Raw genomic sequence first — 144,179 nt, 5'->3', positions numbered from 1 at the left:
AGAGAGTATGCGCATGCTTAAAGTGAATGGCACATCGAGTGGCAAAGCAACAGGCAAAGTGAGTTTAACATTGTTTAATGTTGTTTAATGCAATCAGATAAGACTTTTCTGTGTGGATGTATGGGCTGTCAAGGCCAGAAAGTAGTTTTCTGCCACTCAGTAGGCGTTCCTGCATAACTTGTTTGATGATGATGTCACACGCATACCCTCTATTCTGCAGTGTGTCCTGTCACTTTAAGAAGCCACGCCCGCTTTTTCACACGCGGTCCTTTCTAAAGCACACAGCGGATAGTAATAATGGTTCAACGTGTTTTTATTGTGTTCTTAATAGATGATGCTGTCTCTACTATGATGCACTGAGCAGTACAATGATGCTGTCTCTACTATGATGCACTGAGCAGTACAATGATTTGCTGCTTTACTTTTTTTTAGACGGTTTGTTCAGGGCCACAAGCTGCTGCTTTTGTATTTTTAACAGTTCCGTCTGTGTGTGTTTTAACATAATGCAGTAGCAAAGCTTTTAATGTACAAAAGCCATAAGGGTGGTTTTGGAGAAATATTGTGTCGATGATAATGATAACAGTGTGTGTGTTTTTTGTGTGTGTGTGTCACATCGTCAGGGGAAGGCGGGGAGGGGGGGACTTCCTGACTATAGATCTGCACTTCAATCGTTTTTTTGCGGGAAGTGAAACTGTAGCGTAACGTCAAATGTGAAAGTAGGAGTGACAAAACTGGAACTGGTGAATGATTGGTCGAAATCTGCAACCCACGTATTTTCTGTTTGCTACATGCAGAGCTACACTCTGATAGGCCTATCTCACAGCCCCCTCCCCCCTCCCTCTCTCTCTGTCTCTCTCATAGGCCTATCTCACAAAAAAAATACAATGTAAAGATATTTAAAAATATATTTTTGTGAAACAGATTACTCGGATTTCGGTGGTCTGTAGTTCCAGACTCTATTTATATATAGCATTTGGAGATTGTGGAATAGTTAGTTGTCTGGCGACGCTACGCGAGACTATACTGCAAACATAAAGCATTGTTTAGATTAGATTAGAGCATTCATGGCCATTACTACTGTACTGTACTGTACTGTACTGTACTGTACTGTACTGTACTGTACTGTACTGTACTGTACTGTACTGTACTGTACTGTATGTATGTATAGTGGGTTATAGCAGTGTCTACGCCGGCTCCAAATATTTTGACGGACTTGGTTTCCGTCTGTGTTCCATCACAGGACGTTGCGGCCTGTTCCCTCTGATGGCCAACCAGAGGGAGCGGAGCACACTGGGCCAGTGGTGGGAAAAGTACTCACATCTTGTTTTACTTTACCCATTTAGGCCCGACGTCGAAATTTTAAAAATGTCTTTTTAAAATGTATTTTTTTCTGAAAAACCTTCTATATCAGTGGTTCTCAATATTTCATGTCAAGGACCCCAAAAATGATATGAAATATGCCGCCGACCCCCCCCCCCCCCCCCCCCCATCTGAAAATATGTTGTTCCCACCCCCAGAAACAAAGATTTTAGTTAAAAAACTGAAACTCTGAAAGAATATATATTCAAAGATTTGAGGCACATTTTCACGATTTTTCAAAAATAGCAGACCTACAAGCTCATAGCGCGCCACTTGGTGGCGCGCATGAGCTTGTAGATCTGCTATTTTTCAATAGCTAAAGTATAAAAAAGGGGTTCCCGCCCAAAATAGGTTAAGTAAAAGTATCAATACTGCGATATAGAAATACTCTGTTATGAGTAAAAGTGTGGAATTCAAAATGTGCTTGAGTAAAAAGTACAGAAGTATTGTTATCAAAATATACTTAAAGTAGCCTACCAAAAGTAGAAAGTAGCCTACTTATTGCAGAATGTCCCATTTCAAGTTTTCAAATGTTAAAAAAACCTAAACTTGAAAATAACAGATCTACAAGTTGTTCTCCTTGTAGATCGGCTATTTCCAAATGTGTACAAGACTGAAGTGGTTAATGTATGCTTTGTAATAATACAACATTTGGATCCGAGATGTAGTGGAGTAGAAGTAATTGAAATTGGAAATACTCAAGTAATTATAAAAGTACATATACCGTACAGTACTTAGGTAAATGTACTTAGTTACCTTCCACCACTGGTCCAGGCCATGTTTTGCCAGTGTGTTTACTAGTAATCGGCCTTTGGTTTCATCCGTTCCCAGGATGCCGTCTGTTAGCTTGCAGAGGGAAAGCAGAGCAGGCTAGTTCAAGTCGAGTCCAAACTGGAATGTGGGTTCATTCCAGATGTGTGTCAATTTTTATGAAACTGTAAATGTTGAAACTTTGTGTGTGTGAAAAGTGTGTGTGGAATGGAGGTCACCGCGTCTTGTGTCATCATCCAATCCGTATAAGAGAGAGGGAGTTTTTAGAAGGACCATATTAACTTGTTTGTGATTCATGAGCACTGAAGTCTGACGTAATTTACCTGACTGGGACACGGGTTGTGTTTTTTTAATATTGCGTCAAATAAGAACTGTGTTCCAACAGCAAGGAATCACTAATGTTACTGAGGCAGAGTTATTGTATTTGCCACAAATAGATTGTATCAAATAGAGTGACTATCGTAAAATGATACCTCCCTGACAATAGCACCGGGACAATTGTGTTTACTTTTGGACCGCGATGACGATTCTAAGATGACCCAATGTTATTCTCCATATAGAGAAATGACTTCCGCGACCCCAGGGGATGAGCGAGTGACATCAGGACTTCAGTATACTCTATAACGGTGCACTTTAAAGCTACTACAGTCCCTCATACGGACTTTGCAGTACTGTATTCCTTCAACGAGCTTCTGTACTTGAAGATGTTGTGAAAGCCTTACGTCTGTCTGAAGCTTAGAGTATATATGAATAGAGACGTCACCCGAGTTTTCCTCCCATCCACTTGCATTAAGTTGCTCAAAAGCGCATGAGGCGATTTCACTCCTCCTTCCTTGTAGGAACAGAGTGCATTCTGGGATTGATTGGGCCAAACACATGAACGCGCTGCCATTGCACTGAAACCGCGTTCACGTGTCATCATGAACGTGCGCAATGATAGTCAACGGACCAGCGCGTTCATGTGTTTGGCCCACGCTGCAATACCAAATTCGGCCACTATGTCCATTGCGCCTCAGGGTTTCCTCCGGGTGCCGTCTCTATTCATATATACTCTAAGGTCAGAAGCCGTTAAAGCACACGTCAAAGTGCTGTTGTGAATGTGAGCGTTAGCCTACTGCACTTCACATTGTAGTCACCAGAGCCCTAGGACTTGGAAAAAAGTCAAATAATGGCTGACTTCTCGGGCCAATCAGAAGAGTTGGTTGGGCTCCAATAGTCACGTACTGTATACTCAGGGTTGATTGAAAAAGAAAAGCCACTAATATATTATTTACACATTTATCTATTTTAAATTAATGACGTTAATTAACGGCTAGCCGATGATGATGCTAACGTTATTCCGTCCTAATCCACACTATGCACGATTATAAACTTAAGTTGACGATTTAATTGCCACGCAAATAATTGAGATTAACGATTTAATTGTGTTTGTTTTTTGCATTGAACATTGTAACGTTCCAATTTGTATTTCTGTTCGTAATCACAAATTGCACAGGGCAGATATGACACGTAACCTAAATACACAAACAAATCACTAACACATTTAATAATTTAGATCAGCTATTTCTTCTATTTTTGATTTTAAAAAAAAGAAAGAATTATGGTCATTTTTCAACATGGAAACGATTGAAGATCATGCAAAAACAATTGCGATTATCTCAAATAATTGTGATTAGGCGATTATAATTGATGTAACAATTGTGACAGGCCCATCCACACTGATGCTGAGGAGTTGTGTTGTGTTCGTGTTCCATGCTGTATGAAATTAGATCTACAATACATCCACACTGATGCTGAGGAGTTGTGATGTGTTGAAATTAGATCTACAATACATGAGATGATTTGTCAATGAAATAAAGGACGTGTGGAAATCCATCATTGTAGTTTTGTTTTGTAGTTTTAAAATTGTGAGGTCCAAATGTCCTCACAACGCACGCACGTGCGCACACGCGTGCACACACACACACACACACACACACACACACACACACACACACACACAATTGGAGAGGCTTTAACTGCGCATGCCGGTAGGCCAGTAAGGAGGGAGTTACAGTAGTCAAGTTTTGACATGACTGATGTCTGGATAAGGAGCTGGGCTGACTCCTGGGTGAGGAAGGGTCTAATTCGTCGAATGTTATAGACAATTAACCGTCTATAAACACAACACGAGATATCTGTCTAAACACCTGAACGTGCATGGCCAAGAGCGCTCTGTCTTCTGGAATGTGGAGTGTAAAATAAGAGCACTGTTTACCTATAATGTGGTGTTGTCACTGTTGCACTTCAAAATATAAAATAACAAGTGTGAACCCATTTATTTATTTGAAAGGGACAATGCTCATTCAATCAACACATCAGTTTTCACATCCATGTAAATGTTAGCCAGAAGCTAATTTCCATCTGTGTACTCCCTGAGCATGGGCTCTTAAAAATTATGATAAAACTATATCCATACAAAAACACATACAATACAAATACAATACAATACAATACAAGGCCAAGTAAACATGGTAGAGGGAACAGAACAACCGTGCAGAGTGATGTGAGAAGTGATAAATAGAGCTGATAATCACTCATGATTTACAGATTTGAGTTGTTTTTAGCCACCTCTTAAGGTTGAATTTGAAGGTCAAATAGTTGGAGGTCTCTCTTACGTCTGTAGGAGGCTGTTCCAGTGATGGGATTCTCTAACAGAGAAGACTTTTCTTTTTACAAAACACACTACATCTGGTTGGCACTTCGCAGTCCCCACTGGGACTGGTAGTTGCCCTTGTTGCTCTGTGAAAACCTCCTGGAAATAAAATTTCTGGGTTTTTCCGAGGCTACTGTCCCTTCGATCTATGTGGTGGAGGTAAGTCCATTTAAAATCTTAAAAGTATCTGCAAAATGTTTAAAGCAGTCAAAATTAAATAAATTGCACTTTTGAACTATATGGCAATGGTGGTAACAGTTGGGCTTTTGGTCAACCCATAGTCATATTCATATAGCTATGTAGGTATTTGCCATACAAATTGAGGCATGACAGTCATAGAAAGTAAAAATAATAATAATAAATACAATTGAACGGTAATTCACATTTATAATCACTTTATAATGGACGATTTACTTTTCACGTGGGCAAGTAGAACAAATGCCTCTGAGACCTTAGTGTTAACCCTGTGTCTGTGTGTGTGTGTGTGTGTGTGTGTGTGTGTGTGTGTGTGTGTGTGTGCGCCCTGACTGCTGGTCTGCTTTGAATGATTCAAATGTAGGGTGGAGCCACTAGGCATGGATTGACTCCTCCCACCCAGCTGTGCTTCTCCCAGCCTGTGTGTGTGTGTGTGTGTGTGTGTGAGAGAGAGAGAGAGCTTAGCTGCATGACTAGGCGAGGGAAGTCAACCTTTTTGTGGTGGCTAGATCTCTCTCTCTCTCTCACACACACACACACACACACACACACACACACACACACACACACACACACACACACACACACACACACACACACACACACACACACACACACACACACACACACAGCACTCCCTGGCTTTTTAGAGATGAATTCATACCTCACTGCACACATCTCGCACGCACACACGCACGCACGCACGCACACACGCACACACACACACACACACGCACACACACACACACACACACACACACACACACACACACACACACACACACACACACACACACACACACACACAGTAACAGCAGCCTATCCTACAGTACACACAACCCCTCAGTGTAATATGACACACACACACACACACACACACACACGTTATGTAATGACTTTCAGGGTAGACATGATGATGTTGATGCCGATACTTTTGTACTTTTATCCAAGTACATTTTGAATTGCGGACTTTGGCCTCACTCAGACCTTTGCAGCATTGCTGCATGCTTGTTGTATGAATGCTGTGAGTGTCATGGCCGCCCCAATGCATTTCCAATGGAAGTCACATGGTTTGTAGTCCACATTTTGGACTACAAGCTGTTGTATGGCTTTCGGCTGTGTTTCGACTGCGCCCCTCCCCCTCATACAACACAAGTGTTGTGTCAGACCATGTGACTCCCATTGGAAATGCATTGGGGCAAGCTGTGTCACACCCTTTGTATACAGCAAGCATACAGCAATCTGTTGTAAAGGTCTTGCAACCTGGTGAGTGAGTAGGCTATAGTTTCAATGTACAGGGCGACTGTGGCTCAGGAGGTAGAGCAGGTCGTCCAATGATCCATGGGTTGGCGGTTCGAATACCGGCTCCTCCTGTCTACATGTCGAAGTGTCCTTGGGCAAGACACTGAACCCCAAATTGCTCCCGATGTGCTGGTTGGTACCTTGCATTGCTTCCGCCGCAATCGGTGTATGAATGGGTGAATGTAATGCACAATCTATGTAAAGCGCAGTGGATAAAGGCTGTGTTTCGACTGCGCCCCTCCCCCTCATACAACACAAATGTTGTGTCAAACCATGTGACTCCCATTGGAAATGCATTGGGGCAAGCTGTGTCACACCTGATGTATCTGGAAATCACAATTAACACTAAGATAGCTTAAACAACTGTTTAGTGTAGTGTGACATTACATTGTCTTCCAGCAGGGCAAACAAGTCAGGACACAGTGGCTAGGAATCTCAGAATAGCCAGTGGCTTGATGACCACTAACAAATGGTTGGGTGTCGCTTGGTAGGCTTGCATGTTAGGACACCTACTGTGCCTCCTAGCACTGGGCTTCCTGGTGACCATATATGTTTGACAATTTGGGACGAAGGGGGTTTGGGTAACCTGAGACCACCTTTGTCTCTGCTTTCAGTTGTATAAAGGTCTACTGTAAATGCCTATCTGTACGTGTGTTAGTCTGGAAGCCGAGAGGCTGAAGGGTCCATGGGGCTCTGTCCCCATGGCTGATGCTGTATTCTGAACTCTATGAAATAAAAATGGAACTCTGGAACCTTCATCCGCCTGCCTGTGCTTTTTCATCCATCTATCTGTGCAGAACTTCTCCGTATTTTTGCCTGAGTATTTTCTAGTCTAAGTATTCAAACGTCTGTTTATGCTCTATAGAGAGAGAGAAAGCAGTCTCTCCTTTGTAGAACAGATTCTTCAAAGTGGTGCGATTACCCGGTCGCGATGATGCGTTTTTGCGTCAGGCGAGAGAGCCAGTGGACAATTGACAATTCAGTCTAATAGATATTTCGGTCGGCAATTTTTTGAACGGAGGAGAACGACGACGGCGCTGCGCGCTGCAGTCGAACCGACGGGGTTCAACACGGCGATCACCGCCGCAACAGGGATGGCCTGCACTGAGGAGCGGCGATGGGCAACGGCGTGATGCTCTCGGCGATCGTGGCCAGAGGCGATGCTCGGCGGCTGGACGGCGGGGAGAGGGGTGCTACGGAGCACAGCGTGCCCCGGCCCGAGGGAGTTCATCGGCGGTCAGCGGTCCAAGGGAGGCGATGGCCACTTCATTGACTCTTCTCGGCGCGTCTCGACTCGACAGGCGGCGAGGCGTCGTGGCTTCGTTCCATTCAGCGTCTCGACGGAGCTGATCTACAAGCTCGCGACGCGGCACATCGCAAGTTTCTGCCTCGCGGAGGCCTACGGGCTCCTGTGATGACACTGAATCACTTTCTCGTTTTTTAGTCATGTTGTATTATCATGACTGAAAGGGAGGAGGTGATGAAAGTGAATTCGGATCAGAATGAAAGTTTTCGGACAAAGGGCAACTCTCGACAACAGAGCGGCCTATGCCATGCGGTGCATAAGTGTACTGCATCACAAACCTCGTTTGGCCCGTGTGCGCTGACTGATGGACACTGACGAAGGTGAGACAAAAGGAGAAGAAACGTTACAGAAGATTCTATTATATCAGATGGATATCGTTCCATTTGATTCCAAATGTATGTCTACGTTTGTCTAGTTCAACATATAATGGGCATGTATGTTGATTTTATGTGTCAGTATTTAATTAGGGAAGTTGGCTTAATGGGGATGATATGCCTAAGGGAGATTTGGAGCTGAATAGAAATATTTACCGGAGTAAAATTAGTTAGATGTCTCTTTGTCAGGCGAAAGACAGCGCTCCTGTCGTACGCATAAGTATTAATCATCCTAATTGTGCATAACGTTCTTATTTTTGTTCGAATAAATTTGTGAATGGGAAAAGTCAACGAAGGTATTTCTGCTATGACATGTGGGGAAAACTCTAAAGTTATATAAATTACTCTAGGATTTTAACGTAAGTGAATAATAGTAGCATGCACGAGGTGGTCAGGTCTCGTTTTTTATGTTGTTTCGGGGGTGTGAATCACAAAGAGGTGGTCAGGTCTTGCATTGGTCTCGTTTCGTGGGTGTGAATCACAAAGAGGTGGTCAGGTCTCGCATTGGTTTTTTATGTTGAATCACAAAGTGCCGCAGCTGTTATTTGTACGAGCCTTGGGAAATCTAGAGTGTTGAAATAATTATAGATGATTTCTGCATGTCCTAAAAAGATGAGTTAACTAAACAAAAATGAATCATTTTATGAATGACTATGGTAAAATTTATCCTTGACATTAACTGATGCTAAGAGCATCAGATGTAAAGTTTGAAAAACCGTAACACACTTTGTATTCAATAATTGGGTGCTTTGGAGTGAAGCAAAAGGGGTTGGATTCAGCGACGGTGTGTGTTTAAATGTCAGATATATGTTTACGGGTTATCATTTATGTCAATGATCATGTTTTGAGTTATGTACAGGTTAAAAGTGTTGATTACAGTACAGAGAAGTTGTTAGTGTGTAAGAGAGATTCTTACTGTGGTTTTCGGGCTGGAATGTATTTTTTACTATTTACTTACTTACTTATTTTTATTCAATGTATTTCCTATGTAATGTTTTAGCCTGAAATTAAATTGAACACAGAAGGGAGTTCTATAAGCACACCGATGATAATACTGTAATGGAATGAGAACACTGGTAACGAGTTATGTGATTTGAATGCCTAGAAGTTTGTAAGCCATTTTTAATTCTACTGTAATTGTTTGATTTCTTTGTGTCATCTTGATGTTCCAGTCAGTGCCAAAGGGAGGACGAGGGTCAATTGTGTTTCCATATTCGTTTTTATGAGGCATGGTTGCCTCAAAGGGAGGTCTGATGTATCTGGAAATCACAATTAACACTAAGATAGCTTAAACAACTGTTTAGTGTAGTGTGACATTACATTGTCTTCCAGCAGGGCAAACAAGTCAGGACACAGTGGCTAGGAATCTCAGAATAGCCAGTGGCTTGATGACCACTAACAAATGGTTGGGTGTCGCTTGGTAGGCTTGCATGTTAGGACACCTACTGTGCCTCCTAGCACTGGGCTTCCTGGTGACCATATATGTTTGACAATTTGGGACGAAGGGGGTTTGGGTAACCTGAGACCACCTTTGTCTCTGCTTTCAGTTGTATAAAGGTCTACTGTAAATGCCTATCTGTACGTGTGTTAGTCTGGAAGCCGAGAGGCTGAAGGGTCCATGGGGCTCTGTCCCCATGGCTGATGCTGTATTCTGAACTCTATGAAATAAAAATGGAACTCTGGAACCTTCATCCGCCTGCCTGTGCTTTTTCATCCATCTATCTGTGCAGAACTTCTCCGTATTTTTGCCTGAGTATTTTCTAGTCTAAGTATTCAAACGTCTGTTTATGCTCTATAGAGAGAGAGAAAGCAGTCTCTCCTTTGTAGAACAGATTCTTCACACCCTTTGTATACAACAAGCATACAGCAATCTGTTGCGACCGTGTGAGTGAGGCTGAGCTCACACGGTAATGCAGTGCTCTATGCTTGTTGGATGAATGTTGTGTAGTGTCATGGCCGCCCCAATGCATTTCCAATGGGAGTCACATGGTTTGACACAACATTGTGTTGTATGAGGGGGAGGGGCGCAGTCGAAACACAGCTGAAAGCCATACAACAGCTTGTAGTCCAAAATGTAGTCCAAAAACCATGTGACTCCCATTGGAAATGCATTGGGCCATGACACAACACAACATTCATCCAACAAGCATAGAGCACTGCATTAACCGTGTGATGCTAGGTTCTTTTAGACTGATGCTAGGTTCTTTTAGACTGATGCTAGGTTCTTTTAGACTGATGCTAGGTTCTTTTAGACTGAGGTTCTTGGTTCTATGGCTCTACACTGTCTCTATGTTTACCTTGCTTACTGTAAAGCCTCTCTGGATTAAGAGCGTATGCTAAATGCCTACGTTGTAAATTGTAAGCAAATATGTTAATAATGACTTTCAGGCACTGAAAGTGACACACCCTGCAGTCTATATCCCATTGCACACACGCCTCAGTGAAATATGACCCCCCCCCCCCCCCCCCACACACACACACACACACACACACACACACACACACACACACACACACACACACACACACACTCACACACAGTAACAGCAGTCTATCCTACAGTACAAACAACCCCTCAGTGTAATATGACACACACACACACACACACACACACACACACACACACACACACACACACACACACACAGCAGAGGAGGGGTTCAGTTAGGGGTCGAGCGAGGACACTTTAACAGTACTAATAACCTCAGGGGGGCCGGGGATCGAACCGGGAACCTTCCGTCTGAGTACCACAACCGATGTCTTGGTGGACACACCGATATCATCCACCAGACAATAACCAGTGGTGTAAAGTAACTAAGTACATTTACTTAAGTACTGTACTTGAGTACAATTTTGAGGTATTTGTACTTTACTTCAGTATTTCCAATTTCCAATACGTTTACTTGTACTCCACTACATCTCGGAGTAATGCAAATATTGTACTTTTACTCCACTGCAATTATTTGAAAACTTTAGTTAGTAGTTTAGTTAGTTGTGTAGATTTGGATTATTATTACAAAACACATTACCCACTTCAGTCCTATATACATTTCGACCATTTGAAAATAGAAGATCTACAAGCTCACGCATTGTGAGCTTGTAGATGTGCTATTTTCATAATGAGTGCTATTTTACTTTTGGTACTTTAAGTACATTTTGATACCAATACTTTTGTACTTTTACTCAAGTACATTTTGAATTCCGGAATTCTACGGCCTGACTCACACCTTTAGGCCCGACTCACACCTTTACATCTAGCATACAACATTGATGCATGCTAGATGTAAAGAAAGGGTTTGTTTACATCTTGCCCCAATGCATTTCCAATGGAAGTCACATGGTTTGACACAACATTTGTGTTGTATGGCTTTCGGCTGTGTTTTGACTGCCCCCCTCCCCCTCATACAACACAAATGTTGTGTCAAACCATGTGCCTCCCATTGGAAATGCATTGTGAGCTTGCATCAGTCAATAAGTCTCATGCATCAGCTATACACCAATCTGAAGGTGTGAGTCAGGCCTTACAACAGACTGATGATGATCATATCATAGTATATGCGACCTGCTGTCGCAATTAAGCCTATATATGGAGATCCCTGATGTCATCAATATTAGTATATGGATATATGTGGAACCTGTTCTGTCATTACATATGTTGCTCCTTCCCCATCCATCCTTCCTCTTCGATGTCTCCCTTTTGACTGATACATTTAAACTCTAGACGGGCCGCCGTTATTTATAAGTTATTTGTGCAGCCACGCCCGGCAGCCGGTGAAAACTACAGTTCTCAACAGGCCCGGAAATTAAGGCCCCGGCCCTACCTGGGCCCTCATCAAACCCTGTACACTCAAGACACTGCCACCGCTGCCACCCTTAGATCTCATATATGGAGCTGACCTGTTCCGACATTCCATATGTTGATCTGACCTCATCAAACCCTGTACACTCAAGACACTGCCACCGCTGCCACCCTTAGATCTCCATATATGGAGCTGACCTGTTCCGACATTCCATATGTTGATCTGACCTCATCAAACCCTGCACACTAAAGACACTGCCACCGATGCCGCCCTTAGATCTCATATATGGAGCTGACATGTTCCGACATTCCATATGTTGATCTGACCTCATCAAACCCTGCACACTCAAGACACTGCCACCGCTGCTGCCCTTAGATCTCCATATATGGAGCTGACCTGTTCCGACATTCCATATGTTGATCTGACCTCATCAAACCCTGCACACTCAAGACACGCTCCATATATGGCCAGTGCACGCGACCTCGCCCTTTGGCGTCTTACTGGTTATATTGTGACTATTGTGGGAGTATTGTCATAGTATCATATTGTATCCGTTTGCTGGTTGGTGTGGCCTGGGTTCAGGGTTTGGGGCTCTCTCTCGTGGAAGAGCCTTAAGGAGTTGGATATAGAGATCTATTGGTTTTGTAATTAATCTGCAATGAATTAACTTAAACTCTAGACATGTAAAATGTAATTCTTTCTTTCTTTCCAGGCTGGCATTGTGAGAGAAAGCCAAATGGACAACAAATTGTTCATCGCATTGGAGCCAGAAGCAGCCTCCATCTGGTGTAAACAGCTGCCCGCAAATGGTTTTGTTGATGGGAACTCACCGAATGCTAAGCATAACCTACAACAAAAACGTGGAACAAAATACATTGTTGCTGATTGTGGAGGTATGTTGTGCTGTGGGTGTGTGCTGTGGGTGTGTGCGTGCGTGCGTGCGTGCGTGCGAGCGTGCGTGCGGGTGCACGCGCGTGTGTGTGTGTGTAAGACAAAGTAATACTCAACTGTACATTTGTTTTATTTACAGTTAAAATATACGGCAACTATCCTTATCTTTACATGTATGCAACTTCACTACATTCTTTCTCTGTTCTCCACTTTTCATCCATATAAAACGTTCATATTTTAAAGCCTAACATTGTTGTGTTACAGGCGGTACCGTTGACATCACGGTGCATGAAGTATTGGCTGGAGGAGCCCTGAAAGAGCTGGACAAGGCCTCTGGTAATGATATGGGAGGGGAGCAGGTTACCAAAAACTTTAAAAGTTGCCTGAAAGAAATATTCTCTGAAAATGTCTGGAATGACTTTGAAAGAAGGTATCCCAGTGACCTTCAAACGCTGATGTATAACTTCATTGTCCTTAAGAGTGCGGATGATGATGCAGAGATCTCCTGTCCTATGAACTTATATATGTTGGCTCAGAAAGAGCAACCAATAGAGAATTACTTTGCGAATGTGCAAGGTGTCAGCTGGGACGAAGGGTCGATCCAACTCTCAAGAGCAAAGATGAGATCTTTTTTTGATGAAAGCCTGATCGAGTGGCATCACTAAAAGTCTGGAAGAAATCTTTAAAAAGGATCTCAGCATTGACTACCTTCTGTTAGTGGGAGGTTATGCCTTAAGTGAGATTCTACGCACACACATTACCAAGGAGTTTGGTGCTCGGTGCAAAGTACTGTGCCCTGCGTTGGCCCAGGAGGCAATTTTGAAGGGAGCCGTCATGTTTGGAAGAAACCCTGCGGTAGTGGCATCACGAAAAAGTGCTTTTACTTATGGCATTGCTGTCTCAGATAAGTTTGTTGCGTCAAAGCATAAGCCTGAGAAGAAGCTCACAAATGAGGAGGGTGAGCGCTGTGATGATCTTTTCAAAACACTGGTGGCAATAAATGAAGATGTGGGTTGGGATGAAACCAGAGACCACGTCATAAGACCACTCCGTAGAGACACGACATCAGTGTGTATCAGGTTTTACCGCACAGAAAGGACAAATCCGCTATATCTAGATGAGTGGGGAATAGAAGAACTTAATACTTAATAGAAGAACTTAATAGAAGAACTTAACACCTGTGCCCCGAGGGGCACTTTTTCTAGTTCAAATATCACTTTTCTTTTTTTTGTGATAATCCATCCATAATAGAGTGTGAGTTCCTCCCTGTCCCCAGTTCACCCCTGGGGTCAAAAATGCTTACAGTTGGGTGCCACCGATATTGTCCCTTATCATTTGACCCATTTAGGCCTGACCTCAAAATTTAAAAAAATCCTTCTAAATCCTCCAGTTTTCTGAAATAAATATTTTCACGATTTTTCAAAAATAGCAGACCTACAAGCTCGTAGCGTGCCACTCGGTGGCGCGCTATGAGCTTGTAGATCTGCTATTTTTCAATAGCTAAATTATAACAATGTTTAAAACACCAAAAGGGGTTCCCGCCCAAAATGGGTTAACTGCCATATCGATGGCCTCCAACTGTACGTTTCGTTGTTTGGCTATAGGGCCCATCCTTCATCCAATCTGGATAGAGAGAGGCCTTCTTCCAATCATGATCGAGCGGAGGCGGGCCTTGGTGTGCATGCTGTTGGCCAGTTGCACGTCCCCCCACTGTAGAGCGTGTGCATGTGCACATCTTTTAGCAAAAAAGAAGGGTTACAAAACTTTGTTTGTGCCAACTGCTGTGGACATTTTAAATAAGAAAATGTTTAAATAGTCTAATCGCCACTGCTCATGATCACTGTTGTTATGTTAATGTGAATGCATTTTTATATAGTATCTTAATGCACCTGTGTATTTTTTGTAATGTTTTATTGTTGTAACTGACTGCCGGTGTGCCAAAGACAAATTTCCATTTTATGTAAATTGAATGGACAATAAAGTTTTCTTTATCTTTATCTTTACCGGGGCGGACCAGGTTTCTTTTCCAAATCACCCAAATCACTGAATGCTCCTTTAATGGCTAACATTTTAGTAATCTATTGGTTGTCATAGAAATCATACAGGATAAAAAAAAGTGAAATCGGAATTGGAATACTATAAAGTGTATAAACTGATAAATATGTTCTCTTCCCTGAATCTGGATTAAATTGGTGACCCACCTGCATGTTTACCCTTTTCTTCGCCTGGGGAAACCTGCTGTCTTGTGCAACACTGACACCTTGTGGAAATTATAGGATTATAGATGGCCCTTAGAAATAGTCAAGATGTGCTCGAATCTTTATAATAATTATTTTTGATGAATTCCTGGGATCCAAATTGAACGGAAAATCTATGAGATTTTTCTCTTGGCAATTATCGTTAGAGGGCGCTTCGGGTGGAAAAAACAATCCCTTTCTGGCCAAAAAGTGCATGTTATACGTGTGGTGGGGGGGCTCAGAGTGCATCCACTAAGGAAAGTAGGCTTTCTAATTACACAAGCCGCCTTTGTATTGGTGAGTAGGTAAAGCTGGTCTGCATTTCACGCGAGGGCTAGAAGCAAAGAGTGGCAGAGCCTTAATGCAACGGCAGCAAAGGGCATTAGGGCTATGGACCAGAGCTAGGTGGTGTAATAAAATCCACAATATTGCTTGACCCCTCTTTCTATAGACTAATTTTTCATGTTTGAGTTGCCCACTATTATATTACATGTGAGTGAAAGCGCTTTTGGAGGTGCACTTATATTGGCATCAATTTAAGCCCATTTGCACTGTATATTGTCCTATAAAGTTCAATTTGACATGTTTATGTCATGTTTATGTCATATTTTTGTAAGACATCGGCCCCACAGATTTCGAAGGCAGTTATAAGCAAACGTAAGGAGTATCACGACTTGATGACGTTTACCCTTTGTATCAAATTATCAAATCAAATTTCTGCAACAAACAGTTCCTTTTCTAGCATTTGTGGTGCGCCTATGAGTGAAAGTGAAATGGCCATTGGCTCTTCGTTGTTCAAAGGCCCCCCAATATTATGATTAAAATTTGGGGTATAGATCGGAAGCATGCATTTGGGATCTTTGTCATTTTTTTGTAAAACAGGTCCCTCCCATAAACCTTCGAGGCCAAAATCACCATTTCCCCATTATACAGTGGTTAATATATATATTCACCTCTTTAACTATTGCATAATCTGGACCTTGTTACAATGTAAAGAGTTGATCTCTTTACAGGCCGCTTGACAGCTAGCCTTCAAATCCAACCCTGAGCGGTGTTATGGACATTTTCTTTTATACTTTTTATCCCACGATTTTGTAACCCATTTTTCACCCCTGTGTCAATTATCTAATGTGATCCTGGGCTCTACACACCCTCCGCCAACCTAGTCCCCATATATGGGGGACATGGGGAGAGCAACGGACTTGAACTCATGCTTCCTTCATGCCTGAGTGTCCAAGTCGCTCCTTTACACCTGACAGGGGGGAGTTTCCCTGGTTGGACGTAGCGCGTGGAAGGAACACGTTATTCCAACCAGTTCCTTTCCCCTCCATCAGGCTCCCCGGCTGGCCAGGGGGAGGCAGTTTAGAGACCAGGATTACTGCATGTTTTTTGTGAGGGTACCTACCCTAGGGGAAACGGGGAGAACATGCAAACTCCACACAGAAAGGCCCTTTCGCCAACCCCGCCTCGGGTATGGGCACTGATGACGCGGAGGAGGAAACACGCCGCCTTCACCCACAGCGTCCCGAGCGGGAATCAAACCCAGGACCTTCTAGCTGTGAGGCGACAGCACTACCAACTGTGCCACCGTGCCCCCGTTATGGCCATTTGAAGTGTTCAACAATAATATAGTGCCCCATATGTGTGGATTGTCTTTTTTTGTGTGTGCCATCTTTTTATATTCATGGCAGACCCCTGAACCGCGTTTGGGCCAACTGAGAATTGGAAAATACGTGTCGTATATATATACTGTACACATTACAGCCGAGCTTGGAATTTCATCTTTTTAGGGGCAAGGCCACTTGGTCTATTTTTCTTTTTAGGGCACCAAGGCCAAATGCCAGGGAAGAAAAGGCATAAGAAAATAAAACTAGATTTGAGTCTATAGGCCTATTGATATAATTAAAATAATTGAAGGGTTAGGGATGATTTTAAATGTAGTAATGTAGACTATCTGCAGTGAAATAAATATATGTATTTACAGTTGGGTGCCACCGATATTGTCCCTTATCATTTGACCCATTTAGGCCTGACCTCAACATTTAAAAAAATCCTTCTAAATCCTCCAGTTTTCTGAAATAAATATTTTCACGATTTTTCAAAAATAGCAGACCTACAAGCTCGTAGCGCGCCACTCGGTGGCGCGCTATGAGCTTGTAGATCTGCTATTTTTCAATAGCTAAATTATAACATAATGTTTAAAACACCAAAAGGGGTTCCCGCCCAAAATGGGTTAACTGTCCTTTTGCGCAGATCACGCAAACCTCAGCAAAAAGAAAAGGACAATATCGATGGCCTCCAACTGTATTTACAGCTCTGATCAATGCTCAGCCCTGCAACAATCACAGTTACTGGATTGGTTTAAACAACGTCAAAATCACCAACATTGCAGCTGTATAGGGAAAGCTTGAATTATCCTCTTTCAATCTGTAAAGTGTTTGTTTCATAAAAATCACACCCGTGTGAACTGAGTGGTGTAATATAGCCTGTCTGACGTAATGAAATCATGTCTGACGTAATGAAATCATGTCTGACGTAATGAAATCACACCCGGGTGAACAGGGTGAACATAGCAACCATGCTCATTTTTTCTGCACAGACTAGTAAAGCCACCCGGGTGAACAGGGTGAACATAGCAACCATGCTCATTTTTTCTGCACAAAAAAGCCAGTTGTAGGAGTGGTTTACACCACTCAAAAAATCCACCGTAGACATTTTATGAGCTACTTCCCGTCAATAAATTCCTTGCAGATTATATTTTTCTAAGTGCTGGAGTTTGGAAGTGCTCGTTGACTATCACTCAACGGCCCATGTGTACCACCTGTTTTGAATGAGCACATAATGCAGGAGGCAGCAGGAGGTTGCTTTACAGATAACGAGCGCTTCCATACTCTGATACTTAGAAAATAATCATCTGCAAGGAATTCCTCGACAGGAAGTAGCTCATAAACTGTCTACGGTGGATTTGTATTAAACAAAAAACTTTACAGATTGAAAGAGGATATTTCAAGCTTTTCCTACAGCTGCAATGTTGGTGATTTTGAAGTTTAATATAATTAAAGAGGACTTTTCTGTTTGGATGAATGGGCTCTCTATGGGAAGTGTCACCTAGGTATTAGGCCGTGAGCCAGGACCCCAAATCTGGGGTCATCTGTACCGATGGGGTGAATAAGTCTCATAGTGATTTTTGGGAAGGTTTACATCCCTAGTGCTAGGAAAAATGTGATAGCATTGCATCTGTGGTAGCTTTCTGTGTGTTATCACTCCATTTATAACCACATGCCAAAACTCAATTTTCAAAATTCGAATGGAACATTCTACTTCAAACTGATGGTTCTCTCCTATTATTGATCATATATCTTTGAAGAATGGTTGGGATACAGCTCATGCTATATATTTCTCTGAAAAGTTGTTAAAATTAGCACATCTAGAAATGTTATCTATTACAGGAGAGACAACATATAGGGACTATATATTACATGAGACGTACTTCTGTTTTCATGAAAGATACAGCACAAAGGTTCCCGGATCTGTAAATAACTGTAAATATTTAAAACCATCTTAGAACATAAATTCTAATGAAATGTTTTATGAAATTCAATAAACTAAATATAGTGTAAGTGTACAGTGTAAGTAATGCATAAGATAACTCTCCGTTCACCATTACATCACCTTTTAGTCCATTTGACACTTCTATCTGTTCAATACCAAACCTAATAATGCTGTTTCATATTACGTTTTTGTTGTTGATTTGTATTTGGGGACAATTTTAGCTTGGTTGCCCAAACTTTGGTAATTGGCATAATCAAAAAAGGCCTTTATATCAGGTCAATCTCACATGTTAAAGGTCTGGTCAATGAAACAGAAACAACTATTTATATTTATATAACAACTTATACTTATACATTTGTAATAATAGCATAAGAAAATATGATAATATTTATCTTTTGCAACTACATTCAATATCTGTAAGCTTCAACTCATAATCAGGAACATAAAATCAACCTACCACATCCCCCTAGCCCTCCTGATTGGCAGCAATATCAAATCCTGATCTACCTCATTGTCAAAAGTATATCCTCTTTATTATCAACATCACTTCTCATTTGTAGCTTCAACATCTCATCAGGTGTCAGGTCACCCTTAGCAAAATGTGGATCTCCCATCCAAATTGTGTGACATCACCTGAACTTTCAAATTGAGCTTGGTGGTCTGCCACATTCCACTTGTATATGAGTACAACTGTCGTGGTACAACAGCAGCAACAGATTGTTACATTGTGACACCCAACTCACCCAGCACATCAGGGTAGTCTGGGAAGTTCCCTGCCAGCAAAGTATTTTGTGCTCTGATCTTGCCTTTGCACATGGATATGAGGTTGCACAGGACTGTCCCATTGAAGGTCGTTAATGTCATGGCAATTATGTTTATGCACTGTCAAATAGGTCTACATCTATTCTATGGTAACATATAGCTGTATAGTCATATTATCCTGCTCATTACTGTGCACAAATGTATACATCTTTGTGTTTGAGCACAAATGCATTTTGAGAACCCCCACATTTTCAGTAAAGCGTGCACGCTGTGCGGCCCCCCACACACCATCATTCTACAGTTCAATCTAGTTGAATACCCCTGCTGTAGGTTACAACAACAAACAGCTGCATATCAATGGTAAGGTGAATACTGTGCATGTCAACCAGTGACCATACTGTATCTGCTGCATGCTTGGACACACCTGCTTATGAGACAGACATTGACCTGACCTTTAGCACATAAGATTGACCTACTTATAAGAAATTGATTTTATGTGACAGTTATTCTGTTCATTTTGTAATTGTATTGTTTTTACATAATGCAGTACAATAGAACATCACTTTGGGTGTGGTATGGACACCATTTTGGATTTGGCAATACATAATTAACTAGTGATGGGAGATTAATCGGCAAACACATCGGTATCGGACGATTTGAGTTGTTTTTAGATTAATCGGCATCGGTTTGATTAATCAGACCGATTACGTTTTTCAATAAACTTTTCCCTACTCCTTTTTCGAACATAGTAACTGCGAGAGTGAGGTCTAGCCAACACCAACTCAGGATTCCTGGATCGCTGCCCTCCACAATGTCCTATCCAACATCAGGTTATTGAGCTCTGCAGTGTTGTTAGCCAAGCTGTCGCGCCGCAGCATGTCTACATAGGTGGTACTTTCCCCCCCTTGGCTTTGCCCTGGGTTTGGCTCCCATAGTCAATTTACTTGCCTCAAGTTCTGGGTACCTGACGCAGTGCCCTGCCAGCCTCATCCTTCTCTCTCTGACTTTGTCCGTGACCCGTGGTAGGTCCCCATAGAAGAGGTCCACATTTCTGATGTGACACCTAGTGCCATTCGTAGCATTCTTGTGTAGACTCCATCCAGGGATTTTTCCTGTTGTACTGTGAGGGTCCATGTCTCGACAGTATCTATGAACAGCCGCCTCTTAAGGTCTTCTCCCATGTCTGATTTCCACACTCTCCTCATCCTGTGCAAGGCTTTCCAGGCAAGTGCTCTCCGAACCTTCAGATCCTTTTCAGTTGAGGCAGTCCAGGCCCCGAGGTACTTGAAGTCCTCGACTCGCTCGAGCACCGTCCCGTCTGCAGTGGCAATGGTTTTGTCCTCTGTGTTGACTGTCATTACCTTTGTTTTCTTGGTATTGAGCTTGAGGCCGAACTTGGACCTTGGCTCGAGTCTGGCTGTAGCTTGACTCTATCATCTGGACCAACTTTTCTGGAACTCCGTAGGCACGTAGAATACTCATGAGTTTCCCCCGGTGGATGGTGTCGAAAGCCTTTTGGAAGTCAATGAATGTGATCACCGCTGACAGGTTGCGCTCCCATACCCCTACCAATATCCTCCTCAGTGCCAGTATCTGCCCGACTTTCGAACATAAACATAAATTAAGGATTATGAAAGATCATTATTATTTTTGGACGTTTATTTCCTTTGTCTTTTCTCATTTATATTTTAACATGTTTGGAATAAATAAAAAAATGAAAAAAATGAAATGAAATTAATGAATCGGTCTGTCTTTACAGATAAACAAGCCCAAAGTAACAGTTTGAACAGATCTACAAGCTCACAATATTATAAAGGTATTTAAGTTAGATGTGACTTGCCTAAGCCTGCAGTGCAGACACCCTGTTACATGGATTTTTCAGAATGGACAAAATGATAATCTTTCAATACAGAATGAGATCGACATTGGTAATATTGGTTATCGGCCATAACAGCAATTCATTATATCGGATATCGATATCGGCCAAAATGTCTCATCGGCACATCCCTATAATTAACTGATCACTTTCACTGATTCAGCCACATTCCTTTAGTCCTAAACCCCCAAATAATGATGAATTAGTATTAGTTATAGCCATGTTAAGCTCCTGGCAGCCATATTGGACGCCATCTTGAAAATGACGCCTTTCCAGAACATATATTTTCCTATATTTTCAGTATATTCTTAAGCATGCCTAGAGGTACCAGAACCAATTGGAAAAACCTTTTCTATCATTTTTGGGGGGTGTATTACTATTTTTTTTTCTCATATTGATCCATGCAATTTTCGCCTAGTGTTATAAAATAAAATGCATGATAGCACTCATAAAGCTACCACGGGTGCAATGCTATCACATATTTTCTAACTCTAGACATGTATACCTTCACAAAAATCACTATGAGCCTTATTCAGCCAGATGGTACAGACCAACCCCCCTGGCTCACGGACTATATCACCTTGCTGGCAAGATGGCTGCGGTCTGAATATGGAGAATTGAGTCCCCAGGATGACTACGGCAGGTGGTGTAATTAATCAACAAGAAAACTATTACAAAAAAATCATCTTTTATTATATTTGTCAGTATTCTATGGCTTAAAAATCTGTACTCCAACATATATATCTCTCTCTAATTCAAAGACACACACATCGGTCAGGTTTATGAACATTCCTTAAGAATCACACGTTAAGGCAAGTCAACAACATTAAAACATGAATGATATGGCCAAAGACAGACTGACAAACCGAGTAACATTTCCAATCGCAAACGAGAACAGAATCATGTTTAGAATCAGACAGAACTACAACATTTGGTCTACATATCGCAGAATGCCATCCAAACACACACAGGCATTCATGTAATCAGGGTTCCCACACATTTCTACCAATGGATTTCCAAAACTTTTCCAGAACACTTAACGCAATTTGCCCTTCGCTAAACCCCAACCCAAAAGCGATTGTCCAATGCCAAACGGTGCTTGTAGGTCTGCTATTTTAGAAAAAACGTTTTGTTTATTTCAACGTCAGGCCTAAATGGACAAGGCCGGGTTGGGGAGCTGGGGAGGGATTTAGCAAAGGGCTAATTACCATTCATTCAGCACAATCACGAGTCTCTTACTCCTACAGTATGTGCAATGCCAAAAGACGGGCAGTGTAGCAACAATAAAGCATATAGGATATAGAATGCTATAATTCTATTCCAAATGTTGTGCCAAATGTTTTGCTACGCCACCTACAGTATCCTAGGGCATATAGGATCAGGCTGCAGCAGCACGTTGTGAGCTTGTAGATCTGTTCTTTTTGTCACGTACTGGTATATTAGGCTGCAATCGCGCTGCCCGTTTGGCGAATAACGACTTATATACTACATATTTTGTATAATGTTATACATGTTTTGGAAAAATATTTTTATTAGCAAAATCAATAGCCAACAATTTTTTTCAGGACTGGAAAATGTTTTTTTTTTTTTTCTAATTTCAAAATATTTTCAGGAATTTCATGACTGTGGGAACCCTGTGTGTTATTGTACTCACCCACCACAATGGCAGAACTCAAGCAACAAGGAATGTGTTAAAGCGTGACCAATGTCGCCACCTAGGGGCGAATCACGTGATGTGCAAAGGGCCGCTCACTGTAGTAACGGCAGTCCAGTCGGTGAGGGAGAATGAACCACGTCGGTATTGTGGGGCACGTTGTTGTGAGCTTGTAGATCTACTATTCCCCCCCCCCCCCGCCAACAACAGAAAGCACACTAGCATAAAGCCCTGAGGGACTACGGCCAAGAGTTTAAGTGGTTAATCATTTACTAGTCGATGATTTATATTTCCAACTCACATGAGCTTTGTTAGATTAGCCAACTGCTTCATATTTTTTTTAGCTTATAATGATTAAAGCGGTTAACCGGTCGGTGTCATCACGATGATGTGCAAATTGTTTTTTATTGCAGAGACGTTCAAATAGAAATCTTTGCATCGACTTCACCACAACGCAGCGCGACTTCCACCATTAGCATGTTGTGCTACCAAGTCTGCTACGTACATAAGCTAAACACACAGCAGCATTCTCCATTAGCATGTTGTGCTACCAAGTCTGCTACGTACATGAGCTAAACACACAGCAGCATTCTCCATTAGCATGTTGTGCTACCAAGTCTGCTACGTACATGAGCTAAACACACAGCAGCATTCTCCATTAGCATGTTGTGCTACCAAGTCTGCTACGTACATAAGCTAAACACACAGCAGCATTCTCCATTAGCATGTTGTGCTACCAAGTCTGCTACGTACATAAGCTAAACACACAGCAGCAGCATTCTCAGGAAAAATAAAGAAAACTAAATACTGTAACTGCTTGAATGTTAAGAATTATTCATGGATGGGACGATTCCTCCATTTTGCAGTTATAACTAGACAACAAAAGATTGCACGTAAATCATTTTAGAACTGTAATTCTGTAAAACCGACGACGACGACAAAAGAAAATTCTACCCCCCCCCCCCCCCACCCTCAAAAAAGAAAAGAAAAAAGGCTTCCTGTGCGTGTTTGTTCAGCAGCGTGATTTTTTTTTTGTTGTACTTTTCACTTTTAACTCAGTACTTTTAACCACTTGAACCCCAGCATACCTACTGTATTCTGGGGGGAAACGATTGATGAAAAATAGCCAATCTAGCTCGTCGATCGGCAATGTTTCATCAAAGATATTTAGAAGAGAATTCTGATTTAGCTGTTTTCTTACGTTCATCTGTCGTTATTACATCCTAGAACAAAGTGGTAAAGGTCAAATATTACATAAAAAAAACATCCAGAGCACAGCGCAGCTCCGACGCTGCAGGCTGGGTCTTAGGCTAGATCGCTCGGAAAATTTGACTTTTTTTCCCCCTACACATAATCTTTCATAATGACCAAAGAGGGCTTCGTAAGGGGCTTCTGTAAACAAGTCGAAATACCCTGCAAGCGCGTACACAGTCTGAGCTGCGCTCCGCTCTGAATGTTGTCGGGCCTTTTTCTCCCGCCCTCTACCACTCACAGATTACGGTAAGAAAAGCGGAATTCTCCTTTAAACCGCCGCGTACTAGAGCTGGAAAGAGAACAGGCTCTTAGCATGGAGCCCTGTGGAACTCCTCGTGTGGTTAATTCTCGGACATCTTGCGGATCATGTAGTTGAGGATTCCTCCGTGGTGGAAGTAGGTGAGCTCCACGTCCGTGTCGTACCTCATCCTCACCTGGAACGTCTTGCCCGTGTCCAGCTGGGGGGGGGGGGGGGGGGGGGGAGAAGGAGAAGCACAACCAGAACCATCTTTATCCCATTTAGGCCTGACCTCGAAACTTGAAAAAAAATCTTCTAAATCCTCCAGTTTTCTGAAATAAACATTTTCACGATTTTTCAAAAATAGCAGACCTACAAGCTCGTAGCGCGCCACTCGGTGGCGCGCTACGAGCTCGTAGATCTGCTATTTTTCAATAGCTAAATTATAACATAATGTTTAAAACACCAAAAGGGGTTCCCGCCCAAAATGGGTTATCATTTTGACCTGAGATCAGATTCTAAAAAATGTCTTCTACATCCCGACAGTTTTCTGAAAAAGCTATGTTTCTATGTCAGTCGTTCTTCCGATTTTTCCAAAAATAGCAGACCTACAAGCTCGTAGTGGCGCGCTAGCCCAGAATGGGTTAAAAGCGTAAATAAGTGGGTGATACACCCTCGGACTTTGGTATATAATACCTAAGTCTGGTGGAGCATACCTTTTTTTTGTGGCTTTCGCCTTTATGTTATATTTTTGTATGGAGGGACAGACAGTAGGCTGACAGGAAAATGGGTAGAGGTACCACAATCAGTGCCGGAAGTCCTTCAAAATAGGAGCTCTGGGGTGCCGGAAAGACATGGCCACTTTTACTCTGAAACCCACGACCCGGAAACAATCCACAAAAAAAAAGTTGACTTTACATAGCTAGCTTACATTGCGATAGTTTTAATTTATACGATATATGATCCAAAAAGCGTTCATATTTTGCGGGAGAGACGGATGAGGAGCAGAAATGAAGCGCCAGTATATCGATCCGTTCAACACCACGGAGAGCGCCCTGGATTAGGAGAGACGAGTCATTCTTTCCGCCGCGCTAACGGCTAAGTCAATGGTAAGCCAACACGAGCCGAGAGTGTAGCATACGGTAGCCGAAAGGCGAACTGACAAATAAAAAAAAGTTAACATGGACCAGCATCCTGAGCGTAACCCATTTAGACCGTACGACGTGTGGGAACGTCATAACTAATCCAACCGACGGGTTGCTAGCGCATTTTCATCAAACGATATTCAGATTTTTAATTTTTTAGTTGGCCTCCAAGGCCACCATACTCCTTGTTGTTCACTTCCCTGTATACGGATGAGAAAGAATGCCTCGTATCTGCTAATCTAGGGATCTCTCCGTGGTTTTGATATACTAAGATCTTCTGACCTGCCTCTCGTTCAATATATGAACGTGAGGGATTATTCAGCGATTTTATCGTAACGATAGCAAGGTAAGCAAGCAAAAATATGTTTCCCGGTTTTTGTCCGGAACGGAAGGGGGGGGAGCTTTACAGAGTAAAAGCGGCCATATCTTCCCGGCACCCAGAGCTTCTATTTTGAAAGAAAGCCCGGCGCCGATTGTGTTAACGTGGACCAGCATCCTAAGCTTAGCATTAGCGTACCTTAACATGGACCAGCATCCTGGGTATAGCGTAGCGTACCTTTTTTTTTTTTTTTATGTTTTATCCCACAATTTTGTAACCCATTTTTTCACACAGTGTCAATTATCTAATGTAATCCTGGGCGCTACACTTCCTCTGCCAACCTGGGGGGGGGCAGCGGACTGACCTCATGCATAGAAGTCCAAGCTGCTTCTTTTCACCTGACAGGGGGGAGTTTCCCCGGCCGGACGTAGCGCGTGGAAGGAACACATTATTCCGACCAGTTCCTTTCCCCTCCATCAGGTGCCCCGGCTGGCCAGGGGGAGGTAGTTTAGAGACCAGGATTACGGCATGTTTTTGTGAGGGTACCTACCCTAGGGGACACGGGGAGAACATGCAAACTCCACACAGAAAGGCCCTTTCGCCAACCCTGCCTCGGGTATGGGCACTGATGACGCGGAGGAGGGAACACGCCCCCAGTGCCCACAGCGTCCCCAGCGGGAATCGAACCCAGGACCTTCTAGCTGTGAGACGACAGCACTACCGACTGTGCCACCGTGACCCCGGAGCGTAGCGTACCTTAACGTGGACCAGCATCCTGGGCGTCAGCGTCTCAGGGATGAGCACGTCGTAGCGCTCTCGTCCCGTCAGGCCCAGGCTGTCCGCCGTGTCCCCTTGCAGGTACTCCAGAGGAATGACGCCCATGCCCACCAGGTTGCTGCGATGGATGCGCTCGTAGCTCTCTGCCAGAACCGCCTTGACACCCTGAAACCAGACAACATACACCGCCTTGACGCCCTGAAACCAGACAACATACACCGCCTTGACACCCTGAAACCAGACAACATACACCGCCTTGACGCCCTGAAACCAGACAACATACACCGCCTTGACGCCCTGAAACCAGACAACATACACCGCCTTGACACCCTGAAACCAGACAACATACACCGCCTTGACGCCCTGAAACCAGACAACATACACCGCCTTGACGCCCTGAAACCAGACAACATACACCGCCTTGATGCCCTGAAACCAGACAACATACACCGCCTTGACGCCCTGACGCCCTCAAAACTTTAAAAAAAAACTTCTAAATCCTTCAGTTTTCTGAAATAAATATTTTCACAATTTTTCAAAAATAGCAGACCTACAAGCTCGTAGATCTGATATTTCTCAATAGCTAAATTATAACAATGTTTAAAACACCAAAAGGGGTTCCCGCCCAAAATGGGTTAAAACACTGTTTGCAATTTGTATGGGTCATGACATTAAACTACTTGTTGGAACGCACAGTAAAATCCTAAGTGTTTAATGTATTCATTTGTCTCAGAGAACAGAGTACAATATACAAATGGAACCGCTACGGGTCCAGTTGTGACGAGTTAAACGAACACTCACCAGCAGTAAAGGACCCTTTAGGAGGTGACACTCACTAGCAGGAAGGGACTGTTTAGGAGGTGAAGGGACTGTTTAGGAGGTGACACTCACTAGCAGGAAGGGACTGTTTAGGAGGTGAAGGGACTGTTTAGGAGGTGACACTCACTAGCAGGAAGGGACTGTTTAGGAGGTGAAGGGACTGTTTAGGAGGTGACACTCACCAGCAGGAAGGGACTGTTTAGGAGGTGAAGGGACTGTTTAGGAGGTGACACTCACCAGCAGGAAGGGACCTTTAGCGGCCCAGTCCCTGGAACTGCCCGACCCGTACTCCTTCCCCGCCAGGATGAGGAGAGCATGGCCGGCCTGTTGGTACCTCTCTGCTGCATCGTACACATCCATCTGAAACCACAGAGAACCCAGTTAGTTGTACCTCTCCACTGCATCAAACACATCCATCTGAAACCACGGAGAAACCAGCTAGTTGTACCTCTCTGCTGCATCAAACATCCATCTGTAACCACAGAGAAACCAGTTAGTTGTACCTCTCTGCTGCATTGAACACATCCCATCTGTAACCAGAGTAACACCCTTTAGTTGTACTCCTATCTGGTACCTCTCTGCTGCATAGAACACATCCATCTATAGAGGAGAGAGACACCAGTTAGTTGTACCTCTCTGCTGCATCGAACACATCCATCTATAGAGGAGAGAGACACCAGTTAGTTGTACCTCTCTGCTGCATCAAAAACACATCCATCTATAGAGGAGAGAGACACCAGTTAGTTGTACCTCTCTGCTGCATCGAACACATCCATCTATAGAGGAGAGAGACACCAGTTAGTTGTACCTCTCTGTTGCATCGAACACATCCATCTATAGAGGAGAGAGACACCAGTTAGTTGTACCTCTCTGCTGCATCGAACACATCCATCTATAGAGGAGAGAGACACCAGTTAGTTGTACCTCTCTGCTGCATCGAACACATCCATCTATATAGAGGAGAGAGACACCAGTTAGTTGTACACATCCCATCTGTATAGAAGAGAGAGACACCGGTTAGTTGTACCACTTTGCTACATCGAACACATGCATCTGTACACACAGAATAACCACATTGTGTCACTGTGAGCTTGTAGATTGACTATTTCCGGAAAACATGACACTGGCACACAAGACAACTGTGGTTAACCCATTCTGGGCGGGAACCCCTTTTGGTGTCAGCATTATGTTATGCTTTAGCTATTGAAAAATAGCAGATCTACAAGCTCATAGCGCGGCACCGAGTGCCGCGCTACGAGCTTGTAGGTCTGCTATTTTTGAAAAATCGAAGAACGACTGACATGGAAACATAGCTTTTTCAGAAAACTGTCAGGATGTAGAAGACATTTTTAGAATCTGATCTCAGGTCAAAATGGGTTAAATCAGAAAGAAGAGGGGACTCACCGTCTCGTCAGTCGGGAGGTACAAGGTGCGCGGCGCCTGCTTGTTGAGGAACTTGTTGAAGAGGCGGATGTTGGCGAAGGTTCCACGGGCCATGACGGCGTCGTTGCCTCGCCGAGAGCCGTACGAGTTGAAGTCGCGCGGGGTCAAACTGTGAGAGAACACAAAGAGGACGACGGGTGGCATTAACCATTTAGGCCCGACCTCGAAATAAAAAGCTTGTAGATCTGCTATTTTTCAATAGCTAAAGTATAACGTAATGCTTAAAACACCAAAAGGGGTTCCCGCCCAGGATGGGTTAAGACCAGACATGATGGACGCACCTCCGCACCTCTGTGGACTGATATCATCTCTGTCAGGTGGGAACCTCATATGCAAATCAAAAGCATCAAAAAGGAGCAGATCTACAAGCTCAAAACGTGTCACTTCTCACCACGTCTCAAGCTTGTAGATCTGCTACTTCTTATGGTTTTGTAGTAGTAGGGCGTAGAGTAGGGCGTTAATTCACGAAGAAAAAAAGGTGCGGGGCTGTTATATACTCAACCCTCTCCCAGTGAGGTAGCGTGCTGCGGGACGGTTATAATACTCACCCTCTCCCAGTGAGGTAGCGTGCTGCGGGGCTGTTATAGTACTCACCCTCTCCCAGTGAGGTAGCGTGTGCTGCGGGGCTGTTATAGTACTCACCCTCTCCCAGTGAGGTAGCGTGCTGAGGGACTGTTATAATACTCACCCTCTCCCAGTGAGGTAGCGGTGCTGAGGGGCTGTTATAGTACTCACCCTCTCCCAGTGAGGTAGCGTGCTGCGGGACTGTTATAATACTCACCCTCTCCCAGTGAGGTAGCGGTGCTGAGGGACTGTTATAATACTCACCCTCTCCCAGTGAGGTAGCGTGCTGCGGGGCTGTTGCGAGCGATGTTCCCTGCAGGAGAGATGTGGTCCGTCGTGACAGAGTCGCTGAAGTTCAGCAGCACGTACGCGCCCTCGATGGACCGGGGCGGCTGCAGCTCCCTGGTCTGATGGAGAGGGGAGAATGGAACGCCACACAGTCATTAGGGACAGTGTTGGAAATTAACCCAGCCTGACGTCGAAATTAAAAAAAAAAAGTCTTCTAAATGATGACAATTTTCTGAAAAACCTCATGTTTCTGTATGAGTGGTGCTCAATATTTCATGTCAAGGACCCCAAACATGATATGTAATTGATCTCCGCCCCCCCCATCTGAAAATATGTTGTTCCAGGAACCCCACCAGAAGCAAAGATTTGAGTTAAAAAAGTTCACTCTGAAAGAATATATATATTCAAAGATTTGAGCCACATTTTCACGATTTTTCAAAAATAGCAGACCTACAAGCTCGTAGCGCGCCACCGAGTGGCGCGCTACGAGCTTGTAAATCTGCTATTTTCCAATAGCTAAAGTATAACATAATGCTTAAAACACCAAAAAGGGTTCCCGCCCAGAATTAATATTATTAATATTATTGCATTTTTCCAGTAACTAGTAATATCAGGGGTTGACTCTAAAGGTCTCAAGAGGCACAGGTCATGTTCTACTTGCCCAAAAGGTCATGACCACTTGCCCAAAAAGTAAACCGTCCATCAACTTTCTTTTTTGTTTCGTTTTTTTTTTACTTTGTCATACCTCAATTTGTATAGTATGGCAAATACCTACATAGCAATGAATATGGCTATGGGTTCACACTTGCTATTTTATATCACCGCACTCGGACTTATGGTGCGTTACCAGCTTAAATCAATATTGTAGAAAAATAGGTGAAGAGGTCGCACACACCAAGAACAACAGGCTTACAGTTGGAGGCCATCGATATTGTCCTTTTCTTTTTGCTGAGGTTTGCGTGGTCTGCGCAAAAGGACAGTTAACCCATTTTGGGCGGGAACCCCTTTTGGTGTTTTAAACATTATGTTATAATTTAGCTATTGAAAAATAGCAGATCTACAAGCTCATAGCGCGCCACCGAGTGGCGCGCTACGAGCTTGTAGGTCTGCTATTTTTGAGAAATCGTGAAAATATTTATTTCAGAAAACTGGAGGATTTAGAAGGATTTTTTAAAATGTTGAGGTCAGGCCTAAATGGGTCAAATGATAAGGGACAATATCGGTGGCACCCAACTGTATTTCTCTACATCAGGACAAACGTTTCGGCTATCCAGCCTTTATCAGTGTCAACATTGACACTCAGTGACACAACGTTTTAGAACCACTGACATAGAAACACAGGTTTTGCAGAAAGGTGTCAGACAGGAACTAGAAGACAATTGTAAAATCTGGCGTCACGTCTTAATGGGTTATTTACCAGTCCGTCAAAGAAGGGCGGAGACTTGATGTAGGTGGAGGCGGGGTCCCAGGTGTACAGCTTGTCGGACGGAGCGTCGAGCGCGTTCCAGCGCTCGTTCACACTCTGAAAGAAAGAACCCAACACATTCATGACCATGACAGAGGGAGAGTTCCAGCACTCATTGACGTTGAAGTTCCAGACCCACAGGAACGCACCCAGGGTGCCGGCCCGATTCCGGCGAGCCGCCCCGCGTCCGAAACGGTTGAGAAATGACAGAGTTAACGTGTGGGGGTCCCTCTACTGTACCCTGTACTGTACTGTACTGGCACTGTCACTGTACTGTACTGGCACAACCGAAATCACCATATATACAGTTAATACGTGCGTGTGTGTTTGTGTGTGTGTTAGGTTGCGCACAGGTGGTGAGAAACAACCATGCTATTTTCGTGCTCATACCCAGGCAGCCACCCACACAGCCAGCCAGCCACACAGTCACTTAAGGAAGTGGTTGCACCACTTAAAAATCAGTACTTGCCCCCCATCATTAGAAAAATAAATCGGTACTCGCCCCCGTCGTAAGAAATAAATCAGTACTCTGCCCCCATCGTAAGAAATAAATCAGTACTCGGCCCCCATCGTAAGAAATAAATCAGTACTCTGCCCCCATCGTAAGAAATAAATCAGTATACGCCCCCCCATCGTAAGAAATAAATCAGTATACGCCCCCCCATCGTAAGAAATAAATCAGTACTCGGCCCCATCATAAGAAATAAATCAGTATACGCCCCCCCATCGTAAGAAATAAATCAGTACTCGGCCCCATCATAAGAAATAAATCAGTATACGCCCCCCCATCATAAGAAATAAATCAGTACTCGCCCCCATCATAAGAAATAAATCAGTACTCGCCCCCATCGTAAGAAATAAATCAGTACTCGGCCCCATCGTAAGAAATAAATCAGTACTCGGCCCCCATCGTAAGAAATAAATCAGTACTCGGCCCCCATCGTAAGAAATAAATCAGTACTCGGCCCCATCATAAGAAATAAATCAGTACTCGGCCCCATCGTAAGAAATAAATCAGTACTCGGCCCCATCATAAGAAATAAATCAGTACTCGCCCCCATCATAAGAAATAAATCAGTACTCGGCCCCATCGTAAGAAATAAATCAGTACTCGGCCCCCATCGTAAGAAATAAATCAGTACTCGGCCCCCATCGTAAGAAATAAATCAGTACTCGCCCCCATCGTAAGAAATAAATCAGTACTCGGCCCCCATCGTAAGAAATAAATCAGTACTCTGCCCCCATCGTAAGAAATAAATCAGTACTCTGCCCCCATCGTAAGAAATAAATCAGTACTCGGCCCCCATCGTAAGAAATAAATCAGTACTCGCCCCCATCGTAAGAAATAAATCAGTACTCGGCCCCCATCGTAAGAAATAAATCAGTACTCTCCCCCATCGTAAGAAATAAATCAGTACTCTGCCCCCGTCATAAGAAATAAATCAGTACTCGCCTCCATCGTAAGAAATAAATCAGTACTCGGCCCCCGTCATAAGAAATAAATCAGTACTCTCCCCCATCGTAAGAAATAAATCAGTACTCGGCCCCCGTCATAAGAAATAAATCAGTACTCGCCCCCATCGTAAGAATTACATCAGTACTCGCCCCCATCGTAAGAAATAAATCAGTACTCGGCCCCCATCGTAAGAAATAAATCAGTACTCGGCCCCCATCGTAAGAAATAAATCAGTACTCGCCCCCATCGTAAGAAATAAATCAGTACTCGCCCCCCATCATAAGAAATAAATCAGTACTCGGCCCCCATCGTAAGAAATAAATCAGTACTCGCCCCCATCGTAAGAAATAAATCAGTACTCGCCCCCATCGTAAGAAATAAATCAGTACTCGGCCCCCATCGTAAGAAATAAATCAGTACTCGGCCCCCATCGTAAGAAATAAATCAGTACTCGGCCCCCATCGTAAGAAATAAATCAGTACTCGGCCCCCATCGTAAGAAATACATCAGTACTCGGCCCCCATCGTAAGAAAATAAATCAGTACTCGGCCTCCATCGTAAGAAAATAAATCAGTACTCGGCCCCCACCATAAGAACGGGGCCTCTAACCTCAATGCTAGAGCATGTTTTGCTAATGATTTTAGTAATAGTTCAGTAACAAAACGTGCTCCAACATTGAACCCGCAAGGCAGGAGGAGGAGAGGAAGGCACAGAGCCACCTGGAGAAGAACCACAGAGCAGGGGATGAAGGCGCAGCAGGGGCCGTTATGGAAACAACTGGAGCGGAGAGGATGGCCTATGTGTTCCTCAGGGAATTTAACCGTTTTTGACCCAAGATCAGATTCTAAAAATGTCTTCCACATCCTGACAGTTTTCTGAAAAAGCTATGTTTCTATGTCAGTCGTTCTTCGATTTTTCAAAAATAGCAGACGTACAAGCTCGTAGCGCGCCACTCGGTGGCGCGCTATGAGCTTGTAGATCTGCTATTTTTCAATAGCTAAAGCATAACATCATGCTAACACCAAAAGGGGTTCCCGCCCAAAATGGGTTAAAGGCCTAAGTAAGTAAGTCTAACCTCGATCTTCTCATAGACCTCTTTAAACATGGAGGGGATGACAAACTCTCTCTCCACGGCCTGGATCTCCTCTCTGGTGGGCCAGATGTCACGGAGGAAGATCTCCTTTCCCTCGGCGTTCACAGCTACAGAAGACAAAGCACAGGGAACGGATACTAGACATCATCACGGCTACAGAAGACAGATACTAGACATCATCACGGCTACAGAAGACAGAGCACAGAGAACAGATACTATACATCAGCAGCACGAAACAAGGACCGTCCGGAATCACTTCCGAAAACATCACAAACGTCAAATCCAAACCAAACGGACTCCACAAAGCTGCCAGAAGAAGAAATGTTAAGGTTCCAACATGTTTTTACCAATGAATTTGCAAAACATTTCCAGAATATTTAACCAAATGTCCAGGCCTATATGTAACAATCATTCAGTGCGATAATGAGTCTCTTACTCCTATACACTGACACCACGCTAGACAGGAACGCCCAAAAACGTCACATCCGGGGTAAGAATTTACCCCGGAATTTTCTATGGCTGCCAATGCAAATTGGTCCAATCCTTAATCACATACGGACAAACATCTATGCCGATGCTATCTAACTTGCGGAGGTAGCGTGCCTTGTCCACGGGCAACAGATCTTTCAACGTATGGCATTGCAAATACGTTTGATAATGGCTACTCTGCTCAATATTGTTTTGAAAATGCCGCAAATTGCATTGCAGTGAACGAGCGAAAATCACAACTTCCCCCGTTTGTGGGCGGAGTCACAGTTTGAGGCGCTGTTTACGCGCCGTGGTGTCAGTACAGTGTATGTGCAATGCCCAAAGACAGGCAGTGTAGCAACAATAAAGCAAAAGCATTGAATATAGAATGATTTTGTGCCAAATGTTGTGCTAGATCACCTATGCTAGGGCATAGGATCACTCTGAGCTTGTAGATCTGTTATTTTTGTCACATACCGGTACACATTACGCTGAAATCACGCTGCCCGTTACATATTTTGGGTAATATTATATATGGTTTGAAAAATGTTTTTATGAACTAAATCAATCAATTCCAGGAGTTCTTTTTTTTCCCAATTTCATTATATTTCCAGGAATTTCATGAATAAATACATTGTCACGGTCAGGTCTGAAACCTTGTACTGCATGTAATTATACATGGTTTGAAAAACTAAATCAATCAATTCCAGGAGTTTTTTTTTTTTTTCAATTTCAATATATTTCATGAATAAATAAATTGTCACGGTCAGGTCTGAAACCTTGTACTGCATGTAATTATACATGGTTTGAAAAACTAAATCAATCAATTCCAGGAGTTATTCTTTTTTTCAATTTCAATATATTTCATGAATAAATAAATTGTCACGGTCAGGTCTGAAACCTTGTACTGCATGTAATTATACATGGTTTGAAAAACTAAATCAATCAATTCCAGGAGTTTTTTTTTTTTTTCAATTTCAATATATTTCATGAATAAATAAATTGTCACGGTCAGGTCTGAAACCTTGTACTGCATGTAAGAAAAAGCTCGACTTTTTTTCAGGAAATAGAAGAAGAAGAAAAGGTTCTTTTTGGCGGTGTTGTGGAAGGACTAGTTTACCGATGGGCTCCGTCTCGAAGTCGATCCTCACGGTCCCGGCGATGGCGTAGGCAATGACGAGGGGCGGCGAGGCCAGGTAATTGGCTCTGGTGTTTGGGTGGACACGCCCCTCGAAGTTCCTGTTCCCCGACAGGATCCCTGCGGCCACCAGATCTCCCTGGAACAAAAAGCAACCAAACCAGCATAATGTATTTGGATGTTTATCCCATTTAGGCCTGACCTCAACATTTAAAAAAAAAAAGATTCTAAATCCTCCAGTTTTCTGAAATAAATATTTTCACGATTTTTCAAAAAATAGCAGACCTACAAGCACTCACCGAGTGGCGCGTTACGAGCTTGTAGATCTGCTATTTTTCAATAGCTAAATTATAACATGTTTAAACTCTGGCTAACAGAGGTTCACTCTGAGTTCTAAATCTAGGGCACCTCCCAAAATAATCAATCGAAAAAAATAAATCTAAGTCCTATAACAGCTACAGTAAGTGAAATGTTGTCACCCGAGTAATATTTGTATGTATTAACCCATTTAGACGTGAGGACACACCTGTGTTAACTTATAGCTTTAACCACTTTGACCATTATTTTAAACTTTAGCTATAGAATAATATCAGATCTACCAACTTATAGCGCGACACATATTTTTGAAAAATCGTGAAAATGTGTGCAAATCCTTGAATATATATTCTTCCACAGTGAACGTTTTTAACTTAAATATTTGCTCCTGGGGGAGGTCCCTGGAACAACACATTTTTTAGATGGGGTTCGGCGGCCAATTACATATAATTTTTTGGGTCCTTGACATGAAACTGATATAGAAACAGGTTTTTCAGAAAACTGCCAGGATTTAGAAGACATTTTGTAGAATCAGGTTCTCAGGTAATAACCTATTTTGGGCGGGAAGCCCTTTTGGTGTCAGCATTATGTTATGCTTTAGCTATTGAAAAATAGCAGATCTACAAGCTCACCGAGTGCCGCGCTATGAGCTTGTAGGCCTGCTATTTTTTTTAAATCGAAGAACGACTGACATAGAAACATAGCTTTTTCAGAAAACTGTCAGGATTTAGAAGACATTATTTAGAATCTGATCTCAGGTCAAAATGGGTCAATGGGTTAAAATAAGTCCTATAGCAGCTACAGCAAGTGAAATGTTGTTACCTGGGTAATGGCCTCGACCACAGGCTCTGGGAGTGGTCCACTGTTTCCAATGCAGGTCATGCAGCCGTAGCCCACCACCTCAAATCTAACGGGACACAACCAGGATAATGTTTATTGCGAACGCAGTGATTGCGAACGCAGTGAGCATTTACTATGAGACCCAGCAGATCATGTCTGTCTGTCTGTCTGTGTGTGTGTCACGCGGTAACACCACCCGCCCGCCACCAGAGGGCGCAGCTGTATCACACACACACACACACACACACACACACACACACACACACACACACACACACACACACACACACACACACACACACACACACACACACACACACACACACACACACACACACACACACACACACACACACACACACACACACACACACACACCTTAACAAAAAACTTAACTTAAAAAAAACTTAAAAAGAAAAAACTTAAGAAAAAACTTTCAAAAAACTTAACTTAAAAAAACTTAACTTAAAAAAAAAAAAAAAAAAAAAAAAAAAAAGAGAACTTAAAAAAAACCTTAAAAAAAGTACATAATTTATTCTAATTGTTGTTATTGCAATTTACGAGCTGCGTTCGCTTCCCGCGTTCGCGCGTCTTACTTGTTACCATGTATACACGTTAAGAGGGTAGCACGGGTCCGCCCGGAACCGGATACCCGAGAGCTGAACCGAGAAGTGAGCCGTTTCGGGCCCCAAAATATTGACTTATTGTCCAGTTCGGGCAGGGTCGGTTCCATTCCAAATTGCCACGGGTCTCGGTCTGAAATGCATTTACCCGAAAGGACCCGTGAGGATCCGAGCTTAAAATATTCAACTTTAAAAATAGGTTCAGAAAAGAAACATATGCGTACGTTGTAATATTTACACTATATAATCCATATTGTCTCTCACATTCGCTCCACAGCGATTTGGAATGGAACGCATCCCCATCTCGAGATGGGTGTGTCCGACTCTGAAACACACAGCGCGCACACGCACGCGCACACCGGCTATTAATGCAATCATGGTGGCCCTCTTGAGCGATGTGAAATGCAAACTACAAATCAAAGAATATAGCGAGCAAGAGGAAAAATCAGTCCGTTTTTTTGACGGCTGTGGAGAGTGGCTTAGAATGTTTCTCCGCTCCGTTCGGTTCGCTTCAAATATCCTCGGTTCAGTTTCGGACCGGGTCCAAATTGTATGGACCCGTGCTACCCTCAAATACACGTAGTACATTTCATTACAATAATACAAATATACCAGCACACGACAGGGATAATGTTTACCATGTATACGTGTACAGTACTGTACATTACATTAACTCATGCATTGTTCAGCCATGAAATACACCAAACCATGACGAAATAATGTCAATAAAAAGTCCCCCCATTCTGTGTTTCCTAGAACTGTAATTATGAAAAAAATCATTAACATGGTGAAACACATCTTGATGATCATCAAGATGTGTTTCACCATGTTAATGATTTTTTTTCTGACCTAGTTCTAGGAAACAGAATGGGGGGACTTTTTTTTAAAATTATTTCCACACAACAGCTCTAAGGTATATATAATTATAAGGTTTATGACATAGTAAAATGTTGAAAATGAGTGGAATGCCCCTAAGTGTTTTGCTTAGGGTCATTTTTTTGACACAAATACCGAGCGAGCCAGAGGGAAAACCGGTGAGCTTTCGGATTACCAGGCTCTGCTCACTAAGCAGTCAGCCGGTCATAAACAACATAGAAGGAGCTTATAAATCACACTCATGTGGACTGTGAGAGATAACTAGTGAACATAAGAAGTGCTATTATTATAGTGGACTACATTTACCCAGGAGGAAATACAGTACAGTGGGTTTGGTTTGAACTAATGTTCAAGTAATGGGGGGGGGGGGGGGGGGGGGTTTACGAAAACACAAAAAGTTTGAATATGCCCGAAAGCAACAAAATACACACAGTCCACGAGTCCCTCTGAGCCTGATTTAAAGCAGTTTGACCCCAATGCTTAATTTTATTTTTTTTGGCTTTCGCCTTTATTTTATAGAGGGACAGACAGTAGGCTGACAAGAAATGGGGAGAGAGATGGGGGGATGACATGCAGTAAAGGTCAGTAAAGTCGGGATCGGGAGTCGAACCCGCGGCACACTGCCAGACTGGATTACCAGCCAAAGTGCCTGGACCATTGAGCCATGGCCCAGGCCCCACAATGCTTATTTAATTATTTGCCCAGTCTTACCCAAATCAAGCTAATGCTGGGGTTGCCATGGAAATCATTTGTCTCATTTGAGCCATGGGTGGCCAGAGCCTTTTCTGGCGGTTCTGGACAACCACCTGTCCGACCCGACTCGACACCGGGCACGGCACTCCCTCGGGTTGTCCGCGACGCACGTGTCGAATTTGAAGTCGCTGGGGCGAACGGTTCTCAAGTTACGTGGATTGCAGACTTACGTACATACAGTATGTACAGAGATTGGGTGCATTTTTTGTAAAATAAAGGTTGGTATGTTCCCCAGCCTTCCTTACCCAAGCTGAAAGAGGTAGTCCATGACTCCTCTCTCCTTACTTACCCAAGCTTAAAGAGGTAGTCCATGACTCCTCTCTCCTTACTTACCCCAGCTTAAAGAGGTAGTCCATGACTCCTCTCTCCTTACTTACCCCCAGCTTAAAGAGGTAGTCCATGACTCCTCTCTCCTTACTTACCCCAGCTTAAAGAGGTAGTCCATCACTCCTCTCTCCTTACTTACCCCAGCTTAAAGAGGTAGTCCATGACTCCTCTCTCCTTACTTACCCAAGCTTAAAGAGGTAGTCCATGACTCCTCTCTCCTTACTTACCCCAGCTTAAAGAGGTAGTCCATGACTCCTCTCTCCTTACTTACCCCCAGCTTAAAGAGGTAGTACATCACTCCTCTCTCCTTACTTACCCCAGCTTAAAGAGGTAGTCCATCACTCCTCTCTCCTTACTTACCCCAGCTTAAAGAGGTAGTCCATGACTCCTCTCTCCTTACTTACCCCAGCTTAAAGAGGTAGTCCATGACTCCTCTCTCCTACCCCAGCTTAAAGAGGTAGTCCATGACTCCTCTCTCCTTACTTACCCCAGCTTAAAGAGGTAGTCCATGACTCCGCTCTCCTTCAGGTAGTAGGTGACCACCCCGCTGCCTGGCGACAGGCTGGTCTTGATGTACGGCTTCACACTCAGACCGTGCTCTATGGCTCTCTTGGCCAGCAGCCCTGACAAGAAAGCAAATAGAACATCATCGGTGCATGACGGCATACAGTGGCGTCATTTTAGCAAAAGCTAAAGGTATTGCAAGTTCACAACGCATGCACGCACAGTCACGTGCACAGCCCGCATGCACAGCCCACGTGCATGTGTCATGCCCGAACTTTATGGTCCCAATCACGGGATTAACCCATTTTGACCTGAGATCAGATTCTAAAAATGTCTTCTACAGTTTTCTGAACAAGCTATGTTTCTATGTCAGTCGTTCTTCGATTTTTCAAAAATAGCAGACCTACAAGCTCGTAGCACGCCACTCGGTGGCGCGCTATGAGCTTGTAGGTCTGCTATTTTTCAATAGCTAAAGCATAACATAATGATAACACCAGTACGCATGAAAATGCCAACTCCTAAAATGCGATTTGTGAAACGGTGTGAAAAGGATCCCCCCCACATCAGTCCTGTGTTTCATAATTTTTAAACAATTATTAAGAATTATGTTTTGGTAGCCATTCAGCCAACCAGTTGAAGACATTGCAGATTGATACAAAAGCCATACCAGCCCTGATTAAAAAAATGGTTAATCATTTCGTATTTTAAAAAAACGCCATGAGGGTTAACTTTTTCTTTCATGAAATACCTGCGATTTCTGGACGATTGAACATGCATCCTATTGCTAGTTTAGCCCGTTAAAATACTCTAACTCTATACTATAAGCTAAGCTTGTAGGTGGCATGACGTAACATTATATATGGGATCCAAATGACTTAACCCATTTTGGGTGGGAACCCCTTTTGGTGTTAGCATTATGTTATGCTTTAGCTATTGAAAAATAGCAGATCTACAAGCTCATAGCGCGCCACCGAGTGGCGCGCTACGAGCTTGTAGGTCTGCTATTTTTTTTAATCGAAGAACCACTGACATAGAAACATAGCTTTTTCAGAAAACTGTCAGGATGTAGAAGACATTTTTTAGAATCTGATCTCAGGTCAAAATGGGTTAAATCAGTCGTGGCGACTGGGAACTTGAATCCATGAGTATACGTACCGGCCCCCAGCATCACAGAGGGGTTGCTGGTGTTGGTGCAGCTGGTGATGGCGGCGATGACCACGGAGCCGTGTGACAGCGTGTACTCTGTGTCGTTGTAGTGGAAGGGCACCGCAGCACTGTGGCGCTCCGTCGACACCTGGAAGCCCTTGAACCCTTGCTGAAATCACCCCGTCGTATAGACACAAACACGGAACCGTTCAGTGAATAGCAAGTATGCGCATGCTTAAAGTGAATGGCACATCGAGTGGCAAAGCAACAGGCAAAGTGAGTTTAACATCGTTTAAAGTAATTTAATTCAATCAGATATGACTTTTCTGTGTGGATGCATGGGCTGTCAAGGCCAGGAAGTAGTTTTTTGCCACTCAGTAGGCGTTCCTGCATAACTTCCTGGTTTGATGATGATGTCACGCGCATACCCTCTATAGGCTCTATGCACAGTACACAGAATAACTTCTTTCTAGGGATGGGAATTATCCATGAATTCATTGATACGTTTTGGTAACCTTATCGATCAATTAACCGGTTAGTTGATAAGCCACAAGTTACATTTAAAAAAAAAGAAGTACATTTCTTTATAACTAAGATATTCGATTACATTTTTTTTTAATGAGATGTCACTACGACCGAAAATGTCCCATTAGTGATGCACCAAATATTCGTCCGCAGAAAATATTCGGCAGAAAATGGCTAAAAATGCATTTTCGGCATTTTCATAAAATATATCACCGAATAGTGTATGCAATTAATGCATTTAAAAGAGCTGAATACATGTTTTATGGACCCATAATAGTGATTATTATTTAAGTTAAGTTTTGCCATAACCATTTATTTTGGTATTATATTCGGTATTCGGTATTCGGCCAACTGTTTCCTATATTCGGTTTCGGCCAAGAACTTCCCTTTCGGTGCATCCCTAGTATACATCTAGCTTTGCTTGTAGCCACTGCCTGCAAGGGACTGCCCAGCACCGCTGTTGTTGTTCATGTTTTGATTAGGTGTGCGCCGGTGATGCTCAGGTACAGGAGCTATTTCAACCAATCAGATTGCTTCCTCGAAACTACCCGTGGTGTATAATAGACGCAGGGCTCCAGACTAACTTTTTCACAGGTAGCACTGGTGCCACCTACCTTTTCATTTGGTAGCGCCACCACAAATTAGGTAGCACCATTTTTTTCTTTGTATAGCGTGGTATTAATACATGATCTTATCATGCCCCCACATCGGGCGCCATTTATTTATGTAGTGGTTTCCACCATTAAAGGTTTGAATCATAAAACCCCCTACAAAGGTCACTGTGTAAAAAACAGCAACCTACCTGGTTATACTTCAAAACACTGTAGATGGTTTCAACCCACCACAAAGTCACTCAGTCAATAAAGCAATATTTATATTCCACACACAGAAAGTCAGTTTAAGGTTTTGTGTTGAAAATTAAATGCAGTCCAAACCTTTTGGATTAATAAAGTGACAATTTGTACAATATCTCCATTACAATTATCCAAATTAATTCCTTATTATAATATTTTTACATTTTGGAAAAAATCTTTTGCAATGTGAAATGCCACCAAATTCTTAATCCTTTTCCTTGTCTTTATGGGCCAACTTGTGAAAGATGCATGCTTTTATTGTGAAGGCAGGTTTCTGAATGCTCTCAGAGCCTGCATATCTCCGTGTGCTGAAAATAGCTGATCTACAAGCTCACAACGCGTCGCGTCCGCGACGCGTTGTAAGCTTGTAGATCAGCTATTTTCAGCACGGAACACGAAGAATAAATCAGGCATCAGTGCTCTTCACTCACTGGGAGGGAGATTAATGTATTTTGTTGGCCGATCATCATGTATGGACCTATGGACACATAGGCTACCTCCTCGATGCAAACATAACAAGCTTTGGAAGCTATTTTTCGTGGCACATTTCGTGGCACATGTTTAATCAAACAACACGTTTACTAAGTTTCACTCAGTGTTTGGGTCGGGAGTCGGCTGTCTGTGTAGATCATGACTGATCATCATGCAGTTAGATATGCGCGCTGCGCGCTCCAGTGAAATTGTACAGCTGAGAAAGACTAGTTAATTTGTGTCGGATAAGCTGCGTTCAGACCTGAATATATATTCGCCTCGGTTCGTCCAGTTTGTACCGCGGCAGGTCGCGCCGCCGTTTGCGCAATTCTCGTCTTTGAATTGACTTTGTATGTAATCGCGCCGCTCTGACCATCCAAGTCTGAAGGGCTTATTTGTGCGTTTTCGTGAACGATCGTTCTTTGAACACTGGGCGTCAGGCGAACGTCCAATGTTTTCAATCAATGGAACGGGCAAGCACTGCGGGATGTTTTTTTTCCTCCACTCATCCTTCCAGCAAGTCGCACCTGTGCGACCTCATTACATTTTAAGTATCACCCTTAATAAATTAAGTCGCATATGCGACCTAATAGGTCGCACGCTGGAGCCCTGAATAGACGTTACCTTTGCTCCCAGGCACGATTCAAAGTCCGTCTTCATGTCGGACACGGCGATCCTGTCCTGGGGTCTCTTGGGTCCGCTGCAGCACGGCACCACAGAGGTCAGGTCCAACTCAAACTCCTGACGGGGGGGGGACGGACAGAGACACGTCACTGTGCTGCAAGGGTTCCCCGAACCTTTCAGGCCGTAACCCTCCCAAAATATATGAACTGGGGACCCCCCCTCAACCCTGACAAGCACTTTAGAATTTACATTAGTTTGACTCTGCAGTCTGCACAGATACATGTGACTAAATTTGACTGAGGGACTGCCATTGGATGTTTTTGAATTTTCGTCTTTTCATGTCATATGCAAGCAGGGAATGATAGCTTCAAATTGACATATTGGTTGTTCAGTTTGACCCACCAGTTTTGGAGATATGGCTTATAGAGTGATGTCTTGCAGAAAACAGGCTGGAAAGGTTCACTTCTGTGGTCTCTAACATTACACCTAGCTACATGTTTGGGCATTTATTTCATATTTACATGTCGATTTCCGCTCTGACACTTATTTCAGACATGCTCTAGTATTTGAAGAGTCTGCCTGTGTTATTAACTCATTTTGAAAAAAAAAAAAAAAGTTTTCCTCCTCTGGTGAAAAGCTATAATTTGCGCGATGGCAGTCTCTCAGTCAAATCTGGTGACATATTTCGATTTTCACAATGTTTGCCTCCTTCTTATGTAAAATTTGAGAATTTGGCCTAAGGGTCTGGAAAGTCGTTAAATTGTAACATTAGAAATGTGCAGATACCCTGTACACACTTGTGTTCTACAAGCTCACAACACGTTGCTGAGATTGGCAATTTTCGCCAAATGTTTGTCTATTAATAACATAATCCAGAAAAAGCACACTAGGGCTATTTCATACTTTGTTGTACATGCAAAATGTACACATGTATCTCATAGAACATAACAGGGGCCCTAGAAATGGAACAGCCTGGGCAGCCAGACAACCCAATGGACAGAGAGATGAATGTCTTGCGACTGGCCATGACCAATCTTGGGCCGTCTGGAAAACTTTGAACCGTCTGCGGGTCGGCGAAGGACGCTGCAAGGCATCCATGAAAAAATGGAAACTAACATTTTCTTTTGTTTTTAAATATATTTGTTATCCCACAATTTTGTAACCCATTTTTCACCCCTGTGTCAATTATCTAATGTGATCCTGGGCTCTACACACCCTCCGCCAACCTAGTCCCCATATATGGGGGACATGGGGAGAGCAACGGACTTGAACTCATGCTTCCTTCATGCCCGAGTGTCCAAGTTGCTCCTTTACACCTGACAGGGGGGAGTTTCCCTGGTTGGACGTAGCGCGTGGAAGGAACACGTTATTCCAACCAGTTCCTTTCCCTTCCATCAGGCGCCCCGGCTGGCCAGGGGGAGGCAGTTTAGAGACCAGGATTACTGCATGTTTTTTGTGAGGGTACCTACCCTAGGGGACACGGGGAGAACATGCAAACTCCACACAGAAAGGCCCTTTCGCCAACCCCGCCTCGGGTATGGGCACCGATGACGCGGAGGAGGAGACACGCCGCCAGCACCCACAGCGTCCCGAGCGGGAATCGAACCCAAGACCTTCTAGCTGTGAGGCGACAGCACTACCGACTGTGCCACCGTGCCCGGAAACTAACATTTTCTGATGCATGTGTGTGTGGCGAACCACAAGCAATGGACCACATCTTGAGATGTATCTATATGCTCCACAATGTACTGGAGATGACCTGGCCGAACCAAATGCCGCTGCACTCGCCTGCGCCAACCACTGGAAAGACGTGATCTAGAGGATGGCCAGACAGCGAAGAAGAACAGGGCCAAAGGGGGGATACCGGTTGAACAGGTTTTGAGGTGATGATAAGGAAGTTAGTCCTTTTGCACACCTACTCCAAGACACAGGTGCGCAGGAACAGGCAGTCAATGCATGACCACACAGGAAACTATAAAGGTCGGTGCCACAAGAAACGCTACATTAATAACTTTTGTGACGTCAAGACAGTGTGCGAGACATCTCTCTTTTGTATGTTGTACTACTGACACGTGTGAAGTCTGGGTCCTGTGTGACGGAGGTGTAGTCTCTGTACCTGTAACTGTTGTGCTGACCCGTGTGAAGTCTGGGTCTTGTGTGACGGAGGTGTAATCTCTGTACCTGCAACTGTTGTACTTACCCGTGTGAAGTCTGGGTCTTGTGTGACGGAGTTGTAGTCTCGGTACATCCCCACTGCTTTCAGGTACTTGACGATGTAGGCCAGCTTCTCTGGGTCTCTCCCTGGGAGGAAAACAACCGCGTCATTACTAGGCCTGTCACGATTACGTTACATTTAACTTATTCGCCGCCGAGACCACCATCTGGTGGCCGAATTGTGTACTCGAAGACCGCCAACCATTCTGGAGAACCGTCTTATTTTGAAATGGCGTTCCACTCAGAAATAGAGAAACGGGAAGTGAAGAATCGCTATGTAACGGGTCCCGCGAATGTTATTTAACCCATTCTGGGCGGGAACCCCTTTTGGTGTTTTAACTAAGCATTATGTTCTACTTTAGCTGTTGAAAAATAGCAGATCTACAAGCTCATAGCGCGCCACCGAGTGCCGCGCTACGAGCTTGTAGGTCTGCTATTTTTGAAAAATCGTAAAAATGCGGCACAAATCTTTGAATATATATATTCTTTCAGAGTGAACGTTTTTTTTATTTCGACGTCAGGCCTAAATGGGTTAATTCACCCAAAAGATACATTTTGTAACCGGCGATCATATCGTTTATATAAATGAGCCGCAAATCAAGCTCGTTTTGATCAAAACGCAGCCTGGAAGAAGAATTCGAGATATTAGGATTAAAAAAAACTCTCATAGACAGCATAAGCCAGCGGACATTTCACTTCCGTTAATTTCCGGGGTTTTTACCAGCTGAGTCTATCATCGATGTGCATGCTAGTTCTCTAGTCCAGCTGTTTTTTTTTCATTGGCTGACGTATGTGCGCACAGCAAATATGTCTGGGCGGAAACAAATGACTCCGAACACAATAGTTCCTCCTTGGTTCCTACTTAAAGGACCACTTCACCACTTTTCAACGTCTCTTCCTATAATTGGTCCTAACTAATGTTCTTGATAAAATACCACCATGTCTTCCTACTCAGTCTGTGTCTCATAGGAAGGCTGTGGGCAGTTAAGAAACCCGTCCACCAGTGACATCATCGATGGTGAATCCAAGCTAATAGAAACTGCAGGCTTTCTTTTCCTGAAAAGTTGCAATGCAAAAGTTGAAGCCATCGTTCTCACGATAACAAAAATCTAAATATATTTTAAAACAAACTGCCTAATGATGATGTGACTGGTGGACGGGTGTCCGAACTGCCCAAAGCCCTCCTATGAGACACAGAGAGTAGGGAGATTTTTTTGGTTTTATCATGAACATTAGTGAGGACCAATTATATGAAGATGTTGAAAAGTGGTGAAGTGGTCCTTTAAACTACTGCTCTGAAACTGACAGAGGCAGTTATAGCGGACCCCCGCAGATAATAATAATGCAGCTGGTAATTCATTGATTTAATCAATTCTTGTTTTACTACTACTACTACTACTGGAATGGATTGCTTGGATCGGAGCGTTAGATTGGTCATTTCCGGGGCCGATAACCGATCTGAAGATCGGATCACAGCATCCTACAGGCCAATTAAGGACGAAACTCACCGGTCTGCTCCAGGTACTGGATGCTGACGTCGTCCACAGGGAAGAACGCTGCCGTGGCTCCGTACTCGGGACACATGTTGGCAATGGTGGCTCTGTCCGCGATGGACAGCTGGGCCACGCCGGGCCCGAAGAACTCCACGAACTGACCCACCACGCCCACCTGACGCAGGTGCTGCACACATACAGTAAGTAAGTACGGTACAAGATGAAAGGGACTTGAGGTCTAGTTTTTTTAACCCATTTTGGGCAGGAACCCCTTTTGGTGTTTTAAAGCATTATGTTGTGCTTTAGCTGTTGAAAAATAGCAAATCTACAAGCTCATAGCGCGCTACGAGCTTGTAGGTCTGCTATTTTTGAAAAATCGTGAAAATGTGCCTCAAATTTGGAATATATTTTTTCAGAACGAATGTTTTTAACTCAAATCTTTCCTTCTGGGGAGGTCCCTGGAACAACATATTTTCAGATGGGGGTCGGCGGCCAATGTCATATATATTTGCGGTCCTTGACATGAATATGTTTGAGAACGACTGACATAGAAACATGTTTTTTTCAGGATTTCAGGATTTAGAAGACATTTATTTTCGACGTCAGGTCTAAATGGGTTAATTAAGTCATTTTCAGGGTTTTCATTGATTCTTTGTCAATAAATGTATGAAGGTTGCTAGGAAAAACGGTAACCGTAGTCAGCAACGGACTGACCTCATGCTTCCTTCAAAGCATGAGGAGTCAGGCGCCCCGGCTGGCCAGAGGGAGGCATAGAGACCAGGATTACTGCATGTTTTTTGTGAGGGTACCTATCCTAAGGGACACTTGATGCGAGACAAGACGGTACGGTGTATTCCGGTCACCTTGGTAACGGTGAGGACGATGTCCGTGGAGGTGATGAACTTGTCGGGGGTCCCGTACAGCTTGTATCCCACCACCTCGGGGAGAACCATGCTGATTGGCTGGCCCAGCATCACCGCCTCCGCCTCGATCCCGCCCACACCTGGGACAAATGGAGGGTTTTTTTGGTGAAGAAAATTAACACTTATAGGCATAGTTTTTCACATAATAATTATAGGTGCATTAAAGTTACATCTGCAAAGTCATGGCATGTGTTTTCATGAGACAACAGGCATGTCACACAGTACTCTATGGGTATAAGTAACAGTACTCAGTACTCTATGGGTATAAGTAACAGTACTCAGTACTCTATGGGTATAAGTAACAGCGTCTCCGCCATATATGACGGCTGCCAATTATAGCAGAGACACCACAATACTTTGCCAGCCTTTTTGCCTCCTTTTTGTGCATCCCAAGTTGTTGGAACCCTCTAACAACCAGTCTGTGCGTATGCCCTAGGCTGCCGAATATAAACACAAATAGTCTGCACCTATAGCCCAGCTCTGAGATGGAAGTGGTTGGTATTTTATGACCTTGGTCATAAAGGCTTCCTCTAGGCTGTGGTCAAAGGTCCTGCTATCTCTAGTACAGACACTTCTCTGGACTCATCAACCACCACACACACACACACACACACACACACACACACACACACACACACACACACACACACACACACACACACACACACACACACACACACACACACACACACACACACACACACACACACACACACACACACACACACACACACACACACACACACACACACACACACACACACACACACACACACACACACACACACACACACACACACACAGATTTAGCTTTATTTTATTTTATTTGGCAAAGCGACCATGCGTTCAATAGGGTCCATTGACAATAGCATGGTGGCCAACGCCGAAGAGGAACCATAGACAGAAAGGTAGACGCCTCCTTCAGCTCTGGGGCTGCTGTGTGTCTCGAGAGGAGGCAAGCTGTGACACACACGGAAGCTCACAGAAGGGGACGTTCGGTAGGCCAATCAGAGGCAATGTAAACATTTGTTTTCTCATGCCAATAAAGCTCATTTCGATTGAATTGATAAGTCTCAGGAAAAAAACGCACTGCGATTGGCCAGTGGTCACTTGAGTGGCAGCGGCGCAGCGTGACTTCTAGGGCATTCACTTCTAGTCATTTTTACCAGTTGACTAGTTGCCTAGTTTACTAGTCGACTAGTTGTTTAACTACCTATTATGTAAAAAAAACAAAAAAAACCTTTGTTTGTTTTTGGAAATAAATATTTGTACATTTCAAAACTGTGTACATAGACTATAACTATAATCTACCTGATCTTGAGGCCTTTTTTCTTATCAACTAGTCAACTAGTACCAACAAGGTCGACTAGTGGATTTACTAGTCGACTAGTAAACTAGTCGACTAGTTGCTTAATGCCCTGACTTCCGTACTTCTGCTTGACTTCTGCTTCACAGTGTGATACGCGTCGCTCCAATGAACCGCAGTAGTCAATGTGGTATCTAGTTTTAGTCTGTATATCTAGCAGGAGCAGAGATAAAAGGGTTTTCAGAACATCCGGTATCGTGGGAGCAGACGGCAGCTGTATTATCATTATTGTTTTGCGATCATGTGATTTTTGCCTGGTTTCAATGAGAGTCAAAATAGCCGATCTACAAGCTCACAATGCGTTGCAACACACATCCCAGAATAGGGATGCAGGGTGTTTAAGTGGTAAACAAAAGGGCCATTTTGATTATCGCAATGAATATCGTTAATCGCAATGATTTCTGCCACAATAATCGCAACATCATATTTCCCTGTTCCGCTGTGCTCACCCCATGTTTGAGTGTGACTAGTCCTCACTCACCTAGTCTCACGTAGCCAGACAACTACTCCACAATCTCCAAAAGCTATTATAGTCTGGAACTGCACCTCCCAAAATGCGAGCAAGGAAGCTGCCATTTATGAAAATAAATTTCAAAATATCTTTACATTTTATTTTTTGTATTTCCATTTCTGCTAAGCAGTACAAGCTATATATGATTAGACGATTTATATTCCTATTAGGATAAATTTGCAGGACTGTATAAGGACGAAACGGAAGTGGGGAGGAGGCTTCACTTCAGCTTTATCTTTACTCATGATAATAATAATAATAAACCTTATTTATAGAGCACCTTTCATGACACGAGTGCAGCGCAAAGTGCTTTACAAGACAAACAAACTATAAAAAATATCAAACAACATAACAATCAAGGCACAATCAAAGTACAAAAATGCCAAAAACACCAAACATCAAAAATGCATAAAAAGAATAGGTAAAACAGTGAGTCAACAAATAATTAAAATCAAATGACTCAGCCAAATGCTAGAGTAAAAAAATGGGTCTTAAGCTGAGTTTTAAAAACAGCTAGGGAAGGTTCCAGTCTAACACCGGGGTCAAAAAAACGAACCGGGGCAATTTTAATGCAGTCACGCAACGCAACGCGGGCAGTGGAGCCACCCTTCAGTGATTAAAAAGGGAACATTCCCTGACGGTGACGGAGACGCGACGCTGACGCGCCCGGCGGAAAGTAAGGTGCATTGGAAGTTTATTCCAGGCGGTCGGCCCGTGGAAGGAGAACGCTGCTTCGCCATATTTCTTCAATGCCATTCGTTGTGGCTTTTCAAGCAGGCCAGCAGTGGCGGACCTATAGATAGATAGAGCTTCCGTTCTCCAGACTGTATGACGGAAGCGTTTGAAAATTGCGAGAGGCAACAGTCTGGCAACGCGAGACTAAATCACTCACCCCATCCCAGCACTCCCAGGCCGTCGATCATGGTGGTGTGGGAGTCGGTGCCCACCAGGCTGTCGGGGTAGTAGAGCCCGTCCTGGTCAAACACCACCCTGGCCAGATACTCCAGGTTCACCTGGTGGACAATCCCCGAGCCGGGGGGGATGATACGCATGTTCCTGAACGCCTTGGAACCCCACTGGAGAACACAATGACAAACGTTCAATACGTTGTTTTTTTTTTTGTTTTTTTAATCAATCATTTTTAATTTAGCAGACACTCTTAATCCAGAGCGATTTACAGCAAAGCAAGAACACATGGTAACACATCAAATACATAGAATCATAAGCAAGCTAAGAACATAACATCTGTCTAACAGTAGAATATATGAGTATACACTATAGAGTGCCATCATGTCTACATATTACCGTAACACGCAAAATTCCTTTCAAGGAAGAGCAACTTGGAACAATCTACCCACTAACATAACATAACATAACATAACATAACATAACATAACATAACATAACATCCTTTTCTTCTTTTAACACATTTTGGGCGGGAACCCCTTTTTGTGTTTTTGTCATTGTTATAATTTAGCTATTTTAGAAAAATCGTGGAAATGTGACGCAAAATTGGAATATATATTTATTCAGAACGAATGTTTTGAACTCAAATCTTTACTTCTGGGGGGGGGGGGGGGGGGGGTCCCTGGAACAACATATGTTCAGATGGGGGTCGGCAACCAAATACATATATTTTTTGGGGTCCTTGACATGAAAAACCACTGACATAGAAACATGAGGTTTTTCAGAAAACTGTCAGGATTTAGAAGGCATTTGTAGAATCGTTCCCAGGTCAAAATGGGTTAAGGTTCAACTAGGCGTATGGCTTGACTCTGAACTCTCATTCAAATGTCACATTGATAACATTGTTAGGAAAATAAACCATAGCGCTGGTGTTCTCTACCGTAAAAGGAAATGCTTCACATTTACAGTCAGAAAGAAACTGGTTCTCCAACTCATAATACCCATCATGGACTTTATGCTGATGTTGTTTACCAGACACTGCACCTAAAAATAACCTTCTTCCACTCAATACCGTTTACAACCATTTGTGCAGATTCATCCTTGGCTGTCCATATATGACTCACCATTGCACAATGTATGAAACTCTTAACTTGCCATCTCCCTCCGTTGCTGTAACTGTAACCAGCAGCACTGGTTACAGCTCATTTTTTAAATGCATTTATTGTAATTATCCACAGTACCTCAAACAGTCCATTGTTCACAGGTCTACTTTGACCTGAGATCAGATTCTAAAAATGTCTTCTACATCCTGACAGTTTTCTGGAAAACCTCATGTTTCTGTATCAGTGGTGCTCAATATTTCATGTCAAGGACCCCAAAAATCATGTAATTGGCCGCTGACCCCCATCTAAAAATATGGACCCCCATAGAAGCAAAGATTTGAGTTAAAAACGTTCGCTCTGAAAGAATATATATATATATATATTTTTTTTTTTTTCAAAGATTTGCGCCACATTTTCACGATTTTTCAAAAATAGCAGACCTACAAGCTCGTAGCGCGGCACTCTGTGCCACGCTATGAGCTTGTAGGTCTGCTATTTTTCAACAGATAAAGTATAACATAATGTTTAAAACACCAAAAGGGGTTCCCGTTCTGAATGGATTAATGGTCCAACAGTATCTATTTCCGTCGCCAAAAGATCTTTTAGGTTCAAAGCTCCTTCTGACTGGAACAATATTCCCCATTGTATTCTGTCAATAACATCTTTTCAACCGTTACAAACTCTGCTGTCCTCTCACTTTGACAGTTCCTGTAGGTTTTTTCCTACTCGACGATTGCCTGATTGTTCTTGTGTAATAACAATGTAATGAGTTGAACCACGTGATCGGCTTCTAAGGCAGCCAAATCCAGCCTGAATCAGATCTGAGCCACATCCACATTGGAATCTGATTTGTCTAAATGAGTCATGTGACCATTTAAACCAATCGGATTTCAATCTTGATGTGGCAAAATGTTTAAAATACGCTTTACGCGACTAACCTTTAAGAACTGAAACCTCTCTTTGTTTCTGTCAAACTCCAGGTCCTGGTTCTTCTGGAGGCTGTCAGTCCTGAAAAGACAGACAGACAAACAAATAGTTTGTGTTACAGATAGCAATGATAGCAATGTAAGCTAGCAATGTAAAGATAACTTTTTTTTAGCGGATTGTTTCCGGGTCGTGGGTTTCCGAGTAAAAGCGGCCATGTCTTTCCGGCACCCCAGAGCTCCTATTTTGAAGGACTTCCGGCACTGATTGTGTTAAAAACTCTCCCGCTCCCACTCCACTCGTATGCTCTGTGCAAGACTACTGTCGGTTGTAAACAAGAGTCAAGGCAAGTTTTTTATTCGCACTGTAGCCATTTAGGTCATTAGATAAGAGCATTGTAACAAGTTGTGAGCTTGTAGATCAGCTATTTTCGCTAAGTATCAAGCAACGACGTAGCACAAAAGAGCCAAAAGCCTCACTTCCGGTTGAAGTCCACCTGAATGGAATGGTCGATGACCAGGTCAGCAGGACACACGGGGTTAATCCTCTCAGGGTCTCCGCCAAGCTTCATCACCGCGTCACGCATGGCGGCGAAGTCCACCACCGCAGGCACACCCCTAGTGGAGAGGAGGAGGAGAACATCATCCGTTTTTGTACATGTTTGCAGAAGAAGACACATCCAAGCATATTTCAAACCCCTTTTAGGTGCATTGGTACAGGTACTCCAGCATGTCATTAACATTAAAAGACGATAGCCGATCTACAAACTCACAACGTATCATTTGTGAGCTTGTAGATCGACCGTTAGTATTTCCGCTGCGCGTTCACCCCCGCCAAAAAAAATGGGACACTGGGATTCTAGGACACTAGCCCCCTTTCTGAAACCAGCTCCTCCCCACTCGAGCTACACACTTGCCCTCGATATGCGCGTTCACGCGAGGCTGCGCCATATTAAGTGTCGTCCAAAACCAAGCAGCCTTGAGTGGAAGTGGCTTATAAAGCCCTCAAGAGCGAGTCTGTGCCGATCTAGACTCGATTGCCTTGTGCAGCCCTGCTCTGTGTCCGCATGGAAACCGCAACCTACAAATGTAAGAACCACCACAAATAAATGATAAATAAACTCCTCCTAAACAATCTTCATCTGATGCAGAATAGACAACGCTCCAACTGATGTTCACAAGGGCTCTTTATTTACCCCACCGTGAAAAAACTATAAATGAAACCACACAAACAAAACAACTTTTAACACAATGATTTATAAACACCATGGATGTATATGACATGTCATTTTTGACAGTCACGCTGTATTTCCTTTTTCCATATTAATGAAATCCACGTCACAAACATAACTGTACAAACAAAATAACAGGTAACACAATTGCGTGATGGTAACCATGGCAACGAATGGTGTCTGTTTCCTGTTTCTGCACAAGGAGGGCGAGTGTATTTCCAAACAGTTTTTTATACCCAGCACCCTAATCAAGGGAACTTGATTCAGCTGGAGGGGCACTTTCTGACGAGGGAACCTCCTGAGAGCACTTCAAGTCAAGGGACTGGTTTCAGAAAGGGCCTAGGATACTAGCATTCTAGGACACTAGGACCATGCCGGTGAAACGTTGATAATAATAAATAATGTATTTGTATTTGTATATTTTAGATTTTTTAACCCATTGAGACCTGGAACGCATCCATGTCACGTTAGCGTTTAACCACATTAACCATTAACCCATTTTGGGGCGGGAACCCGTTTTGGTGTTTTAAACATTATGTTATAATTTAGCTATTGAAAAATAGCAGATCTACAAGCTCATAGCGCGCCACCGAGTGGCGCGCTATGAACTTGTAGGTCTGCTATTTTTGAAAAATCGTTAAAATGTGCCTCAAATCTTTCCGAAAATTGTCATGATTTAGAAAACTTTTTTTTTTTTAATTTCGACGTCAGGCCTGAATGGGTTAATGAGCATGAGTGCGTGCGTGCGTGCGTGGGTGGGTGTGTGCGCGCGTGTGCCAAGCGTACGTGAAGTCCTGCAGGATGACCCTGGCGGGCCTGAAGGGCACCTCCACGCTCCGGCTCTGCGTAGTCTTCCAGTCCAGGATGCTCTCCACGTCCGAGCTCTTCACCAGGAACTCGTCGCAGTTCCTGACCGCCGACTCCAGGAGCACGCGGATGGAGAAGGGGAGACGCTCTGAGGGACAGACAAGACAATTATAACAAGTAAGACGCGCGGACCCGGGAAGCGAACGCAGCTCGTAAATTTCAATAACAACAATTAGAATAAATTACATACTTTAAGAGTTTTTTTAAAGTTCTTTCTTTAGTGTGTGTAGGTGTGTGTGTTTTTTTAAGTTTTGTTTAAGTATTTTTTTAAGTATTTTTTTAAGTATTTTTTTAAGTTTTTTTTTAAAGTTTTTTCTTTTTAAGTTTTTTCTTTTTAAGTTTTTTCTTTTTAAGTTTTTTTTAAGTTAAGTTGTGTGTGTGTGTGTGTGTGTGTGTGTGTGTTTTTTGTGTGTGATACAGCTGCGCCCTCTGGTGACGGGCGGGTGGTGTAACAGCGTGACACACACACACACACAGACAGACTTTGACCAAACACTTATGTTTGATTGCCTCCCTCCCCCCAATCAAACAAGTGTTTGGTCAAACCACGTGACTTCCATTGGAAAAGCATTGGGGCGGCCATGAAACACAGGCAGAGCACAGCACAGTTGTTCTTTATGTGTGTACGAAGCCTAACAAAACAGGAATGACCGACCTTGGAATGCATATCAATGGTGGCGGACTGGCGGTCCATTGTGTCGACCAGACCTGCTAAGTAGCCTACTCTAGGTGGAAGTAATCTAATTAGCCACAGTTTAAATTGTAAATCGCAATTACTTGTGACAATTAATCGCCAACTTAAAATGTGTAATCGTGACAGGCCTAGAGACAATCATTGTTCATTTATAATTATGAAGATTGAATATAGTTTCTGTTGAGCAGGAACCTCCTACCTCCAAATTGTACATTTTTGAGTTTTCTTTTTTGTGAGGGGCGCTAGCCCCTCCTATATACAGGTTTAATGTTTGTCTTTAGTTCAATGTTTGCCACTGACAATGAAGCGAACATTTACGTCATAATGTGCCTGATTACGTCATATTGTCTCTGTATTGTTAATGGCGTATAATGTTTGTGTTGGCACATTTTTTTTTATATCACCATTACATCACCTAATCAACATGAGTTAGACTTTAATATATTAGCGCCCCTCACTTCACACGAGTGCCGAGCAGATGAGGGAGATTTTACTCTGAAAACCCCCACCTACCATTTCCACCCAAAACCGAGAGATGAAATCTTCCATTACTACATCGCCAGCGTAAGTCTGATCTCTCTTTAGAAGTGTTAAAATTCTAACCAAGATGCATGATAAAGTCAGAAATTAGGACAGCGTGGCCTGGGCCGTGGCTCAACGGTCTAGGCACGTTGGCTGGTAATCCAGTCTGGCAGTGTGCCGCGGGTTCGACTCCCGATCCCGACGGCCTTTACTGCATGTCACCCCCCCCCCCCCCCATCTCTCTCCTCATTTCCTGTCAGCCTACTGTCTGTCCCTCCATAAAATATATAAAAATAAAGGCGAAAGCCACAAAAAAACGCCGTAGATTCAGAGAAAATATTGAGGTTTGTCAGGTCGTAAACCAGGAAGTAATGGCTGCATGGGCAGCAAAACAGGTCCAGGAAGGGTTGAGCAAGGCGTTGCCTAAAAAAATGTCCGCTGTCAAAAAATTGATTTTAGCGATCGCGTTATATATATCATATCATTAACATCCCAAGTTATTACCATATCTGGGATCTTCGAGTTTGGTCAGGTTGTAGAAGCGCCGGTCCGGGGCGTCGGGGTCCAGGGGCTCTGCGATGTGCTCAAACGGGTTGTTTGTCATTATCCTGGAGCTGCTCTACAGTCTACACCTCGATGCACTGGACTGGACACAGCTCTGACAGACCCACCGGACACACGGACCAGAAGAAATCTATAACAGAAGAAAATAATAGAAAGAGTCTGTGGAAATGTTTAAACAGGAAAGTGTCAAAGGTCTCTCTCAATACGTGCCAGTCCAGATAACAGCTGACATGAATCTGTAACAAATCCTCCTCTCATTGTGTAACTGTTACAGTAGCATTGAGGACAGACTGCATGCCTCACCCACACACCCTACCAACAGTCATTAAGACATGTGAATCCCTTGACTCCTTCAAAACCGCTCTCAAAGGGCACCTACAGACGGCTGCAATTCAAAACTGCCCCCCCCCCCCCACCCCTTTTTCCCCTCACTGTATAAGTTTCTTTTCCCTTTTTACCTCCTTTATGATGAATTCCTGTTCTGTTCTTTGGCTATATAGAAGTGTCTATTTGTACGTCTCTAAATGTTTTGATGAATTGAACAAGGTGGACCCTCTTGTAAACAAGTGTAATGCTTTATTGGGTCGTCCAACTCAGTTAACAGTCTTTGTATTGAGTTGTGCTTGAAATGTACTGTAATTCTGCAAACTGTTAATACATATTTCAATCAATCAATCAATCAAACCCTAAGGACTAAAAAAATACCCTACTATGCAAACCACAGTTTGTCTAAGCTGTGGGAAGTTATAATGAAGAAGGTCCGACAGTATGAAAGACAAATAAATGAGACAACTGTTCTCTTCGACTTGAAACTGCAGTAATCAAGCTCATAATGCATTGTCTATCGCTGAATGTGACAATGAAATAATTGAGTCGTGCTGACCCAATAGAATCCGATCGCAATTAAGTGCCTCAGTCTATCATAAAACAAATGTAAAAGTTAAAGAGACACACGCGCGCACACAGAGACACAGACACACACACACACACACACAGACAGACAGCCACATGCACAGTTGCACAGACACGACAGGGACAGCATATTCAGGCTTCTTAAGTTTTGTACCTCATTTGCCCCATGCTGTCCTAGAAAGCAGTTCAACAGTAACACGCACGTACAGTATGCACGATTGCACGTACGCACCACAAAGAGCTCTGGTTGGTGGTCTGGTGGGGGCGGTGTGGGCCTCTCTAGGAAGGAACCGACTTTGATAAAAGTGCTGAGTGATCATTACATAATCTAAGTAGTGTAGTAGCATACTAGCATTCAGACCACTGTGACTGCACTCTATTGCGACTTTAGTATACTACACTATATACAGTTGGGTGCCACCGATATTGTCCCTTATCATTTGACCCATTTAGGCCTGACCTCAATTTTTTTTTTAAATCCTTCTAAATCCTCCAGTTTTCTGAAAGAAATATTTTCACGATTTTTCAAAAATAGCAGACCTACAAGCTCGTAGCGCGCCACTCGGTGGCGCGCTATGAGCTTGTAGATCTGCTATTTTTCAATAGCTAAATTATAACAATGTTTGAAACACCAAAAGGGGTTCCCGCCCAAAATGGGTTAACTGTCCTTTTGCGCAGATCACGCAAACCTCAGCAAAAAGAAAAGGACAATATCGATGGCCTCCAACTGTATAGTATATGGAAAATAATAATATCACGATTCTTTTTCAAGCAGTATCACGATCCAAGTTATCACGATTTGTTGTTTTTGAGCGGTGCCTAGCCGCTCCAATACGCAGCTATGCGTGTGTCCGTCGTATGTCCATTTCAGCACAGACTTCTACAGTAGCGCTCTGTGACCTGGGGTGGCACTGTTGGGTGGCTACTGGCTAGCGCTGTGTGACCTGGGGTTTGCACTAGAGTTCTAGCCTGGATCCAGCCCAAAGACCCCGCCCACTCTCTGAGTGGACTCCGTCTCTTGGTTTGGTTGGCTTCAAGAAAGCTACAGTCTGATAATCAGGCTACTAGAGTTCAGTACAGTACCTATAACAAATCAGCATAGCGTGCACCGCTCAGTTCACTCACACGTGTGTGATTTTGATGGTTATTTGACAAGTTACTTAACAGTACAACCACATACAAGATAACACAAACTAAAAGAAAATGTAGTAACACTGTCACACCATTTACACCACTGGAGCGGTGCCCGTTGGGCACTGGCCTACTTTGGAATGATGCAAGTTGGCAGAGGGCAGAGGCTTTTGTGTCAAAATCACCCGTGATTTGTGCCCTAGGGTTAATGAGTGATCAGAAACAGCTCATGTATGAGTGATCAGAAAGCACTTTGCATCAAACCACGCCACCATGTCACTCACTGTGTAAAAGTTGAACTGATAAGAGAGCTTAGGAGACGGTGCTTTCACCTGAAATGTCCGCACGCTGTAGGACGAAATATTATATTATTATTATTATATGGCTGTCGGGCAGAAACCTCATATCCAATATATATTTTCTTACATTTTTTTGGGGGGTTGTAAATGAATGCCCTACTTGATCATGCTTCCCAAAGTGGGTGCTGTGGACCTGGTGGCACCCTAGGGTGCCGTGACACAAGGCCAGGGGTTGCATCCAGTGGTGGAAACAGTCAAATGTTTTGTAAAAGTATCAATAGTGTACCTACCCTAAGGGACACGGGGGAGAACATGCATATAGGGCAGGCTATGGGCGCTGATGACGCGGAGGAGAGAAGTAAGAGAACGCGAGTCCCCAGCGACATAAATGTATGGGTTCTATAAGTAAGTAGGCTAAGTAACAATGTAATCCAGGTGGTGCCATGGATGAAAAGGTTATTTAGGCTACAGGGGTGACCCGAGACAAAAGTTTGAGAACCTCTAACTATACTCAAAAGCATAAAAAGAAGTAAATCTACAAGGTGTTTTTTACTTTTTTTGTAGGGATGCACTGAATATTTCTTCCACCGAAAGTATTCGGCCGAATAGTGGCAAAAAAAATAATCACACCTGTGTGAACTGAGCAGTGCAACTATACATTTATTGTTATGGTTACTGTACTGTACTGTGCTCTGTACTATATTGATTATTATATATACTGTACTTTGATTCATTTTTATCAAAGTTGATGACAGTTACCGCGTGGGGGTCCACAGGGGGTCCCCGGAACATCCAGACCCCCAGGAACGCCTTCCCACATCCGAACCGGTCGAGAAATGACAGTTACCGCGTGGGGGTCCCTGTGGGGTCCCCGGAACATCCAGACCCCCAGGAACGCACCCACGGGCCTTCCCGCATCCGAAACGGTCGAGAAGTGAGTTACCGTGTTGCAGCTTTCCGTGCTCGCACAGACACGTACAGACACGTACATAACTGCGGAATGGATGGGAGGCACCGATCATTGTCTCGACGATATCGCCCACCGCTACCCCCTGTGGTCCTTGAGGGGGTCCCTGGAACCACGAGGGTCCTTGAGGGAGTTCCAGGGGGTCCCCCAGCTAAATTAGTTAATACATGTACAGCATTAACCAGTTTAACTGAAAACAAAAGTCGGTCACTGCATTTGAAGACAGTGTACTGTGCGGGTGTTTGTTCCTTTTTCATTGTCGGGCACCGTACCCTCTCCTACGCACCTGTCGCCTGTAGGTGTGCAAAAGCCTTGCTTTTTAACCGAAAACAATATTGACAATTTCAGATGGGGGGTCCACGGCCAAATGCATTTTAATTTGGCATGATCAAGGTTTGAGAACCACTAAATTACCTATACCTAACCTTATGCCATTCTTATTCATATAAAGTAAATTATGATGTAATAACCACGCAGTACAAGCTTGCTTGGCCACACACACACACACACACACACACACACACACACACACACACACACACACACACACACACACACACACACACACACACACACACACACACACACACACACACACACACACACACACACACACACACACATATCGCCATTTCAATCAAGATATCACAGATATCTTGAAGCCTACAGTATATTATATAGTCTGAAAAAACGCATTAAAAAGCACAATCAATGGTCTGAGTCTGAGATGCTATTACAATAAAAATGTGATCAATGTGAAAACTTTATGCATAATGAATTAAAGCCCGACCATAAACAAACAGCTACACTAATAAACAAACAACAAAACCGAGATTAAATTAAAAACAAAACCACCAGATTTATTTAATAATCTGTTTTACGGCGGTTGTGGACGCTTTCCGACCAAAGCAGATCTACAAGCACACAGCGCGTCGCCTCGCGGCGCGCGGTGAGCTTGTAGATCTGCTCCGCTCTCGTCGGAAATACAGTGACAGTTGAGGCGTAGAAGCTCCAGTAAAATCGCTTGTTTTCCGTTGTTTTCAGACTTTAATAATGTGACACCGAACGTACACTTACCTTGGCTGGCGCAGTAAATAAAGCCGTCTGTGTGTGTCTCTGTCCGTGCGCGTGTGTGTCTAAATGATAATGTGACCCAGAGATGATCACTACTGACTGCAGACTACAAAACACACTGCTGCTACTCTCTTCCTGGTTCACCGTGACGTCACCCAACGACGTCACTGTGTGCACGTGATGTGTGTGGGGCTTTTCAAAACATAAGCAACAATATATATATATATGACATGCCTATGACACACGCACACGCGCGCACACACACACACACACACACACACACACACACACACACACACACACACACGCACACGCACGCACACACACACACACACACACACACACACACACACACCACCTAAATTACAACCTGCACATAACATTCATTCAAACTGAACTCTGAAGATAGGTGGGTTATCATTACAATGTCCTGACCTGACTCCTGATTATTAATATTTCAAAAGAAGAAGAAAAACATGTTAACATATGTCTGTTGGAAATACTTTCTTTTGATGTGTCAAAATGTAACTTTGTTAATGTGGCACGTACAGTGACTGACCAATCAATAAAATGAAAACATGGCACAAATTCTAATCCAACCCAACACTACAGCGCCACCCAGTGTTCAACTAAAGCACGTATGCTGTCAATAATAAAATATGCGTCGCCGTCATCACAACCAAAACACACGCACACTGGCGGGAACGCACGCGCACGCACACACATACACACACGCACGCACACACGCACACAAGTCTCGTCTCGTCTGCAGAGTTGCAAAGCTGTTAGCAATTAACAGGACAGCAGCAGCAGCACTGCAGTTTTCTCATGACATCATTAATGGTAATGGTAAGTATTAGCACGTACAGCTCTGTTGGCCTAAACCATGTTTACATTTAATACGTTATTCATAAAGTGAGAATCCAATAATAAACCAGTAAAGAAATTAAAGTGAACAGTACTATCTTATACGTTTCTCGTATTCTTCCGTAACGTCGTCGTCCATTGATTATTAATTCAGACATCATGCGTGCGTGTGTCTGAAGACAGTGAAGAGGTTCTGACCGGCTGCAATTCAATTCATTCTTAATTAATTCACAATAGGCTACATTATAACTCCGCTCGTTCAGACTGACATTATAATAACGCCTGCATGCTCCACATATCCACAAGCAGCAACACAACGTCAATTTCACACTTTGTTTTGGTTTTTCTCTGGAAAACGTTAGGAACATTCTTCATGAAATGCGGCTCCTGCTCTTCTTCCAATGAGACGTTTTATTTCCAGTTTCATTGTATTAATTAGCAATCAAGTGTCTCTGACTCTAGTCGACGCGCTGTGATTGGCCAGTCGCTGTGAATGACAGCCTAAACCTTACCATAACCCTAACCTCAGTAAAACTATACCTAAACCTAACCCTAACTGTGTTGCCTAGAACTGGAGGTCTGAAAAAAATCTGTAACATTATGAAGTAGGCCTACATCTCAGTGACATCACAAAGATGTACTTCATAATGTTACTGATTTTTTTCAGACCTCCAGTTCTAGGCAACACAGAACGAGGGTCTTTTTTATTATTTCCACACAACTCTAACGTATATTGATGACATAGTAAAATGTTGAAAATGAGTGGTAGGCCTATTCGTATATTCCCCTAGTGAATCGAGCATCTATTAATTTAAAATACGCGCCTAAATTTGGACAAAGCGCGTATAGGCCACCCAACAATAATAAAAAGCAATATCCAATATGTATACGTTTTAGTCATGTTGGGATTTCTTGGCCATTTTTTTCATATATCTCTTTTGAAGTGCGTGCTCACACACACACACACACACACCCACACACACACTCCGTCTCCCAGCTCTTTAATAAACACAACATACATTCTCAGGTCGGTCACCAATGTCTGTCTGTCTGTCTGTCTGTCTGTCTGTCTGTCTGTCTGTCTGTCTGTCTGCGTGTGTTCCAGTTTCCTAATTTTGTCTGCTCGTGCGTTTGTTTCATCACTTCTAATTTCACGCATCCTCCTACACAGGATGGTAGCTGAACCTGACATGCAATATGGCTCTTGTCTTCCTACAGGTCACATGGTAGGGTAGCGGAACCTGACGTGACGTGGAGGCAATAACCCAACAGAAGAAAATGGAAAATTAATTCAAACCCCCAGGACCTTGGTGCTGTGAGGGACCAGTCCACTGCATGCACCACCAGGTAAAACATATTTCTTCTTCATTCATCCATTTGCAAAGTGCAAAACAAACAAAGCAATGATAGTCAGGGCAGATAAATAAAAATACATCGTAGACATTTTGGAGGAAAAGTACTTCATCGGTTGATTGATGTTTGCAAGGAGAGGCACAGGGAAGTACAGTATAGGCTACAATACAAGGTCTGCTAAAATGATTTTTCCAAGAAAGCCTTTTTTTAAGTTACCGTAGGGCTAGTGAGCGAAATTTGTGACCAATCTGCTAAATAAATGCGTACCAAAAGCTTTCTTCACAAAATGTGTTCATGAAGGCGTATACTCTCAAAATGTTTCAAGCCAATTCCCTTGTGAAACATTGTGACAGCTGGTGAAAGTTTGGGTACCATTAACAACCTTTATGCAGGCAAAATGCTTACAGATCAAATTATGTGTTTTGAGTGGTGTAAACCACTCCTACAACTGGCTTTGTTAGTTTGCGTGTCTGTCTGTCTGTCTGTCTGTTCGTACCAAAAAATGAGCATGGTTGCTATGGTCACCCAGTTCACACAGGTGTGATTTCATTACGTCAGACATTACGTCAGACCACAGCTGATCAGTCTATATAAGACCTTACACCACTCAGTTCACACGGGTGTGATTTCATTACGTCAGACATTACGTCAGACCACAGCTGATCAGTCTATATAAGACCCTACACCACTCAGTTCACACGGGTGTGATTTTTTTCATGATTCTGAATCCATTGCAAGCATTTGTTTTACACGAAAAATACTCCTTGGGCTAAAAACAGCCATAGACGTCATCACAAATGTGATGAGGTCATCACATTAAGGAAAAGTGGCTAACTAGCCCTAACAAATTGCCTTGTTTCCATTGGTGTCCTGTCCTCTTGTACTTTTAACTCACCATTATATCTTGCAGATTGGACTAGTTACATAAGCTACCCAAAACCTCTCCCAAAGTATCCTATTGTTTTAACACCTATTTTAACAAAACAAATGTCACTTATAGGTTATAGCCTATACCTCCTTTTAAAATGACAATGTCTTGTTTTCCCCCCACTGTAAACATGACCTGTAGACTTCAAACGCTGTCTGTTATATTTCATTTTCTTCCACAGATGTTACTGTCGCTCTTTAATTACGCTTCGACCCCAAACTGGAGAGTGTAAAATGAAACCAAATGGACCCGTAAAGGGTCTATTTGGTTTGATGTTGCGCTCTTAATGATGATGTCACAGTGCTCTGCTCTATTGAAGGTAAATAATGACAAAGGTGTGAGTGAGTGAATGCACTGACACTTTGATGTTAGAACTGTGAAGTGTTTGTCTTGAGGTTTTTACGCTCCGATCACACACACACACACAAACACACACGCACGCACGCACACACATACACCTACACGCACACGTGCGCGCACACACACCCCACTACAGAAACAATACCACCTCCCTCCTGCCTCTCTCTCTCTCTCTCTCTCTCTCTCTCTCTCTCTCTCTCTCTCTCTCTCTCTCACCTTTTTTCTCACGCTCTTCTCTGTCTGTCAATTCAATTCAAAGGGGAAACAGACATGTATCCTATACGTCAATAGAGAAATGTCTATATAGAGCTGCTTCGCATAGCAACTTTGCAATCAAACATAGTATGTAGAAAACTCTCTCTCTTTATACCTCTCTCTCTCTCCATCTCCATCTCCGTCTCTCTCTCTCTCTCTCTCTCTCTCTCTCTCTCTCTCTCTCTCTCTATGCCTGCCTGCCTCTCTCTCTCTCTCTCTCTCTATGCCTGCCTCTCTCTCTCTCTCTCTCTCTCTCTATCTATCTGTGGGTGGAGTTTGCTCTTAAACCAAGAGTGTGCCAGAAGGACAGTTGAAAGCCCACACAGACGAGAGAGAGACACGAGAGAGAGAGAGAGAGAGAGAGAGAGAGAGAGAGAGAGGCAGGCATAGAGAGAGAGAGAGAGAGAGAGAGAGACACGAGAGAGAGAGAGAGAGAGAGAGAGAGAGAGAGAGACAGAGGGGAGCCCCCTGCGAGAGAGCCAGACGTTACCAGATCAGGTAAGGACATGTCTACTCTACTCCACTCTACTCTACACATATGTTATTGTATGTCTACATTTGTAGATAAATAACCAGGGGCCGAGCCAGGGGAACATTCCTTCTTGGTGGACAAATAGAGACGCTTGTTTGCATGGCATGTCTTCATTGAATCATTTGGATGCACTCTCCCTCTCTCTCTGTCTATGTTCACATGGCTTTCCCTGTCTGTCATCCTTCTCTGACTCTCTGTCTGTCTCTGTTATCTGTCTCACTCTGTCTCTGTGTGTCCGTCTTGTCTCTCTCTCTGTCATGCTGTCTTCAGACATGCCGTTAGGACAAGGCACATTCAATTGTTGAAGAATGAGAAGAGGAAAAGCACCTTGGGGAAATGTCTAAAATTGCATGTTTGGGCTGTCAATCAGATAGGACTTTTCTGTTTGGATGGATGGGTGGTCAAATCAATCAGATAGGACTTTTCTGTTTGGATGGATGGGTGGTCAAATCAATCAGATAGGACTTTTCTGTTTGGATGTATGGGCTGTCAATCAGATAGGACTTTTCTGTTTGGATGTATGGGCTGCCAATCAGATAGCACTTTTCTGTTTGGATGTATGGGCTGCCAATCAGATAGGACTTTTCTGTTTGGATGGATGGGTGGTCAAATCAATTAGATAGGACTTTTCTGTTTGGATGTATGGGCTGTCAATCAGATAGGACTTTTCTGTTTGGATGGATGGGTTGTCAATCAGATAGGACTTTTCTGTTTGGATTTTTGGGCTGTCAATCAGATAGGACTTTTCTGTTTGGATTTTTGGGCTGTCAATCAGATAGGACTTTTCTGTTTGGATGTATGGGCTGTCAATCAGATAGGACTTTTCTGTTTGGATGTATGGGCTGTCAATCAGATAGGACTTTTCTGTTTGGATGTATGGGCTGTCAATCAGATAGGACTTTTCTGTTTGGGTGGATGGGCTGTCAATCAGATAGAACTTTTCTGTTTGGATGTATGGGCTGTCAATCAGATAGAACTTTTCTGTTTGGATGGATGGGCTGTCAATCAGATTGGACTTCTGTTTGGATTTTTGGGCTGTCAATCAGATTGGACTTCTGTTTGGATTTTTGGGCTGTCAATGCCAGAAAGTATTTTTTTGTCACTAAGTAGGCGTTCCCGCATAACTTCCGAGTACGATGGAGACGCCACCCTCTATGGGCGGGGCACACTTTAGAGCAGGGGTTGTCAAACTTTGTAATTTCAAGGACCCCCATAACTCCGAGAGTGCATATGGAACCAAATGTACCCGCAAGGGTCCATTTGTTTTCCATTGTGTATACACTCTGAGTTACAGACCTGTAATGGTCCATTTTTGTTCCATGTGTACACTCTCGCATGCAGTTACAGAACTGTAGGGTCAATTCTTTTCCATCTGTACACTCTCAGAGTTACAGACATGTGGGTCCATTTGTTTTTTATTGCGTACACTCTCGGAGTTACAGACCTGTAAGGGTCCATTTTTCCCATTGTGTACACTCTCAGAGTTTGTGCGGGAACCCCTTTTGGTGTTTTAAACATTATGTTATAATTTAGCTATTGAAAAATAGCAGATCTACAAGCTCATAGCGCGCCACTCGGTGGCACGCTATGAGCTTGTAGGTCTGCTATTTTTGAAAAATCGTGAAAATATTTATTTCAGAAAACTGGAGGATTTAGAAGATTTTTTTTTAATTTTGAGGTCAGGCCTAAATAGGTTAAAGGGTCCATTTGGGAACCCCCCGAGAGTGCCTACATGGACGCCACTTTGAGAGCCACTTCACTTCCTAATAGCCCAGCCGGACATACAGTCTCTAAAGCTTAGAGAGACTCTCGCATACTGTAGGCCGAACAACAGTGCTGAACAAATTGGATGTCAGCCAAAAGGTATATGGTTGGTTATGTCCCCCCTTTTCTTTTAGAGAAAATTGCCAGCTGCAGAGGACCCTGTCATTATTGCAGATGAGAAGACTTGTTGCCGTGTAGAATGGACGTTCGAAAACAGACAGCTGTGAGTGCCGGCCGAACCCAGCACTCTGTTATAATGGAGGGAGGCGCGTCGCCACTCGCATTCCACACACCCGCACCCACCGCCAAAACCTCAAAGCCTCTGCGGTGTGTCGTCTTAACACCGGCCGGATTAACAGAACATGTACTTTAAACTCTTACCTTCAAAATACTTGTGTGGGGGGGGGGGGGAGGTCTGATGTAAGCCTCTATGTTAGTATGGCTTTTGATTGATTGACTGATTTGAGTCAAAAATGTAAACAACATGTGGTACTGTAAGCCATTAATATGAGTGTGTTGTTGTGTGGAAACAATAGAAAAAGTCCCCCCCTTTCTGTTTAGCCTAGAGCTGGAGGTCTAGACTTGGGTTCATGTGATCAGTGACATCACGTCGGTGTACTCTTTGGCCTGCAGAGTACACCTTTGTGATGCCACTGATCACATGACCACAAGTTCTAGACCTCCAGTTCTAGGCTAAAAAGAAGGGGGGGGGGGGGGGGGACTTTTGTATTATTTCCACACAACAACTCTAAGGTGTGTGTGTATATATATATATATGTATGTATGTAACACCCGGGATTCGAACTCGCAGGACAACATTTGGCGAAGAGTGTCGATCTACAACCTCACACAACGAGACATACTGTGAGCTCGTTGAAGTGCTTAAAAATGCCACTTTTGTGCACTCTGGGATCATGTAAGAAAATGATTTCAGCAGCAGCAGTCAGTATAATTACTACTGCAGGTGAGTTTTTTCTACACCAGTTACGTGCTGTATTTGTCTTAGTGGTTTAATCAACTGTGTGTGTACTGTGTGTGTGCGTGTGCGTGCAACCGTGCGTGCGTGCAACCGTGCATGCGTGCAACCGTGCGGTGGAGCACGTTGTTTACATTTGGATGAGGCCGTGTGTGTTCCAATCCACAGTGGTGGAAAGTAACTAAGTACATTTACTTATAAGTACTCTACTTAAATACAATTTTGAGGTATTTGTTATTATATACTTCTACTCTCCACTACATTTATTTGTAAACTTTAGTTACTAGTTGCTTTGTAGATTAAACTCAAGTACATTTTGAATTCCGGACTTTTACTTGTAACAAAATGATATCTACATTGCAGTATTAATACTTTTACTTAAGTAAAAAAAAATGAGTATTTTTTTCCAGCACTATGGTGTTCCAGTGCTGTGATTGGATGATTGTTGTTCCTCTCTGGACGCACACACACGTGCGCACACACACGTGCGCACATACACGTGCGCACACACACACACACACACACACACACACTACAGGAATGTAAATGCAGTTAGTCATTAGAGAATGCTCCGCTGTTGGTGCGGAACAGATGGGAACCTTCAGCCGGAATTTCACTATAGGAACGTGTGTGTGTGTGTGTGTGTGTGTGTGTGTGTGTTTGTGTGTGCGTGTGTGTGCGCACGTGTGTGTGCGCACGTGTGTGTGCGTCCAGAGAGGAACAACAATCCGACCCTTACCCCTAAACATAAGTCTAATCCATAACCTGAGTGAGTTTCCAAATCGTCCTCACAAACAATGGCCTTGCGTTGCGATAATAATATACCACTGCGCCTTGGGGCATATGCATATGCAATAGGGGCGGGTGAAGTGTGGCTGCGCCAGGCTACTTTTCATCAGTGCTGAACCCCTTATTCCTCTTTTCCTTTTTTACTATTTTGAAAAACATTTTTGAATAGTTCAAATAGCCGATCAACAAGCTCACAATGTGTCGATGTAGATCGGCTAATTGTTTTTCAAAATAGTAAAAAAAATCACACCCGTGTGAACTGAGTGGTGTAAGGTTTTATATAGCATGATCAGCTGTGGCCATGAAGTTGATTCAGCTGGAGTTTTTGTCCGATGTGAGGTATTATATAAGGTAAGGTATTATATAGCCTGATCAGCTCTGATCTGACGTAATGAAATCACACCCGGATGTGATTTCACAACTGGCTGTTTTTGTGCAGAAAAAATGAGCATGGTTGCTACGGTCATCCAGTTCAACCGGGTGTGATTTAATTACGTCAGAAATTATTTTGAACATAGCAACCATGCTCATTTTTTTCTGCACACAAAAGCCAGTTGTAGGAGTGGTTTACACCACTCAAAAAAATGGCAAAGAAGGCGATGAGCGAGTGACTTATGAAGGGGATTTTTACAGCATTGTTAATTGTCAACAACACAAGTTCAGTCAACTGAGCAGTGAAACACAACATATTGAATTAGTTCTCTGAGAGATGTTATACATTTCAGAAGTGTGTGTGTGTGTGTGTGTGTGTGTGTGTGTGTGTGTGTGTGTGTGTGTGTGTGTGTGTGTGTGTGTGTGTGTGTGTGTGTGTGTGCGCCCGCGCGGAGGGGATTCACTCATCTCACCACGATCTCATCCGGACTTTGTTTTTCTAAGTGATAAGAAGCATGCCTCCCCTCCCCTCCCCTCCCCCTCCCCTCCCCTCCCCCTCCCCTCCCCTCCCGTCTCCCCTCTCCCCCAGCTTACAGAGGCCTGGGTGCACACACAGGAAGCCTGCGTGTTTAAGGTGGACATAGGGCTTGTTGACATTGTATTGGGAAGGTTGAATTGAAGCTCTCTGACAAACAAGAGAAGGCCTTAAGCTCTGATTTCCCAACGTCGGGTCTGTGGCGTGGACCATAATGCACCATGAACGGGGGCGTCCAAAACATGGACTCTTATATATTTATGTAAGTGTGAGCGCAAATATAAAAACCTATAGATGCCTCGTGGGCCGCTGCGGTTCATCGGAGCGACCTGTATCGCGACGCAAGGCTTTTCCGGGACGAGGCATCCAAGGCATCCAGTATACCTTTCTATGTAATACAGTACACCCAGACCTATAGGCGACTAGGAGGCATCCAGTACCGTTCCATGTCATATAGTACACCCAGACCTATAGGCGACTAGGAGGCATCCAGTACCGTTCCATGTCATATAGTACACCCAGACCTATAGGCGACTAGGAGGCATCCAGTACCGTTCCATGTCATATAGTACACCCAGACCTATAGGCGACTAGGAGGCATCCAGTACCGTTCCATGTCATACAGTACACCCAGACCTATAGGCGACTAGGAGGCATCCAGTACCGTTCCATGTCATATAGTACACCCAGACCTATAGGCGACCTACAAGCTATTTTCAGCATGCATTTTGCAACCAAGCATACAAAAATGACTTGATTTGTCCTTTAGTTCTACTGGGTCTCTTCTCCACTATCCCTAACATTTTAGTCTAGTTTTTATTTGTTGACGCAATTCAATTGTCAGTATATTTATTCATATAGTTTCAGTCCTCATAGCTTTAGTTCTTTATTTAGTTTTTATTCAGTTTTCATTAGTGAAAAAAAGGTAGTTGACTAACATTTTTCGTCATAGTCTAAGACAAGTCGACAAAATCAACAATAGCTAGCCGGTGGTCCCCGGAACCGATGTTGAGAAACTGTGCTCACACCACCGGAGAGGAGGACACAGAGAGAGGAGAGGACCTCTATCAACCCTTTTCACGTCAAGGACCCCCATATTGACACTAATTAGCCCGCGGACCCCCCCAATTTGAAGAGATATTTGCTCGTGTTTAAAAGGCGCTGGATGTGATCTTCTTCTGGCTACGCTACGGTGACGTCATGGCCCTTAAACCCATTCAGGCCTGACGTTGAAATAAATAAAAAAGTCTTCTGAAAGAATATATATATTCAACGATTTGTGCCGCATTTTCACGATTTAAAAAAAATAGCAGATCTACAAGCTCATAGCGCGCCACTCGGTGGCGCGCTATGAGCTTGTAGATCTGCTATTTTTCCATAGCTAAAGTGTAACATAATGCTTAGTTAAAACACCAAAAGGGGTTCCCGCCCCTGGGGGGGGGGGGGGGGGGGGGACCCATGATGAGCAGCATTAGTATAGGTGTGAATGAATAGGCTTCTTGCTTTTCTGACACCGGTGTGATTGTGAACACTTTTGCATAAGTACCATTCTGAGGTGCCGTTATCTTGTTATTGACTGTGAGGACAGTAAAGTCTTGGCTGCTGTTTGGAAATCCAGAATTAGTGGGAAAACACAGTTTTCAGTGTTTAGGTGAGGACTCGCATCTTGGGCCACACAGGTTTGATCTCCTACAGTGTGATTAGATCTACTCTTAACTCATGGTACGTGCGTGGGAGGACTTTGTTAACGCTCTCACTGTTCCTTCCAATTGTTGGTTGTATTCACATGGCAGCTATTTCCCATTTTTGGCTCTTAATGTTGCATTCACACGGGTATATGCAAAGCTACGGTCTACCTAGAGATGGTTCACATGACGCTTGTACTTCACGATCGTCATGGCGAAACTTCAGCCTGTTTTTTGGGACTGCTACATTTACAGAGCAAACGTGTACATAAACGTTCAGATTTCAAATATAAAGTGCTCGCCCCCCCCCGGGCCACAGATGTTAGAAGTTTCCTGGATCGGCATTAGCACCTGTGCATTCCGCGTTGTTTAATAAAAAAGCATTTTTTTCCGCCATATGCTTTCAACTACGTGCGTAACGCGCGTTACGTGCCCCTATTGGCTGGGAGGTGTGTTGCACTCTGAAACACTGGGTGCGTTCGATATAGGCACGCTGACCACACTGCCAATACAAACTAATAGGCGAGTGCGTTCCCGGTGCACAACAACTGTGAATTTCCCGAAAGCACCCAGTTTGAGAAAAATAAATTGATTATGACAGTCATGTTTCAGGGCTACAGTCATTGTCATTGTCAATGGAAGCCAGCGACATGAAGATGCATCTGACGTTTGACACAAGTCATTGCAGCTACAGTTGCAGCGACAAATGGGGTGGTGAAACAACATATTTTCTGATGGGAGTCCGGCGGCCAAATACATACAAATTTCTGGGAGGTCATGGTTGGAGCACCACTGACATAGAAACATACGTTTTTCAGAATTCTTTTTTTTTAATTGTAGAATTGAACTTGCACTTTATTTATTTGTATAGCGCTTTTCAAAACAATGTTCCAAAGTGCTTCACATAGCAAGGTTAAAAAAATAAATACAAAAAAAGCAGTATTTACATATGAATATTCTCCTAAATACCAGATTAGGAAAAACACTTGGCGTATGGGTATAGGTCTTTAAATGTGATTTAAACACAGGCACAGAGGGTGCTAACCCTCGGGTCCTCAGGTCTTAAATGTAACAGTCAACATACTTCCAGGACAGTCGTGGACCAGGCCCGTGGGAGGATGGGTGGGGTGGGTGGTGGCCGGCCCCAAAGCCCTTGTTTTTTTGCTCAGCTCCTTGAACATGATCTCACTACCAGCCCCACAAACACGAGCATTGTTCGGCAGCTATAGGGGGGCATGCCGTGACTCGCTCCCTAAACCCCGGACCCTGATTATAAGGTGCGTTTTCTCTTCCAGGCTGCTTTCTGGGAGGTTTCGTTGGAAGCACTGTTTGTTAAATAGACGAGTGTGTCAGGAATTTGCTTCTCCTCCACAGCACAGATTATGTACTGGAGTCTGGAAGTGACTGCGACTCCTATTTTAGTAGTATTTGTTTTGTGTGTCGTTGACAAATTTATGGACATCTGTTCCATCGTTTTATGATCGACAGTAAATACCTGTTCCCTTCCCTTAACTCGTACATTTAACCACTTATTAATACAACAAATAATAAAGTAGTGCTTAAGTCTTGAGCACTATTTTATTATTCATTGTATGATAGTATAGCGCAGTGAAAATAGACCATCTACAAGCTCTCGCAATGTAGATATGCTATTCTAGTTATTTTTCATGCCGTGACTCCTCCTTGGAGGCGAGCTGTCAAGAAGATGGTCTGTTCTGTCTGTCTGTCTGTCTGTCTGTCTGTCTGTCTGTAAATGGTAAATGGTGCATTTATATAGCGCCTTTATCCAAGGCGCTTTACATAGATTGTGCATTACATTCACACACCGATTGCGGCGGAAGCCATGCAAGGTACCAACCAGCACATCGGGTTCAGTGTCTTGCCCAAGGACACTTCGACATGTAGACAGGAGGAGCAGGGATTCGAACCGCCGACCCATGGATCATTGGACGACCTGCTCTACCTCCTGAGCCACAGTCGCCCCTGTCTGTCTGTGTCTGTGTCTGTGTCTGTGTCCGGAGCTTATCTCACAAACTCTTAGCGATCAATGTCAAATGTCTGGTGCACATTGCCAGTAATAAGCCACAGAATTACTGTACCTCAACTATTTATGTAATGTTTTTGCCCATTATGTTTTATATTTTTGAGTGGTGTAAACCACTCCTACAACTGGCTTTGTTAGTGCAGAAAAAATGAGCATGGTTGCTATGTTCACCCTGTTCACCCGGGTGTGATTTCCTACAACTGGCTTTGTTAGTGCAGAAAAAATGAGCATGGTTGCTATGTTCACCCTGTTCACCCGGGTGTGATTTCATTACGTCAGACATGATTTCATTACGTCAGACAGGCTATATTACACCACTCAGTTCACACGGGTGTGATTGTTTTGATAATGGGCTGAAACCATGCTCAAATGTTGAGTCATATGTCATATATAGATATCATATCATAGTGCAGTGGTTCTCGGCGTTGTCAGGCTGCGATCCCCCCCAAAAGGAATTGTGAGCGTGTACATTGGCTCTTTTCAGCGAAGATATTTAATGCAGAGCGAAAACGTTTAACGGCAACGGGTCGACCAAGTACTGTATATTGGGTTTAAGTGATTAACCCATTTTGGGCGGGAACCCCTTTTGGTGTTAGCATTATGTTATGCTTTAGCAGAGCTATTGAAAAATAGCAGATCTACAAGCTCATAGCGCGCCACCGAGTGGCGCGCTACGAGCTTGTAGGTCTGCTATTTTTGAAAAATCGAAGAACGACTGACATGGAAACATAGCTTTTTAAGTGATTAATATTGCATTACACAGTCCTCACACAGAGGAGGCCCCTGGGGGCCAAACAGCAGAGCGATCCCTGCCGTGTGCAAACACTCATGGAGGAATCGTGTGGAAACGAGCAGGTGGATCGTGCAGGAGCTTTGGACATGTCATTACCTCACACCTTTGTGTCACTGCCTCTGGCCTGGGCCAACAACAGGCCACGTCTGTGTAAAAAAAAAAAAAAAGAAAAAAAAATCTTTTCCTTCCTTGCATCCTGTCCCTGACCCTTGCGGTCACCGGGAAGTATGATGGAGGCATTTTATGATGACATGAGAAGGCCACCCCGAGGCTCTAAAGTCAATAAGCATACACGCGCGATGTGTGTGTCTCAGTGTGTGTGTGTGTGTGTGTGTGTGTGTGTGTGTGTGTGTGTGTGTGTGTGTGTGTGTGTGTGTGTGTGTGTGTGTGTGTGTGTGTGTGTGTGTGTGTGTGTGTGTGTGTGCACGGAGGAGGGGGTAGACAGGCGTGGTGGAGGTTGTTGAGGGTTCTTGTAATTACCACGTCGTTAGAAACGAAACAACTCAACAGCTTGAGTTAATAACTCACGCTGTAGCTGGGTCAGTGCAGTCTGCTCTGATAGCTCAGTTAGCCTGGCTAATAAGCCAGACTCAAATCACACTGTCGTGTGGTATTTGAGTCTGGAGATGCTGTGTATGGATCTTGTTTCCCGGGGGGCGGGTTCAAACATTTTCTCTTTGACGCAATTGGTCAGAGCTACTGTCAGTCAAAAGGTTCCATGTGAACGCAGCATAAAGAATAATCTGCTGTCCTATAGGATAAGATTTTGTCCACAATTCCATGCTGTATTGATGTTGGTACTAGGGGTGGGACGATATGGGTTCCTCACGATACGATATATATTGCGATATTAGGCCCTCGATAACGATAATATCACGATATTCGATATATTGCGATATTTGCGATATATCGATATATTGTATGAAATTTCATCAACGATATATCACGATATCTGCAACTACAAAATACTTGGAACTGAAAAAATGCAGCATTTTGTATTCCCACAAAGCTGTTTGGAGACGTTGGACAAATCACCATCCAGTAATTCAGTACTTCTGGTTGCTGTGGAATCTGAGTGGGATTTGCTTTATTTTAGCTGTCATTTCCTCCTTTTCTAAACATGTTGTTCATCACTTCATTATGAACAACATTTAAAAAAAAAAAATCCCGATATCGATATTTTAATAATCAATATTGATTATTTATCGCGGGAGGACATATTGATATATATCGCCATATCGATATTTCAGCACACCCCTAGTTGGTACCATAGGAGAGATATGTCTGTCTACAGCGCTTCTATTCTACATGGGGCACACATTCAGCCACAATTAATGGAGGGTGTCGTCGTTTAATGTTCTTTAACCCATTTTGACCTGACGTCGAAATTTAAAAAAAATATTTTTTCTGAAATACCTCATGTTTCTGTATCAGTGGTTCTCCATATTTCATGTCAAGGACCCCAAAAATTATAATTGGCCACCGACCCCCATCTGAAAATATGTTGTTCCAGGGACCTCCCAGAAGCAAAGATTAGAAGAGTTAAAAACGTTTGCTCTGAAAGAATATATATTCAAAGATTTGCGCCACATTTTCGCCATTTTTCAAAAATAGCAGACATACAACATTGTTGCATGCTAGATGTAAACAAAGGGTAAGTGTCATGGCCGCCCCAATGCATTTCCAATGGAAGTCACATGGTTTGACACAACATTTTTGTTGTACGGCTTTCGGCTGTGTTTCGACTGCCCCCCTCCCCCTCATACAACACAAATGTTGTGTCAAACCACGTGACTCCCATTGGAAATGAATTGCGAGCTTGCATCAGTCAACAAGTCTCATGCATCAGCTATACAACAATCTGTTGTGCAGGTGTGAGTGAAGCCTTAGAAGAACATCATTTCTAACAAACTGTGTCACAATGTCGTCCTCAGCTCCTGTCCCATCCCCCACCATGTGACACCGTGACACTGTGACACTGACCATCTGCAGCATCACTGGCAGGAACCAAGCACACAGACCCTCCACGTGAAGACTGTCTTCGACACAACCCAGCACTCCCATTCGAAACCTACCCCTGTGGCCTAGTGGAGACCAGACCAGGCCCAACCCTCCACCACAGTGAAAACACAGCCCTGTAGCCTAGTGGAGACTTCACAGAGTGAACCCATAGCCCTGTAGCCTAGCGGAGACCAGACCAACCCTCCACCATAGAGAAACCCTAACCCCCTGTAGCCTAGCGGAGACCAGACCAGTTCTCCACCAGGTAAACCACACCACTGTAGCCTAGTGGAGACCAGACCACGGTGAAACCACACCCCTGTAGCCTAGCGGAGACCAGACCAGTTCTCCACCAGGTAAACCACATGCACCCCTGTAGCCTAGTGGAGATGAGACCACGGTGAAACCACACCCCTGTAGCCTAGTGGAGACCAGACCACGGTGAAACCACACCCCTGTAGCCTAGTGGAGACCAGACCACGGTGAAACCACACCCCTGTAGCCTAGTGGAGACCAGACCACAGTGAAACCACACCCCTGTAGCCTAGTGGAGACCAGACCACGGTGAAACCACACCCCTGTAGCCTAGTGGAGACCAGACCACGGTGAAACCACACCCCTGTAGCCTAGTGGAGACCAGACCATGGTGAAACCACACCCCTGTAGCCTAGTGGAGACCAGACCACAGTGAAACCACACCCCTGTAGCCTAGTGGAGACCAGACCACGGTGAAACCACACCCCTGTAGCCTAGTGGAGACCAGACCAGACCAACCCTCCACCACAGTGAAACCACACCCCTGTAGCCTAGTGGAGACCAGACCACAGTGGAACCACACCCCTGTAGCCTAGTGGAGACCAGACCACAGTGAAACCACACCCCTGTAGCCTAGCGGAGACCAGACCAGCGAAACCTCACCCCTGTAGCCTAGTGGAAACCAGACCAGTGAAACCTCACCCCTGTAGCCTAGTGGAGACCAGACCAGATTGAAACCCTAACCCATGTAGCCTAGTGGAGAACAGACCAGAGTGAAACCACACCCCTGTAGCCTAGTGGAGACCAGACCAGACCAACCCTCCACCACAGTGAAACCACACCCCTGTAGCCTAGTGGAGACCAGACCACAGTGAAACCATACCCCTGTAGCCTAGCGGAGACCAGACCAGATTGAAACCCTAACCCATGTAGCCTAGTGGAGAACAGACCAGAGTGAAATCATACCCCTGCTCTCGTACATGTAGAGGGACAGTGAGGATGATGATCTCCCATTGTCTAACGTCAGTCTGCAGATGGATTCCCATGCTCGTACTGGCCCTGGCTGCTGCCGGCACGTCGCAGGGCTCAGAGGTGAGTAGTAGGGGTGGGCAAAAAATTATCGATTCACTCAAACATCACGATTTTTAGTAATCCTAGTATTGAAGTAATGACTCAAGTAAAAGTACAATTAGTCTACAATAATTACTGGAGTTACATCATACAATCAGATTTTTTTATAATAAGAATTTAATTGAAATGTCAAACATAGTGAATGAAAATGCTTGTCCAAAAAAAACAAAATTGGCTGATAGATATAAATATAACTCAAAAGTGAAAATGTAAGTAAGCAAGCGAATTGTTTTCCTTCACAAATACACTTCAGTAAAAGTGAATAGTAGGTTGCATTATAACGACTCTTACAAGTGAAATGTATTCAATACAATTACAGTTACAATCAAATGTAACTGAGTAAGTGATTACCGTAGTAATCCTTCCCCTCCCGTGACATGGTTCCATGGTATAGCAAATGTAACTGAGTAAATGTAACTATAGTAATCCATCCCCTCCCATGGCAGGGGTCTCTGCTGAGCGTGAACAGAGGGCTGAGCGTGAAGCGCGGCCAGACGGCATATCTCCAGGAGGGGGCGCTGCAGTTCAACATCCCCCGGCAGAAGGACGGCTGCAAGGTGGAGGTGGTGCTGAACGAACCAATCACACAGCGGGTGGGCACCCTGAGCCCTCAGGTAATGAACGAATGAACCCATCCATAGATATAGAAACCTATATCGATGCCTCATTGGCCGCTGCAGTTCATTGGAGCGACTGCCACTCAAGTATATAACTACCGGTCAATCACTGCGCGTCTTTTCCAGGACCTGTCAGAGCCGAGGCTTCTAACGCATTTAGGCCTATGTCCATTCAGCAGGTGATCTCTCCACTATTAAAATGAAACTCACTGAATTTTCAACCGATTTTGATTTAATAGGGACCGGTTTAAACTGCAGTAAAGACGATTTATTTCACCATTCCAACTATCTGTCTGGCAAGAAGTGGGCGTATGCCTTTTCAGGAGACCGGTCTATTTTGTTCCAAAGGGAGAGTGAACACATCTTCTGAACCATTCTTTAGTTCCATGGTGGTCACTGAACTAAACGTTGGACCTGATTGTCATTTGTCACAAGCCACACAATATTCCCAAGATTTTCAATGCTTTTTTTCCCCCAGAGAGACAAATCAGGGGAAAATCTACTTTATTATCGAACTTTCTCTGTCCCAGCAACACACATCAGTACCCATTGGACGTCCGCGAGACACCGGCACCCACTTATAGGATATACCATTTGTAGGATTTGTGTACCATGTCGCCTCTAGTGGCTCCAATTGGGATGTACTATCTTCCTAAATTAAAGATGGAGTGCCACGATTTTTTCCCCACCCTAAAACATGATCATCAGGTATTATTACAATATAAGGAGGAATAACGTTTTCCAAAAGTAAAAAAAAAAAAGTATGCCTGGTTTGCCTGGTGGGTGGTGATGCGTGGTGATCCACCTGAACTGAAGCTGCACCCACAGCTGTAGTTGTATGATAAAGGGGGAGGGGTTAGGGGAGGGGCTGATAGTGTGATGTCACTATATGGCTGTTTATTTCATTGGCCCGTTTGACTGTCAAGGGTTCAGCCTCCAGGAAGAACCCCTAAATACAAAGTTAATACACCATTGCACATACAAACAACTCCAGGGTGTCTAATGAAGTACTGTCACCTCATAGACGCATGAAAAACTGGAAAAAATACAACAATTGTGGCACTCCATCTTTAACAATCACAGACTCACGCCTCAGGGGCAATGGAAACACTTCACTACTATACGCTGTAAAAACGGTGTTAAAACAATTACTACTACACTGTAAAAAGTGTGTTAAAACACTTATTACTACTGCGTCTTGTCGAAACAAACCTTATTGGGACCCCCAGGCTGGGAAGCATTGCTGTAAAAGCCCTTGTGTGTTCCAGGCATTTATACAGCGGTAATAAAACAAAGCGGTTAAGGCCTACTTGGACCTTATTACAGTAGGTTTCATCTACAAAGTAACTATAGTTACTAAAAGTTTTCAAATACATGGAGTAAAAGTACAATATTTGCCTCTGAGATGTATAGGGTAGTAGGAATGAAAGTATTAGAAACTGGAAATACTCAAGTAAAGTACAAATACCTCAACATTGTACTTAAGTATAGTACTTAAGTTTGATTGATTGATTGATTGATTGATTGATTGATTGATTGAAAATGTTATTCTGTTTGTAGAATGGGTATTTCAAACGAAAGCACACAAGTCAATACAATAACTGCTACGAGGATAAAACCAGAAAAGGCACTAAGACTTGTTTACATCAGGGTCCTCCATTTTCAATTAAAATGTACTGCATTTAGGCATTGTGTCCTGACAGTTGAGGCGACATCATGGAAATGTACATAATTCCCCTTTCAAAATGTACGAGGCTCCATTTAGGGGCACAATCATAGAGTATATAAAGGATAGAGACCGAACTGGAGCACTAGCCCCGCCCCCAAGCTATTCATTTCGATGAAGTTGTTCAGTGGCGTTTTGAAGCACCCGGAAGACTGCCGGAAGTACCTCCTCCGGACCTCAAATTTGAGGTCCGGGGTGACGTATGGGTGACGTATAGGGAGTGATGGTCCTACGCGTTAAAGCACGGGTCCGCCTGCAGTCCTTCCTCTTACCACTAGGGCCCAGTGCTTCAACGTTGGAGCGCCTCACTGGCCCCTTGGGCACAATGCATCAGTTCTCTTCTCTGGCTAAATTTTTAAGTTTAAGCAGATTAATTCCAGCCCTTTAAAGGGCCACTTCACCCCTTTTGCAACCAGATCTTATTTTAATGATGTTTGGGAGACAATAAATAAAAAATAAAAAATCCATGATGTCATGGACGTGTTATTATGGATCCCACCGCAGTTCTAGGCAAACCCCGCCCCCCCCCCGGGGTGCTCAGAACCCTAGGAAAACCTCCCCACCCACCCCCCACCGCTGCTGCTCAGGTCTTGTTGACCTAATGGTGGTTTTGCACTCAATGCACACTGTTCAGTGGTGGGCGGCTGTGGCTCAGGAGGTAGAGCAGGTGTCAAAGTGTCCTTGGGCAAGACACTGAACCCCAAATTGCTCCCGATGTGCTGGTTGGTACCTTGCATGGCTTCCGCCGCAATCGGTGTATGAATGTGTGTGTGAATGGGTGAATGTAATGCACAATCTATGTAAAGCGCCTTGGATAAAGGCGCTATATAAATGCACCATTTGGTCCATTTACCATTTATGTAAAAAAAAGTACTTGAATGTGTTACTTAAGAAATACTCTGTAGTAAAAGTACATTTTGAATTGCAGACTTTTACTTTTAGCAAAGGTATTGGTACCAAAATGTACTTTGAAGGACCATGTTCGTGCAGAATGTCCCTTCAATTTCAAATGTATAAAAACATTTTTTTAAATCGTTACAAAGACTCTAAAAGATCCTTTTTTTGAAATAAAGATCTTAATCCTGTACACATGTTACTTCATGTACTTTTTTTGTGTGACAGATGTTACACTAATCAGTTTGTCTCATGCATGGGGCAAAGACCAGAGTTGATTCTCAGTTCATCCCAATGCAACAGGTTGTCCATGGACCACTTGTCCCTGAAGGTATAAGGTGCTACATGACCATGCATGCCGTAATGCACCGACGTGCTGATTTGAGTGTATGCTGTAAAGTATCATGATTCATGTTTTTGGATAATCAATTTAACCACTCACACCTGGTTATGCACATGGCTGAGGGAAGTAGGGGTGCTGGGGGGGGCTGGAGCACCCCCTCCCCCCAGGCACAGCCCCCCCTCGGACGGGAGGGGGAAAATAATAATAATTTGAATTAAAACAGATTTCTGTTACTAGGCTTAATAAATATGCTGTATCACAGTATCAGCACCTTACCCTGGTTAATTGCCTGTGTCAGTTTTCTCATGCGTGTGGAGAGGGAAAGTAAAAGCCACTTTTCTGCGTGAAATTGCGCGTGCACGAGGCGCGTGCACGCACATTTTGCGGCGCGGGCTAACGCGCGCGCACCCCCTACTGAACGTTCAGCACCTGCTAGTGTAAACGTCTTCCCGCGGCCCTGGTTATGCAGTATTTTGAATAAAACCATAGCAGACAAGCTCACAACACAGCGGTGTCTTCTGAGAGTGGGCACCATGATGCAACATTTGCCAAGCCTATACATGATATGAACATTTGGCAATTAAAGTCTAATATTGCTTATCTAATGATTGAACATTTGTCTAATATGAGTTAGTCTAATATTGCTACAAAATCTGTATGATTTTGGGCATGAACGAGTTGAATGGTAGCGTGCATGTTCAAATCATGTATATGCCATTTGCTTATTTAAAGCATTTTTATAATCTAGTATGTGCGAGAGACACACTTCATATGGAAGGAAGGAAGGAAGGAAGGAAGGAAGGAAGGAAGGAAGGAAGGAAAGAAAGACGTTAGTCTTTTTTTTTTAAGACCAACGTCTTTTTTAATGAAATGGACCATGGTTCGCTTCATCGCGGTCAGACAGGATTACAGGAGATTCCTTGCTTCCTTGAGATCAGATAATCAAAACATACGGGCGGGGTTTTCCTGCGTCATCAGGGCTTCTGAGCAGCGAGGGCGGGGTTTGCCTAGAACTGCGGTGCGATCCATAATAACGCGTCATGGACACTGCAGGGCTCACTTACTTCCTGGACTACATGTTGTTTCAGTAAGACAGCACTCCCCCTATCCACAAGGAGGAGCAGTGCACCAAAGCATTATGGGAATTGTAGTCCAGGAAGGAAGTGAGCCCAGTGTCCATGACATCATGGAGCCCATGGACACTTTGACATATCTAAAAACTCATATTACCCACATAAAAAACCCCAGGAAAGTGTTTCTTGTCTCCCAAACATCATTAAAATAAGATCTGGTTGCAAAAGGGGTGAAGTGGCCCTTTAAGATAATATTATGCTACTCAATCTCCTCGTTCTTACCTTGAATAAATACTAGTTCTCTTTAAAGTTAAATATGAGCATGAACTGTAAAAGAAGAAGGTGAGAGCTAAACTATAAAGGAACCTTATCTGAAGTGTGTGTGTGTGTGTGTGTGTGTGTGTGTGTGTGTGTGTGTGTGCGTGCGTGCGTGCGTGCGTGCGCGCGCGCGCGCGTGCGTGCGTGCGCGTTAGAGAGAGACATGCTGTCTGTGTCTAATGACACAGTGTCGACAGACATAAAGCATTGTTCTGCTGCAGCCATGTGCAACTGAAACCTCAGCATCCACTTTGAAATGATGCTCTATAGAGCGTCGCAGTCCCGCCCCCTTTCATGACGACGCCAGGCCCAGGAAATGAATCCCAATGCATTTTTCCCATAGACATTTCAAAAAGTATTTATTTAAAGACCTTTTAAGCGTCGTACGAAGCCAACTCGAGTCGTGACAAATCATGACAACAAACACAATATTTTGGACCAAACAAATAATTACAAAGAAGAAAAACAACAAAAAAAGTGTTGTAACCTGCCGTTTTTTTCTACTTTCTAATTCTTTGTTTGGCCCAAAACATTGTGTTTATTGTCATGATTTGTCACAACAAGAGTTGGCTTTGTCCGCGGAGTAAACGTCTTTAAATAAATACTTTCTGAAAAGTCTATGAGGAAAATGAACGGGGATTTCTTTTCCGGGTCTCTCGAGGGGGCGGGGCTGCGACGCTCTATTGCTTCATGAATTCTATTCTAGTCTGAGTAAAACTGCATGGCTCCCATAATGCCCATAATGGGAGCCATAAACAAAACATTTTATTTATCCAACATTTTTCCCAAAGATTTCCCAAATTCCCCCAAAATGATCAATTCCCCTAGCCTGACACTCGGCCTGAATTTTCAATTTTGTTTCACTCAGAACATATATCTTTTTTAATAGGCGTGGCTAGCGATTCAGGGGAAGAAGCTCGGCTACAATTTCCCCAAATGTATGAAAAAAAATCACACCCGTGTGAAGTGAGGGGCGCTAATATATTAAAGTCTAACTCATGTTGATTAGGTGATGTAATGGTGATATAAAACAAACGGTGCAAACACAAACATTAAACGCCATTAACAAAGAAATAAAGAGACAATATGACGTAATGAGGCACATTATGACCTAAATGTTCCCTTCATTGTCAATGGCGTTTGCAAAACAAACATTGAACTAAAGACAAACCTTAAACCTGTGTATAGGAGGGGCTTGCGCCCCTCAAAAATATAATAATAATAATAATAATAATAAATCCAAATCTACACCTTTCGGGGTGGGGGTGGGCCAGCCACCCCCACCCCGAAAGGTGTAGATAGCAGATCTACAAGTTGACGTTGCATCACAGTGTGACTCATTGTGAGCTTGTAGATCGTCTATTTTCACGTGTATACCGTCATGCAATGGAGTATAAAATGGGGCTCAGCTGATTATCGTTTGTAGGCTACATTGTGTCACCCTGTGAACAGAACAAGTATATTTAATGCTTGTTTGTTGCATGTGTCACTCTGTGAACTGAACAGGTGTTTGACTGCCACTATCTGGCCGATGAGGTGAAGTACGTCCACAACGGCTGCCCAATACTGAAGGAGGACACGGTCAAGCTTCGACTGTACAGGTACCGTACATTCACTGTAGCTTCGACTGTCCAGGTACTGTAGTCCCATGTCCATTTACCCATTTTGACCTGAGATCAGATTCTAAAAATGTCTTCTACATCCTGACAGTTTTCTGAAAAAGCTATGTTTCTATGTCAGTCGTTCTTCGATTTTTCAAAAATAGCAGATCTACAAGCTCGTAGCGCGCCACCGAGTGGCGCGCTACGAGCTTGTAGATCTGCTATGTTTCAATAGCTAAAGCATAACATAATGCTAACACCAAAAGGGGTTCCCGCTCAAAATGGATCTTGCATCTTTGTGAGACGTCTTCAGTAAATGTGGACTTCTTGAAAATCAGAATTAGTGAAATTGTCAGGCAGGTGTAAATCAGTGATGAAATTAATTGTCGTGCAATTAAGCTCCATCATTTTGTTTTCAGGAAAGAGAGCAAAACAATGAAATAAAGGGGGAGGGAGGCAGAGAGAGTGGGAGAAAAATAGTAGGGCTGGGTCACTCGATTAAATAATCATACAATTAATTTGAGGCATTGTAATTAATGAGTCAAAATTAATCACACTTCGAACACTCAGGTTTTAATTAAAGGAGCATTCAGTGATTCAGGTGATTTGGAAAACCACCCACTCGATCATGATTGGAGGAAGGACCCACTCATCCTGATTGGATGAAGGTTTTGCCACCCGCCACCAAAACTGAAACTAGGGTTTTTTGACCCCAGGGGCTCACTGAGGACAGGGAGGAACTCCTTATATGGTCAGCACACTCTATAGTAGGGAGGATTATCCAGAAAAAAAGAAAAAATAAGTGATATTTGAATTAAGTCAAATCACTGAATATACCTTTAAAACCCATAAATTCCCCATCCACTGGGCCAAGCAAAAAAACGGTCTGAGCGGCTTTTTCTCCCATTGTGTGCACCGGTATAATTGGTAGGCCTACGCCAGATTATTTCTTTTATCGTTTTTGTAATTACTTAATCGAAATGAATCAGTTAAAACACTTTGAGGGCATACTACGCGTTACCCGCATTTTAATCAAATATTCTGCGCTGCCGAGATTGTTTTATTACCTTTAGATCATACACTGAAGTATCTGGGCTTTTGATCGGCGAAAATCCGCCGAAAATAGGTTCCTCCGTGTGTTATTTTCGATCGCACCACCCGCCATCTTGGTACGCCACAAGACGGGTGCATAAGACTGCATTCCATGAGGCCGTGTCTTCCGTTCACTTGCATTGGACTCAATTTCCCAGAAGCCCTAGCAGCATGGGTCGATTTCCGGTTTCGACATCATAACATGAAGGTCTCATCTCCAGGTCCGCGCAAATACAGCGAATTAAACGCATTAAACAAATAGCGGGAATGTCGTATTATGCAGCGGCGGAACTCTGGAGTAAACAATTAGCGGCCGTCTTAAAGTCCCAGCCCTAAAAAAATAGATATCTACATATATACACATAGCATGAATATGAGGTTATACATAATGGTGCAAAAATAAAGAATTGTCCAGTCCACGTCCAAGTAAACACATCTCTACGGTATACTTGCCTCAGTGAATTTGTTCCAGTATTCTTTGAAAGCAATAAGCTACGTGGCTTAAGGTCCTTGCAGACTGGACGCATTTTTCGGAAAAAATGGTCAATAAGGACCTGGCATATTTTGCCTTTGCATAAGCCTGCGATGGTTGTGGAGGCTAGGGCTACGGTCACCAAGCAGTTTCTAAAAACCTTTTCACAAGCCGAATAAATGCTCATACATAACGTAGTCCAGTTTTAGGTGATAAGTTATCACCTTCACCTTCTTCTTTTGTGGAAGGAACACGTTATTCCGACCAGTTCCTTTCCCTTCCATCAGGCGCCCAGCTGGCTGGCAGTTTAGAGACCATGCATGTTTCATTTTTTATGGAGGGACAGACAGTAGGCTGACAGGAAATGGGGAGAGAGATGGGGGGAAGAAATGCAGTAAAGGCCGTCGGGATCGGGAGTCTCACTGCCATTCTGGATTACCAGCCAAGGTGCCTGGACCGTTAATAAGCCATGGCCCAGGCCTACTGCATGTTTTTTGTGAGGGTACCGGGGAGAACATGCAAACTCCACACAGAAAGGCCCTTTTGCCTCGGGTATGGGCACTGATGACGCGGAGGAGAGAGCACACCCCCAGTGCCCACAGCGTCCCCAGCGGGAATCGAACCCAGGACCTTCTAGCTGTGAGGCGATGGCACTACCGAGAAATACCCATCAACCCTCACCTATCACCTATCACTTTCATAATGAGTCGGGGCCATCATACTGATGTCCTTAACCCATTTTGACCTGAGATCAGATTCTAAAAATGTCTTCTACATCCTGACAGTTTTCTGAAAAAGCTATGTTTCTATGTCAGTCGTTCTTCGATTCTTCAAAAATAGCAGACCTACAAGCTCGTAGCGCGCCACTCGGTGGCGCGCTATGAGCTTGTAGATCTGCTATTTTTCAATAGCTAAAGCATAACATAATGCTAACACCAAAAGGGGTTCCCGCCCAAAATGGGTTTAGCATTAACCCTGCCTCCCTCTGGTTCACATGTGAAACCCCTGTGCCTGCAAAACCAAGGGGACTGCCCACCCAGCTTTTTAACCTTGGGTGTGTGTGTTCCCTGGCAGGTTCTCAGAGACAGACACCTACATGGAGCTGTTCTCTCTCCACGTGGTCGTGACTGAACCGGACTGCAGCCTCATCAAGCTGGGACCCAAGTCCCTGGAGGTGCCCGAGTTCTACGGCCTCTCGGGCGCCATCGACGGAGACGTGCTGTCCTTCCACTACGACAGGAGGTCCAGCGTGGAGTGCACCGTCCGCGTCGACACCCACGACACCCACTTACCCGCCCACGGCCAGCTGGTCACCGGAGAACCCCGCCAGGCCGCCGCCCGAGGAGACGAGCCCGAGAGCTTCACCCCTCTGCTCCAACAGCTAGGTGGAGTACCGTGGACTCACTTTTATTCTGCAGCGTGCTCTAAGCACAAGGCCAGAGCCATGTGTCAGAACATTGTTCTTGTATAACCACAGACAACATGTGTCAGAACATTGTTCTTGTATAACCACAGACAACCTGTGTCAGAACATTGTTCTTGTATAACCACAGACATGTGTCAGAACATTGTTCTTGTATAACCACAGCCATGTGTCAGAAGATTGTTCTTGTATAACCACAGACAACATGTGTCAGAAGATTGTTCTTGTATAACCACAGACATGTGTCAGAACATTGTTCTTGTATAACCACAGACAACATGTGTCAGAAGATTGTTCTTGTATAACCACAGACATGTGTCAGAACATTGTTCTTGTATAACCACAGACAACATGTGTCAGAACATTGTTCTTGTATAACCACAGACAACACGTGTCAGAAGATTGTTCTTGTATAACCACAGACATGTGTCAGAACATTGTTCTTGTATAACCACAGACAACATGTGTCAGAAGATTGTTCTTGTATAACCACAGACATGTGTCAGAACATTGTTCTTGTATAACCACAGACAACATGTGTCAGAATATTGTTCTTGTTTAACCACAGACAACATGTGTCAGAAGATTGTTCTTGTATAACCACAGACACCATGTGTCAGAACATTGTTCTTGTATAACCACAGACACCATGTGTCAGAACATTGTTCTTGTATAACCACAGACAACAAGGCCAGAGCCATGTGTCAGAACATTGTGTTCTTCAGTATAACCACAGACAACCTGTGTCAGAACATTGTTCTTGTATAACCACAGACAACAAGGCCAGAGCCATGTGTCAGAACATTGTTCTTGTATAACCACAGACAACAAGGCCAGAGCCATGTGTCAGAACATTGTGTTCTTGTATAACCACAGACAACAAGGCCAGAGCCATGTGTCAGAACATTGTTCTTGTATAACCACAGACAACAAGGCCAGAGCCATGTGTCAGAACATTGTTCTTGTATAACCACAGACAACAAGGCCAGAGCCATGTGTCAGAACATTGTTCTTGTATAACCACAGACAACAAGGCCAGAGCCATGTGTCAGAACATTGTTCTTGTATAACCACAGACACCATGTGTCAGAAGATTGTTCTTGTATAACCACAGACAACAAGGCCAGAGCCATGTGTCAGAATATTGTTCTTGTATAACCACAGACAACAAGGCCAGAGCCATGTGTCAGAACATTGTTCTTGTATAACCACAGACAACAAGGCCAGAGCCATGTGTCAGAACATTGTTCTTGTATAACCACAGACAACAAGGCCAGAGCCATGTGTCAGAACATTGTTCTTGTATAACCACAGACAACATGTGTCAGAAGATTGTTCTTGTATAACCACAGACAACATGTGTCAGAACATTGTTCTTGTATAACCACAGACACCATGTGTCAGAACATTGTTCTTGTTTAACCACAGACAACAAGGCCAGAGCCATGTGTCAGAACATTGTGTTCTTCAGTATAACCACAGACAACCTGTGTCAGAACATTGTTCTTGTATAACCACAGACAACAAGGCCAGAGCCATGTGTCAGAACATTGTTCTTGTATAACCACAGACAACAAGGCCAGAGCCATGTGTCAGAACATTGTTCTTGTATAACCACAGACAACAAGGCCAGAGCCATGTGTCAGAACATTGTTCTTGTATAACCACAGACAACAAGGCCAGAGCCATGTGTCAGAACATTGTTCTTGTATAACCACAGACACCATGTGTCAGAAGATTGTTCTTGTATAACCACAGACAACAAGGCCAGAGCCATGTGTCAGAACATTGTTCTTGTATAACCACAGACAACAAGGCCAGAGCCATGTGTCAGAACATTGTTCTTGTATAACCACAGACAACAAGGCCAGAGCCATGTGTCAGAACATTGTTCTTGTATAACCACAGACAACAAGGCCAGAGCCATGTGTCAGAACATTGTTCTTGTATAACCACAGACACCATGTGTCAGAAGATTGTTCTTGTATAACCACAGACAACAAGGCCAGAGCCATGTGTCAGAATATTGTTCTTGTATAACCACAGACAACAAGGCCAGAGCCATGTGTCAGAACATTGTTCTTGTATAACCACAGACAACAAGGCCAGAGCCATGTGTCAGAACATTGTTCTTGTATAACCACAGACAACAAGGCCAGAGCCATGTGTCAGAACATTGTTCTTGTATAACCACAGACAACATGTGTCAGAAGATTGTTCTTGTATAACCACAGACAACATGTGTCAGAACATTGTTCTTGTATAACCACAGACACCATGTGTCAGAACATTGTTCTTGTTTAACCACAGACAACAAGGCCAGAGCCATGTGTCAGAACATTGTGTTCTTCAGTATAACCACAGACAACCTGTGTCAGAACATTGTTCTTGTATAACCACAGACAACAAGGCCAGAGCCATGTGTCAGAACATTGTTCTTGTATAACCACAGACAACAAGGCCAGAGCCATGTGTCAGAACATTGTGTTCTTGTATAACCACAGACAACAAGGCCAGAGCCATGTGTCAGAACATTGTTCTTGTATAACCACAGACAACAAGGCCAGAGCCATGTGTCAGAACATTGTTCTTGTATAACCACAGACAACAAGGCCAGAGCCATGTGTCAGAACATTGTTCTTGTATAACCACAGACAACAAGGCCAGAGCCATGTGTCAGAACATTGTCCTTGTATAACCACAGACACCATGTGTCAGAACATTGTTCTTGTATAACCACAGACACCATGTGTCAGAACATTGTTCTTGTATAACCACAGACAACAAGGCCAGAGCCATGTGTCAGAACATTGTTCTTGTATAACCACAGACAACAAGGCCAGAGCCATGTGTCAGAACATTGTTCTTGTATAACCACAGACAACAAGGCCAGAGCCATGTGTCAGAACATTGTCCTTGTATAACCACAGACACCATGTGTCAGAACATTGTTCTTGTATAACCACAGACACCATGTGTCAGAACATTGTTCTTGTATAACCACAGACACCATGTGTCAGAACATTGTTCTTGTATAACCACAGACACCATGTGTCAGAACATTGTTCTTGTATAACCACAGACAACAAGGCCAGAGCCATGTGTCAGAACATTGTTCTTGTATAACCACAGATAACAAGGCCAGAGCCATGTGTCAGAACATTGTTCTTGTATAACCACAGACAACAAGGCCAGAGCCATGTGTCAGAACATTGTCCTTGTATAACCACAGACACCATGTGTCAGAACATTGTTCTTGTATAACCACAGACACCATGTGTCAGAACATTGTTCTTGTATAACCACAGACACCATGTGTCAGAACATTGTTCTTGTATAACCACAGACACCATGTGTCAGAACATTGTTCTTGTATAACCACAGACACCATGTGTCAGAACATTGTTCTTGTATAACCACAGACAACAAGGCCAGAGCCATGTGTCAGAACATTGTTCTTGTATAACCACAGACAACAAGGCCAGAGCCATGTGTCGGAGCGAGGACTGCCTGAAGGGCCTGAAGCTGGTGAAGGTGACCAGGGTTCCCTGTGAGGACTTCCTGCTGATGGGGGTGAGGTACCACCACACAAACCCTCCCTCTCCGGACCTGGACTACATCTCCATCACTCTGGACCTCAAGGACACCCGGAGCGGCAGCGTCTATCAGGTACCGTGGCTCTGTCAGTATTACCTTGTTACTAACAATTTACAATTTAGGCATTTAGCAGACGCTCTTAATCCAGAGCGATTTACAGTACAAGAACAACACATGGTAATACATCAAATACATTAAAAATTGGCATCAAGAATCATAAGTAAGCTAAGAACCTAACATCCGTCTAACAGTGGAATATCTACAGTATATAATAATAATGAAACTATGTGTATACACTGGGTGCAGTACTTAGTTTAGACAGTACTAGTCATTGGGTTAGACCAGTCATATGTCCTACAACTACAACCTCTCAAACCCTCACCCTAACCCTAACCTCCCACGGGGCAGCACACCTAAACCTAACCTTAACCCATGTCTAACCAATGACTAGTCTACACTAAGTATGCACCCCTATACACTAGAGTGCTATCTACATAAAATGGGGTGCATACTTAGTTTAGACTAGTCATTGGTTAGACATGGGTTAAAGGTTAGGTTTAGGTGTGCTGCCCAGTGGGAGGTTAGGGTTAGGGTGAGGGTTTGAGATAGGCACCCACATAAAATGCTACCTAAATTACATAAGTGCATGTGCATGTGTTTAGTTAAACATACTAACAGTCGCCTGGGCCATGGCTCAATGGTATCACCTTGTTACTAACAATTTACAACGTAGGCATTTAGCAGACGCTCTTAATCCAGAGCGATTTACAGTAAGCAAGAACAACACATGGTAATACATCAAATACATACAAAATTGGCATCAAGAATCGTAAGCTAAGAACCTAACATCCGTCTAACAGTGGAATATCTACAGTATATAATGAAACTATGTGTATACACTGGGTGCAGACACACCATTAGTCAGACACCCTCCCCAAACTGTAACCTCCCAGGAAGACACGGGTGATTTTTAACCCGCAGCACGGATTCGTTTTCATCCGCCACGCATGTGCCACGGGTGAACCCACACCACGGGTTTGTCTGACTAATGACTGTAGTCTGTCTAACCAACGTATGCACATTCGGAGCGGATGTGGATGTGGATGCTATAGGTTATAGGGTCATTTATGTTTTCCGGTGTGTGTGTGTGTCTGTGTGTGTGTGTGCGTGCGTGTTCGTTCGTGCGTGCGTGCGTGCAGTCGGAGCGGGCGTGGGTCCCGGTGCGGGTGCTGGGGGGCGCCGTGCCCAACCAGCCTCCCGCGCCGTCCTTCATGTCGGCGTTCATCCTGGAGGTGGACCAGTTCGTGCTGACCCCTCTGTCCACCGCCACGCTGGACGCAGAGGACCCCGAGACCCCCCAGCAGCTGCTGGTGTTCAACGTCACCAGGCCTCCCGCCGAGGGCTTCATCACCCACCTGTCGGACCACACCCGGCCCGTCACCTCCTTCACCTGGCTGGATCTCAACGACATGCTGATCGGCTACCAGCCGCCCAACTCCTCCCACGCCCAGCGCAGGAACTATGAGGTACAGCAGCGTTATACTTTTGTTTGGTACAGTGTGTGTACAGAATGTGGGCCATGGTGACACAATATATTAGTTATGCCCCAAAATCTATAAATCTCACACACTATTAAGGCAGCTGGCGGTTCCACGTGCCATTGTTTTACCCTTGAGCACCTGCCCCTCAAAATGTCTGTGCGCGCCACTGATGAGGAAAATACTGGAATAAATACGCTATACCTTTCAAATTAAAAGAGAGCGTGTTTTTCAGTAGTGCATTGAGGAGTATTTATTTAGGACTTTCACAAAGCTACAATCCAGGACTTATTTTAACCTTAGAACACTACAATTATATTTTTGTAATTTTCATAATGTTGCTGATGTCTGAAGTGGGTGGGTCTTTCCGTGATGCTCAGAGACATCATAGAAGGTAGGTTTGTTTCCCTGCCCACATCCCTGTTATTTTCTACAGGCAGGTGTTCGGGTGAATTTCACCCATGTTTAAGTTATAGAGGGTTTAAAAATCCCATTATCCCACAACAGGCTTTTTTTTGAGTGGTGCAACCACTCCAAGGAACAGCAATGTCCGTGTTAACCTATGTTTGTGTGTGACTATGTATGTTTGTGTGTGACTCATGAGTACCAGTAGGGGCGCTGTTGTGCCAGAGAGAGAGATAGTGCTGCACTGTTGCCTGCTAGAGAGAGAGAGAGAGAGAGAGAGAGAGAGAGAGAGAGAGAGAGAGTAGAGAGAGAGAGAGAATGAGAGAGAGGGAGAGGGAGAGGGGGAGGAGGAGGGGGGGGAGGTGCACCACTCAGTTCACACGGGTGTGATTTTTTAAATTATCACTGGACCATTCTCTCATGTCCCAGGAGAAGTTCCCAGCTCCATTTCTCTTTTTGAGTGGTGTAAACCACTCCTACAACTGGCTTTGTTAGTTTACGTGTCTGTCTGTCTGTCTGTCTGTCTGTCCGTACCAAAAAAAATGAGCATGGTTGCTATGGTCACCCAGTTCACACGGGTGTGATTTCATTACGTCAGACATTACGTCAGACCACAGCTGATCAGTCTATATAAGACCTTACACCACTCAGTTCACACGGGTGTGATTTTTTAGGAATATTTTCAAAATAATACCCACATTTTCCTTCCACCCCCCCCAACCCCTTTTTGGTGTTTTAAAGCATTATGTTATACTTTAGCTATTGAAAAATAGCAGATCTAAAAGCTCATAGCGCGGCCCGAGTGCCGCGCTATGAGCTTGTAGGTCTGCTATTTTTGAAAAATCGTGAAAATGTGCCTCAAATCTTTGAATATATATTATTACAGAATGAACATTTTAACTCAAATCTTTGCTTCTTTCGACGTCAGGCCTAAATGGGTTAATCCATTGAGACCTGGAACACATCCATGTCACGTTAGCGTTTAACCACATTAACCATTAACCCATTTTGGGGCGGGAACCCGTTTTGGTGTTTTAAACATTGTTATAATTTAGCTATTGAAAAATAGCAGATCTACAAGCTCATAGCGCACCACCGAGTGGCGCGCTATGAACTTGTAGGTCTGCTATTTTTGAAAAATCGTTAAAATGTGCCTCAAATCTTTCCGAAAATTGTCATGATTTAGAAAACTTTTATTTATTTATTTCGACGTCAGGCCTGAATGGGTTAAAGAAGTACCTCAAATTGCCATGTATTGTCGTACTTCAATATATTTTGATTAGAAATATCTTTCACGGAATTTATTATATCGGGTAAGATATACCCGGGTTTAGTGATGGTGCCACAAAATGTGGGTTTAGTGTTCTATAGGGTTAATGAATCATCTCTCTCTCTCTCTCTCTCTCTCTCTCTCTCTCTCTCTCGCTCTCTCTCTCTCTCCAGGTAGAGTTTGTGGTCCATGACTTGTTCTTTGAGAGGAGCGCAGAGATCACCGTTCACATGTCTGTGAGGAACGCACACACCAATGCTCCCAGAGTATCCTGGAACATGGGTAATTATTATAGTTTTAGTTTCACTTCAAACTGAAATTGATAAGGACGTATATGGCGGAATTCAGGGGTTCATGTGTTTGGTCCGACGGAGCATTGGTCCGAACGACAACCTACCTCAAACCCTCACCCTAACCTCCCCCGGGGCAGCACACCTACACCTAACCCCAACCCTCTCCCGACCCCCAACGCACCTCGGACCAATGCTCCTTCCAACCAATGCTCCGTCGGATCATAGTATGCCTCCCGGAATTCAGCTCTTTTCATTTGGGCTGTGTAAAGTTGTGAAATCAATCATCTGCCTGAAAAAAAACGGAAAACATTGCATTGTTCTGAAACCAAGTGTGATCTTGAAAAGGAACAGAAAGTGTAAAGGAGCAACTTGGACACTCAGGCATGAAGGAAGCAGGAGTTCAAGTCCGTTGCTCTCCCCATGTCCCCCATATATGGGGACTAGGTTGGCGGAGGGTGTGTAGAGCCCAGGATCACATTAGATCATTGACACAGGGGTGAAAAATGGGTTACAATGGGATAAAAAAAAATGTTTTAAAGAAAGGGAACAGAACGTCTGATTTTGGAGAAGTATCATTGTCCAGTCCGTATAGGCCTGTCACCAATATTACATAATCACCTAATCGCAATTATTTGAGATAATCACAATTATTTTTGGCATAATCGTCAATCGTTTTCCATGTTGAGAAACGTCCATAGATTTACAAACATTTCTCAAACTTTCTCAAGCTATTTTGTAATTTTTTGGGAAAGAAAAAAATAATGAAAATAAACCGTGTCATTGATTTCTTTGTATATTGAAGTTATTTGTCATATCTGCCCGGTGCAATTTGTGATTACGAAGCCTAACAGTCTTGTCCAATCACATTGTCTGAATGATAATGTACTGGACAGTCTGTTCCAATCACGACGTCTGAATGATCATGTACCGGACAGTCTCGTCCAATCACTACGTCTGAATGATAATGTATTCTCAGGTCTCAGCCTATTGGAGGGACAGTCTCGACCAATCACGTGGGACCAGCTGCAGATCGTGGACAACGACAACCTGGACGCCGTGAGGGTCATCACGGTGGACGGCCTGGCGCACGGGAGGCTGACCGTCAGAGGTTAGAGGTCAAATAACACACATAACATATTGTAGACTGACCCTAACCCTGACACTGACCCCGGGCCCCATGAGGGTCATCACGGTGAACGGCCTGAGGTACGGGAGGCTGACCGTCAGAGGTTAGAGGTCAAATAACACACATAACATATTGTAGACTGACCCTAACCCTGACACTGACCCCGGGCACCATGAGGGTCATCACGGTCAACGGCCTGAGGTACGGGAGGCTGACCGTCAGAGGTTAGAGGTCAAATAACACACATAACATATTGTAGACTGACCCTAACCCTGACACTGACCCCGGGCACCATGAGGGTCATCACGGTGAACGGCCTGAGGTACGGGAGGCTGACCGTCAGAGGTTAGAGGTCAAATAACATACTGACCACTACTAGTCTTAGCCAGTCAGCCAGTTAGCCATAAAATAAACTAAAACATAATTGCCCAGACTCTTCTTCAACAAAGATGCGAAAGGAAACAGTCTTTGTTCTGTAGCTATACTTTAATATAATTCTGTAATTAATATATTGCTTAGTAAACAGATACTGTCCAACCAATCAGGAGGGCGATATTAAATACACTGACATGACAATCCCGCAGGGGGGAAGGGCTTCCTGTTCACCATCAGTGACATCAGAGCGGGCATGGTTCGCTATCACCATGACGACAGCGACACCGCCAAGGACTTCATCGTGTTCCGCATCACGGACGGACGCCACCAGACCCGACACAAGTTCCCCATCAACGTCCTCCCCAAGGTCAGGATCAAACCGTTCTGCATTTTTATACACAGGTTCCCCGTCAACGTCCTCCCCAAGGTCAGGAGCAAACCGTTCTGCATTTGTATACGTCCTCCCCAAGGTTAGGAGCATTTTGCAGTTTTCATTCGTTTTTACTTCATTTTGAGGTGCTATTTCCACTATGCTTGACTGTGCCCGTTTTAAAAATAGGTCCTAAATCTGTCACAGCTAAAAAAAAAAAAAAAAAAACAATATTGGAAGATGAGAGACCCCTGCTCTATAGCAATGATTACTAATATAGTGCTTTAATAAAACAACAACAAAAAATCTTACCTTTTATCTGATGCTATATCCTAGAACAAGCTGAAAATGTTCATAACTGGCCTGGGCCATGGCTCGGTGGTCCAGGCACCTTGGCTGGTAATCCAGTCTGGCAGTGTGCCGTGGGTTCGACTCCCGATCCCGACGGCCTTTACTGCATGTCTTCCCCCCATCTCTCTCCCCATTTCCTGTAAGCCTACTGTCTGTCCCTCCATAAAAAATATAAAAAAATAAAGGCAAAAGCCACAAAAAAAAACATTATAAAAATAAAAATAAAAAAAAATGTTCATAACTCCATCCCGAGTCCACCGCAGCTCCGAGCGTGAACATTGTTTTTTTTTGCCGTAAATTGCTTATTCATGGACGTCAATAACATTTCACCCGGATGTATATGCAAATCTACGGATACAGAAATAGCCGGATCTGGCCTAACGGGAACCGGATACGGTGTTTCAGAGGCGGGACAAGAGTGAGGATAATGAATGAATGAATGAATGAATGAATTTGATTTATATAGCACCTTTCCAAGTTACAAAGTGCTTTATAGACAGGTTATAAACAGCAAATATAAAGGATATCAAAAGCAACAAAACATCAAGACATCAGAAACATTAAACTTGAAAAATAACGGCATCAAAACAATTGAAAATACAATATATTAGGAAAAACACTTGACATATAATTTACAAATGTGTTTTTAAAAGCGTTTTTTTACGACAATCCTCCTTTCTTCCACTAAACCTGGTGTTTGTTCCCTTCCAGCTGTATCACACACAAAACCCACACACACACACACACACACACACACACACACACACACACACACACACACACACACACACACACACACACACACACACACACACACACACACACAAACTTAACTTTAAAAAAAAACTTAAAGAAAACTTTAAAAAATCACGCACACATACACACACACACACACACACACTAAAAAAATAACTTAAAAAAAATCTTAAAAAACCCAAAACAAAATAGTAATACAAAAAAAAGATAACTTAAAAAAAACCTTAAAAAAGTACGTAATTTATTCGTTATTATTGAAATTTACGAGCTGCGTTCGCTTCCCACGTCCGCGCGTCTTACTTGTACCACTAACGGCCAAGCTACACCAGGCTTTTCTCGCGCGTTTACCCTAAACGCATGTGCGTTTTTGAGTGGTGTAAACCACTCCTACAACTGGCTTTTGTGTGCAGAAAAAAATGAGCATGGTTGCTACGGTCATCCAGTTCACCCGGGTGTGATTTAATTACGTCAGAAATTATTTTGAACATAGCAACCATGCTCATTTTTTCCACAGAAAAAGCCAGTTGTGAAATCACATCCGGGTGTGATTTCATTACGTCAGATCAGAGCTGATCAGGCTACATAATACCTTACCTTATTTCATTACGTCAGACATTACGTCAGACCACAGCTGATCATGCTATATAAAACCTTACACCACTCAGTTCACACGGGTGTGATTTTTTAAAATAGGATTGGACCTAAATTCAACGCACGCGTTTAGGGTAAACGCGCACGTTTTGTGCGAGAAAAGCCTGGTGTAGCTTGGCCGTAAACCTGGTGTTTGTTCCCTTCCCAGGACGACAGTCCTCCGTTCCTCATCACCAACATGCTCCTGGAGCTCCCGGAGGGGAGCACGGCTCTGCTGCGAGGCTCCGTGCTGCAGGCGTCCGACGCCGACTCCAGCGACGACTACATCCTCTACAACGTCACGCGGTCCCCGCAGGCCGGGGAGATCATGAAGATACCGGGACCGGGACTCACAGGTTAGGACACTGCACGTAAGAACGGAGAATATAATCTATATAGGCCAGACTACAAGATAATGTAATCTATAGGTCAGACTGCAAGAGAATGTAATCTAGGCCAGGACCTAAGACCTAAGACCTAATGTTGGCTAGATTGCCACACAAAGTTAAATATTATGTTTAAAAAAATCACACCCGTGTGAACTGAGTGGTGCAAGGTCTTATATAGCCTGATCAGCTGTGGTCTGACGTAATGTCAGTGACCATAGTAACCATGCTCATTTTTTTGAAATCACACCCGTGTGAACTGAGTGACCATAGTAACCATGCTAATTTTTTTGGTACGAACACGGGTACACGGGTACAAAGCCAGTTGTTGGAGTGGTTTACACCACTCAAAAAGATAAAATCTGAAAAATGTAAAAAATATATATATTAATAATAATCACACCTGTGTGCTATTATCATACATCATCATACATACACTGACACCACGGCGTGTAAACAGCGCCTCAAACTGTGACTCCGCCCACAAACGGGGGAAGTTGTGATTTTCGCTCGTTCACTGCAATGCAATTTGCGGCATTTTCAAAACAATATTGAGCAGAGTAGCGATTATCAAACGTATTTGCAATGCCATACGTTGAAAGATCTGTTGCCCGTGGACAAGGCACGCTACCTCCGCAAGTTAGATAGCATCGGCATAGATGTTTGTCCGTATGTGATTAAGGATTGGACCAAGTTGCATTGGCAGACATAGAAAATTCCCGGATGTGACGTTTTTGGGCGTTCCTGTCTAGCGTGGTGTCAGTGTATACAGTAATCACATTCCGCACAATCAATCAATCAATCAAGTCCTTGTATCCTCAACTCCTCAAGGCCAATCCTCAAGGCTGATCACTTGTGGCATCCTCGATTTTCTGTCATTCAAAATCAAATCATTGCTATGCGGTGCTCAGCCAATCAAATCATCGCTATATATGGGGTACACACAAACATACAAAGCTGGGTATAGGCCCTCAAAAACAGGTCCAGCTGTTTAAAAATGCTGTAGCCTATAAAATGGTAAATGGTGCATTTATATAGCGCCTTTATCCAAGGCGCTTTACATATATTGTGCATTACATTCACCCATTCACACACACATTCATACACCGATGGCAGCGGAAACCATGCAAGGCACCAACCAGCACATCGGGAGCAATTATGGGTTCACTGTCTTGCTCAAGGACACTTCAACACTTACTCTGGGTGAGCCCGGGTTCGAACTGGCAACCTTGCGGTTACCGTCCGGCCACTCTACCCCTGAGCCACCGCCGCTTCATAGTGCAGAAAGTATGTTTCCTCATGTGTTCCATTATTTCATTCTTCCATTCAGGCTATCCTGTCAGCCACTTCCTCCAGAAGGACCTGTCCCTCTCCCTGGTCTACTACCGTCACCTGGGCTCCGAGGTGTTCCACGACTCCTTCGAGGTGGTTCTGTCGGACTTCCACGACCCTCCCAACCTCTCTGAGCCTCAGGTGGGTCAACAATACCTCCTAAATAGACCCGAGACATGAACCGGATGTAAACAAACGCTGTCTGGATCGTCGAACGATCACCATTTCTTTAACCCGGAAAATACATTTTGTAACCGCGATCGCCGGTTCTTTGGTTAAGGGGCCGTTGAATAAAGCGTTATAAATACGTTTGTTTTCTCATGTCAATAAATCTCATTTGAATTGAATTGATGAATGCTGGAAAAGGCGCAATGTGATTGGCCAGTAGTCACTTGAGCAGCGTGCCTTCCGCACTTCCGACGCACGTCCGCCCTTCCCCGACGTGATACAGAATCGCTCCGATGAACTGCAGCAGTGAAAGAGTTTTTTTATATCTATGGTTCTCTCCTTCGTATGACAGGTGATAGTGGTGCACATCGAACCCGTTCCGGACCAGCCTCCCAGAGAGGTTGCGGGCGCCAGCCGCTGCCTGGTGGTCAAAGAGACGGACGTGATCCATCTGACCCGCCAGCACCTCCACTTCGTGGACCAGGAGTCTCCGGACAGCGAGCTGACCTACACCGTCACCACGCCACCCTTCTACACCGGCCCGCACAGGTTAGCATGTCTGAATGCACCTCAGTACATGTTTCACTGTTTCACAAACCGGGGAAAGCAGCAGTGTCATTTTAGATTTGAGCTATTGTATACAGTAGGCTATATAGCAACAAAAACTCGTAGGATTTGGAAGGTATTTTGTTGCTGTTGGGCAGAAACCTTTTTTTCTTTTTCTTTTTGTCTCCACCAGGCCGAAGGCATGGGGAGAGAGTATGTTTTGCACTCCGTCCGTGTGTGTGTGTGTGTGTCCGTCCGTGTGTCCGTCCGTGTGTGTGTCCTTCCGTCCGTCCGTTACCAGCTAATCTCTGGCACCGTTAACCCGGTCGATGCCAAACTTTGCACACACACTTCCTGGATGCCAACGATGAACCTCTGCCCCACATTTTCCAGAACGGCCTGTTATAGCGCCACCATGAGGCAGCTTTTCACATGTTTTACCTAAAACTGCACCGATCTGCGTAAAACGTTGCATGCACACTCCCTAGAGGCCAAGGACAAACCTTTGACCTGCATTTTCCGCATCTGCCTTTTATAGCGCCACCAGGAGGCCGACTTTTGTAAAACACATTTTTGGATATTACTCCTCCAGATTCTGTCCAAAAATCTCACAAATCGTTACAGAGTATCTCTATGGTCATGTGCTCAAGTCGGATCTGTCCCATATTTCATATTCCATCCTAATTGGCTATAATTGGCTTTCACAGTTTGCAAGATTGCCCCCTTTTGAACAAAAGCCTCAAATCATGAACGCAGCATGCAATTTACGTGAAATCTTTCACACATTTTCCTACTAGGCTGAGGAATATATCCCACCCTTTTCACATTGGCCTGTTATAGCGCCACCAACAGGTTGATTTTTGCAAAACACATTTTTGGAACAAAATGCCTCAAATCATCCAATTGCCATCAAAGGCAAACATGTTTATATTACTCCTAAACATGTTGCCAAACATCTCACACAGTCCTATCCTCCTGGTGGAGACCTGTGCCCAGAAGGGCACTTTTTCTAGTTTAACTTATTTTTTATTATGATTTTTGGTATACAAGCATTTCAATAATGTTTAACCAGTAAGTTACAGATTGGTCAAAAACAATAGCAGAAACATACAAACAAACAAAACAAGAGACTTACAATAAAAAGAGACAAAACATCACCATCAAAGAAAAAGACAAAAACAATCAAATAATAACTGACATGGCTGATGACTACACCGCACTCCGAGGACAGAAACAACATCACAATCAATTCTAAAAAACATTTCTGATATGGAAAATAAAACTTATATACAGTACACATGTGTACCCACATAGACAATAATAAACATACATATCAAACATTCTATACATTAATTAGATGACGTGTGACGTGTGTCCGTCCGTCCGTTACCTGCAGCTAATCTCCGGCACCGTTATTTTTTCTTTCATGCCGATATACCTAACATAGTAATATCACATAGTCTATGAAAACAGACTTGAGTTCCAAATGTTTCTTTGACCACTTTTTTCCATCTACCTAACCTAAGGAAGAAAAACATTAAAGCTGTAATACTTAACCCATTTTAGGCCTGACGTCGATATTTAAAAAATGTCTTCTAAATCCTGGCGGTTTTCTGAAATACCTATGTTTCTGTATCAGTGGTGCTCAATATTTCATGTCAAGGACCCCAAAAAATATATGAAGTTGGCTGCCGACCCCCATCTAAAAATATGTTGGTCCATGGACTCCCCAGAAGCAAGGTTTTGAGTTAAAAACGTTCGCTCTGAAAGTATATTCAAAGATTTGCACCACATTTTCAGGATAAAAAATAAATAGCAGATCTACAAGCTCGTAGCGCGCCACTCGGTGGCGCGCTATGAGCTTGTAGATCTGCTATTTTTCAATAGCTAAAGTATAACGTAACGCTTAAAACACCAAAAGGGGTTCCCGCCCAAAATGGGTTAAACATTTGTTGACTTATCGCGAGTCGATATCGCCGTGGCAATATTCAACAATGTTATTGTCCTACCGTACCGTACGGTTTCCTCATATTGCGGCGCAGCCCTATACTATACTGCGAATAACACAATGAACCACTGTTTCTGTGTCGCCGTGTCGTCACGCTGAGCAGTGGTGTGGACGCTGGGAGGCTGTTCCTGGTCGACAGTATCCCCAAGTTCACCAAGGACCCCAGTGCACCCGTGTTGAGACTCTTCACCCAGGTAAGCAGTGGTGGAAAGTATCTAAGTACATTTACTTAACCCATTTTGACCTGAGATCAGATTCTAAAAATGTCTTCTACATCCTGACAGTTTTCTGAAAAAGCTATGTTTCTATGTCAGTGGTTCTTCGATTTTTAAAAGATAGCAGACCTACAAGCTCGTAGCGCGCCACTCGGTGGCGCGCTACGAGCTTGTAGATCTGCTATTTTTCAATAGCTAAAGCATAACATAATGCTAACACCAAAAGGGGTTCCCGCCCAAAGTATTAAGTACAATTTTGAGGTATTTGTACTTGAGTATTTCCAATACTTTCTACTCCACTACATCTTGGTTCCAAATATTGTGCTTTCACTCCAGTACATTGATTTGAAAACTTGAGTTACTAGTTACTTTGTAGCTTTTTGAGGGGTGCTAGCCCCTCCTATATACAGGTTTAATGTTCGTCTTTAGTTAGTTTAATGTACGTCATTTTGTCCCTAACACAAACTTAAACACAAAATGAAATGCCATTAACAATAAAGAGGATTTAACGTTTGTGTTTTACATCACCATTACATCACCTGATCAACATGAGTTAGACTTTAATATATTAGCGCCCCTCACTTCACTAGTGAGGGGGCTAGCCTTTGCCTTACCGAAATTACGGCATATGGCAGCCTAAGTCTGAGGACTTTTAATGTTTGTTTAGAGCCTAATAAAAAATAACCGGTCGCCAGTCAAGTCTATGGACTTTAATGTTTGTTTAGGGCAGTACAGGACAATGTAAGAAGTCATCAGGCTGATTGCGAACGCAGTGAGCATTTACTATGAGACACACATGCACGCACACACACACACGCACGCACGCACGCACGCACGCACGCACGCACGCACGCACGCACGCACGCACGCACACACACACACACACACACACACACACACACACACACACACACACACAAAACTTAACTTAAAAAAAACTTAACTTAAAAAAAAACTTAACTTAAAAAAAAAATTAAAAGGCACGCACACACACACACAAAACTTAAAAAAAACTTAACTTAAAAAAAACGTAACTTAAAAAAAAAACTTAAAAGGCACGCACACACACACAAACAAAACTTAACTTAAAAAAAACTTAACTTAAAAAAAAACTTAACTTAAAAAAAAACTTAACTTGCAATTTACGAGCTGCGTTCGCTTCCCGCGTTCGCGCGTCTTACTTGTATAAATACTGTCCTTGCTGTGCCCCGGTCACACCGCACTTTTATTCTATCTATGAGGGTGGATTCTGCAAATGCATTTCAAAGGGAATGGAGCGGTTTTCTGCCATTTGCTGATATCAGCAAATTAACAAACCAACAACACTCCATTCGCACTGCGACTCATTGTGAGCTTATAGATCAGCTATTTTCAATATGCAACCCAGTCTAAAATCAGCCATTACGATGCCATCAAGGCCTGCCAACATTTCAGTCGACTAAATCGACTGTCTACATTCAGTCGACTGAAATTAGACAAATACAACATTTCAGATGACTAAAACGCAGCTGAAACGAAATTTAAATAATCAAAATGTGCTGTCAATATCAACACTACCTCACAGTGTTCCATGTTGTCGTTGCGTTTTGTCTGTGGTCCTCGCAGCATGCGGTGAACTTCATGAAGGTAGCCTACATGCCTCCCAGCCTGGACATCGGCCCCTACCCGCAGCACGTCCAGTTTGTGCTGTCCGTCACCAACCAGCTGGGACGCACGGTCACCGGGGTCTGTTTCAACGTCACTCTGGTGCCCGTGGACAACCAGCCCCCAGAGGTAACAGAATTATACACAGTAACATGTTTCAACATGTTACTGCCCAGCTTTGTGTGTCTGTGTGTACCACGGAATGTGATGATTTGATTGGCTGAGCACGTAATGTGATGATGTATGATGACAAGAGAGCGCCCCTCACGCCACACAAGTGTGATCTTTACTAAAACTACAACATGACGTCACTGGTGTAAGCGACTCGCCGCTCACACAAACACGTCTCTCTGTTTTTACTAACCACCGTTTTGGTGGTCACCTTGTCACCTAAAACTGGAGTACGAATAGGCCTTAAAGAGCTGGAGAGACGGGGAGATGACCCCATGTTACTGAACAAACACTTTTCATTTCATTTAGTCTCATGTCATTTATCCTTTTTGGTCTTTATCGCCGTGTCATGTCCGCTGTCTTTTAGGCAGGGGTGGAAAGCAACTACCGGTAAGTACTCTTACTACTAGGCCTACTACTACTACTCACTACTCTTAGGCCTCACTTGGATGAATGTTGTGTAGTGTCATGGCCGCCCCAATCCATTTCCAATGGGAGTCACATGGTTTGACACAACATTTGTGTTGTATGAGGGGGAGGGGCGCAGTCGAAACACAGCTGAAAGCCATACAACAGCTTGTAGTCCAAAATGTGGACTACAAACCATGTGACTCCCATTGGAAATGCATTGGGGCGGCCATGACACTACACAACATTCATCCAACAAGCATACAGCAATGCAGTAAAGGTCTGAGTGAGGCCTTAGGCTGAGCTCACACCTTTAATGCAATTCTCTGTGCTCGTTGGGTGCATGTTGTGTAGTGTCATGGCCGCCCAATGTATTTCCAATGGAGGTCACATGGTTTGACCCAACATTGTGTTGTGTGAGGGGGAGGGGCGCAGTCGAAACGCCCCTCCCCCTCACACAGCCGAGGGGCACCTTTTCTAGTTATACCAATACTTTTGCACTTTTTATTCCGGCCATTTTTACTTGTAACTAGTACTTAGTTCCAGCGCTGTCTTCTAGGTGAGGGCCAGCGCTCTGACGGTGGACGAGGGCTCAGAGTGCCGTCTGGGTCCTGAGCACCTGCTGCTGTCTGACGTGGACTCCATGGAGCGGAGCCTGGAGGTCCGCCTCAGGAGACCACCTCGACACGGAGCTCTGTGGCTGGACGGGAGACCCCTGCAGCCGGGCCAGGCTTTCACCGTGGACCAGCTGAGAGGCCTTAGAGTCAGGTCAGATATGGACTGGAACTCACCTATGCTTTCTATGGCATAGTCAGCTCCCAAACTACACGCAGCTGCAGGACATGAGACTAATTAATCAGAGCGACAGAGAGAGAGAGGAGGGTGTGTGTGTACGTGTGGGCATGTGTACGTCAATTTAACAAAGGTGCAGACGATCAGAAATCAGCAGAGAGTGAGCGACTTTGCGCTATATAGTTTTCCAATTTCCATTTCTGAAAAGCAGTTTTGATTTATTATTATTAGGACAAAATGTGTGCGACGGAACCAGCGGTAGTTGGAGGCTTCATGTCCGCTTCACCCTCTGCTCATTTCCAGAGCTTCCGTTGCTCCAGACTGTATGACAGACAGACAGACAGACAGACAGACAGACAGACAGACAGACAGACAGACAGACAGACAGACAGACAGACATTTTGAAATTGTTCAACTAGCCGATTGACATCGACACGTTGTGAGCTTGCAGATTGGCTATTGAACTATTCAAAAAGGTTTTCCAAATAGTAAAAAAAAAAAAAAGGCAAAAAAGGCAAAAAAAAGGCAAAGAAGGGGATATGCAGTACTGGCACTGGCGAAAATGTGGGCCATAATAAATAATGAAATTAAAACAACATGTATGTTTTTCAACACTTTTGGAGCATAAAGGTGGTCATAATGAGAACACACATTGTATGCATGTTGTGTATGATATTGTTTACCACAATAATTGTAAATTAGAATAATGAATTGAATAATGAATGACACCATTACATGACGTGTGTTTTAAAACCAATATAGTTCCAAATTAGCAGCTTGACATATTGTTTCTGTGTGATGATGTTCCTGCAGGTATAACCACGACAGCTCAGAGACTGTGGAGGATGTCATTGAATTCACGGCCACAGACGGCATCAACCCTGTCGATTTCATCATGCCAGTGAAGGTATACAGCAATTAATGACTACCATTTGGAGGTCTATTATAATCCAATATATTATGGGCATCTGGTTAGGATGCCTCTCGGGCGTCTCCCTAGTGAGGTCCTCGACGCACGTCCCACTGGGAGGAGACCCCGGGGCAGACCAAGGCGCAGTTGGAGGAAACTCATCGACTCACTGGCCTTGGAACGTCTCGGAATCCCCCAGGAGGAAGTCACTAATGTTGCTCTGAAGAGGGAAGTCTGGAGCACTCTGGTGGAGCTGTTGCCCTCGCGACCCGACTACGGATAAGCGGTTGAAGATGGATGGATATTATGGGTTAATTTGGTTACATGTGTTTGTTTCCATTGTGGTCCTTTAACCCATTTTGGGCGGGAACCCCTTTTGGTGTTTTAAACATTATGTTATAATTTAGCTATTGAAAAATAGCAGATCTACAAGCTGGCGCGCTATGAGATTGTAGGTCTGCTATTTTTGAAAAATCGTGAAATGTGCCTCAAATTTGGAATATATTTTTTCAGAACGAACGTTTTTAACTCAAATCTTTGCTTCTGGAGGGTCCCTGGAACAACATATTTTCAGATGGGGGGTCGGAGGCCAATTACAAATCATTTTTGGGGTCCTTCACATGAAATATTGAGTGATATAGCCCTAGAAACATAGGTATTTCAGAAAACTGCCAGAAGACATTTTTTTCAGGCCTAAATGGGTTAAATCACGACGACTCGTTTGGGCGCTGTGCCTCCTCCCAGGTGCGTCCCGTTAACGACCAGGTCCCCGTGGTGGCGTCGGGCCTGAAGCCCCTCCTCCGCTGCGCCGAGGGGGGCTGGGCGCTCATCACGGCCGAGCACGTGTTCGCCACGGACCCGGACAGCGACAACGCCACGCTGGTCTACCTGATCGCCCGGCAGCCGTACCACGGCGTGGTGCTGCTGAGGGGGAGCACTGTGGTCGACCGCTTCGCCCAGGACGACCTGCTCGCCGGGGACGTCAGCTACAGGCACACAGGTATAGGGGGCGCTGTTGGTCGACTACTTTTTTTCCACTGATGAAAACTAAATTAAAACTAAGCTGACTAAGTTGCAGCAGTGGCTCAGTTGAAGTGTGGCCAATAGAGCAGCCGGATGGGAACCGTGAGGTTCCCCAGAGTTAGTGTTGAAGTGTCCTTGAGCAAGACCCATAATTGCTCCCGATGTGCAGGTTGGTGCCTTGCATGGTTTCCTCCGCCATCGGTGTATGAATGTGTGTGTGAAGGGGTGAATGTAATGCACAATCTATGTAAAGGGGTGTGTGTGTGTGTGTGTGTGTGTGTGTGTGTGTGTGTGTGTGTGTGTGTGTGTGTGTGTGTGTGTGTGTGTGTGTGTGTGTGTGTGTGTGTGTGTGTGTGTGTGTGTGTGTGTGTGTGTGAATCTAAGTAAATGTGTATGAATGTGTGAAATGTGAATGTAATGCACAATCTAAGTAAAGCGCTATATAAATGTAAAGACAAAAGAAAAACATTATAAAATGATATTTAAATGCAAATAAATGAATAAATAGATAAATAAATAGTGTGAAAGAAAACAGAAAAGTATCAAGAGAATAACGTGCAAAAGAAATTATAGGACAAAAACTCAATAAACGGTAGCAGAAGTATTTAGCTTTCAAACGAATTAAAGGAATGAAAATCACTCACTCAAATGCTGTGTCTGCTTGGACTGCTACCATGTTATTATTATATTAGACCACTACACTGTTATCTTAACATTCTCATACTATACCACTATATATGATTAGGCCCACCATAGAGTCGGGTTCTGCTTGACGTTTCTTCCAGCTAAGGGGGAGTTTTTCGTTACCACTGTCGCACAATTGCTTGCTCTGGGTGGGATCTCTGTCGGTCCTTTGCTCTACGTGTAAAGTGTCCTGAGAGAACTTATTTGTGATTTGACACTTTAATAAAGTTGAATTGAATTGTGTGTGTTTGTAGGTCAGGAGATCGGCCTGACTCCTCGACACGACACCATCACGTTGGTCGTCTCTGACGGGGAGACGGAGAACTCTCCTGTGTGCTGTGGTGCAGGTTGTCACAATTATTACATAATCGTCTAATTATATGAGATAATTGCAGATTATTTTGTCATAATCGTCATAATCGTTTCCATGTTGAAAGATGTTCGTACATTGTACGTTGTAAGCTTGTAGATCAGATATTTCATACTTTTTTAAAGTAGAACATTCATAAAGGTGGCAGTAATGTATTTCAGTGATTTGTCATATCTACCCTGTGCACTTTTTTTTCATTACGAAGCCTAAAAGGCAAACAGAAATGTAATTTATATTAATATTGTCCAATGCAAAAAAACACAATTAAATCGCTAATCGCAATTGTTTGTGTGACCAACTTATGTGTAATCGTGACCCTAGGAGGGGGGGGGGGGGGGGGGGGGGGGAGGAGGAGGAGGAGTTCCTAGGGGTGGTGGGCAAATAGGGCAAAATATAATACCACAAGATTCTTTCAAGCTGTATCATGATACACAATATTTTTTCCATGTGTTTTTTTATGGTTAATTGTCAAGACAACACAAAGGGAATAAGTGACCATTTAGACCAAAATACGTATTCTTTTTTGCCAACGATACCATCATTCTACAGAAGTATAATAAAGCAGGGCACGGTGGCACAGTTGGTAGTGCTGTCGCCTCACAGCTAGAAGATCCTGGGTTCGATTCCCGCTCGGGGCGCTGTGGGTGCTGGCGGCGTGTTGCCTCCTCCGCATCATCAGTGCCCATACCCGAGGTGGGGTTGACGAAAGGGCCTTTCTGTGTGGAGTTTGCATGTTATCCCCGTGTCCCCTAGGGTAGATACCCTCACAAAAACATGCAGTAATCCTGGTCTCTAAACTGCCTCCCCCTGGCCAGCCGGGGCGCCTGATGGAGGGGAAAGGAACTGGTTGGAATAACGTGTTCCTTCCACGCGCTACGTCCAACCAGGGAAACTCCCCCCTGTCAGGTGTAAAGGAGCAACTTGGACACTCAGGCATGAAGGAAGCATGAGTTCAAGTCCGTTGCTCTCCCCATGTCCCCCATATATGGGGACTAGGTTGGCGGAGGGTGTGTAGAGCCCAGGATCACATTAGATAATTGACACAGGGGTAAAAAAATGGGTTACAAAATCGTGGGATAAAAAAAAACAAGTATAATAAAGCAATAAGCCACAAGAGGTCTCTTTATAATGGCTGAGAGGCGTAATAAGACGTGTGGAGACATTGTAATCGTCTCAACAATATTTCCACCATATCGCCCACCCCTATAGGTCCGCCCCACACTGACCGGGGGAAATCAACACCCGTACGGGACAGCCTGCCGGTCTACGACCTGAAGATCACCGTGTTTCCAGTCGATAGCCAACCTCCTACCCTCACTACAGGTGACAATTGCTACAGGAGCGGGCGATAAAGGCATTTCAGAACATTCTGTAACGCATGGGAGTGGATGGGAGCTGTTCTTGAGGAGCGCTAGCCAAGCCTAAGGCTATCCACCGTTGAAGATGCCACTATCTACTGGCGAAATGTGGAATTGCAGCACTTAATGGAAGTGGACGGACGTTCATGACGTCACGTGAAAAGCCCGGACCTCAAAATTGAGGTACGGGCTAGGCTAAACTTCCGCTCGCTCGAGCCATTGAGTTATAATTATACTTCCGGGTGCTTCAAAACGCCACTGAGCAACTTCTATTGAAATGAATAGCGGGGGGGGGGGGGGGGGGGGGGGGGGGGGGGGGGGGGGGGCGGGGCTAACGCTCCAGTTCGGTCTCTATCCTTTATATACTCAACTGATTGGCGGAGCATGTAATGGGATGTATGATGATGTACAGTATGATGATAACAGCACACACACACACTACAGCGCTTTAAATCACTGTGTGGCGTCTTCGTGTAAACACAGAATAAAAAGTGAGTATTACAGGAGACATGTTCATTGTGGTATTACAGGAGACATGTTCATTGTGGTACAGGAGACATGTATCGTGATACAGGTACATGTTTATTATGGTATTACAGGAGACATGTTCGTGATACAGGTACATGTTTATTATGGTATTACAGGAGACATGTTCGTGGTGGATGAAGGCGGGACCGCCCCGATCACCGCGGCCCACCTGAAGGCCTCGGACGTGGACACGCCTCTGGACACGCTGGTGCTCAGCCTGGTGTCTCCGCCGCAGTTCGGATACGTCGAGAACGTCCTGCCCAGTCCCGGGTTCGAGAAGAGCAACGTGGGCATAAGCATAGGTCAGTGCATGGACGGACGACCCCTGCAGTATTAGTTTAGCCACTTAAAGGACAACTTTGTTTTTGTTTTTCAACCAAGGTTCATGTTTTACTGTAGGTTGTTATTAGAGAAAGTACAGGAGCCCAAATTAGCGGCTATTGGTTGTATTGAAATGATATGCCATATCAAATGTTTTGCATGATAGTTTCCAGATTTAATGTCTCTGTCTGTCTGTCTGTCTGTCTGTCTGTCTGTCTGTCTGTCTGTCTGTCTGTCTGTCTGTCTGTCTGTCTGTCTGTCTGTCTGTCTGTCTGTCTGTCTGTCTGTCTGTCTGTCTAGCACACCTAAACCTAACCTTAACCCATGTCTAACCAATGACTAGTCTAAACTAAGTATGCACCCCGTCTGTCTGTGTCCATATGCAGCCTCCTTCTCCTACAGAGCCCTGCTGGACGGTCATGTGAACTACGTCCAGTCCAGACACCAGAGGGTGGAGCCCACGGAGGACCAGTTCATGGTGTGCGTGTCGGACGGAGTGCGCACCTCGGCCCCCGTCCCCTTCAACGTCCTGATCCGCCCCGCCAACGACGAGGAGCCCCACCTCCTCGCCAGGAACATCACCGTAAGTCCTCAGGAACCGTTGTTAGAGCGTTGGCATTTATGACCCAAATTGGGGGAGGAAATGACCCTGACTTGGTCTCTCTGTGTGTGTGTGTGCGAGAAGGTTCGAGAGGGAGACATGAAGGAGTTGGACTCGTCCGTCCTGAACGCCGTGGACCTGGACGTCCCCGGAAACGAGCTGCGTTTCACCGTGCTGCGGAGACCCGAACACGGGGACATCGTCGTCAACGGCGGGGGGTCCACCGCCCCCGAGCGCGGGGACAGCGTCGGGTCGGTCCACAGCAGGAGAGACGCCCGTACACCCGTGGAGGACTTTACCATGACGGATCTGAGAAATGGTAGAACGATAAAATAAATATCTAATTCTAAAACGGTTAGCCCCAATACTTGATTCTGATTGGCTGCGGTTTCTCATTAGACCACGTGCTAAATCTCACGATAGTCTGCACCAGGGGTAGGCAACCTCAGGCACGGGTGCCAACATTTCCACAGAGGAGGGTGGTCACTGGCACACTGGCATAAGTGTGTGAGAGAGATTTCTTATTTTAATATTAAAATATTAAGTATTCAAAAACGTTTGTTAAATGAAGTCCCCTCACATCTACAGTATATATAAATGACACCGTGCACATAATTCTACATTCACTCAAACTCTGGGCTCTGAGTGTGTGAACGAAAATAGGCCACATAAAAAGTTATGTACAGCCTGTGGACAATCAAAATCAGATGGAAATATCACATGTGGTGACATAATTAAGCTGAACGAAAATGAAAACATGGCACTTCATGTCAAAAAGGTTGCCGACCCCTGTTCTAAGGTGTGATTTGGGGCCCTAAAGATGAATACAAAATCAATATCAAGATCTTAATAATGTCCAATACTTTGATATTGATGAAATTATGACAGGCAGTTACTGCTGTCAAAATAAAAATCACACCCGTGTGAACTGAGTGGTGCAAATCAAATATTATTTGAACACGGACATCCTTGCTGTTCCTTGGAGTGGTTGCACCACTCAAAAAACACTGTGTTTGAAATACACTCGTGCTTTGTAAGGTGTGATTAGGGGCCCTAAAGATGAATACAAAAATAATATCAACATCTTAATACTTGCCAACACTGTGTTTGAAATTGATACTCGTGCTTTCTAAGCTAAATCAGTTTATATCAATCCCAGGTGCGTTATAATTTGCAATTCCATGTTGTATTGGCGTTAGTACCACAGGAGAGAAAACAGGCAAACGTTAATAAAAAAATAACTATAAAATAATTCTTGTAAATGAAGTAATGCTGATGTTTAACTATAATTTAACCAAGTTGTTATATGGTAACTCTATTCAGATTCCATGAATAGAGTTCCTCTGCTGGACACTTCTTTTCAGTAACAAAGCCGTAGAATTAGCATTAACTCATTTTGGGCGGGAAGTTCACTTCTAGTCATTTTTACTAGTTGACTAGTTGCCTAGTTTACTAGTCGACTAGTCGACTAGTTGTTTAACTACCTATTATGTACAAAATAAAAAAAAAATATATATATATTTTTTTAATATATTTGTACATTGAAAAACTGTGTACATGGTGACTATAACTATAATGTACCTGATCTTGAGGCCTACAAAATCGGGGGAAAAAAATCTAAAAAAATCTTATCAACTAGTCAACTAGTACCAACAAGGTCGACTAGTGGATTTACTAGTCGAGTCGACTAGTTGCTTAATGCCCTAGCGGGAACCCCATTTGGTGTTGTAAACATTGCTATAATTTAGCTATTGAAAAATAGCAGATCTACAAGCTCATAGTAGCAGTGGCGCGCTACGAGCTTGTAGGTCTGCTATTTTTGAAAAGTCGTGAAAATGTGACGCAAATCTTCTTTCAGAACGTTTTTAACTCAAATCTTTGCTTCTGGGGGGGTTCCTGGAACAACATATTTTCAGATGGGGGTCGGCGGACAATTATTACATATCATTTTGGGGTCCTCGACATGAAACTGATACAGAAACATGAGGTATTTCAGAAAACTGTCAGACATTTTTTACATTTCGACGTCAGGCCTAAATGGGTTAAGGGCCTTGCAAACGGGGAGCGAGTAACGCCCACGTTGTTGCCTGGATCAACTACAGGTCTGCTACAGGTCTGCGTCTGCTCAAGAGGGGCGCGACAACGCAAGCGTAAAAAGAAAGCTAAACCGAATCCAGGTCTGGTGAGTCGCGGGCGTGTGCTCACGTAAATACGCTTGCGTTTGTCGCACCGCGACTTCTCTGAGCAAAAAACGCAGGTCTCATTGAAAATGAACTATAGGTGCGTTTTATCGCTCCCCGTTTGCAAGGCCATTTAGTCTAATCGGTGAATAAAACCTTCAGGGAAAAAACACGCATGTTCAGAAGCCCTTCAGGAAAAGATCAGGGAAGCCTGAAGAGTAGGGCTTCACTCACACTGCCACAACAGAATGTTGTATAGCTGATGCATGAGACTTGTTGACTGTTGCAAGCTCGCAATTCATTTCCAATGGGAGTCACGTGGTTTGAAGAGACAAACGTGTTGTATGAGGGGGAGGTGGGCCAGTCGAAACACATACAACATACGTACATACATCAGCTTGTAGGCAAACATGTTGTATCAAACCATGTGACTTCCATTGGAAATGCATTGGGGCGGCCATGACACTTACAACTTGCTTACATCTACCATGCAACATTGCTAGATGTATAGGTGTGAGTGAAGCCTAGGGCCTGACTCACAACTTCGCAACAGATTGATGTATAGCTGATGCATGAGACTTATTGACAGATGCAAGCTCACAATGCATTTCCAATGGGAGTCACATTGTTTGACACAACATTTGTGTTGTATGAGGGGGTGGGGGGCAGTCGAAACACAGCCGGAAGCCGTACAACACAAATGCATTGGGGCAAGATGTAAACAAACCCTTTCATACATCTAGCATGCATCAATGTTGTATGCTAGATGTGTGAGTCAGGCCTAGGAATGGCACATCTGTAGTGCTGTCCTTTTACAATATCTCCCCTGGGGCAGGTAGGGAGTCCCTCTTGAATGACTTAAGAGTGTGTGTGTGTGTGTGTGTGTGTGTGTGTGTGTGTGTGTGTGTGTGTGTGTGTGTGTGTGTGTGTGTGTGTGTGTGTGTGTGTGTGTGTGTGTGTGTGTGTGTGTGTGTGTGTGTGTGTGCGCGCGCCCGCGCACGACCTGCAGGCATGTCTCTGGTGTACGTGCATGACGGCTCAGAGAACACGGAGGACAGCTTCTCTCTCCAGCTGACCGACGGGAAGCACCAGCTGACCAGACGGGTGACGGTGACCGTCCTGCCGGTCAACGACCAGGAGCCAAGAGTCATAAGGTGGAGCGCTAAACTCCTCGTAAAGTGTTGATTTAACTCTGAGAGAGTGGAATCTTTACTTTCTCAACGTTAAAGATAAAGTGCCGTGATTTTTGAGTTAACATTACTCTAATAGACCACTAGGTGTTTTGCATGTGTCTATGGAGTTAACATTACTCTAATAGACCACTAGGTGTTTTGCATGTGTCTATGGAGTTAACATTACTCTAATTGACCCGCAGGTGTTTTGTAGAGTTAACATAACTCTGACCCGCAGGTGTTTTGCATGTGTCTATGGAGTTAACATTACTCTAATTGACCCGCAGGTGTTTTGTAGAGTTAACATAACTCTGACCCGCAGGTGTTTTGCATGTGTCTATGGAGTTAACATTACTCTAATAGACCCCCAGGTGTTTTGCATGTGTCTATGGAGTTAACATTACTCTAATTGACCACTAGGTGTTTTGTATGTGTCTATAGAGTTAACATTACTCTAAAGGTAGCTCCAGATAGCACAGACCGTCGGCTGTCGGCCAGTTTGGAAGCATCGCGGTGGCGACTAAAAGTATGCTAATTAGTCGGGTCGGTCTCTGCCCACTTAGCGCCCAATTAGGGCTGGGCCGTTGAGAACTCTTCTTATCATTCTAGGAACAATGGTTTGGAGGTGTCCTTACGACTTGTCCTGTCCGTTATAGGAACAATGGTTTGGAGGTGTCTCTTACAACTTGTCCAGTCCCTTATAGGAACAATGGTTTGGAGGTGTCCTTACGACTTGTCCTGTCGGTTATAGGAACAATGGTTTGGAGGTGTCCTTACGACTTGTCCAGTCCGTTATAGGAACAATGGTTTGGAGGTGTCCTTACGACTTGTCCAGTCCGTTATAGGAACAATGGTTTGGAGGTGTCTCTTACAACTTGTCCTGTCGGTTATAGGAACAATGGTTTGGAGGTGTCCTTACAACTTGTCCTGTCGGTTATAGGAACAATGGTTTGGAGGTGTCCTTACAACTTGTCCTGTCGGTTATAGGAACAATGGTTTGGAGGTGTCCTTACAACTTGTCCTGTCGGTAATAGGAACAATGGTTTGGAGGTGTCTCTTACAACTTGTCCTGTCCGTTATAGGAACAATGGTTTGGAGGTGTCTCTTACGACTTGTCCTGTCGGTTATAGGAACAATGGTTTGGAGGTGTCTCTTACAACTTGTCCTGTCCGTTATAGGAACAATGGTTTGGAGGTGTCCTTACAACTTGTCCTGTCCGTTATAGGAACAATGGTTTGGAGGTGTCCTTACAACTTGTCCTGTCCGTTATAGGAACAATGGTTTGGAGGTGTCTCTTACAACTTGTCCTGTCCGTTATAGGAACAATGGTTTGGAGGTGTCCTTACGACTTGTCCTGTCGGTTATAGGAACAATGGTTTGGAGGTGTCTCTTACAACTTGTCCTGTCGGTTATAGGAACAATGGTTTGGAGGTGTCTCTTACGACTTGTCCTGTCGGTTATAGGAACAATGGTTTGGAGGTGTCTCTTACGACTTGTCCTGTCGGTTATAGGAACAATGGTTTGGAGGTGTCTCTTACAACTTGTCCTGTCGGTTATAGGAACAATGGTTTGGAGGTGTCTCTTACAACTTGTCCTGTCCGTTATAGCAGGGGTTCTCAACCCATGGGGGGTCGCCAAATTATTTTGGGGGGTCCCCAAATTATTTTCAAAGTTTTTTTGTTTTTTTTTGCAACTGAATGGCTGTAAAGTGGAAATGAAGAGTTTACATATAGTACACATAGTACATGCATACACCTTCCCTAATGATGATGGTTTCAGTATTTATTTATGGTGTATTGTCTCTATTATTAAGGTTATTGTAGCAGTCAATTTATATTGGGGGTCGGGAGGGGGCGGGGCGGGGGTCCCGAGACGTTGCCAAAGCATTTTCGGGGGTCCCCGGCCAAAAAGGTTGAGAACCCCTGCGTTATAGGAACAATGGTTTGGAAGTGTCCTTACAACTTGTCCTGTCCGTTATAGGAACAATGGTTTGGAGGTGTCCTTACAACTTGTCCTGTCCGTTATAGGAACAATGGTTTGGAGGTGTCCTTACAACTTGTCCTGTCCGTTATAGGAACAATGGTTTGGAGGTGTCCTTACGACTTGTTCTGTCCGTTATAGGAACAATGGTTTGGAGGTGGATCCAGGCGAGGCCAGGCTAATCTCCAGCGTGACCCTGTACTCCCAGGACGACGACACGCCCTCCGCTCACGTCCTCTATGTTCTAGAGAGCGTTCCTACACAGGGACTGCTGCAGGTGAAGGTCAAGGTCAGTCTGTCACTTCATTCTCTTCATAGGACAGGGGCCCCTTTTGGGGCTTTTTCCTTTCAAGGCCGGAACCCCTTTTGGGTTGTCGTTGCTATATGTACAGAATATAGCAACATATGTTTAGCCAGCTGCTTAAAAAGCATCTGGATGCTCACCTACCTCTGCTACACCCTGGGCAAGACCTAAGCTGAAAAGACTATCAGCGGAAGTGGCGGAAGTGTTGCGTGTAAGATAACTACGTCACGCGGTGCGGCTGTGTTTACTAGTCCCCACCCAATGATCATTTCAGCGGGAATACATTTTCGGGAACACAACGCGGCGATTGGTCAAAAAACGTTAACTTCCGGGGGGGGGTTACACGGCGGAAGTCCTGCCTTAGATAGCTTATTTGTCCTAGGTTGTGACCAGGCTCTTCTTTTTCGCAGTTAAGTGAGCCTGGGACCGAGGCTACCTCTGCTAGCGATTGTAGTGGAAATTCTTTCATGAATAGCTGCCCCTAGGCTGCCTCTAAGCCAATGGGAGACTTACCCATAAAACCCATAGTATGAACGGCATAAAACCCATACTCTGAACGGCATAAAACCCATACTCTGAACGCCGCAACGTGAAGCCATATTGGCTGGATACTCTGAACGCTGCAACGTGAAGCCGTGAGCAGAGGCTCAGGCAAACAAATGGACTATAGCTGTTCATAAACAAGAGCATGCTGGCAATTATGAGTCCATCTTGTTTTGTAATATTTGAAGATCAGGTTGTAGAAGGCATTTTTAGACTCTGCCTCAGGTCTAAATGGGCTAATGTTCAACTGAATGTGTGTCAAAATTATGATATGCATTATGCCAATTTTTTTGCCTAATTTGAATAGTTCGTAGTCATCGTTGTACCCATCATTTGTAACAAATTTGATGAATGGATGAAGGAACGAATGAAGGAACGATAGTTGATTGGAATGCGCGAGTGCATTTTTACTTCCAACTAACTGTAAAAAAAAAAATGTAAAAAAAAAAATTAAATCACACCTGTGTGAAGTGAGTGGTGAAACTCCGTGTCGGGGTCCCCCAGACAGAAGTTCCAGACAGAAGTTCCAGACCCACAGGAACGCGCCCAGGGGGTCCCTGTACTGTACTGTACTGTACTGTACTGTACTGTACTGTACTGTACTGTACTGTACTGTACTGTACTGTACTGTACTGTACTGTACTGTCACACCCAAAATCATCATATACTGTGTGTGTGTGTGTGTGTGTGTGTGTGTGTGTGTGTGTGTGTGTGTGTGTGTGTGTGTGTGTGTGTGTGTGTGTGTGTGTGTGTGTGTGTGTGTGTGTGTGTGTGTGTCACACAGCCAGCCAGGGACACAGTCAGCCAGCCAGGGACACACATAATAATAATAATTATTATTTTATTTGTGTCAAGCCACTTGACACTTGTGGCCTGACACATAAATTACATATTTTTAAATGTGTATATTTTTGGAGAGACCAATACAAGAATGTCAGCTTTAGGTAGCTTAGAAAAAGGGTGGAATCCTGCACACTGTCTTCACATACAGAAGCAGCAACGTTTCGGCACCCCATTCGACTGGTATCATGTATTGAATCGGCGAAATCATCCGTTATCAGCACGTTTGAATGGTGCCAAAATGTCCATACTGGCATCCTCACTGTTCAGTATGTCATTATCTGCGATTGTAGCATTGTCATTATCACTGATGTCCTGACTGAGGCGTGCCGTGTCTGGTGGCCATGAGCTACGTGAGGCACCGCCGAGCGAGGCGCTAGCCGAGCGAGTCGCCGTGCCGAGCGTTGCGAAGGCCACCAGACCCGAATCAGCGCCGTCCGAGTTACGTCCTGATAGGCAGAGAATAGTATATATTAGTAGCTCCTAGTTCCATGCACCGACAATAGTTGGAAATGACACGTCCACCAGGTGAGGATGCCAGTATGGACATTTTGGCACCATTCAAACGCGCTGATAACGGATGATTTCGCCGTTCCAATGCAGAGATAACGGTCGAATCCGCTGGTTTCGGTCGGTCAGACCTGTAAGTGGAGACAGTGTGCGGGATTCCAGACTTTTCCTACTCTTCCAGTTCATTTATCCGCCACACCTGTCCCCTGTAGGTGTGCATAAGGACTTTTTTCTTCTATGCTTTAGGTAGCCTACCATTTTTGAGTGGTGCAACCACTCCAAGGAACAGCAATGTCCGTGTTAACCTATGTGACTATGTGGCTATGTGTTAACCTATGTGACTATGCGACTATGAGTAGCAGTAGGGGCAAAAGTGGCGCTGTTGTGCCAGAAACAGAGAGAGAGAGATAGTGCTGCACTGTTGCCTGCTAATGAGAGAGAGAGAGAGAGGGGTAGGGGGAGAGGGGAGTTGCACCACTCAGTTCACACGGGTGTGATTTTTACTATGTATGTATGAGCAGTAATGGTTAATGGACACAAAGGTGATTTAATTCAATGTTGTGTGTTTGCGTGTGCGTGTGCGTGTGCGTGTGTGTCAGGAGGTGGAGGGTGACTGGGTAACGCTGGCTGCAGGACAGAACGTCAGCCAGGAGGCCGTGGACCTGAACCTGCTGAGATACCTCCACACCGCTCCACACAGCGGCACCGCTACCGGACAGCACGACTTCTTTGTCTTCCACCTGATGGACGGAGAGAACCGCTCGCCATCCCAACACTTCCACATCTCCATCCAAGACATGGACAAAGGTAATAAGAACCTCAACACTTCCAACATCTCCATCCAAGACATGGACAAAGGTATTAAGAACCTCAACACTTCCACATCTCCATCAAAGACATGGACAAAGGTAATAAGAACCTCAACACTTCCAACATCTCCATCCAAGACATGGACAAAGGTATTAAGAACCTCAACACTTCCAACATCTCCATCCAAGACATGGACAAAGGTAATAAGAACCTCAACACTTCCACATCTCCATCCAAGACATGGACAAAGGTAATAAGAACCTCAACACTTCCAACATCTCCATCCAAGACATGGACAAAGGTAATAAGAACCTCAACACTTCCACATCTACATCCAAGACATGGACAAAGGTAATAAGAACCTCAACACTTCCACATCTACATCCAAGACATGGACAAAGGTAATAAGAACCTCAACACTTCCACATCTCCATCCAAGACATGGACAAAGGTAATAAGAACCTCAACACTTCCACATCTCCATCCAAGACATGGACAAAGGTAATAAGAACCTCAACACTTCCAACATCTCCATCCAAGACATGGACAAAGGTAATAAGAACCTCAACACTTCCACATCTCCATCCAAGACATGGACAAAGGTAATAAGAACCTCAACACTTCCAACATCTCCATCCAAGACATGGACAAAGGTAATAAGAACCTCAACACTTCCACATCTCCATCCAAGGCATGGACAAAGGTATTAAGAACCTCAACACTTCCAACATCTCCATCCAAGACATGGACAAAGGTAATAAGAACCTCAACACTTCCAACATCTCCATCCAAGACATGGACAAAGGTAATAAGAACCTCAACCACTTCCAACATCTCCATCCAAGACATGGACAAAGGTAATAAGAACCTCAACACTTCCAACATCTCCATCCAAGACATGGACAAAGGTAATAAGAACCTCAACACTTCCAACATCTCTATCCAAGACATGGACAAAGGTAATAAGAACCTCAACACTTCCACATCTCCATCCAAGACATGGACAAAGGTAATAAGAACCTCAACACTTCCAACATCTCTATCCAAGACATGGACAAAGGTATTAAGAACCTCAACACTTCCACATCTCCATCCAAGACATGGACAAAGGTAATAAGAACCTCAACACTTCCAACATCTCTATCCAAGACATGGACAAAGGTATTAAGAACCTCAACACTTCCAACATCTCCATCCGAGACATGGACAAAGGTAATAAGAACCTCAACACTTCCACATCTCCATCCAAGACATGGACAAAGGTAATAAGAACCTCAACACTTCCACATCTCCATCCAAGACATGGACAAAGGTAATAAGAACCTCAACACTTCCACATCTCCATCCAAGACATGGACAAAGGTAATAAGAACCTCAACACTTCCACATCTCCATCCAAGACATGGACAAAGGTAATAAGAACCTCAACACTTCCAACATCTCCATCCGAGACATGCAGCCTGTGTGGAGTTTGCATGTTCTCCCCGTGTCCCCTAGGGGCAGTGGTTCCCAAACTCTTTCGTGTCAAGGACCCCCAAATCAACATGTATTAGTCCACGGACCCCCCCCATTTGAAAACATATTCCAGTGACCCCGATAAGGGAGGATTTTTACGGCTCTGGCAGTGATTCCGAAACATATTATTGTCATGGACCCCCACTTTCACACGCATTATGCTATGGAACCCCGATTTCTATCTCTGGGACCCCCAATTTATATTGTAAAACCACTGTTAATTTAACTCTGAGAGTAACGGGTCCATTTGGTTCCATTTGTACACTCTCAGAGTTACAGACCCATAACTATCTCTAATTGAGCTACCGTAGGTACCCCCTAGAACTCCCTCAAGTACCCCTAGGGGTCCCCGCACCCCACTTTGGGAACCACTGCCCTAAGGTAGGTATAGAAACAAACAAAAAAACAAAAAACAAACATGCAAAGCAGGAGTATAGAGCCCAGGGTTACATAACTGACACTGGGTGAAAATCATGGGTTACAAAAAATCAAAATAATAATCTCGTCCTCACTTTCCTCACAAGGAAACATCGCCGTCTTCACGAGGCCGGTGAGGGTGAGCCGCGGGGACCGCGTGGTGCTGACCACGGACGCGCTGCTGGCCACGGACGGCTCGGACCGGCCGGAGGCGCTGTTGTACGCCGTGACGCGCCCGCCCGCCCACGGCCACCTGGAGTACGTGGCTCACCCGGGCCTCGCCATCTCCGCCTTCAGCCAGATGGACGTGGCGGCCAACATGGTGGCGTACGTGCACGACAACCGCGCCAGCGCCTCCCTGGAAACCTTCCAGTGAGTGAGGAAACCCCGGAGCGCCCGATAGAGTATAGATAGACTGGGGGTCAGACTTCGGTGCTCTATGTTTTTAGCAAATCTTGTCAAATCGGGGGGTCCGTGGGCTTATACGTATCAATTTGGATGTCACACAAAAAGGTTTGAGAACCACCAACCGACACCTCTGTGGTGTGTGTGTGTGTGCGTCCCTACCCTCTGCAGGTTCGTGGTCAGTAACGGCGAGGCCAGCCGCAACGGGACCCTGGAGGTCCAGGTGGAGATGGTGGACCGCGTGCTGCCGTCCCTCACCAGGAACGAGGGTCTGACGGTCCCCCGGGGGGCCACGGTCACCCTGGACCCCCACAGCATGACCCTGAGCGACCCCGACACCCCCGCTGACGCCCTGCGCTACGTCCTGGTGCAGCCGCCGCAGTACGGCAGGTAGGACATTCATTTATTGTCCATGATTCTATACTTGCAGTACGGCAGGTAGGACATCCATTTATTATCCATGATTCTGTACATGCAGTACGGCAGGTAGGACATTCATTTATTATCCATGATTCTATACTTGCAGTACGGCAGGTAGGACATCCATTTATTATCCATGATTCTATACTTGCAGTACGGCAGGTAGGACATTCATTTATTATCCATGATTCTGTACATGCAGTACGGCAGGTAGGACATCCATTTATTATCCATGATTCTATTCATGCAGTACGGCAGGTAGGACATCCATTTATTATCCATGATTCTATACTTGCAGTACGGCAGGTAGGACATTCATTTATTATCCATGATTCTATACTTGCAGTACGGCAGGTAGGACATTCATTTATTATCCATGATTCTATACTTGCAGTACGGCAGGTAGGACATTCATTTATTATCCATGATTCTATACTTGCAGTACGGCAGGTAAGGCTGTACCTTAGCCCTTTTTTTAGGACTCGAACTTCGGCAGGAATTTTCGAGCGAACATCCGGACCATTTGTTTCTAATTAATTTAAAAAAATAACCTTCTCGATCAGAGCGCAGCGCGTCTCCCCTGCTCTTTATCAATCTCTCTCGTCTCTCCCAACACACGCACACACACACACACACACCGTCAAGTGGCTCTGCGAAAACAGCTGATCTGCAGGCAGCTAAAACAGCGTATATTGCTCGTTATTTGTCCCACCTGTGTATTCTCAGAAGCGCATTGAAGTGCTTAACAATGATCAGAGTTCCCTGCTTTTTGTGATGTGATGCTAGAGAGCATATGCTAATATATCATGGCTAAGAACGGTTCCCCCTGTCGGCGATCATGCTGGTGTGTGTGTGTGTGTGTGTGTGTGTGTGTGTGTGTGTGTGTGTGTGAGAGAGACACGTCAGACATTCCATTCAATGGAACTCTTTTGTTCTCACAGAACAAGGTGAGAAAGGTCAATCAACTCAGCTGCAGGCCAATCACCAAATTAAGAGACGCACGGGAGATGGGACAGCAGAACTAGGAGATATTTCTTTAAAAAATCATAACTTCTGACAGGAATGCACTTGAAACTTACTTTTTTTACATGCTCATATCGCATTCTCGCCGAGATAAATTTTCGAGTTAATAAAAAAAGGGAAAACATTATAATATTTTTTATTTAATAAAAAAAAACAAAAAAAAAACACGAATGGTTCAATCCCATTAATTAAGATTCGAGTGCCAACCCTAACGAGCGAACATTCGAACCTTGAATGTTTGGGGACAGCCTTAACGGCAGGTAGGACATTCATTTATTATCCATGATTCTGTACATGCAGGACGGCAGGTAGGACATTCATTTATTATCCATGATTCTACACACACTCAGAGGCTACAAACAGCTGCAGGGGATCTTGCTAATCAGCACAGGTGGAAATAATGTTCTTAATCAGTGGCATGCTCTTTCACCTAGAAGACACTCTATTACAAGTAGTATGGCAGGTAGGACTGCAACCCAGGGCCGGACCTACCGGGGGGGAAGGGGGGGTGGTCTCCCCCCGGCCCGGACCTCCTGGGGGCCCGGGCTGTCAGATGATCGATGGACGATTTTTTACAGTCACTCACGACAGATAAAACCAGCGGGCCCCCGCAAATTCCGCATCCTCCCGCAATTAACCAGATACAGAGCTTATAGCTATAAAATATCATGTCTGATGAGAATGTACTGCACTGGACAGCCTGGACTGTACAAGCAGGTTCAGCCCTCCGGCCCGGCCCAAAGTAGTTCCGCCAGTGCTGCAACCGTACCCTCCTATGCTCAGCTTTGTGTGTCCGTCTGTGTGTATCATGAAATGTGATGATTTGATTGGCTGGGCACGGAATGTGATGATGTATGATAATGTACGATGATTAAAATAAATGTAATACAGTACGGCAGATTTCTCCCTCTGTCATTTCCTCGTATTTCTAGCTTATTTAAATAATGTCATGCACATTTGCCCAGTGCATAACCTACTGCAGGCCTGGTTGACTAGATTTAGAAGACATTTTGAAGGTTTTGCTTCTGAAATGATCCATTATTTCCATTAAATCGCGTCATTTGACATGCATCTCAATTGGGTGAGAAGGACAGCTTGACCTGTCTCTGCGCTGCTAACGTGCCTATTGGACAAGGACGGGTTGGGGAGGGACTTAGCGAAGGGCTAATTGCATTGAGGAAGCTACACATTGTTGGCGGCCCCTCTGCATTCATTGGTGGTTGTTGCTATCATCTGCTCTACAATACTTCACATTATGTTGCGCTGACAAAATAAACCCATAAAACCAAATGGACCCGTAAGGGTCTCTCGAGAATTAAAGATCTATATATAAGGGTCTATTTGGTCCATTTGGTTACCAACTCTTATCATTTAGCTGCATAGGGACCACCTGGAACCCCTGGTTGAAAACCACTGTTTTAATCAGTTCGATTAACTGGTGTCTGTTGTTCGATTGGATCAATCCGTTCGATTAAAGTGTTGCGTATACCTATTGAAACGGCAGGCTGCTGCTGAACGGCACTCCGCTGCCCCCCGGTGGTAACTTCAGCCAGAGCAACGTGCAGGACCTGGAGGTGAGCTACGCTCACGGAGGAGGAGCCTCGCTCATCGACCGCTTCTCCTTCACCGCCGCCGACACATCCAACCGAGGCTTCCTATTGGACGGACGGCTGACCACCGAGCCTGTGTTCTTCACTGTCCAGGTCTGTCTGTCTGTAATTCAATTACATTTTATTAAAGTGTCAAATCACAACAAGTTGTCTCAAGACACTTTACATGTAGAGCAGAGACCCAACAGAGATCCCGCCCAGAGCAAGCAATTGTGCGACAGCGTGGTAACGAACAACTCCCCCTTAGCTGGAAGAAACGTCAAGCAGAACCCGACTCTAGGGTGGCTCTCTCGACCGTGTCTGGGGAGAGAAAGAGAGAGACAGGGAGAGACAGAGAGGGACATACAGGCAAATACAAGTAGTAGCAATAGCAATGATACTAAATGTAATAGTGTAAGATAATATAATATGGTATAACAATGATGTTAGCCAAAATGTAGTCGTATAGTATAATAATGTTAAGATAATATACCGTGTAGTGATATAGTATAATATGGTAGGAATTCATGGTCGTGCTCTGTGAAGAGGCCAGGTTCGCAGTCACACTCTTGATAGGCAGCTGGGAGTCCATAATAGAAGTCCATGGAACTGCGGAGTGACCTAACCAAGTACATGTACTATTATGTCTCAGAGGGACAATTTTGTAGGCTACTTTTTACTTAGAGACAGTGTAGTGCCTCAGTAATCTAGGATCATACAGGTATAGGTAAACCAAGAACATAGGCAGCATTGATCTAAAACTTACAATAATGATCAAACATGTGTACATTGAAACTATACAAACTATAGGATGCTAGGTCAACACATGGACATGGCATCTGTCTACGTAACGTGCTATTTGCATTGCATTTTAACCTCTACATCGCGTCGAGTGCTACGGGCTGAGGTTTAGTCTGAAGAGGTGAGTTCTCAGCTAAATGAATCCAGACCTTGGACACCAGGCCTGGACTTAGGATCATTATGGTAATTATCAGAACATGGAGGGAGGTTTTTCAGTATAAAAGTGGTGGTATTATATTGAAATTGTATTTCCTTTAGAGGATTGCCCCTTGAGATGTATCATCTCGTTTTAGAGGGGGTCCTCGGGCACAACACAATGAATACAGTACATAGACAACACAATACATTAAACATGTCGACACAGAACAATACACTTACAACATCAACAAAACAAAGATGCTCTCCACGGCAGGCAATTTATTTTTGCCAACGGCTGATTCGGTCTGGCTTATTAGCCAGGCTACTCAAACACTACATCAAGACCAGAAGCAACTGCACTGAAACACCTAATACACCTAATAAAACAACAAAATACTAATAATAGTGATACTAATAATGAAAATAATAAAAATAACGATAAAGATAAAGATAAAAAGAATAATCAAGCATTAAAGTACACACCTCTCTCCAAAAATCAAAAACAAGTACAAATGGGTTTCAGGTCTACAAGCAAAGAAGCCTTGAAAATGTTAAATTATGTAATTGATCTCAAAGAAACAGACAAGGTGTTCCAATCGGATGAAGCTTTAAACTGAAAAGCACGTCTCCCAATTTCATTAGATGTTGTGGGTACAGAAAAGTAAAGTTGTTGAGTATGTCTAAGAGGGTATCTAGAGTTATATGTGACTAATAACTGTTTTAAATATGATGGATAATTAAAGTAAATGCACTTAAAAATGAAAAGCAACCAGTGGAACTGCCTCCTCGTTTGAGGAGTTAGCCAATTTAAGGTATCATACATGACACAGTGGTGTGTCTGGTAGGGACACCTCAAGACAAATCTACAGATACTATTGTACACAACATTTAATGAATGGAGATGAGATAAGGGCTTGTTTGTTTGTGTGTGCATCAACGGAGCGGGGCTGTAGAGTATCTGCGTGTCCGTCGTGGTCGACCGGTCAGGGCCACTTGTCTGGGCCACATTTTTTTAGTCCAGTCCAGTCCAGCCCTGTTGTATAGGGGTGTGCTGAAATATCGATATGGCGATATATATCGATACGTCCTCCCGCGATAAATAATCAATATTGATTATTACAATATCGATAAAAAAAATAAAAAAAAACGTTTTTCTTTTTTTTCCCAAACACTATTAATTTAGTGTTTGAGTGGTGCAACCACTATAGACAGCTATGTGTGTGTCCCTCCTTGTGTCCGAGCACGAAAATAGCATTTTTTCAGTTCCAAGTATTTTGTAGTTGCAGATATCGTGATATATCGTTGATGAAATTTCATACAATATATTGATATATCGCAAATATCGCAATATATTGAATATTGTGATATTATCGTTATCGAGGGCCTAATATCGCGATATATATCGTATCGTGAGGTACCCATATCGTCCCACCCCTACTGTTGTACACTCAAGAGTTATGGATGGGGGGGGGGGGGGGGAGTCCATGGCTTAAAGGAGCATTCAGTGATTTGGGTGATTTGGAAAACCACCCAGTCCGCCCCGGTAACAAATTGTGCACATGCACGCTCTACAGTGGGGGGAAGTGCAACAGGCCAACAGCATGTGCACCAAGGCCCGCCCCCAGTCGATCATGATTGGAGGAAGTCCCCTCTCATCCTGATTGGATGAAGGCTTTGCCACCCGCCACCAAAACTGAAACTAGGGTTTTTTGACCCCAGGGGCTCATTGGGGACAGGGAGGAACTCCTTATATGGTCAGCACACTCTATAGTAGGGAGGATTATCCAGAAAAAAAGGAAAAAAAAGTGATATTTGAATTAAGTAAAATCACTGAATATACCTTTAATGCATTCCAAACTGGAGGTCCTTGAAATAAGATAAATTGAGAACCACTGAGCTAAAAAAAACCTTCTTGCAGATCAAGACTCTGGACACGTCGGCCCCCGAGGTGGTCAAGCTGCAGCCCGCGTGGAAGGCGGAGCGTCTGGCGGACGGCCGCTCGGGGATCTACCTCTCCTCCAGGGAGCTCCGAGCTCAGGACGCTCACAGCGCCGAGGACGAGCTCACCTACCGCATCGTCAGGCCGCCGCACTTTGGCTACCTGGAGAACTCTGTCACAGGTAGGAAACACGCTGTAACACCACCCGCCCGCCACCAGAGGGCGAGGCTGTATCACACACACACACACACACACACACACACACACACACACACACACACACACACACACACACACACACACAAACTTAACTTAAAAAAACCTTAAAAAAAGAGAACTTGAAAAAAACCTTAAACAAGTACGTAATTTATTCTAATTGTTGTTATTGTAATTTACGAGCTGCGTTCGCTTCCCGCGTTCGCGCGTCTTACTTGTTTACTAAACAAGTAAAATACCAACCATTAGTACAAGCCATTATACATCTATTCTAATATAGGCTATACGTATTTGGCAGCTTGCGCATGTCCACAGGCTGGTTGTCAGTGGCATGAGGATTATGGGGTAAGGCAGTGGCGTGCACAGATAGACACTAGGGGGTGCTAGAGCACCCCCTGCCCTTTTGGCAATGTGCCCTTTTGGAAAAAAAAAAAAAAAAAAACCTTTTCTTTTTCTTTAAAAAAAATAGCAGACCTACAAGCTCGTAGCGCGCCACTCGGTGGCGCGCTATGAGCTTGTAGATCTGCTATTTTTCAATAGCTAAAGCATAACATAATGCTAACACCAAAAGGGGTTCCCGCCCAAAATGGATTAAGGCAACCGGCCGGTTCCACGCGCTGCACAAGGTGCCCTTTTTTAACTTGAGCACCTGCCCCTCTAAATGTCTGTGCACGCCACTGGGGTAAGGCAAAGCAGCTTGCAGCATACTGTTCAATCTCCTCAATTATAGGCAAGGCAGTCGACCTATTTGCAGACGAAGGTGTTTCTGTACCCATGATTTTTCCCAGGTGTTGGTAATATGACAGACTGACCAATATTGTTGACTTTGTGAATAAGTTCATGTTCATGTGTTGCTCATATTCTGTACATTTAGGGTTTGTTTGGATTCAAGCATCGAGACACATACAGTATGTTGCTTCGAGTGTGTGTGTGAAAAATATTTGTGCCCTTGATAATGTATTTTATAAACGTGGACTCAAATAAAGAAATTGAAATGTGTGCGTGTGCACGCATGCGTGTGTGTGTGTGTGTGTGCGTGCGTGTGTGTGTGCGTGTTCTTTGCAGGTGGTTTCGTCCACCAGCGTTTCTCCCAGGTGGATCTGAACAGAAGGATCATGGTCTACGTCATCGACCCGTCCAAAGAGGCTCTGTCCGACAGTCTGGAGTTCACCGTGTCGGACCCTCTGGGAAACACGGGACCCTCACATACGTAAGAACCATAGCGGGATGTCCGATATTGACTTCTTTTTTTTTGCCGATATCCCGATATCCCCATTGTAACAATGGAATGTTACAGTGCTCGTTCTATCTCAATGGGATAGTTACAATGTTTGGAACTATAGCCCATAGGCACCCGCTTTGCGGCGAGATCAAAGCGTGTCGCCACTCTCTTACTATTCCACTCGGCCAGAACCATACTTAGATGCATTGGTCCAGTGTACTACTCATAGTGTACTTATTGCTGACAGACTAGAGATGCAGTGGTCCAGTGTACGCAGTGTACTGTATGTGTATTATTGCAGACTGGAGATACGATACGAACTTTATTGTCAGCTTTCACTGAAATTTGCTTTGCGTCCATGACGTCACCGTTCAAGATACAGACAGGGCATACACAATACATTACACAAGATACATTACAGGACACAAATCACAGAAGCAGACAGGAACAAGAACAATAGAACATATCCTCTTATATTTCGGGACTCTAAACCGCCTCATGGAGGGCAACAGTTGATATTCATCATTTAAAACATGTCAGTCTAAGCATGCTCTTGGTCTGGGCTTCTTTAAATGAATGTAACATGACCTCAACAGGCCTACCAACAATTTTAGCGCAGATCTTAATTTGGCTATACAGTTTGTTCTTATATGCCATTGATAGGCTGTTAAACCAGGCCGTGCTACAGCACAACATCACAGTTTGAACAACATACGTATAGAAAAGAGACAAGATGTGTCAGTGTGGAACTGGGTGTATATCAGTGTACTTTATAGTGTACTTATTGCGTGCAGACTGGAGCTGCGGTGGGCCAGCGTGGCACTGGGTGCGTCCTCGTACCAGGCGTGTGAGGACCAGGGCAGCTTCTCGCTGGACATCCTACGCAAGGGCAACCTGGCCGAGTCCTCCTACGTCACCGTCAAGGTCCGCTTCTCAGCAGTCGTACAGAACTATGATTTATGTGATAATTATTGTAGGACTTATAGGCCGATTTAACCCATTTTGACCTGAGTTCAGATTCTAAAAATGTCTTCTACATCCTGACAGTTTTCTGAAAAAGCTATGTTTCTATCTCAGTGGTCTTCAAAAATAGCAGACCTACAAGCTTGTAGATCTGCTATTTTTCAATAGCTAAAGCATAACATCATGCTTACACCAAAAGGGGTTCCCGCCCCAAAATGGCTTTAAAAAAAACGCCTTCTAAATCCTGAAGTTTTTTCTGAAAAACGTAAAAAGTATTTATTAAAAAACAAATGTACTGCTATATACTGTATACAGTAGCAACAAGAGCCCCAAAATGGGTTCCCATTTTGAAGTGTAAAAACACCAAAAGGACTTACCATCCTAAATGGGTTAGGTTATAAATTATAATATACATTTTAGGCTATATAATTGTTCCTTTGTACATTGGAAATGAGTGAGCACAAACTATCGTTATCGATAAAATAAAATAAATAATGATTCATGACATTTGGAATAGTTATATTACAGTAATATTGTGCGGTTGTCATAAAACCGTAAGCCTTGTCTCACAGTCCAGTTTGGGAACTTTCTGAAAAACCAAAGAAAAGCAGAAAACTAAACTAAAAACATATGCCTTTTTAAGTATTTCTATACATAACAGACTGTAAGGTGATTCTCTCAGTCTTCTTTCACGGCCCTATAGACGAACGAGATCACAGCGACAGCAGGGAAAGACTTCATCACCAGCCCCTCGTCCCTCGTTCAGTTTGATCCAGGTACGCACACAGCCACTGATATGTAAACGCACGGCGCGCACGCACGCACACACACAATGTTATACACTCAACAATGTTAATTTGCTGCTCTGAGGGCGGTTTGTCATTACTGCTCTTAGGGCAGTCTAACGGCCACGCTACACCAGGCTTTTCTCGCGCGTTTAGGCCTAACCCTAACGCACGCGCGGGGGTAAACGCGCGCGTTTTGTGCGCGAAAAGCCTGGTGTAGCGTGGCCGTAATTCTTTCTCTGCTAAGTATGAATATGTTTGTACCCCCCAGCTATGGGACGTTATCCGCTAGGTACGAACATATTCCTACACCCCCGTCACCCCCAGCTATGGGATCTCCCCACACGGCCCCATAGACTTAAGGTGGCCTTACACTAGCCGATTTTTATCAATCTGAAATATGTCTGATCGCACCACACACTACACTAGGATAATCGGAGCGGGGCAGAGCAAATATCAAACATTCTTGATGTTGATCGGGCCGATCCCGATCGCGCTTTGAGCGGTCGGGCCCCGAGTGTCAAAAATGCCCGATTATCGGCTAGTGTAAGACATTGCTGCCACCTAGCATGGCAATATAAGAGTTAATAGCGTCTTCTAAATGACAAAAATTGTAGCGCCATGCTGACGTCACTGTGACATCTTACTGTGACATCACATGCTGACGTCACTGTGACATCTTACTGTGACATCACATGCTGACGTCACTGTGACATCTTACTGTGACATCACATGCTGACGTCACTGTGACATCTTACTGTGACATCACATGCTGACGTCACTGTGTGCACCGTGTGTGTCCAGGCGTGTCCAAGCGCAGCTGGCAGGTGGACATCAACCAGGACCGCCTGGAGGAGGCCGAGGAGACGTTTGAGCTGAGCCTGGTGTCTCCCGAGGGAGCCGTGCTGGGCAGCGTGTCTACGGCCATGTTCACCATCGTAGACACACAGAGAGGTGAGTGTTAAATCACCATCGTAGACACTCAGAGAGGTGAGTGTTAAATCACCATCGTAGACACTCAGAGAGGTGAGCGTTAAATCACCATCGTAGACACTCAGAGAGGTGAGTGTTAAATCACCATCGTAGACACTCAGAGAGGTGAGTGTTAAATCACCATCGTAGACACTCAGAGAGGTGAGCGTTAAATCACCATCGTAGACACTCAGAGAGGTGAGTGTTAAATCACCATCGTAGACACTCAGAGAGGTGAGCGTTAAATCACCATCGTAGACACTCAGAGAGGTGAGTGTTAAATCACCATCGTAGACACTCAGAGAGGTGAGCGTTAAATCACCATCGTAGACACTCAGAGAGGTGAGTGTTAAATCACCATCGTAGACACTCAGAGAGGTGAGTGTTAAATCACCATCGTAGACACTCAGAGAGGTGAGTGTTAAATCACCATCGTAGACACTCAGAGAGGTGAGTGTTAAATCACCATCGTAGACACTCAGAGAGGTGAGTGTTAAATCACCATCGTAGACACTCAGAGAGGTGAGTGTTAAATCACCATCGTAGACACTCAGAGAGGTGAGTGTTAAATCACCATCGTAGACACTCAGAGAGGTGAGTGTTAAATCACCATCGTAGACACTCAGAGAGGTGAGCGTTAAATCACCATCGTAGACACTCAGAGAGGTGAGCGTTAAATCACCATCGTAGACACTCAGAGAGGTGAGTGTTAAATCACCATCGTAGACACTCAGAGAGGTGAGCGTTAAATCACCATCGTAGACACTCAGAGAGGTGAGTGTTAAATCACCATCGTAGACACTCAGAGAGGTGAGTGTTAAATCACCATCGTAGACACTCAGAGAGGTGAGTGTTAAATCACCATCGTAGACACTCAGAGAGGTGAGTGTTAAATCACCATCGTAGACACTCAGAGAGGTGAGTGTTAAATCACCATCGTAGACACTCAGAGAGGTGAGTGTTAAATCACCATCGTAGACACTCAGAGAGGTGAGTGTTAAATCACCATCGTAGACACTCAGAGAGGTGAGCGTTAAATCACCATCGTAGACACTCAGAGAGGTGAGTGTTAAATCACCATCGTAGACACTCAGAGAGGTGAGCGTTAAATCACCATCGTAGACACTCAGAGAGGTGAGTGGTAACCCATTTTGGACTGATGGCGATTAAAAAAAGGCTTTTAAATCCTAATAGTTTTCTGAAAAAGTAAAACCCATGTTTCTATGTCAGTTGTGCTCAACCTTTTTCATGTCAAGGACCCCCTGAATTATCTCTATTGGGCTACGGACCCCCATCTCAAAATATGTTGTTCCAGGGACCTCCCCAGAAGCAAATATTTTAGTTAAAAATGTTCGCTCTGAAATATATATTCAAAGATTTGCACCACATTTTCACGACTTTTCAAAAATAGCAGACCTACAAGCTCATAGCGCGCCACTTGGTGGCTCGTAGCGCGCCACTTGGTGGCGCGCTACGAGCTTGTAGATCTGCTATTTTTCAATAGCTAAAGTATAACATAATGCTTAAAACACCAAAAGGGGTTCCCGCCCAGAATGGGTTAAATCACCATCACAGACCCTCAGAGTTAACAATGTTAATTCACCCCCCGCCTGTATCGTCTTTTGACGTATTTTTGAGGGGCCCCTCCTATGCCCAGCTTTGTGTGTCTTGTGTGTACCATGGAATGTGATGATTCGATTGGCTGAGCACCGGATGTGATGATGTACAAGAGCTCCCTCTCACTTCACCCGAGTGTGATTTTTTTTTCCTACAATTATTGATTACGTTTCATAACATTGTTCTGCACCTGTCTGTCGCTCCGGTTGCCGTGCTGCAATGGAAGTAAACAGGAAAAGACCGGAAGTGAGACCGGAAGTCAGCAGGCTTATGATGTCTATTAGAACGGATTATTTTTAGAATCCATTGATCTCGTTTTTTTTCCCAGGCTGAAAAACAAGCTTGATTTGTGGCTCATAACTAAAGCGTTTATGATCGCGGTTAGAAAATGTATATGTTTTTGGCACATTAACCCATTTTGGGCAGAAACCCCTTTTGGTGTTAGCATTATGTTATGCTTTAGCTATTGAAAAATAGCAGATCTACAAGCTCATAGCGCGCCACCGAGTGGCGCACTACGAGCTTGTAGATCTGCTATTTTTTGAAAAATCGAAGAAAGACTGACATATAGAAACATGTCTGGATGTAGAAGACATTTTTAGAATCTGATCTCAGGTCAAAATGGGTTAAAGGGGCATTCCACTCATTTTCAACATTTTACTATGTCATTAATATACCTTAGAGCTGTTGTGTGGAAATAATAAAAAAAAGTCCCCCCCATTCTGTGTTTCCTAGAACTAGAGGTCTGAAAAAAATCATTAACATGGTGAAACACATCTTGATGACATCATCAAGATCTGTTTCACCATGTTAATGATTTTTTTCATAATTACAGTTCTAGGAAACACAGAATGGGGGGACTTTTTATTATTTCCACACAACAGCTCTATGGTATATTAATGACATAGTAAAATGTTGAAAATGAGTGGAATGCCCCTTTAAATAACATTCGCGGGACACGTTACATAGCCGATTTTACACCTCCTGTCTCCCGTTTTTCCAAGTGAACGGGTTTCCCGTTGACTTACATTGGTGGCGTTTCTCAAGTGCGTTTCCAGCCACTAGATGGCACTGATGGCGGCAAGTGAGTTAAACCTAATTTATTCTGCTTCTTGCGATGGAGTCGCTCGCCAACAATGGCCGAGAACGAGAATAGCCGAGCTAACAAGCTCACAACACGTTGGTTGTGAGCTTGTAGTAGTAGTAGTAAGTAGCCTTGCCGAGCCATGAGGCCCATAGGGCAGGAGCCTATCTCCTGTTTCTGTAGCGTGAGGCAGCTTGATGTACAAGTACACCCCCTGGACATGACGCTAGTATGTCGCAGGGACTTACCCCCAATCCAACCCTTGATGCTGAGTGTCAAGCAGGGAGGCACTGGGTCCCATTTTTTAGAGTCTTTGGTATGACCCGGCCGGGGATTGAACCCCGACCTCCCAGTCTCAGGGCGGACACTCTAACCACTAGGCCACTGAGCTGGCTGTGAGCTTGTAGGTGCGGTATTTTGGGGGGCTTGTGACACCAGACCAGAGTATGACTCCGGCCTTCATGGTGGCTGAGTGTGACACAAAAACCGAAAACCGAGCGTTTCATATTTCAAAACGACAGGACAATGTGGAGTGCAGCGGGACCAGGGGCGGCTTCCCGTCCTGGGAGGCGAGGAGGTGAAGTCGGAGCTCTACCCTCCCCAGCACGGATCCATTCAGCTGGAGAAGCTGCCCGTGGACGCAGACGCAGACACGCAGTCCCAGCAGGTCATCTGGAGGACCCGCGGGGATACCATCCCTCGGCCCCCGCCTGCCCGCGGAGATAGCATCCCCCGGCCCCCTGCTCGTGGAGATAGCATCCCCCGGCCCCCTGCACGTGGAGATGGCATGCCCCGGGACCCTGCAGCAGCAGCCGATCTGCCCAAGAAGAATCTGAGAGCCTTGAGCAACCCGAAGACCGTACGTATACCTGTTCCTTTATTGACTTGAGCGTTTTCAGCACTTGGGTGGAACAGCGGTAAAGGCAGCTGGCCACCACCGCATAATTGACTCGTTGCTAAGCCCCACCCCAAATGGGATTGGCATTGGACACCTCATAGCTGTCGATGTTATTTTGCAAGGCCACACACTCACTCTGTGGGCAGTATTATGCGTGTCTTAAGTACCAGGTCTTATTACTTAACTTAAGACCTGGAGGCGTGATCAATGCCATTTGGCTATTCTGAGTGGCCAAACAGCATTGACCACGCCTCCAGGTCTTAAGTTAAGACACGCATAATACTGCCCTCTGAGAGTGTACAAATGGAACCAAAGTTGTTCTAATTCTTTTTATTTATTTTTTACACTACATTATCATTTGTGACATGTGTGCCATCGTGGCAAGGCTGTTTTCTTTTTCCTTTATTTTTCCATCTAAATTGATCTGTAAATTGATCTTAGTAATCATGTCATTTCAGGCTACATTTCACTTAAATGTCAAGCTTAACTCGGCATGTAAACATGACATAAATGCCGTTAGCCTAAATTGGCTAATTTAATTAGGCTATTTTCTCAGCTTGCTGTATCTCTGCAAGACATTACTCTATAAGCCATATCTCAAAAACCAGTGGGTCAAACTGCACAGCCAATAATATGTCAATTTAAAGCTATGATTCCCTGCTTTCATATGACTGAAATGAATACCGGTAATAATCCAATGACTTATTGGGCCCTATTATGCATGTCTTAAGTACCAGGTCTTATGACTTAACTTAAGACCTGGAGGCGTGATCAATGCCATTTGGCTATTCTGAGTGGCCAAACAGCATTGACCACGCCTCCAGGTCTTAAGTTAAGTCATAAGACCTGGTACTTAAGACACGCATAATAGGGCCCATTATTGTCTCTCAGGTTTGGTCACATCTGTTGTACAACTGAAATAAGTTGACTGAAGTATAACACACCTCTCCAGACTTGACCTTTCCTTATCCATGTTATCTGTCATCCTCTAGATTGCACCCTCCTCTGTATTCAACAATGGAACAGATGTCATTTACACGGTAAGCATCAAAGACCCTCCTCAGTGCTTAGAAATGTACAATTACAATTTACAATTTAAGCATTTCTCAGACACTACAATAAGCAAGAACAACACAAGGTAATACATACAATACAAAGAAATAGAAACAGAAACATTTTTACGGTAAGCATTCAAGACGTCTGTCGTGTTTTAGGAATGTCCAATATCGTACATCTACATCTACACCCATTTGGGGCGGGAACCCCTTTTGGTGTTAGCATTATGTTATGCTTTAGCTATTGAAAAATAGCAGATCTACAAGCTCATAGCGCGCCACCGAGTGGCGCGCTACGAGCTTGTAGGTCTGCTATTTTTGAAAAATCGAAGAACGACTGACATAGAAACATAGCCTTTTCAGAAAACTGTCAGGATGTAGAAGACATTTTTTAGAATCTGATCTCAGGGTCAAAATGGTGTTTAATCCCACCCACAGTACCACGGCATCACCGACATGCGCGTGGAGGACGACACATCTCCGTCCAGGAAGGGCAGGAAGGCCAAGGTCCGTGTGGTCAGCAGAGTGGTCAGCGGAGGCAGCCAGGGCCATGGTCTGTCAGCGGTCACCAAGGCCAGACCAGGACCAGGCAGAGAGGAACCTGGACCAGCCAAAGGACAGGTGAGACGTCCTTCCTGCTAATACCTCAGTTTCAGCCTGTTATGTAGACCCTCCAGAAAAATGAGATTATGCGATCGCATAAATTGCCGCATAATCAGCCAAATGGTGCAGATTATGCAATGTTTTCAAAAAGGGTGCATGACCGCGCAAACTTCCCGCATATTTCACAACTTCCCGCATATTTCACTGGATAGAATCATATCTTAAAAGTTAAAACCCTACATATTTTACAACTTTTTGCATATTGCGCATATTTCAAAACATTCCACATTATGCATATTTCATCGCAAAATCACAGATTTTAGCCGGCATAATCGAAGACCTTTTCTGGATCAGAGCCCACTTGAAAATATCAAAAGTGCTTACAGTCCGTTTTTTTGGGTTTTGTTTTACATTTACATTTAGTAACGATACTACAGTACTAAACAAGTTTCCTCATTAACCCATTCTGGGCGGGAACCCCTTTTGGTGTTTTAACTAAGCATTATGTTATACTTTAGCTATTGAAAAATAGCAGATCTACAAGCTCATAGCGCGACACCGAGTGGCGCGCTACGAGCTTGTAGGTCTGCTATTTTTGAAAAATCTTAAAAATGCGGCACAAATCTTTGAATATATATTCTTTCAGAAGACTTCTTTTTTTTATTTCGACGTCGTTAATTTGTGACGTTGTCTTTATCAGGTGACGGTGGACACCAAAGCCTGTGTCCCCGAGCTGAAGGGCCTGCTCCACTTCAACCACAGCATGAGTCGACTGTTCCACTGCAACGGTGTCAGCTGGAAGCCATGGACCCCTGATGAGCAGGTAGGAGGTGTCAGCTGGAAGCCATGGACCCCTGATGAGCAGGTACCCAACCTCGCGTCACCAGACTTTCCACCCAGAATTGCCTGTGTGATCCGGATTAGGCGTGGTCGCCCCTGTCGGTTTTTAGTCTTGCCAGTCGCTACGAGTTGGAATAATAGATGGATGGATATATACCAAACAAACTATTCCAAGAAGAAACGTGTCAGGTTCATATTCCGCATAAAGGATTTTATTGGGTAGGCCCATAAAATTATGATGCCCTTGATCGCGGGGGATTATTTCGAGATTCCGGTTCGGGGCTTCCGGCCTGATGACTACAAACAAACCAGTGAATACAACATGACATAAATTATCATCTGCTCCCGAACAGATCAGAAACCCAAAAATGATATGCCTCCCAGGCTACCAGATATAAGAGATGCCCATGAGTCTCTGAGCTCGAGTCAGTCTAGTCTGGAGTCTGTGGGGTTAGAGTCCGAGTCGAGTCTCGAGTCTCAAGGTTTTTTTTTTTTTTTTTTTTATGTAGCCCAAGGCTGAAATACAGTTATGATCCGATGGCACAGCACGGCCACAGAGTCGGACACCATGGGGCTCAGATGATATGGCTAAAGTTAGGAAAGGCACAATGTGCTCACACTGGAGGGCGCTGTTAGCTAACCTATATGGAACATCGATGGTGTCTGTCGATTACTCTCCTGAGCCTCAGAGGCACGTAGGAACACTATGTGACTGGATTATAATTATTTTGTATATAAATGGTTTTGTGATTTTTTTTCAAAGGTAGGTGAAAAATCGCTATGAACCCGGGCCATGCATGCCAATACTTTTGTACTTTTACCCAAGTAGATTTTTAATTCCAGACTTTTACAGAGTATTTCTACACTGCATACTGTATTATTGATACCCATTTTGGGGCGGGAACCCCTTTTGGTGTTAGCATTATGTTATGCTTTAGCTATTGAAAAATAGCAGATCTATAAGCTTGTAGCGCGCCACCGAGTGGCGCGCTATGAGCTTGTAGGTCTGCTATTTTTGAAAAATCGTGAAAATGTTTATTTCAGAAAACTGGAGGATTTAGAAGATTTAGAAGATTTTTTTAAATTTCGAGGTACTTTAAGTACTTTACGTAAGTACTTTCCCCACCACTGACGGTACTACGGGTCATCATGTCTTCACATGTCACAGATGGTGAGTGCTCAGCTGTGCCCTCCAGGCTGGACCTTCCACGGTGGTTACTGCTACATGCTCAGCACGGAGCGCAAGGCCACGTGGAGCACTGCTAACCGCGCCTGCAAGGAGAGGTGAACTATGGAAATGATACCTTTTTATATCCTGCAAGGAGAGGTGAGGACTAGGGATGGAGCTCGACCAGACAGTGGCCTTGTGGTCAGAGTGTCCGCCCTGAAACTGGGAGGTCGGGGTTCGATCCCCGGCCGGGTCATACCAGACTGTAAAAATGGGACCCAATGTCTCCCTGCTTGGCACTCAGCATCAATGGGTTGTATTGGGGGTCAAATCAACTAATGATTCCCGAGCGCGGCGCACGCTGCGTCTCACCGTTCCAAGAGATGGGTCAAATGCGGAGAACAAATTTCACTGCGGTAAAGTCTGTGACTAATCGTACGACTTTAAATTGATAACTAGCACCGTATCGATCAGGCTTATCGAGCCAGGTTCTTATCGAGCCCACTATCAAGGATTTTTTTTATTATTTAGTGGAAAGACAAGAGACGACAATAAATTCTGAACAGAACAAGTGTCTTTTACTAGTGCCTTAAAGATGGAGTGCCACAATTTTTGTATTTTTCCAGTTTTTCATGTGTCTATGAGGTGACAGTACTTCATTAGACACCCTGGAGTCGTTTTTATGTGCAATGGTGTATTAACTTTGTATTTAGGGTTTCTTCCTGGAGGCTGAACCCTTGACAGTCAAACGGGCCAATGAAATAAACTGTAATATGGTGACATCACATTATCAGCCCCTCCCCTAACCCCTCCCCCTTTATCATACAACTACAGCTGTGGGTGCGGCTTCAGTTCAGGTGGATCACCACCCATCACCACTCACCAGGCAAACCAGGCATACTTAATGAACTGGTGGGCGTGCGCACATAAAAACAACATTTTAACAAATACTGTACACTCTTTTGAAAAATTATACCTCCTTATATAACAATAATACCTGAAGATCATGTTTTAGGGTGGAAAAAAATCCATCTGTCCATCTTTAAGGGCCTTCAAATACAGTACTTTTCTAACAGACATAAGGCAACATTTTACCTTTGGAAAATATATTGAAGAAGCTGTTAAGTGGTTAATGTGTGTACAGTCACTTTAAAAGAGTAATTTTGTTTACCCGGACAGCACTGGTTTGCAGGTATCAATTCATTCTTTTTTTTTATCCTTTATTTACCCAGGGTAGTAGCTGAGCACAAGTGCTCATTTTCAGCAACGCCCTGCACATAGAAACACGCAGACAGACACACACACACACACACTAAAACCTGGGAGCTGACCAGTACAACCACAGTCCTATACTGTTGGCCACTAAGCAGCTCTAGGGGGAGCAGTTGGGGGTTCAGTGCCTTGCTCAAGGGCACTTCAGCGGTGTTGGGTGAGTGATGACAATCACTTCCCCACCCAGATTTGTCCTGCCTGTCCGGGGAATCGAACCGGCAACCTTTCGGCAACAAGGGTGCTCCTCTAACCCTTAGGCCACCGCTGCCCCTTTTACCACCGTAGCGTGGACCAACATGTTTGTGCCAGCATGGGTGATTGTCTTGGTCATGTCTTGATCACTTGTTTCAACATGACGTCACGGGCCGCTATGCTCGATAACAGGCTTGATAAGCCCAAAGCTTATTGATACCGGGTACTCAATAAGCTTGTTACCGGATTTTTTTTCGGGTATCGGGTTTTGAGCTCCATCCCTTAGTGAGGACAGCTGGTGTGTGGAATTACATATATGGAAAGAATACGTTGTGAATTTGTGTCTCTGCCATAATGGCCTATATGTCGTAGAAGTGCTGATGGGCTCTTTCCTCTTATCACCAAATAAATTCATGAATTAATTGATTTTAATAAACAATTACACCTAGTGACCCCAAGCGTGGGTCGTAACAGTCTTTTCCACCACCCCATTGATCATTCTTTGTCTGTTTAAATGTAACATATAGCCAGTGTTGTGTTGTGTTGTGTTTTCAGGTATAAAGGTAACCTATAGCCAGTGTTGTGTTGTGTTGTGTTGTGTTGTGTTGTGTTGTGTTGTGTTGTGTTGTGTTTTCAGGTATAAAGATAACCTATAGCCAGTGTTGTGTTGTGTTGTTTTCAGGTATAAAGGTAACCTATAGCCAGTGTTGTGTTGTGTTGTGTTGTGTTGTGTTGTGTTGTGTTGTGTTGTGTTGTGTTGTGTTGTGTTGTGTTTTCAGGTATAAAGGTAACCTATAGCCAGTGTTGTGTTGTGTTGTGTTGTGTTTTCAGGTGTAAAGGTAACCTATAGCCAGTGTTGTGTTGTGTTGTGTTGTGTTTTCAGGTGTAAAGGTAACCTATAGCCAGTGTTGTGTTGTGTTGTGTTGTGTTTTCAGGTATAAAGGTAACCTATAGCCAGTGTTGTGTTGTGTTGTGTTGTGTTGTGTTGTGTTGTGTTGTGTTGTGTTGTGTTGTGTTGTGTTGTGTTGTGTTTTCAGGTATAAAGGTAACCTATAGCCAGTGTTGTGTTGTGTTGTGTTGTGTTGTGTTGTGTTAGCCTCGCGTTGCGATACTAATATACCACTGCGCTGGGCTGCGTGGGACTCGGGGCATATATGCAATAGGGGCGGGTTTAGTGTGGCTGCGCCAGGCTAGTGTTGTGTTGTGTTGTGTTGTGTTGTGTTGTGTTGTGTTGTGTTGTGTTGTGTTGTGTTGTGTTGTGTTGTGTTGTGTTGTGTTGTGTTTTCAGGTATAAAGGTAACCTATAGCCAGTGTTGTGTTGTGTTGTGTTTTGTTTTCAGGTATAAAGGTAACCTGGCCAGTGTTCTCTCCAGAGCTGATATGAACTGGCTGTGGGACTTCAGTGGAAGGAAACCATTCTGGATAGGTCAGTATAGTTTGTATAACTCAACACATAGCTGAAACTGTTCTGGATAAGTCAGTATAGTTTGTATTAGTGATGGGAGATTAATCGGCAAACACATCGGTATCGGCCGATTTTAGTTGTTTTTAGATTAATCGGCATCGGTTCAATTAATCAATCAGACCGATTATTTAATCGGTCCGATTGTCTTTGCAGATAAACAAGCCCAAAGTAACAGCTTGAATAGATCTACAAGCTCACAATATTAAATATAAGGTATTAAAGTTAAATCTGACTTGTCTAAGCCTGCAATGCAGACACCCTGTTACATGTATTTTTCAGAATACATGTATAAGCTCCGTGCGTGAATATTTTTAATTTTTTTATGCAAGTGCTCTATTTCTCCGTGTATTGCCGGTGCAGCCACCTAGTTGCGTACGGTACCGTTCCATCCCCAGTGGGCTCCCCCAGAGTTAGTGTCCAAGTGTCCTTGAGCAAGACTCTGAACCCCTAATTGCTCCCGATGAGCAGGTTGCTGCCTCGCATGGTTTCCTCCGCCATCTGTGTATGAATGTGTGTGTGAATGTGTGAATGTGTGTATGCAAAGCTGTCTTTCTTTTTTTTTTAATATACATCTATAATTTTTATCCCACGATTTTGCAACCCATTTTTTTCACCCATCTAATGTAATCCTGGGCGCTACACTTCCTCTGCCAACCTGGGGGGGCAGCGGACTGACCTCATGCTTCCTTCTATGCATGTCCAAGCTGCTTCTTTTCACCTGACAGGGGGGAGTTTCCCCGGCCGGACGTGTGGAAGGAACACGTTATTCTGACCAGTTCCTTTCCCCATCCATCAGGTGCCCCGGCTGGCCAGGGGGAGGTAGTTTAGAGACCAGGATTACTGCATGTTTTTTGTGAGGGTACCTACCCTAGGGGACACGGGGAGAACATGCAAACTCCACACAGAAAGGCCAACCCCAACTCGGGTATGGGCACTGATGAGAACATGCGCTCACAGCTTCCCCGGTGGGAATCGAACCCAGGACCTTCTAGCTGTGAGGCGACAGCACTACCGACTGTGCCACCGTGCCCCCTACAAAGCTGTCTTTCTGTTATGTGAAATGTTAATATTTGTTGCATACAAGGCCGCTGGGTCGCGAAACACATTTCAGTGCAAACTGACAATAAAGTAGGCCTACTATAGCGCTATATAAATGCACCATTTACCATTCACCCATGTTATTGTTAATATCTCGTCTCCATCAGGCCTGAACGACGGAGAGAGCCGGGGCCGCTGGGAGTGGGTGGGCCGGGAGGCGGTCTCTTACACCAACTGGAGGAAGACCCCTCCCCGCTCCAAGACGAAGGGCGGCAACAGGAAGTGCGTGCTGGTGTGGAGGCGGGCCAAGTGGCAGATCAGGGACTGCGGGAGCAGCCGCGGCCACCGCTACGTGTGCTCCGTCAAAGTGTGACCGGCCGACAAGCAAACGTATAGGCAACCAACCCACGCTGTCTGTAAGGAGTTGTTACAACAGCAACTAAAGACTGATCTCAGGACGGTAATAACTCCCCGCCAGCATGGATATAGGAACAGGGAACACTCTTCTTTTTTTTCTTCTTCTTATGTTTGATTTCCGGCAGTGTGTGGACGCCACAAGGTGGATTACTGCCCTCCACTGGTCTGGTGGCAGTGGCGTGCACAGATAGACACTAGGGGGTGCTAGAGCACCCCCTGCCCTTTTGGCAATGTGCCCTTTTGAAAAAAAAAACTTTTATTTTTATTTTATTTTTTTATTTTTCAAAAATAGCAGACCTACAAGCTCATAGCGCGCCACTCGGTGGCGCGCTATGAGCTTGTAGATCTGCTATTTTTCAATAGCTAAAGCATAACATAATGCTAACACCAAAAGGGGTTCCCGCCCAAAATTGATTAAGGCAACCGGCCGGTTCCACGCGCTGCACAAGGTGCCCTTTTTTAACTTGAGCACCTGCCCCTCTAAATGTCTGTGCACGCCACTGTCTGGTGGTTTATTCACCTAGATCTTACTATAGTCCAGTATTGTGCAGGAACTGCTGTACTGCCTTTGAAATCAATCGGTGATTCTCACAGTGGCCAAACAAAGAAAA

At 44.1% G+C, this 144,179-nt stretch overlaps 2 protein-coding genes across 2 annotated transcripts; one reads left to right on the top strand and one right to left on the bottom strand.

The window, feature by feature from the left end:
• Positions 1-21,791: 21,791 nt before the first annotated feature.
• Positions 21,792-60,974, bottom strand: aco1 (aconitase 1, soluble). Its single transcript, XM_079491600.1, has 21 exons — positions 60,804-60,974; positions 56,358-56,547; positions 54,557-54,725; positions 53,019-53,156; positions 52,554-52,623; positions 50,499-50,682; positions 47,670-47,809; positions 46,822-46,993; positions 45,300-45,400; positions 43,100-43,216; positions 40,635-40,794; positions 39,463-39,598; positions 36,379-36,463; positions 35,224-35,380; positions 33,618-33,742; positions 31,039-31,143; positions 29,598-29,740; positions 28,731-28,878; positions 27,564-27,686; positions 26,487-26,672; positions 21,792-24,486 (listed from the first exon to the last, which is right to left on the bottom strand). The coding sequence occupies exons 2-21, from the start codon at positions 56,455-56,457 to the stop codon at positions 24,370-24,372; spliced, it is 2,676 nt and encodes an 891-aa protein (XP_079347726.1). The 5' UTR covers positions 56,458-56,547; positions 60,804-60,974; the 3' UTR covers positions 21,792-24,369.
• Positions 60,975-77,241: 16,267 nt separating this feature from the next.
• frem1a (Fras1 related extracellular matrix 1a) lies at positions 77,242-143,631 on the top strand. The gene is made up of 40 exons (XM_079491601.1): positions 77,242-77,401; positions 77,887-78,054; positions 83,918-84,012; positions 86,651-86,961; positions 90,472-90,668; positions 91,796-92,122; positions 93,983-94,091; positions 95,079-95,210; positions 95,813-95,970; positions 97,880-98,066; positions 99,427-99,569; positions 99,949-100,145; positions 102,254-102,344; positions 103,971-104,138; positions 105,148-105,356; positions 106,194-106,287; positions 107,035-107,290; positions 108,252-108,344; positions 109,577-109,690; positions 110,370-110,555; positions 110,961-111,157; positions 111,260-111,494; positions 114,365-114,509; positions 116,649-116,796; positions 119,304-119,511; positions 121,554-121,818; positions 122,023-122,241; positions 124,799-124,997; positions 127,741-127,942; positions 129,043-129,187; positions 129,994-130,123; positions 130,866-130,938; positions 131,752-131,901; positions 135,142-135,479; positions 136,511-136,558; positions 137,012-137,194; positions 137,877-137,999; positions 139,185-139,300; positions 141,989-142,074; positions 143,319-143,631. Exons 1-40 carry the CDS (start codon positions 77,354-77,356, stop codon positions 143,522-143,524), a joined length of 6,699 nt encoding a protein of 2,232 aa, XP_079347727.1. The 5' UTR covers positions 77,242-77,353; the 3' UTR covers positions 143,525-143,631.
• Positions 143,632-144,179: the final 548 nt, after the last annotated feature.

This window comes from Electrona antarctica, assembly GCF_951216825.1.
Source record: "Electrona antarctica genome assembly, chromosome: 21".
Classification (NCBI taxonomy): domain Eukaryota; kingdom Metazoa; phylum Chordata; class Actinopteri; order Myctophiformes; family Myctophidae; genus Electrona; species Electrona antarctica.
The sequence above is the reverse complement of the archived record's forward strand: the minus strand, read 5'-3'. Positions and strand labels throughout refer to the sequence as shown.

Bases quoted from the DNA above. Each gene is read 5' to 3' on its own strand.
- frem1a (XM_079491601.1), top strand. From the start codon at position 77,354: ATGCTCGTACTGGCCCTGGCTGCTGCCGGCACGTCGCAGGGCTCAGAG. The intron at 99,570-99,948 runs GTGGGTCAACAA...TTCGTATGACAG, and splicing joins CCAACCTCTCTGAGCCTCAG to GTGATAGTGGTGCACATCGA. The intron at 110,556-110,960 runs GTCAGTGCATGG...GTCCATATGCAG, and splicing joins CAACGTGGGCATAAGCATAG to CCTCCTTCTCCTACAGAGCC.
- aco1 (XM_079491600.1), bottom strand. From the start codon at position 56,457: ATGACAAACAACCCGTTTGAGCACATCGCAGAGCCCCTGGACCCCGAC. The intron at 27,687-28,730 runs GTGAGTCCCCTC...CTGTGGTTTCAG, and splicing joins ACCTCCCGACTGACGAGACG to ATGGATGTGTACGATGCAGC. The intron at 26,673-27,563 runs GTGAGTGTCACC...GTCTGGTTTCAG, and splicing joins CTAAAGGTCCCTTCCTGCTG to GGTGTCAAGGCGGTTCTGGC.